We start from the raw sequence: 144,179 nt of genomic DNA on the forward strand, positions 1-144,179 counted from the left end.
GGGTACTCATGAGGAGGAGCCTGTTCACATGGAGATACCACCTCAGACTCAGGAGACTCAACCTCAGCTGGTACCATAGCCAAAGCCAGAGCCTACCGATGTACCTATGCCTGATCCTCAGGATTAGCATCGAGGACGATGCTTGATCTTAAGTGTGGGGAGGTTGCCAAGTGGCACCATTAGAGGACCGATGAACATTTTAGCTATTTCCTAGTTATGCTACCTAGTTATCTTATTTTGGATACTTTTGTATATATTTGTCATTTTAGATATTTCAGATACTTTTGCCTTAGTAGTTGCATACTTTGCTATTTTGGATATTAGATGTTTTGGATGCTAGATCTCATACTTTTAGTTGGGTTTTTCTTTATATACTTTTGCATATTTTTCTTTTAGTTTGTGGTTGTGATTAGAAACTATTTTGGAATTGTTAAAACCTAGTTAGCCCTTTTTGCATAAGAAAATTGTTTTGATTGAATAAGGAAAGGGTAAACTAGGGAATTTTTAGAATTTCTCAATCACAACAATGCTTAGTCAAATATTGAGATTTTCCAAGGAATTTAACTATAGGGCACCACTCCAATTAATTGGAAAAATTTTGTGGAACTTGCTTGAATTTTATTTTGTGAAGCATGTTTTGAGCTAAGAACACAAGCAAGTGAGTTTTGAGCCTATTGATGTGGTTACATTTTATAACCACCTATTCTTCCTTCTTGTGTGAAATTATTCTCTCTCTATGATTGTGATCCTTGATTTGCTTAATTCTATATGTCCAATTACTCCTTGTATTCATGCATTTAAAAGTATGATTGAGGCCATTATTTCATTAGCTCACTTAACCAAATAGCCTACCTCTTATCATCCATTGCAACCAATTTTGAGCCTATGTTTAACCCAATTATTCTTCATTTTAGCACATTACAAGCCCTAAAGTGGAAAACAATAATAGTCCCTTGTTTGGATCTTTGATTGGCTTAGGCTAGTGAAAGTGCTTATTTTCATGTTTAGTGAGGATTGGGAACATTGGTTGGGATAAAAAGGTGTGTTTTGTAATCTTATATTTGGGAATTGGGTGTATGCTCATGTATTAATTAAGTGTAAGACCTTATGCATTGATATTCTTGAAAAAAATGATGAGAAAAACAAAAGAAGAAGAAAAAAAAGAGAAAGGAAAGAACAGAAAGAAAAAAATATGTAGAAAAAGAAAGTATGAGAAAAGCAATAAAAGGGGACAAAATATCCCAACGCAAAAAGCTCAATAAGAGAATCAATGCATAAGTGTTGTGAAATGAAAAGAAAATGCATGAGTATATGGAAAAGTGAAAGATGGGTAATTAGCTTAGAATTGAATTATATAGGTCATCATATAGGTTAGGTGGAAAAGTTTAAGCTCATCAAAGATCCAAACTCTAGTCCACTTATCCATATATGACCCTACCTTGACCCTAACCCCATTACAACCTATGAAAGACCTCGTGATGAATGTATGCATGCATGGATTAAGTGTTGATTGTTAGAAGAAGATCAAATCTTGGAAAAACATGACTAGAAGAGAATTGAGCGAGTTAACCCCTAAACATTTGAGTGAAAAGAGCGGAAACACATCCGGTGAGGGTTCAAAAGCTCAATTACATGTTTTCACCACTATCATCTATATTCATGCAAGTCTATGATTCTTTTGATAATCCAATGCAATTGTGGTTTGGACTCGATTCCTATTGCTCTAGCTCTTGTGCTTACACATGTTCTCTTGGGAATTGATTTGTTTGGACCAAGCATTTTCATTCACTTTAGGTAGTTGCATTTAGATAGGTTCACGTAGCTTAGTTGCATTTAATAAATGTTATACCCCTTAGTTCCTTCTAATTTTAGCATGAGGACATGCTAAGGTTTAAGTGTGGGGAGGTTGATAAACCCCGTTTTTAGGGTTTATCTTGTGTTGAATTTAGAGTATTTTGATAACCTTTTCTCACATTTAGCCAATGAATTAGCATAGTTTTGTTATCTCTCTCGTATTTGTGTTTGAATGTAAAAACATGATTTTTAAGCCTTTAATTTGGTAATTTTAATTCATCCTTGATTCCATAAGATGCCTTGATGTGTTTGCTAGTAATCTCAGGTTAAAATAGACTAGGCATGGATCAAGGGAGCAAGGAAGGAAGCATGCAAGTGGAGAGAAGCATAAAAAGCCAAGCAAAGAAGTAACTTCGGCCATGGACGCGCACGCGCACAAGGCGCTCGCGCGCACATTGTGATATTGACCAGGGATGCGTACGCGTACTTTGCACGTCCGCACCGAAGGCCGCACGTGATTTTTAAATGATATGGGGCCCAGTGCAACCAACTTTGGTGCCAAAATGCATTAAAAGGACCAAGGATTGAAGGGGAAGATATCTTTCAATGTTATATTTTCATTTTTACACATTAGGATTAGTTTTAGAGTTAGCTTCTAGAGAGAGAAGCCCTCACTTCTCTCTAGAATTAGGATTAGGTTTAGGTTAATCTCTCCTCTTAGATCTAGGATTAATTCATGCTTTAATTCATTTTTCCTTTATCAATTCTTACTCTTCTCTTCTTCCTCTCTTTAGTTATGTACTTTAATTCTTGCAATTCTTCATTTTGTTGTGGATCTAGTGTTGTTCTTTTGTTTTCTTTCAATAATGCAATTTGAGGTAATTCATGATAATTGTGAGTTCCTTGATTGTTGTTGTTAATATTTTTGCATTCCATTGTAGGTAGAATTCATTCTTATTGTGATTTACTATATTTCTCTTTTGTACCTTCCAAGTGTTTGATGAAATGTTTGGGAGAATGTTAGAATAGAATTTTATGTTCTTGGCTTGGGAAGATAACTTAGGAACTCTTGAGTTACTAATATCCAAGTGATTGATAGTTGATAGCCATTGACTCTAGCCTTCATTAATTCAATTAGTGAACTAGGTTTTATGGACTTGGATTGATATTACTCACTTGACTTTCCTTTGCTATTAGCTAGTGGATGACTTAGTGAGATTGATCCTTGCTACTATCATGATTGTGATTAGTGATAATGATATAGGTCCTTGATCATCAAACCTTGCCAAGACCATTTTGTTAATAAAATTTCATTACCAATTTCTATTCAATTGTCTCATCTAAAACCCCAAAATAAACAAGTCCATAACCAATAACAAGAACACTACTTTACAAGTCCTTTGAGAGATGACCCGAGGTTTAAATACTTCGGTTTATAGATTTTAGGGGTTTGTACTTGTGACAAACAAAATTTTTGTATGAAAGGATTATTGTTGGTTTGGAGACTATACTTTACAACGAGATTTCATTAGTGAAATTCTAAACCGTCAAAAATCCAATCATCAACAGGTCCTCTGCTTTTTATCATGCTACTCTTTTCTCTTTTTCTCTTTATTCTACTCTGATTACTCTCTTCTCTGTATCTCTTTACTTTTCTCTGATTTCTCTATTTAACGGATGTATTTAAAGCTTATGTAAATTTCGGTATGAATAGTTAGCCTGTCCCAAGTATAGGTTCATTAAGTCTATACTGAAACAATTTAACTTTTCATATAATACCTAACCTTAGTTGCAACTCAAGGACTAACTATGTTGCCCTCGTTCGTTCACTAATTTCTGTCTGTTTTTCTGTCATTAAGACTTTACAGACTTTTCTTTGGTTTTTATCTTTTCTTTAACTTCTTATCTTTCCCTTATCTTTACCTCACTATCATGTTATTACCACTCCCTAGGTATTTTATGAAGGTAATTATGAGATTCTGCGCTTAAGGTTGTCTTTCTAAAGCTTTTACAGAAAACTGCCTTTTCCGTATTATTTTATTATTTTTATTAAAATATTATTTTTAATTAAATATTATTATTTAATATTTTATTATTATTTATTATTTTATTATTAATTTTCGAAAATTACCTTACCTTTTACTTTTAACCTTTAAAATTCACTTTTTACCACCTGTAACTTTTAATATTTCTACTTTAACCACCCTAACTTTCAAAAATTATCAAATAACCCCTCAAACACCAAAATAATTACTTCGTTGCCCTTTTTAAGATCTAAAACCTATTCTTCATTGTTCTTCATCACACTCAAAGTGTTCTTCATGTTCTTCGTATATTCTTCAGATTCTTTCTCTATTTTTACCCGTTTTTCAGTCTTTTCAGCAACCGATTTTTACCATAATTCAAAATAAACTCCCAGCCACTAAAACCCCATCTTTTCTACATGATTTTAACACAAATTGAACCTCAATTTAAGCTCTAGGGTTCGTTTTTCCAGCAGCCACAAGAACACACATTCATAGCTTGAATTTCATCAAATTTCATCAAATTTTCACCAAAATTTCAACAAGAATTACTCATACAAACAATCAATTTCAAGCACAGCCAAACCATATCATAATCACACAACTCAAACACAATCAATCAAGATTAAATTCGTCAAACCCTACCTGGTTTTGCTGCTCCTAATTCAGTTAAACTTTCAGGTGGTCTGTAAGCACTTTTTCCTCCTAAATCACATCAAGAACAACTTTAAATCCAAAAATCCTCAACTAACCAAATCTCCCTCAGCATGTTAAGAGGTGATTTCTAACCTTAGACTTGCTAGAAAGTCACGTTTCTTGGCCCTCAAGTCAAGTTAAGCATGATTCCTATGGAAGAACATTAAGAAAACACATACTTAAGCATGTTTCCTTGAAACCGAATCAAAAGAGAGATGGTGCAGCCAACTCACCTTGATTCCAGCCTTGATAAGTCATATGATCATGTAGAGAAATAAGAGAGGATCATTTTGGTGGGATTGGAATTTTGATTTGAGTTTTAGTTCAGCAGAAATCAAGCTTTGAAGATTTGGAACTAAGAACTTTTCTCTCTTTTTCTCTCTACCTATTTTCGGCCACAAAGTGAAAATGAGCCAGCCTTGGGGGTTTTGGGGGTTTAGGGTGTGTTGTGATTGGTTGGCTTGGAGGTGGACTAAAATAATATTAAAATATCTCAGGTGTATAACTACTAAAACTAGATGTATCGAAACAGTTGTAAAAACATCTCTAAAAATTATTTTCTGAGCTACTAGCATAAATGAAACTAGTAACATATTTATTATGAGAATAAAACATGTATAATGAGACCTTAAAATTGCTAAAGTCATCAGAGAGTGCTAGTGCTAAGCTGTACTAGTAAACTGTGAACCCGGTTAAACCGATTTTCTGTTTTTAACTAAAACTGATCAGGTAACCTTATAATATCATTCAAGAAGCTTCTAATACTAATATAATGATAATATTATCCTATTATCTCTCTTTTCTCATGAATCGAGTCCGGTTGTCAAACTGAGACTATTTACGAAAAATCGAATCAAAACTCCTAACCGATACGGTTCAAAAACTAGGTTCTTCATGACCGCGTTATCGAGCTTGCCTCAGAAAGTTCTAGCTTAAAGAATACGTAATGACAATGAGGATTAAGATACTTGATGATATATCAGAGGTTCTCCCCTTATTGATCCTCCGGAGTTCTCCGTACTTTTAGAAAAGATCTCGCGTACTCGAAAACTGGGGTTATTACAATCAGAGCATGGTTCAGATTTCTCAACACCAAACTTAGACTTTGGCTGTGGCCTTTGTTCATATCCTGGGTCAAGCTGTCCGACCCGGGATGTTTAGCAACAAGCTGACCGACCTCTTCAGGTCAGACTATACGACCTCTTCTCAAAAGAGCTCGGCCAAATGCCCGACCTCTTCTCAAAGAGCTCGGCCAACTTGCCAAAGGAGCCCAAAGCAGGCCCAAAACAAAGGAACACAGCCCAATTTAAAGGCAGCCAAAGCCCAAAAAAGATAAAGGTGGTTTCCCTGAAGATAAGATAACCTCACTCGAAGATAAAGATAAGATAAGATAAGATAACTAACTTATCTTATCTAAAAAGGTCACTCCACACCATTATAAATACACTGGAGCATCCAGGTATAACTCATACTCTGATTCTACTCAATACCTTCTTAATACCCTTGCTAACTTAAGCATTGGAGTCCCTTGCAGGTACCCCCCACCCTCCGGGGACGAAGGATCAGCACCATCACCAAGTCAGACACAATTGCCCGACCAGTACAGAAGATCTCGTCTGAGATCAACCTATAGTTTCAGGTAACCATCGGAACATTGGCGTCGTTGCCGGGGAACTTGGAAGTCATCCCATCACCATGGCGGACAACCATGACAACGACCACGATTCAGATCTAGAGGATAGAACACCGCACAAAAACGCGGATATTACACCAAAGGATACTCCTCAACTTAACAATAAAAAGGATTTTCCAAAGGGAGCCATGGAGGTGCTTCAAGACTGTTTAAAAAAACTGGAAGAAAAAGCCCTACATCAACGAGAGCCTGAGAAAGACCTACAAAGGGAGATAAAGTGACGTCGGGAATTGGAGGACAAACTCCTAAAACTCGAAGCTGATCTCAAGGCCAAAGCTAATCGATCCTCTCATGAGGATAGCTCCTGCAAGGACCAGGATCCATTCACCAAAGAGATCATGAAGGATAAAGGACCCAAAGGACTTCAAAGCTCCAGACATGACTCCATACAATGGCACATCAGATTCAAGCCATCATCTTAGCAACTTCAGAAGCAGGATGTATCTCACGGAGGCCTCAGATGCAATCCATTATTCTCCATCCAGAAGGACAAAGCCAAACACGCACCGAGCCTATTAGGAATCTAGCAAGGAGATTGAGAGAGCCTTCGCAACTACATGGAAAAATTCAACAAAACATGTCTGGGCATACAAAGTCTGCCAACAGAAGCAGCTATCAGGGGACTCATCAATGGTCTACGAGAAGGACCTTTTAGCCACTCAATATCCAAGAAACACCCAAACATCTCTGAACGAGGTACAAGAATGAGCAGAGAAGTACATCAACATGGAGGAAAACTCTCGACTAGGAGAGATCTCAAAAATAGAACATTCCTACTCCTCTCGGGATAAGGATAACAAGTCCAAGAAAAAAGAAGATCAACATGGAGAGAAGCCTAGAAAATACCACAACTACACCCCTTCGGGTGTCTCTTGTGGATGTCTACCATGAAATTTGCAACACTGAGAAGATCCCACCACCTCGCCCAATCCAAAACAAAAGAGGTCAGACACGTTGAAGGTCCACCTCACACCGAAAAGGTCGGACGCGTTGAAGATCCACCTCACACCGAAGAGGTCGGACGCGTTGAAAGTCCACCTCACACCAAAGAGGTCGGACAAAGTTGAAGGTCCATCTCACACCAAAGTGGTCGGACAAGTTAAAGGTCCACCTCTACCAAAGAGGTCGGACGAGTCGAAACGTCTCACACCAAAGAGGTCGGACGAATTGAACGTCTACCTCACACCCCAGAGAGACATGTTCATGGAGGATTCGCAGGAGGAGGGATCTCTAAATCATCTCACAAAGGACACCTCAAAGAGGGATATTAAGGAAGGGAGAGAGGTTTGAATAGGACAACGGGGTGCAAACAAGCCTTCCGAGATTTCAAAAATTCTTGGGGCAACCACCCATTCTTACCCGACCAAGGCAAAGTGAAAAGCTCATATTATACCTCGTAGTGGGAAGTCGGGCAATAGCCTCATCACCAGTTAAAGAAGACAAAAGTGGGCAACAACCCGTCTACTTCATCATCAAGGCTCTACAAGGGGCCGAACTAAACTATCAAAAGATAAAAAAGTTCGCCTACGCCCTCATATTCTCTTCTCGACAACTCTGTCCATATTTTCAAACTATTAGAGTTCAGACTAACCAGCCCATAAAAGGCATCCTATAGAAAACAGACTTAGCTGGAAGAATCCTACAGTGGGCAATCGAGTTATCCGAATTCGATCTTCGACATGAAGCTCGGACAGCCATCAAATCATAGTATCTGGCCGACTTCATTACAGAGTACACTGACACCCCGGGAACTCCTACAAAATGGAAACTCTACATGGACGACTCTTCAAACAAAACCGGGAGTGGTGCGGGTGTAATTATAGAAAGCGATCAGGGAAGACAAATCAAGCTAAATGACCAAGCTGAGGATCCCACCATGAAAAAATACCTCGGGTAATTCGGGGGACCTTGGACAAAACCAGAGAACAGCTCGGACAATTCGGGGAACCCTGGACAAAAATGAAAAACAGATCAGACATTTCGGGGAATATGAAGTCCGACACATACCTCGGGAGCAGAATGCCCGAGCTGATGCACTTTTAAAATCAGTCAGCACCAACAGCTCGGACAATTTGAAGAATATAAAATCCGACACATACCTCGAGAGCAGAATGCCCGAGCTGATGCACTTTCAAAAGTAGCCAGCACCAACAGCTCAGACAATTTGGAGAATATGAAGTCCGACATATACCTCGGGAGCAGAATGCCCGAGCTGATGCACTTTCAAAATCAGCCAGCACCAACAGCTCGGACAATTTGGAGAATATGAATTCCGACACATACCTCGGGAGCAAAATGCCTGAGCTAATGCATTTTCAAAACTAGCCAACACCAAACCAGGGGGCAATAACAGAAGCCTCATCCAGGCTACATTACAATACCACAACAAGGAAGGAAACCAAACCCTTTCCTCAGGGTCTGGCAACACCAGCTCATAATTCTCCTCCTCATCCCTATCCCTACAATTTCTACGGAACCTCCTAAATCGCACACAGTACTCAGGGTCAGCCACAGTAACACGCATTACAACTATGAAATCCAGTCAATCAAACATGCCGTCCGGGATCTTAGTAGACATCTCAGCAATATTTTTTTTAAGAAGACATAGGGCAACCATGGGGTTATTACCAAACAACTCGGACAAATAGGGAATCAACTCGGACAGTAACAGCAAAACATCAGATATCAGATATAGCAGTAAAAGAGAAACCCCATGACTCACACGAAAGTCCAGGGGCACCCTTTGGAGGCAACAACAGGGCAAGAACACAGAGAAGAAAAGCCGACAATCTATACCCAAACAGTCCGAACACCTCTCAAATAAAAAGGTCAACACAAAAGCTCGAACTTTTGTACAAAAGGAGTTAGGCAACGATGAAAAGAAACAGGAACAGCAACCAAATCCTAAGCAAAGCACACATTCTCCTCAAAAGGCGAACGACAAAAGAAAAAGTCATAACAAATAATCAAAGACGCAAACCTTTTACAGAAAGAACCAAAGTTCTTCAGATCAAAAGGGAGATTGGGCTTAAGAGCTCCCACAAGTCCTATGGGCATATCGAATAACTCCACACTTCACTACACGGAGTGAAGGCAATGATCCCAATAGAGATCTAAGAAGGATCCCTCAGAATGATCCTCTACAATAAAGAGGTCAACTCCCAAAACCAAAGGGAAGAACTCGACCTACTCGAATTAGGGAGGAAGTGTTAAAGCATCAAATGGCCTCAAGATACAATCAGAAGATAATCCAGCGAAGTTTCGCCAACAACTACCCCATCCTATTCCGAAATGACATCGGAACAGGTCAGTCAGGGAAAGGGAAACTAGCAGCCAACTGGAAAGAACCATACCAAGTGTTCAGAGGAACTGGGGAAAGGCTACGACAGAGTATCCGACCTCGAGGGGCAAGAGCTACCAAGGTCATGGCATGTCTGCAATCTAAAAAGGGCGTCAGGCCGAGATCCAAAAAGATTGCCCAACCTAGAAGGGTAAGCACTAACATGTAGACACTCTCATTCATATCTTCATTTTATTGTTTAAAAGTTCGCAGATTCTCTAAAAAGTTTCCTACCAAGACGTCTGATTACGATAGGTCGGCAAGGTGAAAACCAAATTCACCGCCCGATCACGACAAAGGTCATCACGGTGAAAACCAAATTCACCACCCGATCACGACAAAGTCGGCAAGATGAAAACCAAATTCATCGTCCGATTACAAAGCGACAGGTCGGCAAGGTGAAAACCAACTTCACCGCCCGACCACGATGAAAACCGAATTCATCATTTGGTTTCAACAAAGGTCGACAAAGTGAAAACCAAATTCACTGCTCAATCAAGACGCATTAATCTGAAACATTCATCGTCCGATTATAAAGCTACAAATCAGCAGAAAGTCAAAATCAAATTCGCTACACGATCACGATAAAGACCAAAGATGAAAACCAAATTCATTAAAAGGTCGACCAAACAGGGGTTAAAAACCCAATCTCTACAAAATCGGCAAAGATGAAAATAGAATAATGCAAGAAGTTATAGAAAGTGATCCATAGAAAGGACCTGACGAGGTCCTAATAAAATGGATTGCTATAAAATAACTTAAAAGACTGGCCGGCACAAAAAGTCGGACCAGCCACAACATCCCAAGTTATAAGTAAAGCCCTGGAAAGAGGTCTGGCCAACCCTATAAAAGAGGATTACTATAACTTCGAAGAGCCCGACGTGATGAAGTCGGACTCCTACAAAAAAGTTACAAAGATAATCCCTGAGAGAGACCTGAACAAGGTCCAAGAAAGAGGATTATCAAGTAACTCGACAGGGCCCGACATGACGAAGTCGGTCCAGAAAGATAAAGTTACAAAAGATAATCCCTGAAAGAGGCCTGAACAAAGTCCAAGAAAGAGGATTATCAAGTAACTCGACAAAGTCTGACGTGACGAAGTTAGCCCAGAAAGATAAAGTTACAAAGGTAATCCCTGAAAAAGACCTGAACAAGGTCCAAAAAAGAGGATTACCAAGTAACTCGACAGGACCGACATGATGAAGTCGGCCCAAGCTGATCAAAGTGACAAAAAGTTATAAAAAGAAATCCCTAAAAGAGACCTGACAAAGGTCCAATAAAGAGGATTACTAGAAATAACTTAGAAGGGACCGACAAGAAGAAGTTGGACCAACGAAAGCTACAGCTTGGACCGACAAGAAGAAGTCGGACCAACGAAAGCTACAGCTTGGACCGACAAGGGGAAGTCGGACCAACAAAGCTAAAGAAGGATCGACAAGAGAAGTCGGACCAACAAAAAACGTGCACTAAATGGACATGGCTCCGCCCAAAAAAGCCACGGCTCCACAACAAGGCCATCAAAATTGTATAGACTAACTAAAAAGTGTTCTACGAGAACACTAAAAAGTCGTCAGATAAGTTAGCCCCAAGGACCACCTCGACCAAACAGAAAGTGGACGAAACCAGAAGTGATCAAAAGAGGTCGGACAACAAAGTACCAACACTCTACAAAGATCCACAAAAGGGACAAAGACATCTTGCAAATGGCCAGAGAAAGGCCAGGAATGCTTTGCTAAAAGGAACGAAGTCTTGAAAAAGAGACACTACTTAAAAGGCAAAGGCACAAATCAAAACGGCACTAAAAAGTCATCCAAACAAACTGTAAAAAGGTTCCCTTCCGGAACACTACCTAAAAAGTTGTTGGATTATGACTAAAAAGCCCGAGCAGTAAAGACAAACAAGTCGAAAGAAAGGTTGAAAAGCCCTCTCAACAAACTAAAAAGGGCAATACCAGACTCGCACAAGGAGAAACTACTCAAGATCGACCAAAGTCAGGATGCTTGAGCACGACTTCCCCAAAAGAGATCGAAACTCTGAAAGCATGATTGAAGAGAGGATTTTTGCGTGGTCTAAGAATCTTTACAATTAAGTACTCGTTGCAAGTATAGCTCTTAAACCAACAAAAGTCCTTTCTTGCAAATGTTTTGGTTGTCACAAGTGACAAACCCCTTTAAAATTGATAACCGAGTATTTAAACCTCGGGTCGTCTTCTCAAGGAACTGCAAGGAAGCATGTTCTTATTATTGGTTATGGAGATTGTAAATTGGGGTTTGAGAATGAAGGATGAATATGGCAAATAATTTAAATGGCAATTAAAATAAATAAATACTGTAAAGCAAACCCTTTGGCAAGGTATAAGAAATTGGAAGTCCAGACTTAGTTATTCTTATCAATAATAATGAAAGTTGAATCTTAATTCCACTTAGTTAACCTTTGCTAAAGCAAAGGAAAGTCAAGGGACTAATTAGTTTGACCTTTGAATCCTATTTATTTCCTAAGAAAAGGTTGGGATTATTGAAGTTTAGTTCAATTAGCAAAGATAACAGTTATCAATTATGTTGAGCTAAGATAACTCCTGAGTTACTGATTTCTTAACCAAGACAAAAGGAAAAGGAATTAAATCTACTAGAATAAAAATGTCTTCAGATTGGGAATAATCAATAACATAAATAAAAGAAAGCAATATTAACTGGAATACCTCAAAAAACATTAATTCGAAAGAGTAATCTGTAACATAGAAGAATTCATAAACTGATTTGAAAAGCAAGTAATGAAAAAGGAATATTGAACCTGATAAGAAGATGAGATAAATTCCTAATTTCTAAAAATCCTAATCCTAAATCCTAAGAGAGAGGAGAGAGCCTCTCTCTCTCTCAAAACTAAATCATGGAAAGTGACTAAAAATTGGAGACTCTTTTGAATGGATGCATTCCCACACTTCATAACCTCTGGTCTATGCCTTCTGGACTTGGATTTAGGCCAAAAAGGGCTTCAGAATTTGCTATGAGCATTTTCTGCAATTTCTGGTGCGTGGCCTCTGTCACGCGTCCGCGTGGGTCATGCGGTCGCGTCAATTGGAGTTTTCCTTATCGCGCGGTTGCGTCAGTCATGCGGCCGCAGCATAGGTGTTCTTCTTTAGGTGCGCGGTCGCGTCAGTCATGCGGCCGCGTCACTACTTCTTCGCTCTTGGCACACGGTCGCGTCGTCCATGCGATCGCGTGGATGCCAGTTTTTCCAAAACTCCGTTTTACGCTTTCCTTCCATTTTGTATGTTTCCTTTTCCATCCTTTAAGTCATTTCTGCCTTAGAAGATCTGAAACTACTCAACACACTAATCATGGCATCGAATGGAAATAAAGGTAATTAAAATAATTAATTTTAAAGCATCGGAAACATGTTTTTCACATACATCACATAATAAGGAAAGGAAAGTAAAACCATGCAATTAATATGAATAAGTGGATGAAGGATTGAATAAATCACTCAAACTAAGCACAAAATATATCACAAAATATGGGTTTATCAACGATCTCACGGAAAAGTCCGAACTCAAGCAGGGGCAAAGTCATACAGGACGACGTCAGAGGCGCAAGCACGACTTCAAAAAAGAACAAGCCAAAGGGATGGGAAATAACTTAAGGCTCAAATGTGCTTAGACAAAAGGGATACAACTCCATTCAAAGAAGGCACAATCTTAAACAGGTTCCGAACGTCATCCAAGACTAAAAAGGGTTCTATATAAAGAACACTAAAAAGTCATTGGACAAGTCACTAAAAGCCCGGATATCAAGCCGCAAGGATAGCTTCGCCAAAGTAGAGGGTTGTCAACACAAAATTAAAGCAAGGCGTGATCCAGAAGGCAAGGTTAGAAAACCCACACTACCACTCAAAAGAGGTTGGACTGTGAAGTACCAAACCTCTAGAAAATCTACAAAGATTGCAAAGCAATGAAGTAAACAAGCCAGACAGATGCTTGAGCGCGACTTCCAAAAAAGATCGAAGCTCTGAAAAGCACGATCTCATGGAAAGATCAAACTTAAGCAGGGGCATTGTTCATACCCTGGGTCAAGCTGTCTGACCCGGGATGTTTAGTGACAAGCTGACCGACCTCTTCAGGTCAGACTATCCGACCTCTTCTCAAAAGAGCTCGGCCAAATGCCCGACCTCTTCTCGAAGAGCTCGGCCAACTTGCCAAAGAAGCCCAAAGCAGGCCCAAAACAAAGGAACACAGCCCAATCTAAAGGTAGCCAAAGCCCAGAAAGATAAAGGCGGCTCCCCTAAAGATAAGATGACCTCACTCAAAGATAAAGATAAGATAAGATAAGATAACTAACTTATCTTATCTAAAAAGGTCACTCCACACCATTATAAATACACTGGAGCACCCATGTATAACTCATACTCTGATTCTACTCAATACCTGCTTAATACCCTTGCTAACTTAAGCATCGGAGTCCCTTGCAGGTACCCCATACCCTCCGGGGATGAAGGATCAGCACCATCACAAAGTCGGACACAATAGCCCGACCAGTACAGAAGATCTCGTCCAAGATCGACCTATAGTTTCAGGTAACCCTCGAAACAGCCTCCCAACACCAAACTTAGAGTTTGAATGTGGGGGCTCTATTTGACTCTGTATTGGGAGAAGCTCTTCATGCTTACTCTCCATGGTTACAGATGGAGAACCTTGAGTCTTTACTACAAGGCATTCTTCATTCACATAAAGGATCAACTCTCCTCTGTCAACATCAATCACAGCTCTTGCTGTGGCTAGGAAGGGTCTTCCAAGGATGATGGACTCATCCTCATCCTTCCTAGTGTCTAGGATTATGAAATCAACAGGGAAGTAAAGGCCTTCAACCTTCACTAGCACGTCCTCTACTAATTTATAAGCCTTTTTCATAGAGTGATCTGCCATTTCCAATGAGAATTTGGCAGCCTGTACCTCATAGATTCCCAATTTCTCCATTACAGAAAGTGGCATCATGTTTATCCCTGACCCCAGGTCACACAAAACTTTTTCAAAGGTCATGGTTCCTATGGTATAGGGTATTAAGAATTTACCAGGATCCTGTTTCTTTTGAGGTAAATTTTGCTGAACCAATGTATTCAGTTCATTTGTGAGCAAGGGAGGCTCTTCCTCCCAAGTCTCATTACCAAATAGCTTGGCATTCAGCTTCATGATTGCTCCTAAATATTGGGCAACTTACCCTTCAACAATGTCTTCATCATCTTCAGAAGATGAATAGTCATCAGAGCTCATGAATGGTAAAAGGAGGTCCAAGGGAATCTCTATGGTCTCTGTATGAGCCTCAGATTCCTTTGGTTCCTCATCAGGGTATTCCTTACTAACCATTGGACGTTCCCTGAGATCTTCCTCATTGGAATTCAAGTCCTCCTCCTCCTTCCCAGGGTCGGCCATTTTGATTACATCAATGGCCTTGCACTCTCCTTTGGGATTCTCTTCTGTATTGCTAGGGAGAGTGCTAGGAGGAGTTTCAGTAACCCTTTTACTCAGCTGGCCCACTTGTGCCTCCAAATTTCTAATAGAGGATCTTGTTTCAGTCATGAAACTAAAACTGGCCTTAGATAGATCAGAGACTATGTTTTCTAAGCTAGAAGGATTCTGCTCAGAATGCTCTGTCTGTTGTTGAGATGATGATGAGAAAGGTTTGCTATTGCTAAACCTGTTTCTTCCACCATTGTTGTTATTGAAGCCTTGCTTCTGTTGATCCTTGCATGAAAAATTTGGATGATTTTTCCATGTAGGATTATAGGTGTTGCCAAAGGCTTCACCCATGTAATTCACCTCTGCCATTGTAGGGTTCTCAGGTTCATAAGCTTCTTCTTCAGAAGATGCTTCTTTAGTACTGTTGGATGCATTTTGCAATCCATTCAAACTCTGAGAGATCATATTAATTTGTTGGGTCAATATTTTATTCTGAGCCAGTATGGCATTCAGAGCATCAATTTCAAGAACTCCTCTCTTTTGAGGCGTCCCATTACTCACAGGATTCCTCTCAGAGGTATACATGAACTGGTTATTTGCAACTATTTCAATAAGTTCCTAAGCTTCTGCAGGCATTTTCTTTAGGTGAATGGATCCACCTGCAGAATGCTACAGTGACATCTTGGAAAATTCAGACAGACCATCATCGAATATATCTAATGTGGTCCATTCTGAAAGTATGTCAGAAGGACACTTTTTGGTCAGTTGCTTGTATCTTTCCCAAGCTTCATAGAGGGACTCACCATCTTTTTGTCTAAAGGTCTGAACATCCACTCTAAGCTTGCTCAGCTTTTGAGGAGGACAGAACTTGGCTAAGAAAGTCGTGACCAGCTTATCCCAAGAGTCCAGGCTATCTCTAGGTTGTGAGTCTAACCATGTTCTAGCTTTGTCCCTTACAGCAAAAGGGAAAAGCATAAGCTTGTAGACCTCAGGATCAACTCCATTGGTCTTAACAGTATCACAGATCTGCAAGAACTCAGTTAAAAACTGATAAGGGTCTTCTAATGGAAGTCCATAAAACTAGCAGTTCTATTGCAGTAGAGAAACTAATTGAGGCTTTAGCTCAAAATTGTTTTCTCCTATGGCAGGGATTGAGAGGCTTCTTCCATAAAAGTTGGAAGTTGGTGTAGTAAGATCACCAAGCATCTTCCTTGCATTGTTGTTTGGTTCGGCCATAATTGTTTCTTTTGCTGCTTCCTTTTCAAAAATTTCAGTGAGGTCCTCTTTAGAGTTTTGTGCTTTAGCTGGTCTTAGCTTCCTCTTCAGAGTCCTTTCAGGTTCAGGATCAGCTTCAACAAGTATGCCTTTATCTTTGTTCCTGCTTATATAAAAGAGACGAAAATAAAGAAAATATGGAATCCTCTATGTCACAGTATAGAGATTCTTTGAGGTGTCAAAGGAAAACAAGAAAAGAAGGATGGAGTTCGAATTGACAATAGAGGAGGAATGTTAGTGTTCAAATATAAAAATATGAGAGAGGGGGGAAAGAATTTTTGAAAATAAAAAGAATAAGATTTAAAATAAATTTTTGAAAAATTGGTTGTGGTTTTGAAAAAGATATGATTTGAAAAAGATATGTTTGAAAAGATATGATTGAAATTTATTTTGAAAAAGATTTGAAAAGGAAATTAAAAAGATTTGATTTTTTTTTTTTGAAAAAGATATGATTGAAAATATTTGATTTGAAAAACATTTGATTTTGAAAAAAAAAATATGAAGATTTGAAAAACATTTGATTTGAAAACAAAATTCCTCTCCTTGTGTCATCCTGGCATTAAACGCCCAGGAGCTGCATGTTTTGGGCGTTTAACGCCCAATTGTTGCATAGTTTGGGCATTTAAACGCCCAGCCAGGTACCCTGGCTAGCATTTAAACGCCAGTTTTCCTTCTTCACTAGGCATTTTGAACGCCCAGCTTTTTCTCTGTAATTCCTCTGCTTTATGTTCTTGGATCTTCATTTTGCTAAATCCTTTATTCAAGAAGATATGTTTTCAATTTTGAAAAACAACAAAATGAGTCGAAACATATAATTCTTGGATCAAAACACAAGATATATGCAAGAACATTATGAACGTCAAGATGAACACCAAGAACAATCTTCATAATCAAGATGAACATCAAGAACTTAGTTTTCAATAAAAGAAAACATGCAAGACACCAAACTTCGAACTTTCTCATGTTTGGGCCATATGCTTTGCAAGAATGCACATGTAAAACATTATGCAATGCAAAACAAGAAATCATAAAGATCAAACAAGGCAATCCATGAAGAACAGCTTGAAGATCATCAAAAACACAATGAATGTGTTTCAAAAATTGCAAGATAATCAAAATCATGCAATTAACACCAAACTTAAAATTTGGCACTGGATTCAAACAAGAATCATGAAATAATTTTGGTTTTTTATGATTTTATGATTTTTTTGTATTTTTTTCGAAAATTATTTTGAAAAGAACGAAAAAAAGAAGAAAAATTTTTTTTGAAAACTTTTTGAAAATAAAATAAAGGTTGAAACAAAAAGAAAATTACCTAATCTGAGCAACAAGATGAACCGTCAGTTGTCTAAACTCGAACAATCCCCAGCAATGGCGCCAAAAACTTGGTGCACGAAATTGTGATCATCAACAATGGCGCCAAAGACTTGGAGCTCTCAAACGTGAATCACACTTTGTCACGACTTCGCACAACTAACCAGCAAGTGCACTGGGTCGTCCAAGTAATAAACCTTACGTGAGTAAGGGTCGATCCCACGGAGATTGTCGGCTTGAAGCAAGCTATGGCCACCTTGTAAATCTCAGTCAGGCGGATTCAAATGGGTTATGGAGTTTTAATGATTAAAAGATAAATAAACAGAAAATAAAGATAGAGATACTTATGTAATTCATTGGTGAGAATTTCAGATAAGCGTATGGAGATGCTTCGTCCCTCTTGAATCTCTGCTTTCCTACTGCCTTCATCCAATCCTTCATACTCCTTTCCATGACAAGCTGTATGTTTGGGTTTCACCGGCGTCAACGGCTACCTCCCGTCCTCTCAGTGAAAATGGTCCAAATGCGCTATCACCGCACGGATAATCATCTGTCGGTTCTCGATCATGTTGGAATAGAATCCAGTGAACCTTTTGCGTCTGTCACTACACCAACACTCGCGAGTTTGAAGCTCGTCACATTCATCCCTTTCCAGATCCTACTCGGAATACCACAGACAAGGTTTAGACTTTCCAGATCTCAGGAATGGCCGCCAATAATTCTAGCTTATACCACGAAGACTCTGATCTTTCGGAATGGAGGCTAAGAGATACACGCTCAATCTTAGGTAGAACAGAAGTGGTTGTCAGTCACACGTTCATAGGTGAGAATGATGATGAGTGTCACGGATCATCACATTCATCAGGTTGAAGTGAGAGTGAATATCTTAGAACAAGAATAAGCTGAATTGAATAGAAAATAGTAGTAATTGCATTAATACTCGAGGAACAGCAGAGCTCCACACCTTAATCTATGGTGTGTAGAAACTCCACTGTTGAAAATACATAAGTGATGAAGGTAGGCATGGCCGTGAGGCCAGCCCCCAATGTCTAAGGAAAACGTTCCAAAGATGTCAAATTCCAAAGATAAAAATACAATAGTAAAAGGTCCTATTTATAAGAAAACTAGCTACTAGGGTTTACAGAAATAGGTAAATGATGCAGAAATCCACTTCCGGGACCACTTGGTGTGTGCATGGGCTGAGCATTGAGCTTTACATGTGTAGAGACTTCTCTTGGAGTTAAACGCCTGCTTTGGTGCCAGTTTGGGCATTTAACTCCAACTTTTATGCCATTTCTGGCGTTTTGACTTCAGAATAGGGCAGAGAAGGGGCGTTTGAATGCCAGTTTGCATCGTCAAAACTCGAGTAAAGTATGAACTATTATATATTTTGGGAAATCTCTGGATGTCTACCTTCCAACGCAATTGAGAGCGCGCCATTTGGAGTGCTGTAGCTCCAGAAAATTCACTTCAAGTGCAGGGAGGTCAGAATCCAACAGCATCATCAGTCCTTTTTCAGCCTTTGAATCAGATTTGTGCTCAGGTCCCTCAATTTCAGCCAGAAAATACCTGAAATCACAGAAAAACACACAAACTCATAGTAAAGTCCAGAAATATGAATTTTGCATAAAAACTAATAAAAACATCCCAAAAAGTAGCTAGATCCTACTAAAAATTACCTAAAAACAATGCCAAAAAGCGTATAAATTATCCGCTCATCAGACATCCACAACTCAATTTCACCCAAACACCTAATTTCTCAACCAAGAGTGTGAAAACCTAACATGCAAGAAATAAAAGTCAAAGCAATAAAATGCAAGGAAAGGAAAATTCAAATGCAAGAAACCTCTTGGCATGGATTGAGGGCTAAGGTTACCTATCCTAGCCATTGACCACAAACACATGATGATTATGAAGAGTTAATCCTACTTAGTCTATCCTAACACCGAGGATAAGTCAAATAGGCATAGTTAATTCCAATCTCTAAGTCCTAAGTCAACACTATTGGGTCACTTAGGGTCAAGGAAAACCAAATCAACTAACTACTCTAATGTATCAAACAAGAATGGACATCAATGACTCAAGGATCACCAAAGTCATCCATTCCAAGCCAAGAATGAAGAAAAACTAAATAAAAACTAAGCCAAACAATTTACCAAACACTTGGTGTGCATGAAAATAAAATAATATTAAATTACATAAAAAATAAAATCTAACTACCAAAAGCAAGAAAATGATAACAACAACTAAAGGAAGCATTAAATGAACATAAAATATAAATTGCATTAATTGAAATTAAATTCAACAAAAGTGTTCATAATATAAAAGTGACAAAATAAAGGAAATAACAAGAAAAATAAAGAAGATTAAGATGAAGGAACATGAAAACATAAAGGAAACTACACTAAAACATGAATTAAAGACTGAAATTAAAGGAAATTAAACTAAACCTAACCTAATTATAGAGAGAGGGACGAGTTTCTCTCTCCAGAAACTAAGAGAAAAGCATGAAAAAGCTAAACCTAATTGCCCCCTCATTCATTCCTCTTCACTTTGGCCTCAAATAGCTTCAGAAAATGAGTTGGACTGGGTTTTGGAGGCCCAGAATTCGGCCCCAACAATTTGCATTAATGAGCTCATGTGATACGAGTCACGCGTACGTGTCGGTCATGCGTACGCATTGCCGAACAAAAATCCTCCCACGCGTGCGCATGGGCCATGTGTACACATTGCTGAGCTCGTGCTTGTGCACGCGCACGTGTCGCTTGTGCGCACGCACGGATGCTGAAATGTCCAAACTCTATTTCTTCATGGTTTCTTCCCTTTTGCATACTCTTTTTCTCACTTCTTCAACCCATACTTGCCTTGGAAACCTGAAATCACTTAGCAAATACATCAAGGCACCAAATGGGATTAAAGTAAATAAAAATTGATTAAATTAAGCAAAAAAAGAGCATGTTTTCACTTTCAAGCATATTTTAGGAAGAAATCTTAAAAGTATGATATTTAGATGAATAAATGTGGGTTTATATGATGAAATCCACTCAAATCAAACCAAAATATATCATCAAATATGGATTCATCAATGTTGAACTTTGATAATCAAGCTACTGGAGAAAGAAGATTGCTGCAACTCAATGAGCTATAGTAATTCAGAACTCAAGCTTATGAAAATACCAAGATTTACAAGGAAAAAACAAAGAAATGGCATGATCAAAAGCTAGCAAGAAGAGAGTTTGTAGAAGGTCAAAAGGTGCTATTGTACAACTCAAGGCTCAAATTTTTCTTAGGGAAGCTGAAGTCAAGATGGTCTGGACCATTCATAGTCATCAAGGTTTCTCCTTATGGTCATGTAGAGCTCATGGATGACAAAACACAGAGGTATTTCACTGTCAATGGTCACAGACTTAAGCACAACTTGGGGGATTCATTGAATGAGCAAAGAGTGAACTATAATCTCAGCTAAAGAGGGAAAATCATCAAGCTAGTGACATTAAAGAAGCGCTAGTTGGGAGGCACCCCAACATCCATATCCTTTCAATTTCAAGTTTTTTTTAGCTTTTGTTTAGTCACTTAGATTGTTTGTTTTCAGTTCCAGTTGTTAGTTAATTAGTTGATAGTTCTTTGATGTAAGCTCCAAACGTTTCTAGTGTGCTGGAAGTGCAACCTTGTTCACTACAATACATGATGTAGTTAATTAGGTTGAAAAACTAGCTAAAGAGCTAAGTTTGGTGTGGCCACCAACCCACTTATTTTGAGCCTACATAAAACAACTGCATTAATCTCAAGAAGTAAGCCCAAAACTAAGTTTGGTGTGACCACCACCAAGAGGAATCCATACGTGCATTTAAGGTTCAGCCCAATTAATTAATATCCTAATGTATATAGTATATTGGTGGGGTGAATAAAAAGGATAATTAATTGTGTACATATGAAATAAAAGTGGAAGAGTATGAAAGAATTAAATTTATTCCACTCATAATGTACAAAATAAAATTCAATCATGAGACCAATTACTATATACAATAATGAACTTAAGTTTGGTGTCCAAGAGACACATATTAATTGTTAATTAACTAGAGGAATTGAAGTAATTTTTTTTATCACTAATGAGGGTTTGTAACTGAATTTTCAGGAAAGAGGTGGGGCCGACATGACATTAATCACTCCTCAAGTCAAGGAGTCAAAGTATACTTCACACTTTGGAACTCAAAAGTCTGAGGAAAGTTGAACAAATTGGGGTTGGCGCCTCTCCCCACGCTGAGCGCCACTCCCAAGTGTGAAAGCTTTAAATTTTTTGGCCAATTCACACCTTCCAAACTTTTCCCTCCCTCCTCTATATAATGCACTCACCCACCCCTCTTTTCCACACTACAAAATTTCCTCCTCTCACCCGAAACCAGCACTCTTCCCCTCTCTACTTCCTTCTTTTCTTTCTTTCTTTCTTGCTTTTTTGATTGGGACAATCAAGTCCTAAGTTTGGTGTTGAAGCATACCCTTGCTTTGCTTTCTTTCTCTATCCTTTTCATCACTCTTTAAACCCTCTTATCACCACCAAATGGCACCACCAAAAGCCATCGGTTCAAAGAATAGAAAGACCAAGGAGGCTTCCTCTGGCTCATCAAGCTACAATGAATTCAAGTTCCTTTCATTTTTCCACCAAAACCAGTTTTATGGGTGGGTGAGTAAGAGGAAAATAATCCCTGGAATTGGCTTCCAACTAGGGGGAGATGAGCATAGGGAGATCAACGTCGAAATCAATAGTAGAGGCTGTGCACTCTTGTGCAACCCACCAAAGAAAGTGGTAGAAAGCTTAGTGAGGGAGTTCTATGCCAATGCCGTTCCCCAACCTGGGCAACTATATGACTACCAAAGTTCTGTGAAGGGGAAGAGCATTGATTATAGCCCTGCCAACCTAGACAGAATGTTGATGGTAAAGTGCACAAGTTCCACCCGAAGCTATGAAGAAAGGATGAAACAAATTGATCTTGGGTTTGAAGAGATCTTGAATGAGATTTGTGTCATCAATGTTCAGTGGATTAAGGACAAAAATGGAAGGCCAAACCAGTTGAGAAGAAGAGACTTGAACCCTCAAGCTAAAGGGTGGCTAGACTTTGTGAGGAGATCCCTCAACCCTACCTCCAATACTTCGGAGGTTACTTTGGAAAGGGCTGTACTAATCTACAGCATAATGAAGAGGGAGAACATCAATGTGGGGGAGATGATAGCAACCAATATCCATAGGGTGCTAAAGAGCACCAAAGATAGCACAAAACTTGCCTTCCCAAGCATCATTCAGCGACTTTGTGATGAGGCTGGAGTGGAGAGGGTAATAGATGAAATATTGGTTGAGAAAGACAAACCAATCACTGCCAAAAAAATGGAAAAAGTGGTGGCCATCAACCCACTACAAAGAGCCAGAGAACACAGGGCTCATATGCAAGTACCAAGAGGGCCACCACAACAAGAGGAAGCATACATCCAAGCACCATTTCCATAGCTACCAGCACCAATACCACAGTTCCAAGCACAATTTTCGGAAGGCTTTAATTGGGAAGAAATGCAAGGAAACATTCACCAAATGCAAGGGAACATCAACCATATGCAGGAAGACATCACTCAACTTAGGGAGCAGCAGAAACAATGAGAGCAAATGCAAGAAAGTATCCAGCAACTCCAAGGGAGTGTGGAGCACATGAAAGAATAGCAAGGCCAATTTCATTGGGGAGAGATGAAAGACAGCCTCAACAAGATCATGGAGCAAAATCAAGTGCAGTAGAGGAACCTTGGTGAATTTAGGTCCCTCTATGAAGCTAGGACCACATCAAGGAGACAATATGACATAAACACACAAGCGAAGCTGAATCACTTGTGTAATGTGGTAACCACTCTCAACCCCAATTATCTAACATTCATGCAAGGTATGGAAGAGGTGAGTGCTAGGCAAGAAGAGATACTAGCCAAGCACAAAGAGGACGAGAGAACCTATATGAGGAGGCTAGGCTTTTGGAAGCCAGGGGACACCCCTGCACAAGAGGGAGCCTCCAAAAAGAAGGATGGTGATGAGTCCTCCAAAAAGAAGGATAAGGGGAAGGAACCTATGCATTAAAGCTGCTCAAGAGTACAAGGTTGTTAAGTTCCATGTTTGAATTTTATCTTCTGAATTCACTACTTAATAATTTATTTTGATATAGTAGTTACTATTCGGTCATGAGTTTAGAGTCATTCTATGTGTCCTTTGAAATTCTATTTTTAATTTGAGAAAGAAAATATCCTTTTGTTAAGTCTTCATTGCACCAATAAAAGTAGTTTGTTTTCACAAGAATTAATGATGAGTTGTTGCAAAAACAAGAGCAAGAGACTAAGACCTAAGTGAGATAATTCAAAATTAAGAGATGAGGAACAAGTATGGAGTCATGAATAAAAATCTGAAAGTAAGTAGACCATAATGAACACTTAGACATAGAGGACACAACAAGTAGATGCCAAGGATGACCCTTAAATATCCAAAGAACCAAGAAGTAGTAAGCAAAAGACCCAAGGCTCTGAGCATCAACTACTAGGATCAAAGAAAGAAACAAATAACTCAAAGAGCCAAGATCCTAGTAGATGCTTGTGGTGAAGATGTGTCAAGAAGAGAGACCTAAGCAAGTAAATTCTTAGGGGTGTTTCAACACCTAGTACCCTAAAACCAACTTATTTGGGAGTGCTAATGAAAGCTTAACCTAAAGGGTCATCTTGAGACAAAACACTTAGGGGATGTGTGGTTGGAGGAATATTAGAGCATTCCCAGGAATGTTTAGATGGGAATATCTTATTTCCATGTTTGTTTCAAAGTTTTAAAATATATTCCCAGGCAAGTTTTATTCCTTGGAATCAAAATCCCACTGATTTAATTCCCATCTCCCCCCTGGTTATCTTTGATTCCAATGGGAAGGGAATGTGTATTACAAAGTAAAAAGACCAAAATACCCTTATTAATTTCACTCTAACCCTTCTTTTCAGATTTTTTCGAATTCATTTCAAACAAAATGAAACCCTAGCAGAGAGTCCCTCCTCCATGAAAACCAATGCCTAACGAGGCTTTTCTTCAAATTCATGGAGGTTCCACCGGCGTCGGCGCTACCTCGCCGCCGATTTGGATTTGCATGGCCACCACGCTTCTTATTCTAGAAGAAAATCGTTCTCGTTCGTGTTCGTCATCACAACACATCTCGTTTCACCGCCACTGCGTTTTCGCCGCCATCATCACGACTCTGTTCAGATCCTCTGCATTGTGTGGTTGTGCGTGGCCTCTCTCCTCCGTCTGAGCTCGGTTGCTCGTGCGTCTCTCACCTCTGCGTCTGCTCGAGTTGTGCTTCATGTTCGTGTTGTCTCCCTCGCCTCTCTCCCTCCTCGCATCTTCCTGTTCATGTTCATCTTTTTCAAGAATAGGTTTGTTCTAGGTTTGAAATATTATTAACTTAATTTGTTTGGAATTGGAATGTGATTTTAGTTTCAGTTCTGAGCTCATTGATTATAGTATTTAATAGTGATTAATATCTTGCTTTGATTAGGGCTAATACTTCTTTCTGTCTACTCATTCCTATTTTTATGATAATGATTCATGTTTGAAAGGATTTTTAGAGAAAAAACATCAATTCAATTTGTGAATAAGTTATATGATTTTGCTGGCTGTGATATTTTATGTGAAACAAGTTTTTTTTTTATAAATATTAGTTATGTTTTTGTCAGGAGTATGTGCATTTAGTTGCATGATGGAGATTTTCTCTAATGTTGTGTTTGAGAGTTTGCTACTATGGTTGTTATTTTTTTGGACCATGCTTGATTGAGTGATTTCTTTGGACTTGTGTTATATGCATTTGATTCCCAGTTGTGAAGCAAAAGAAGATTTTTTATCAGGCAAAAGAATTATTAATCCTGCTCTTGATATCATGCTAGCTTCAACAAGTAAACATAATTATAAGTGAAATGAAATGATGAATCATCAATGTAATATAACTATCTCATTAAATTTTGACTTGACTGTCCAATTTGCAATTTGTATCTCTAATAAGTACTCTTCCTTAATTTGAGTCAGAATTTGCATTTTAGTTTAGTTGGTTCCAAGTCATTGTTATTGCATCATCATATAAATGACTCACTACTCAAGTCAAGCCACAGATTTAATATAAACCATAATTCACACCAATACCATCTTTCACTTCTTTTATTTCGTATTAACATTTCTTTCCTATGAACAGAAGTTTTTTTGTTTTCACAATTTGCACCAATACCATCTTTCAACAAGAAATTATAGCTGTTGCTGCTTCTAATTGAGCATTTTTTCTTTTTGGTATGTTGATGTTTCCTTCTCTTTCTCTCTTTTCAGTTTTGCTTTGATGATTTGATATGTGAGAATTTTAGATTGGTTGGAGTTTTATGTCAAGCTTTCTCTTTCTCTTTTTTAAAGTGAACCAAAGAACAAACAGATTCATAGTTTAAATATGAGGTTCCACTTAAAAGGAAAAGTTCCATTTCAACAGAGAGATTGGTAGTAAAATCATTGATTGAATTAGTTTAGATTTTTTTTGTTTGGGTTTTGGTTCATAGTTATGTTATAATTTTGGAAAAAATGTTTGTTGGATCAAAATGGTAATGGACATGAATGCTGGTTAAGCAGGGTAAAGCATATTTAATTAAAGATTAATTGTTTTTTTCTTTCTTCTTCAATTTATTTCTTCTATTTTACTTATTTGTTGATATATTTTAGACTGTTTTAGGCCAATTCCCATGTACCCAGTGCCTCTCTTCTTTTTACTAAGAAAACTGTAACCTGATTTTACTAATCATATGTTTCCTGTGGGGTGTGACAATTGAGAACTGCATACATATCTATGAAGATGCTCTGTAACATTTGGTAGAAATCAAAGCAGCTTTAAATTTTGATGCTAAACACGTATTTATTTTTCTCCTTGTTACAGAGACTTGATTGCTAATTACCGAAATTCTGTCGAGGAGCTTGTTAAGTCTGAGCCATAGGAGCCTGTCAATTTTTAGGTTGGCTAAAAACCACAACTATTGTATTATTTATCAATCCACTGAAAAATATTTATGTGAAAATATAGGATAAAACTTGTTATTACTAATTTTATGACTAGTTTTTACTATTTACGATGGGAACGAACAAATGCCATTCAAGTGAGGGTTGGTTTGTTGCAATATATCTCATAGTTTGACTATTCAAATTGAAGCATGTTATTATTTTCACAAATTGTAATATATCTCATAATTTTAATTAAATGTAATCTATATACTACAAACAAGTCCACCTAGTACATCTTTGTTTTATTTTATTTTATAATTATTGTTCTTTTCATACTTGTGTGATTCCTTGCTTCAAGATGATGAAAATGGGATTGTAGTGATTCTGTGATTGGCCTTTAGTTACTGTTCTTTTCATACTTGTGTTATTCCTTGCTTCAAGATGATGAAAAATTGTCTTGTGTTATTTTCTGCTTCTATAGAAAATGAAAGAGAATACTCGACCTAATTCAAAGCAAACTAAGCGTCAATGGACGCCACACGAAGATGCAAAATTAGTTGAATGTTTGGTAGAGCTTGCAACTACTTCTTGAAAGTGTGACAATGGCACGTTTAAATTCGGTTATGAAAAACATTTGGAAAAAATGCTGCATGAAAAGATCCCTGGATGTGATCTTAAGGTACAGTTTTTTTTACATAATATTTGTTTTCTTTGTTTATAATTCTATATTTGTGTTATAATTGTATAGTTTACAAAATATTTATGCTTCTATATTGAGATGCTTTACTACTGTGCTCTCATTTATTTTTAAGATGATGATGGGATAGAAATGAAACGACCAGAAAGAATTTAGTTTGAATAAAGAAATTTTATATTCAACTTACATATAAACTTTACCTTATTCATAATAAGTTGGTTATTCAAAAACTGAATAATTATTACTACTCCATACATTCACTATATTTAGTTATGCTTGGATGAATTATGGTGTCATATACAGAGTAGTGATAATTCTAAATTGTTTTGCTATTGATGAGCGGATATTTATACGCTTTTTAAGGGTAATCTCATGTAGATTTTAGTATGTTTTAATTAGTTTTTAGGCAAAAATCATATTTCTGGACTTTACTATGAGTTTGTGTGTTTTTTTATGATTTCAGGTATTTTCTAACTGAAATTGAGGGAGCTGAGCAAAAATCTGATTTAGGCTGAAAAAGGATTGCTGATGCTGTTGGATCCTGACCTCCCTGCACTCGTAATGGATTTTCTGGAGCTACAAAAGTCCAATTTATGCGCTCTTAATTGGGTTAAAAAGTAGACATCTAGGGCTTTCCAGCAATATATAATAGTCCATACTTTGCGCAAAGATAGACGACGTAAACTGGCGTTCAACGCCAGTTCCATGTTGCAGTCTGGCGTCTAGCGCCAGAAACAGGTTACAAGTTGGAGTTCAACACCCAAAACACGTTACAAACTGACGTTCAACTCCAGAAACAGCCCAAGCACGTGAGAGGCTTAAGTCTCAGCCCCAGCACACACCAAGTGGGCCCCAGAAGTGGATTTCTGCCCCAATTATCTTAGTTTACTCATATTCTGTAAACCTAGGTTACTAGTTTACTATTTAAACAACTTTTAGAGACTTATTTTCTACCTCATGACATTTTCAGATCTGAACTATATACTCTTTGACGGCATGAGTCTCTAAACTCCATTGTTGCGGGTGAGGAGCTCTACAGCGTCTCGATGAATTAATGCAATTACTTATATTTTTCCATTCACATATGCGTGTTCCTATCTAAGATGTTCATTCGCGCTTAATTATGGAGAAGGTGATGATCCGTGACACTCATCACCTTCCTCAACCCATGAACGTGTGTCTGACAACCACCTCCGTTCTACATCAGATTGAATGAATATCTCTTAGATTCCTTAATCAGAATCTTCGTGGTATAAGCCGGAGTGATGGCGGCATTCATGAGAATCCAGAAAGTCTAACCTTGTCTGTGGTATTCCGAGTAGGATTCCGGGATTGAATGACTGTGACGAGCTTCAAATTCCTGAAGGCTGGGCGTTAGTGACAGACACAAAAGAATCATTGGATTCTATTCCAACCTGATTGAGAACCGATAGATGATTAGCCGTGCTGTGACAGAGCATCTGGATCATTTTCACTGAGAGGATGGGAAGTAGCCATTGACAACGGTGATACCCTACATAGAGCTTGCCATGGAAGGAACTTTGCAATTATGTTATTGAGTTGAATATTATATTGCAGGGATTCAGAGGACAAAGCATATCCAAAACCCCAACATATTCTCCATTACTGCATTACAAGTAATTAATTCACGCTCTTTTATTTTTCTAATAATTCAAACTGATAATTTTAATTGAAATCCTGACTAAGAATAATAAAATAAACATAGCTTGCTTCAAACCAATAATCTCCGTGGGATCGACCCTTACTAACGTAAGGTATTACTTGGACGACCCAGTGCACATGCTGGTTAGTTGTGCGGATTGCAAAAGTGTGATTGCAATTTCGTGCACCAAGTTTTTGGCGCCGTTGCCGGGGATTATTCGAGTTTGAACAACTAAAGGTTTATTTTGTTGCTTAGATTAGGAATAATTTATTTTTGTTGTTATAGAGTCATTAAATTCTGAGTCCTTTATTCCCTTTTCAAAAAAATTTTTCAAAAATATTATTTTTCTTTATCAATTTCTAATTTTTTTTGTGAGTTTAGTGTCTTGTTCTAAGTTTGGTGTCAATTGCATGTTTTTCCTTGTCTCTTAATTTTTCGAAATGCATGTTCTTGTTCTTCCTTGATCTTCAAATTGTTCTTGTCAATTTCTCTTGTTTGATCTTTGGTTTGTTTTGTTTTGTGTATTTTTCGTGTTTTTATGGTGCAATTTCAAATTATTAGTTTTCAAAAATAAATCTTTTTATATACAATATTAAAACACGTTACATTTGTAAATCAGTTGGCTAGAGCGTTGGCTTATGTTTTTGGCAATTGGGTATCTTCCCTTTTTAAAACCTTTTTCAAAAAAAAAATTTCTTTGATTAAATCTTATACCAAACTTTAAGTTTGGTGTTTTCTTGTTAATCTCTCTTTAATTTTTGAAAATTTCATTGTGGTTTTCTAAATATTTTAAGTTTGGTGTTCTTTCTTTTGTTCTTGGTGTTCTTGTGAATCTTCAAAGTGTTCTTGAGTCTTCTTTGTGTTTTGATCTTAAAATTTTTAAGTTTGGTGTTCCTTGGTGTTTTTCTTCCAAAATTTTCGAAAACAAGAAGCATTAGATCTAAAAATTTTAAGTCTTGTGTCTTTTATGTGTTTTTCTCTTTCATCATAAAATTCAAAATTCAAAAAAATATCTTTTCTAACTATTTTTAAGCCATATTTTCGAATTTTTTTATAAAAATTCATATTTCAATTTCAAAATTTTTCAAATCTTATCCTTTTAAGATTTAAAAAAAAATTATATTTTCCTTCTTAAAATCTTTTCAACTCATAAATATCTTTTTCAAATCTTCACAATATCTTTTTCAAAACAAATTTATCTTTTTCAAATACCTTTTATATCTTTTCAATCTTCAATTACATCTGTTTCCTATCATATTTATCTTTTACAAATCATATCTTCTATCTTATCTTTTCTCAAAATTTTTGAAAATATCCTAACTAATTTGTCTCTCCTCATTTTTTTCGAAAATCTTCATAAAATATTTTCAAATTTTTATTTTTATTTTTATTTTCATTTTTATTTTGTTTTTTTTTTTATTTATTTCATTTTATTTTATTATTTCGAAAATATATATAAAAAAAATTCTTTTTTTATAAAATAAATAATATCAACATCCATATCATCTCCCTTGCTCCATCATGGAACTAAGTGGAAATGAACAGTCCAGAAGGACTCTGGGGTCATATGCTAACCCCACTACTGCTTCATATGGGAGTAGTATCTGTATACCCTCCATCGGAGTCAGTAGCTTTGAGTTGAATCCTCAACTCATTATCATGGTGCAGCAAAGTTGCCAGTATTCCGGTCTTCCACAGGAAGAACCTACAGAGTTTCTGGCACAACTTTTACAAATTGCTGACACAGTACATGATAAGGAAGTAGATCAGGATGTCTACAGATTATTACTGTTTCTATTTGCTGTAAAGGACCAAGCTAAGAGGTGGTTAAATAACCAACCTAAGGACAGCATAAAGACATGGAAACAGCTGTCAGAAAAATTCTTGAATCACTATTTTCCTCCAAAACGGATGACACAACTAAGGCTAAGCATCCAAGGCTTCAAACAAGTAGATAATGAATCCCTTTATGATGCCTGGGAGAGATACAGAGAGATGCTAAGAAAATGCCCCTCTGAAATATTTTCAGAGTGGGTGCAATTAGACATCTTCTACTATGGACTTACAAAAAGAGCTCAGATTTCTCTAGACCACTCAGCTGGTGGATCTATACACATGAGGAAGACAATAGAAGAAGCTCAAGAGCTCATTGATACAGTTGCCAGAAATCAGCATCTGTACCTAAGCAGGGAATCTTCCATCAACAAAGAGGCCAAAATAGTAACTGCTGAACTCAGTCATGTAGATCAAGCTACTGAATTCAATCAGCAATTAGATTTTCTAACAAAACAGTTAGCCGAATTCAAGGAGATACTACTAGAAACTAGAATGGCTAATATGAATATGGAAATACAGCTGAAGCAGACAGAACAGCAGTTATCAAAACAAATAACAGAAGAATGCCAAGCAGTTCAATTAAGGAGTGGGAAAACATTAAATACCTGACTTTAAGGTAGCAGGAAGCCAAGAAATGAGCAAACCACCCAAAATCCATCTGAGGACAATCAGAGCCTAGAAAGGAATGACTCTAGCGCCCAAACGCCAGAAAATGGGGGGAAAGCTGGCGCTGAACGCCCAGACCATGCTCAGTCCTGGCGTTCAACGCCAGAAATAAGAAATGAATTGGCGTTGAACACCCAAAGGAAGCACAGTTCTGGCGTTCAAATGCCAGAAACAGGTAAGGAGCTAGCGTCTAACACAACTCCAGCTTCCACCCCTGGCATTCGAACGCCAGTGGGAGATCAGACACATACAAGTGCTGATAACAAGCCCTCTAAAAAGGCTTCTCAACCTACACCTGTAGGCAATAAACCTACAACAACTAAGGTTGACGAATATAAAGCCAAAATGCCTTATCCTCAGAAACTCCGCCAAGCAAAACAGGATAAACAATTTGCCCGCTTTGCAGACTATCTCAGGACTCTTGAAATAAAGATTCCGTTTGTAGAGGCACTTGAGCAAATACCCTCTTATGCAAAGTTCATGAAAGAGATCTTAAGTCATAAGAAGGATCGGAGGGAAACTGAGAAAGTTTACCTCACTGAAGAATGCAGTGCAGTCATTCTGAACAGCTTATCTGAGAAGCTTAAAGATCCGGGAAGCTTTATAATACCATGCACATTAGAAGGTACTTGTACCAAGCAAGCTCTATGTGATCTTGGGTTAAGTATTAATCTAATACCTGCAACTACTATCAGAAAGCTTGGGTTGACTGATGAAGTTAAACCAACTCGGATATGTCTCCAACTTGCTGATGGCTCCATTAAATACCTATCAGGCGTGATTGAAGACATGATTGTCAAGGTTGGGCCATTTGCCTTTCCCACTGACTTTGTGGTGCTGGAAATGGAGGAGCACAAGAGTGCAACTCTCATTCTGGGAAGACCTTTCCTAGCAACTGGCCGAACCCTCATTGATGTTCAAAAAGGGGAAGTGACCCTGAGAGTCAATGAGGATGAGTTCAAGTTGAATGTTGTCAAAGCCATGCAGCATCCAGACACCCAAAATGACTGCATGAGCGTTGATATTATTGACTCTCTGGTAAAAGAGGTCAATATGGTTGAGAGTCTCGAATCAGAGCTAGAGGATATCTTTAAAGATGTTCAGCCTGATCTGGAGGAACCAAAGAGAATAGTAGATCCTCTGAAAATCCCTCAGGAAGAGGAGAAACCTCCCAAACTCGAGCTCAAACCATTACCACCATCCCTGAAATATGTATTTCTGGGAGAAGGAGATACCTTTCCTGTAATCATAAGCTCTACCTTAGAGCCACAGGAAGAGGAAGCACTAATTCAAGTGCTAAGGACATACAAGACAGCTCTTGGGTGGTCCATCAGTGATCTCAAGGGCATTAGCCCAGCCAATGCATGCACAAGATCTTACTGGAGGGTGACGCCAAGCCAGTGGTTCAACCACAAAGGTGGCTGAATCCAGCCATGAAGGAGGTGGTGCAGAAAGAGGTCATTAAGTTACTAGAGGCTGGGATTATTTATCCTATTTCTGATAGCCCCTGGGTAAGCCATGTCCAAGTCGTCCCTAAGAAAGGTGGCATGACAGTGGTTCATAATGAAAAAAATGAACTGGTTCCTACAAGAACAGTTACAGGGTGGCGTATGTGTATCGATTATAGAAGGCTCAATACAGCTACCAGAAAGGATCATTTTTCTTTACCATTCATAGACCAGATGCTAGAAAGACTAGCAGGTCATGAATACTACTGCTTCCTGGATGGATATTCAGGTTATAATCAAATTGCAGTAGATCCAAAAGATCAAGAGATAACGGCATTCACATGTCCATCCGGAGTATTTGCATACAGAAGGATGCCATTTGGCTTGTGCAATGCTCCTGCAACCTTTCAAAGGTGCATGCTCTCAATTTTCTCTGATATGGTGGAAAAATTTCTGGAAGTCTTCATGGATGACTTTTTAGTATTTGGAGACTTATTCAGCTCCTGTCTTGACCATCTAGCACTTGTTCTAAAGAGATGCCAAGAGACCAACCTAGTTTTAAACTGGGAGAAATGTCACTTTATGGTAACTGAAGGAATTGTCCTTGGGCACAAAATCTCGAGTAGGGGAATAGAGGTGGATCAAGCTAAGGTAGAGGTAATTGAAAAATTACCACCACCAGCCAATGTTAAGGCAATCAGAAGCTTTCTGGGGCATGCAGGATTCTATAGGAGGTTTATAAAGGATTTTTCAAAAATTGCCAAACCTCTAAGTAATCTGCTAGCTGCTGACACACCATTTATCTTTGATAAGGAGTGTCTGCGGGTGTTTGAGACTCTGAAAGCTAAGCTGGTCACAGCACCAATCATCTCTGCACCAGACTGGACATTACCATTTGAATTAATGTGTGATGCCAGTGACCATGCCATTGGTGCAGTGTTGGGACAGAGACATGACAAGCTTCTGCACGTCATTTACTATGCCAGTCGTGTTTTAAATGATGCACACAAGAATTACACAACCACAGAAAAAGAGTTGCTTGCAGTGGTTTACGCTATTGACAAGTTTAGATCCTATTTAGTAGGATCAAAAGTGATTGTGTACACTGATCATGTTGCTCTTAAATATCTACTCACAAAGCAGGATTCAAAACCCAGACTTATCAGATGGGTGTTGCTTCTGCAAGAGTTTGATATAGAAATAAGAGACAGAAAAGGGACAGAAAACCAAGTAGCAGATCACCTGTCCTGAATAGAACCAGTAGAAGGGGCGTCCCTCCCTCTTACTGAGATCTCTGAAATCTTTCCGGATGAGCAACTCTTTGCCATCCAGGAAGTGCCATGGTTTGCAGACATTGCAAACTACAAGGCAGTAAGGTTCATACCCAAAGAGTACAGTAGGCAGCAATCAAAGAAGTTGATCACGGATGCAAAGTACTATCTTTGGGATGAACCATATCTCTTCAAGAGATGTGCAGACAGAGAAATCCGTAGATGTGTGCCTAAAGAAGAAGCACAGAGGATCCTATGGCACTGCCATGGATCACAGTATGGAGGACATTTTGGAAGTGAGCGAACAGCCACAAGAGTCCTCCAATGTGGCTTCTACTGGCCTACTCTCTATAAAGATTCCCGAGTGTTTGTGCTTAATTGCGACAGTTGCCAAAGATCTGGCAATCTGCCTCACAGTTATGCCATACCTCAACAAGGGATCTTGAAGATTGAGTTGTTTGATGTATGGGGTATTGACTTCATGGGACCTTTCCCACCATCATACTCAAACACTTATATTCTGGTGGTGGTGGATTATGTATCCAAATGGGTAGAAGCTATTGCTACACCCAATAATGACACTAAGACAGTGTTAAAATTCCTCCAGAAACACATCTTCAGCAGATTTGGCACCCTTAGAGTACTAATCAGTGATGGGGGCACTAATTTCTGCAATAAACAGCTCTATTCTGCTTTGGTCCGTTATGGAGTTAGCCATAGGGTGGCCACTCCATATCACCCACAGACTAATTGGCAAGCTAAAGTCTCAAGTAGAGAACTCAAAAGAATCCTGGAACGGACTGTAATTAACCGTAGAAGGGATTGGGCAAGAAGCTTGGATGATGCTCTGTGGGCATACAGAACAGCATTCAAGACCCCTATAGGGACCTCTCCATACCAGCTTGTGTATGGAAAGGCATGTCACTTGCCAGTGGAACTGGAACACAAGGCCTACTGGGCAACCAGATTCCTGAACCTTGATGCCAAGTTAGCTGGAGAAAAACGATTGCTCCAGTTAAATGAGTTAGAGGAATTTAGACTCAATGCTTTCGAGAATGCAAAAATTACAAAGAGAAAGCAAAAAGATGGCATGATAAGAAATTGTCATCCAGAGTCTTTGAGCCAGGGCAGAAAGTTCTGCTATTTAATTCTAGGCTCAGATTATTCCCCGGGAAATTGAAGTCCCGGTGGAGAGGTCCATATGTGATTACAAGCGTGTCACCATATGGATACGTAGAGCTTCAGGATAATGATTCTAATAAAAAGTTCATTGTTAATGGACAGAGAGTCAAACATTATCTTGAAGGCAATTTTGAGCAAGAATGCTCAAAACTGGGGCTTGATTAAAGCTCAGTAATAGTCCAACTAATGACAATAAAGAAGCGCTTGCTGGGAGGCAACCTAGCCATTTACAAAGTATTTGTTAATTAATTGATTTTTTTACAGGTATATGTCAGGTATCTTCAAGGTAAAATAGCAATTGCTTGAATTCACAAAGTTACAAGGGAATTTGGAAGCTCACTGGCGTGAAAAAACCAGTAAGAAAAATTTTGGGCGTTGAACGCCCAAAAGAAGCACCCACTGGGCGTTCAACGCCAGTGAGGGTAGCCATCTGGGCGTTAAATGCCAGAAAGGAACATCTTCTGGGCGTTGAACGCCAGAAAGAAGCACCTTCTGGGTGTTTAACGCCAGATTGACAGCGTCCTGGGCGTTCATAAAAACGCCCAGTGACAAAGGACTTCCTGGCGTTCAACGCCAGAAAGAAGCAACATCTGGGCGTTGAACGCCCAGGAGAAGCAGCAATTGGGCGTTAAACGCCCAAAACATGTAGCGTTTGGGCGTTTAACGCCAGGATTGTGGGGAGGAGGTAATTTCGTTTTCAATTCAAATTTTTTCCAATTTTCACGTTTCAATTCATGATTTCTTGCATAAACATGTTACAAACTCTCATCTTTCAACTTCAATTTCAAAAAAAAATTTTTAATCGTAAACATATTTCTTGATTTTTCTTTAATTTCTTTTCAAAACTTTTTCAAAACTCATCTATCTTTTTGAACTCTTTTCAAATCTTTTTAATTTCTTCTCATATCTTTTTCAACTCATCATATCTTTTGAATTTCGAATTTGCCTCTCCTACTATTCCTCTCCTTTCTTTTTTTTGCTTGAGGACAAGCAAACCTCTAAGTTTGGTGTGATTCGCCATGATCACTGACCTAAAACTCATCAAGATCATGACACCTAAGGGAACAGGAAGAGCAAGGATGTGACTTAAAGGAACTGAAGCGTCAGAAATCATCTCTTGAAGGACCAAGCACCCCACAGACTAGAGGAACATCCACTTCCCAAAATAAAGGTCGTTGAGTTCTAATCTTTGCCTTAACTCTGTGATAACTGTTCTTATTAGGAATTTACCTTAGAAGTTATATATTAGTAGTAGTAATTAGTATCTCTACTTTGATTTTAATTCCAATTAAGTTATAATTTATTTTTCTCATCATCATCAAACATGAATAAGATAGTAGATTTTTAGAATAAAGAGGCAATATTTTTTTCGAGTTCTTAATAAGAAAAATTCTAATTATTTATATGTGGTGGCAATACTTTTTGTCTTCTGAATGAATGCTTGAACAGTGCATATTTTTGATCTTGTTGTTTATGAATGTTAAAATTGTTGGCTCTTGAAAGAATGATGAAAAAGAGAAATGTTATTGATGATCTGAAAAATAAAAAAAAAATTGATTCTTGAAGTAAGAAAAAGCAGTGAAAAAGCAAAAGTTTGTGCAAAAAAAATAGAAAGAAAAAGAAAAAGCAAGCAGAAAAATCCAATAGCCCTTAAAACTAAAAGGCAGGGGTAAAAAAGATCCAAGGCTTTGAGCATCAATGGATAGGAGGGCCCGAGGAAATAAATCCAGGTCTAAGCGGCTAAATCAAGCTGTCCCTAACCATGTGCTTGTGGCATGCAGGTCCAAGTGAAAAGCTTGAGACTGAGTGGTTAAAGTCGTGATCCAAAGCAAAAAAGAGTGTGCTTAAGAGCTCTGGACACCTCTAACTTGGGACTTTAGCAAAGCTTAGTCACAATCTGAAAAGGTTCACCCAGTCATGTGTTTGTGGCATTTATGTATCCGGTGGTAATACTGGAAAATAAAATGCTTAGGGTCAAGGCCAAGACTCATAAAAGTAGTTGTGTTCAAGAATCAACATGCTAAACTAGGAGAATCAATCACACTATCTAAATTCTAAGTTCCTATGGATGCCAACCATTCTGAATTTCAAAGGATAAAGTGAGATGCCAAAACTGTTCAGAGGCAAAAAGCTACTAGTCCCACTCATCTAATTAGAATCTGGGCTTCACTTAAAACTCTAAGATATTATTGCTTCTTGACTTCTTTTTTTTCCTCTTTTATTTATCTAGTTGCTTGGGTACAAGCAACGGTTTAAGTTTGGTGTTATGATGAGCGGATATTTTATACGCTTTTTAGGGGTAATTTCATGTAGATTTTAGTATGTTTTAATTAGTTTATAGTAGAATATCATTAGTTTTTAGGCAAAAATTATGTTTCTGGACTTTACTATGAGTTTTTATGTTTTTCTGTGATTTCAAGTATTTTCTGACTGAAATTGAGGGAGCTGAGCAAAAATCTGATTTAGGCTGAAAAGGACTACTGATGCTGTTGGATCCTGACCTCCCTGCACTCGGAATGGATTTTCTGGAGCTACAGGAGTCCAATTGACGCGATCTCAAATGGGTTGGAAAGTAGATATCCAGGGCTTTCCAGCAATATATAATAGTCCATACTTTGCGCAAAGATAGACGACGTAAACTGTCATTCAACGCCAGTTCTATGTTGCAGTATGGCGTCCAACGCCAGAAACACGTTACAAGTTGGAGTTCAACGCCCAAAACACGTTACAACCTGGCGTTCAACTCTAGAAACAGCCCAAGCACGTGAGAGGCTTAAGTCTCAGCCCCAACACACACCAAGTGGGCCCCAGAAGTGGATTTCTGCACCAATTATCTTAGTTTACTCATATTCTGTAAACCTAGGTTACTAGTTTACTATTTAAACAACTTTTAGAGACTTATTTTGTACCTCATGACATTTTCAGATCTGAACTACATACTCTTTGACGGCATGAGTCTCTAAACTCCATTGTTGGGGGTGAGGAGCTCTGCAGCGTCTCGATGAATTAATGCAATTACTTATATTTTTCCATTCACATATGCGTGTTCCTATCTAAGATGTTCATTCGCGCTTAATTATGGAGAAGGTGATGATCCGTGACACTCGTCACCTTCCTCAACCCATGAACGTGTCTGACAACCACCTCCGTTCTACATCAGATTGAATGAATATCTCTTTGATTCCATAATCAGAATCTTCGTGGTATAAGCCGGAGTGATGGCGGCATTCATGAGAATCCGGAAAGTCTAACCTTGTCTGTGGTATTCCGAGTAGGATTCCGGGATTGAATGACTGTGACGAGCTTCAAACTCCTGAAGGTTGGGCGTTAGTGACAGACGCAAAAGAATCATTGGATTCTATTCCAACCTAATTAAGAACCGGCAGATGATTAGCCGTGCTGTGACAGAGCATCTGGACCATTTTCACTGAGAGGATGGGAAGTAGCCATTGACAACGGTGACACCCTACATAGAGCTTGCCATGGAAGGAACTTTGCAATTATGGTATTGAGTTGAATATTATATTGCACGGATTCAGAGGACAAAGCATCTCCAAAACCCCAACATATTCTCCATTATTGCATTACAAGTAATTAATTCACGCTCTTTTATTTTTCTAATAATTCAAACTGATAATTTTAATTGAAATCCTGACTAAGAATAATAAAATAAACATAGCTTGCTTCAAACCAATAATCTCCGTGGGATCGACCCTTACTCACGTAAGGTATTACTTGGACGACCCAGTGCACTTGCTGGTTAGTTGTGTGGATTGCAAAAGTGTGATTGCAATTTCGTGCACCAGCTATGTTTAGGCTAATCCACACATTGAATCAAGGGTGAAATTACTAAAAAGATAATATTTTGTAATAGTTGAGATGATGGGCACGGCTGGGAGTGGATTTGGTTGGAACGACAAAGATAAAATGATTGTAGTGGAGCGACAAATTTTGAATGAATGGAAGAGTGTAAATTCTAAATAACTTTCTTAATACGAGTTTATTTATCTTTGCTTTTTAATATTAATTTCTTTTTTATTTTCTTTTAATTTCAGTCCCATCCTAATGCTAATGGCCTCTATAATAAACCATTTTCACATTTTGAAGAGTTGGGAATAGCATTTGGTAGAGATAGGGCTCAAGGAGGCAATGCAGAAAACGTAACTCAAGCAGTTGCGATAATGGAGGCTGAGCGCGAAGTAACCTTGAGTGATCGACAAGGGAATGAAAATACCCAAGTAAATTTGGAAGAGACCGAAATGGAATATGAAGCTGATTCTCAAGTACGTAAGCAATTGACTCTAATTCATGTACATAAATTCACTAATTGTTGATCCTGCTGCTGTGTATTTTCTTGGATTTTGGAATGATTCTTCATTAGTTCATTTACTTGTGCCTGTGACTAGCCTTAACTATTCCCATCATGTTGAGCATTCAGATAGAGGATTTTGGAGTGATTCTTCATTAGTTCATTTACTTGTGCCTGTGACTAGCCTTAACTATTCCCATCATGTTGAGCATTTAGATAGAAATACTGATCTTCATTTCTGTGGAGTATAATAACAAAGAAAAAAATATATGAATGTAATTAGGCAAACAGAATTTGAATAAGGGTAGTTAATATTCTATTAGGTTCTGTTTAGTTAGTTAATGTTGTTAGTCTTGCTGGCCAAGGCAGAGATAATGCTTGTATATACAAGTGTAGAGCATGTGTAATCAGTTAGGCTACTTGTTCTTCATTTCTATCAATATTGAATAATCTTCTGGTGTTCCTGCTGGTGTTGCTTTCAATTTTTTAGGAGTCTCCAACTCCTGGTGTTCCTACTGCTCCTGGTGCTTCTGCTGCTCCTAGTGCTTCATATATAGAAAGGAATAAAAGAAAAAGAGGGAGCAAAAGTGAAGAAGTGATTGACATAGTAGTAGAATCAATGAGAGATATGAAAGGTGCTTATCAAGAACATACAGCCGTTTTAGTTGATATGGTTTCTTGTTTTAAGCATGAGAAAGAAGGAGCTGAGCGCATAATGAAGCTAATGGCACTGTTGAGAGAAGTTCCTGGTTTGAGCGGTGATGATAGAATGAAGGTTGGCCTTAGCATTCTAAGGGACAATAGTTTGATCGACATGGTGTTCCAACTTCAACCGGAGGAACTTTTGCCATTTTTGAAGAAATTACTTTAAATATTGCTATTTTTAAATTTTTATTGAATATTATAGTGACTTGATAGGAAGACATTTGTGCCAATTGTTGCTGTTGTTTTGTGAGGAATATAAGCAGCTAAAATCCTAGTTCCTGGTGCCATTATATCAGGTTTTAAGATCCATGAAAACTAGTTAAAGTTCTTCTTGAACTATAATGTGCAGCAACTGGTGATTGCTTGATTCCAAGAAATGATTGTTGAAAATTGATGGTGGCTTTTGGATTTTTGTTGCTTTGTGCATAATTGATCACAGATTTTAAATTTAGAGTTAATAATAATTTAACTAAAGATATTTGTTATTAGGGATATTTTAGTAAATTTAAAAAAATTTAGAGTCAATAATAATTTTAACTAAATATATTTGTTATTAGGGGTATTTTAGTAAAAAAATTAGAGTCAATAATAATTTAACTAAACATATTTGTTATTAGGGATATTTTAGTAAATTTAAAAAAATTAGAATCAATAATAATTTTAACTAAAGATATTTGTTATTAGGGGTATTTTAGTAAATTTAAAAAAATTTAGAGTCAATAATAATTTAACTTGACATATTTGTTATTAGGGGTATTTTAGTAAATTTAAAAAAATTAGAATCAATAATAATTTTAACTAAAAATATTTATTATTAGAGGTATTTTAGTAAATTTAAAAAATATTTAAGTTTTAATCATTAATATTTTAATTTGAATGATTAAGGGTAATTTTGACATATTACATAATATGACCAAGATATTTAAACTCAACTAAACAAAAATTTAGTCATTCCTAGGATTATTACATAATATTCCAATGTATTAAATTTTACAACCAAATATGAGAATCATATATTCCAAGTAATCTCATTCCTAGAAATATAATGCCTAGGAATGAGATTACTTGGTAATAAAGTTTAATCTTTGAACCACACACCCCCTTAGAGTCGTGGTCAATCAAGGAAACAAAAGAGGAATGAAAAGAAAAGAGCAATCAAAAGAAAAATAATAACAAACCTTACTACTTCAAGGTGACAATCAATAGGAAGGGCTCTAGAAGCAAGCACTTAAAAGGGTTCTCAAAAGTCTAAGGGTTCATTGTGATGTGAAAGTAATAACAAGATTCATGCATGAATTGATACTTAGCCTCTATATTTACTTGTGAGTACATTCTTTCAAGGTTCAAGTCTCAATTTATCAAGAATAATTCACATTGATTTGCTTGGGGACAAACAAAACTTAAGTTTGGTGTTGTGATGACTTGCATCATCTACCTTTTTTCTCTTATCTAAAAGGACTATAGAAGTAGCAAATTCTCATTCAATTGATGCAATTACTTAAACTAAATGATGAATTTTATGGTATATTACTTTGAAAAGGACCTTGTTTGAATTTCAGGTGAAAATAGCAACCAAAGAGGAAGAAAGCAAGAAAAATAAGTTGGGCGTGTGTAGTGGGCGTGCCACTTTGGTGCAAACTACAACAATCTGAATGGGTGTGGCACGCCAACTATCAAGTCCACAGAACAAAGTGAAAGAGCTTCTATGGGTGTGGCACACCAGAGTAGGGCGTGGCACGCTAGCTATTGCTTCCAGAGGAGAGCCCATGATGAATCACAATGGGCGTCGCACGCCAAGGCCAGGCCGTACACCAGTTACATCTACCAAAGGATCCTCCGTGAAGGGTTACAATGGGTGTGGCACGCCAAGGCCAGCCATGGCACGCCAACTACAAACTCCAGAGAAGGATCCTTGAAGACTTACAAAGGGCGTGGCACGTTAAGCTGGCGTGGCACGCCAACCTCATCTTTTACAATGGGCGTGGCACGCCAGATCTAAGGCGTGGCACACCAACACAACTAAGCAGAGAAGAATGGAAGAAGCATCAATATGGGCGTGCTACTTGAGACTTAAGGCATGGCACGCCAAGTCAAAGAATGAATGGGCGCGCCACTTGGTACTAGAGGCGTGGCACGCCAAGCTCATGAGCCTTCAATATCACTACGGGCGTGCCACTTGGGTCTGAGCTTGGCACGCCAGCCAAAGAGGACACCTAGGAGAGAAAAGGAGAATGAGCACTATTCACCTTCTTCTTCCTTTCACTATAACTTCCTCTTCGGTGCTCCAATTGACGAGTCGTTTGCGGTCTGACGAACAGATTCTTGCGTGGTCTAGAATTTTACAAATAAATGCTCATTGAAAGTATAGCTTCTAAGCCAACAAAAATCCTTTTGTGCAAAAATTTGGTTGTCACAGGTAACAAACCCCTAATAAAATTGATAACCGAAGTATCTAAACCTCGGGTCGTCTCTCAAGGAATTGCAGGGAAGTGTGCTTATAATTGGTTATGGAAAAGTATGCTTTTGGGGTTTTGGATAAGAGAACAAGAAAAGTAAATGGTAAACGAAGTAAACTAATAACTAGAAAAGCCCTTGGCAAGGTATGAGAACTGGATGTCCTATCCTAGTTATCTTTATCAATTGTGATGAGAATTGGCTGTTGCTCCCACTTGGTCAACCTCTAACTATGAAGGTATGTTAAGTGGATAAATCAATTTGATTCCTCGGGTCCTAGTCAATTTCTAAGAAAAGACTAGATTTAGGGGAATTCAAATCAATCAACAAAGATTTCCAATTTTCAATCAACAAGGAGTTTGATAACTCAAGCGTCTCCAATTACTCAACCAAAGCTAAGAGTGTAAAAAGTTAAATTCAAGTCATAAATATGAGATACCTCAAATTGCATAAATAAGAGAAATCAACTCTGACATGAGGATTCATAAATTAAAGTAACAACGTCAAATAATCAACAAGGGAAAATCAATAAACTAGAGTACTAGAAGAATTAAAAGTAGAAGAGAAATCCTAATCCTAAAACCTAAGAGAGAGGAGAGAGCCTCTCTCTAGAGAACTACATCTAAAACCTAAATTGTGAATAACGAATGTTGTGTAATGTTCTCCTGAGTCTCTGCATGTTCCCTGGCTTTAATCTGTGTTTCTGGGCCAAAAATTGGTTCAAAACATGGCCTGAAATCGCCCCATCGATTTCTGTTAATTCTGCAGATCGCGCATGTCACGCGTATGCGTCGATCACGCGTACGCGTCGTTTGATGATTTTTCTCTCCACGCTTGCGCGCCAGGCACGTGCTCGCGTCGTTTGTGCAAAATCCAATCCATGCATATGCATCACTATGATTTTCTCTATTTCGCGTGCACGCATGAGCCATGCGTGTGCGTCGAAGCTCGCTGGTTATCTCCTTGGTTTCTTGTGTTCCTTCCATTTTTGCAAGCTTCCTCTCCATTCTCTAAGCCATTCCTGCCCTATAAAGCCTGAAAACACTTAACACACATATCACGCCATTGAATAGTATAAGGGAGAATTTAAAATACGCAATTTAAAGGCTTAGGAAGCAGGTTTTCAACCATAGAACTAAACTAGGAAGGAATTGTAAAATCATGCAAATCATATGAATAAGTGGGTAAGAATTTGATAAAAAAACACTCAATTAAACACAATATAAACCATAAAATAATGGTTTATCAACCTTCCCACACTTAAACATTAGCATGTCCTCATGCTTAGCTTAAGGAGATAAAATAAATGAGTAGGGAAAAGCAAGACTCATGCAATGCAACCTATGAATGTGAATGCAACTATATGCTAAGACGTTTCTATCTACTTGGTTATAAGCAAACAAGTTCTCCAAGACAAATACAACCCAAATTCCACTAATTCAAATCGTACAATAAAAAGCAAGTAAACTTGTAAGAAGATAGCTCATGAAAGCACTGAACCCTTACTGGTAGTGTATATCACTCTAACTCTCAAGTGTCTAGGGTCAATCACTCTACTCTTCCCTAGTCATTCTTTCTAAACCTTGTTCTTCATCTAACCAATCAACAAATATTTAGCGTACCAATGCAAACATCATGAGGTCTTTTCAGGGTTGTAATGGGCTGAGGTAAAGGTAAGGATGCATGTATGGCCAAGTGAGCTATAATATGAAGCTTTGACTAACCTAAGCTCTTACCTAACACACACACACACACTCTATGTAATTCTAAAATCATACCTAGCTACCCATAATTCCCACTTTTGTATCACATACTCATGTACCAAAATTTTGATATTTCTTTACTTTTATCACATGTGCATTGATCTTTTATTAAAGCTTAACATTGGGGTAATTTTGTCCCCTTGTTTATTTACTTATTTATTGAATATTTTTGGATTTTTTTTTAAATTTGAAAAATAAACATAACTTATCAATGCACATAGACTTTTAATTTTTCTGGTTTTACATGAGTAGGTTCCCAAATTCCCAATATTCAAAATTAGAAACATGATACATTCCCTTATTGACCCATGTTCCCACGGTTTTTTCCACACTTAGTTGATGCATAATCTCTATCTTAAACTAGCCAAAGATTCAATTTAGGATAGTTAATTTGTTTTTCTGCTTAAGGCTAGTGATGTGGTAAAATATTAAACAAATGAGGATAAAAGGCTCAAAGTGGCTAACAAAGGTAAATGAAAGGGTAGGCTTTTGGGGATAAGTGAGCTAACAATCAAATGATGGCCTCAATCATATGCAAGCATGTAAATACACTAAACAACAATAAACAACAACAACAACAACAAAGCCTTGTCCCACTAAGTGGGGTCGGCTACATGAATCAAACGACGCCATTGTGCTCTGTCATGTATCATGTCTACAGAGAGACCGTTTACATGTAGATCTCGTTTGACCACTTCATGGATGGTCTTCTTAGGTCTTCCTCTGTCTTTCGCCCTTTGTCCATCTTCCATCTCACCCACTCTCCTGACTGGATGTTCTATCAGTCTTCTTCTCACATGTCGAAACCACCTGAGACGCGATTCAACCATCTTTTCCACAATGGGTGCTACTCCAACTCTCTCCCTTATATCTTCATTCCTTATTTTATCCAATTGCATATGACCACTCATCCATCTCAACATCTTCATCTCTGCTATACTCAGCTTATGTTTGTGCTCCCCTTTAGCCGCCCAACACTCCGTACCATACAGCATAGCCGGTCTTATAGCGGCGCGATAGAATTTACCTTTAAGTTTTAAAGGCACTTTTTTGTCGCATATAAAACCATATGCACTCCGCCATTTTGATCAACCTGCTTGGATCCTATGATTTACATCCTGTTCAATCTCTCCATTATCCTGTATGATGCACCCAAGATACTTGAAACTTTTAACTTTTCTTAGGATGTTTTCTCCAATCTTCACCTCTATATTGGGATTTTTCTTTCTCAGACTGAACTTACATTATGGTTAAATAATGTAACCATATAAATAAGCTCAAAATCTCACGGGTTGTGTGTTCTTTGGCTCAAAAACCATGTTCCAAAATAATATTTCTTCAAACAAGTTCAATAAAAATTTTAATTCAAATTAGTGGAATGCTATAAAAAGTTTCTTGAAAAAAAATGTCACTTCAACCAAGGAGTGGTAAAACATGCACAAAATCAAGCAAACATGCAATCAAACATGCAAATGCAATAATGAACTAACAAAGAAAAAATAAAAATTGGTGTTGAGAAGAAAGTGACTAACCCACGGATATCGGTATCGACCTCTCCACACTTAAAAATTGCACCGTCCTCGGTGCATGCTAAGATGTGCAAGTGGAAGGGGTTGCTCCAACTGATGCTTTTTCTCCAAAGATGGTGTGGCAGATTTGTTTGTTGCTCCAGTTAGAAATGTTTCTTTTTTCCTCTTGGTGGCCATCCTGAAAGAAGAGAAAAAAGAAGAAAAGTAACCTAGGAATAAAGAGAAGAAAATAAATAAAGTATGGGTGGGTTAATGCCAAATAATGGGGGTCTCAATTACATGGTAGCTACAACATGCAAGTGAAAAAATAATAGAAGCACATGGCATACCAGTGGTGCAAAATTTGCAATAAAGGGGAGGAGTGTGGGTAATGAAAGATAGTGTAAGGTCATGTCAATGCAAAATGAATGCATGTATCATAAAAGAATAGCATTGACTTATGAATAATAATCCCCAATCAGAATAAAATAAGTCATGAAGCACTAGAATAATTCAAGAAAATATGCAACAGTTGAATAAGAAAATTTAACACCAATGGAAAAATAAAAAATTTAGAAAAGAAAATAAAAATATGCACAAAATTAAAGTGTAATGAATGAAAGTATGCAAATAAATTAAGTAAAATAGAATGAAAGTGAAAAAGGATGAGAAGTTAAAGAGATGAAGAAGAAGAAAGTAAGAAAGGAGGAAGAAAGAAGAAAGAAGGAAGAAGAAATAAATAAGAAGGGAGAAGAAAAGATTAGGATTGGGGAAGAAAAGATCAGATTTCTGGCACTAATCTGGATAAGCTGTACGACGTAGGTGACGCGAACGCGTGGAGCACACGTTCGCGTGGTTGGCGCTATTTTCAAGTGACGCGGACGCGTTGGTCACGCGAATGCGTGACTTGATTTGTGCTAGTGGCGCGAGAGCAGCCTCCCATTCGCGAACTCTCTGTCTCAAACGCATATTGCCAAAATTTAGGTTGACGCGTGCGCGTGGGTGACGCGCACGCGTGCATGGCCTTTCTTTTAAAATGATGCGGACGCGTGGGGCACGCGTTCGCATGGTAGGGCTTGTGCTTCTAGCATAGTTCCAGCTCCACTCCATCACAACTTGCTGCCATACACCCATTTACGTCGATTTCGCGGGGTCACGCATGCGTGTGGGTGACGCGCACGCGTGGAAGGCTGGATTTGCAAAGGACGCAGACGCATCGCGTGGGCATGTTTGTGCCTGAGGCACACCTCCAGCCACGCTCCCGCGTGACTTTCTGTTCAATTCCCTTTTATCGCTAATTCTCCTTTGACGCGGATGCGTCAGCGACGCTGGCGCGTCGCGTGCTTCCTCTTTTTTTTTCTAATTTTCTCAATGCATATGATTAAATTATTGAATGCTTGAACATGTCCTAAACATTTCTTTCACATTTTCATAAAGATATACAACACCCAATTCTTAAACCAATCGTTTCCAAACCCACTTTTTCCTACACTTAATTCATGAGCACTTTCACTAGTCTAAGCTAACCAAGGATTCAAATTAAGGACATTATTGTTTTTCGCTTAGAGTTAGTGATGAGATAAAGTAAAGAACAAAGGGGGAAAATAGGCTCAAAATTGGTTTGCAAGGGATAATGAAAGGTAAGGCCATATAGGTATGTAAGCTCAATGAATCAAGGCCTCAATCATATAAGTGCATGCATACATCAAATAATGAACATATAGAATTAAGCAAGACAAAGATCACAATTTTAGAGAGAACAACACACACCAAAAAAAATAAAATAAAATTTCATTTGATAAAATGCAACCAATCAACCATTTCCATGGATTAAGGTAACAAATTCCAAAACTCTTATGATTTATGATGCATGAAAACTTGTCTCTCAACAAATTTCCCTTCGGCAAGTATACCGAATTATCGTCAAGTAAAAACTCACAATAGATTGAGGTCGAATCCCACAGGGATTGATTGGTCAAGCAACTTTAGTTGGAAGAGTATGCTAGTTGAGCTAAACAGAATGTAGTTTGAGAATTACAGGAAATTAAATGGCGGGAAAGTAAATAGCAGAAAATAAAGTGCAGAATCTTAGATGGGGATTTGGGGAAATGAGCATGAAAATAAATGGCAGAAAGTAAAGAGAATGGGTAAGATCAGAAATGGGGAAATCATTGGGCTCACGAGATATTGTATTCTCCGGATCAAATTCATTTTCATCTCTTCCTCAATCAAAGCATATATTGATCTCCTTGGCAATCTTAAGTGATTGGGTTCCAATTCCTTGGCAACCCAATCTCTCTAAGCTTGAACAATTGCCCAATTCTTTGATTTAATTGCTCATGGGAAGAGATGAAGTGTGGTCACCGATTATACCACATGTATTTCCAAATTAAAGTGTTGGGAGGATTACATGTCACTATATCCGCCCAGACCCCAATTTGGTCCAACATGACAAAGCATTTCTAGCATGATCTCCTCATCCCTTTTCCAAGGCTCAGAGGAGATCCAATTATGGAGAGTTTCTTTTCCAAGACAACTAACCAATTGAATTAAGATCGAAAGCTTTCTAGTAAATCAAAAGAGAAGAAAGAATAAGAGAATGAAAACTATAATTGATCCATCAAATTACAACAGAGCCCCCTAACCCAATGAAAGGGGTTTAGTTGTTCATAGCTCTAGAAATGGAAAATGGTAGAAAAGAATACATCACTAGCTAAAAGTGCAAAAAAGTAAATATATAGAGGGTAGTTCTCCAAAGTGTCGAGCTTCCCTATAGTTCAAAACTACTCCTATATATATACTACTTCTCTTGATCTTCTTGTGAGTTCTTCAAGTCTTGGATGTGGGCCTTAGATCTTGAGTTGAAACAGTTACAATCTTTAGTGGGCTCAGCTTGCAGAGAAGTATGAATTAGGCATGGGCGTTAGTGAAGTTAACGTTAAGTGACATTGTGGGTTCGAGAACGTTAGTGGCAATCACATTTTTCACTAACGTTCCAACCCCATATAGCCCACGTTAACTCCAATGTTAGTGGCACCAATGTGACCACTAACGTAGCCTTGTAAGCCTTCGCAAGTGTTATTGGGACTCACCTTTCCCAATAATGTTGCCTTATAAACCTTCGCAAGCGTTATTGGGACTCACCTTTCCCAATAACGTTGCCTTGTGCCCTTTGTCCCTACGTTAGAGTTCACGTTAGTGTAACTAACATGGCTCTTAACGTGGTTATGCCTCACCTTCGAGAGCGTTAGTGACACTTACCTTTGTCACTAACGCTCCAAGTGCCCCTACTCTCCACGTTAGAGCTCACGTTAACTAAGTTAACGTGGCCACTAACGTGGTAGTGAATGCCATCTCCAGCGTTAGTAACAAAGGTGAGTGTCACTAACGTTGGCTCATCAATCTTAGCTCCACGTTAACTTTCACGTTAGTGGTCTTAACGTGACCACTAACGTGGGCAATGCTAGTTTGATCCAACGTTAGTGACAAAGGTGAGTGTCACTAACGTTGGCATTGTTCCTCTCTTCCACGTTAGAGTTTACGTTAACTAAGTTAACGTGACTCTTAACGTGGCTTATTGCCAAATCTTGGAATGTTAGTGGTGTTCACGTTTACCACTAACGTTGGAGCTTTCTTTTGTCTCCACGTTAACTACCACGTTAACCTAGTTAACGTGGCAATTAACGTGGGCTTATGATGGCTTCGCAGGCGTTATTGGTGATCACTTTTCTCATTAACGTTGCAAGCTATTTACCATTCCACGTTAGTGGTCACGTTAACTAGATTAACATGAGTACTAACGTGGTTCTTCCTTGCTTCCTTTGTCTTGGAATCAAGCAAATAAAGTACATCAAAGCTCTAGCCAAAGTCATGAGATTATGTATCATCAATTTATCATTCAATTCTAGCAAAAATCCTCATAAAATCATGTGAAATTCACAATAGTTGCTTGAATCAAGGTGTAAGTGTATTTTCATCCAAAACTTGCCTTATTCACTAAAAAAATGCATGAAACTAACCAAAAACAGTAAAGAAAAGGTCAGTGAAACTGGCCTAGATGCCCTGGCATCAATTTATCAAATCTAGTGAACCCTAGATTAATTTATATGTGAAATTGGTTATGTTAGTGTTGTTGGGTGAATTTGGCACACTTTGAGGACTTAAATTTGCTTGTGAAACTTTTGGGGTGAGCCTTGGAGTGGAGAATTCAAGTGTTGAATGTGAACCGTCGTCATTTCATTTAAGTACTGTATGGTGTAATGAGAATTCCTAGGTTAGATGCCCCTAGGATTAAGCTTGATGGTTTTATTGAATGTATTAGTATGCATAGTGAATCTATAAATGGAATTGATATTGGTTAATGATTATGCATATATGAATTTGTATTGAATTGAAAGATATTGAGCCGAAGGCCATGGAATTGGTTCGGTAGCCAGAAAAAGGTAAGAACGGTAAGTAATGATTGAATTATATAATGATATATGAGTTTGAATGAGAATTGGTATAGAATGTGTGTAAATTGGAATGATTGATGGAATAGTGGAAAATGAGGTTTTGAGGTGTTCGATTGATGAATTTAAGTTGGAATGTGTAAATGAAGTAGGTTTGAATTTCGCTTGAGTGTGGATATGTGGATTGAGTTAGTTTGAGATCAGTTTGTTGAGTGAAAAATTATTTTGCCTTGTGAACATTGAAAAAATTGGTAGATTCTACTTTTTGGTAAAAACTTATTTTCGGCCAACTTTGGCAGGCTGTATCTCGGTCATCAGAGTTGAAAATTTTATAAAAGTATATTTTTATTAAAACTCATTTATCGATCTTTCCAACGGTTCAATAATGGTTGAAAAAGAAATTTTGTGGAAAAAGATATGAAGGTTTGAAATTTGGGCTGAAAAATTGGTTTTTATAACATATAAGCTTTTTGCCATTTTGATATGCATGCGTACACGAGCATTGTTGTGAGTATGCGAGAGTTCGCCTCTGTCTAATACCCATGCATATGCAGACATGTCTGTGTATGTGACTTTGGCATAAAAATGCTCATGCGTACGCAGACATGGTGATGCGTATGTGAGCGTCCTCCACTGCCCAAATTTCTCGTGTACGCGAGGGTGGTCCGCGTACGCGAGTTTGCCTAATTTTGCACTCATGCGTACATGACAACGTGAGAATTCTTGTATAGTTTGGAATCAATCAAAACAAGCATCAATTCGTTGGTAGCATAGTCCAAACCAACAATGAATTCTCACGATCAAATGCTAATTCAAATTAAAGTAACCGAGATCAAGAGTAATTCAACCTCGGGTCGTTCTCCCTAGGAGTTGCAATTAAGTGTTAATCATTGGCTGTGGAGGGAATGGGGATTGGGAATGCAAGAGAGGCAAGAAATGTAAATGGCAAGAAATTAAATGATCATGCAATAAATTAAAAGGAGGGCAATTAAAGCAATGAAAATGTAAATTAAATGCTAAAAAGGACTCTTGGTAAGAATTGAAAAATTTAGGATTCCTATCCTAGTTATGAACCATAAATATGGCAATTATGTGAAATTAATCCCAATTAGTCAATCCTACTTGAGAATTAGTCAAAAGGGCATAATTGCTTCCAATCCCTAAGTCCTAAGTCAACACTAGTGGGTTACTTAGAGTCAAGAGAAACCAAACCAATTAACAATCCTCACACAAAGCGGAATGGACATCCACAACTTAAATTCACCCAAACACCCAATTTCTCAACTAAGAGTGTGAAAACTAAACATGCAAGAAATTAAACATCAAAGCAATAAAAGTCAAAGCAATTAAATGCAAGAAAAGGAAAATTCAAGTGCAAGAAATCTCTTGGCAAGTAATTGAGAGCTAAGATTACCTATCCTAGCCATTGACCACAAACACATGATGATTATGAAGAGTTAATCTTGAATAGTCAACCCTACATCGAGGATAAGTCAAGTAGGCATAGTTGATTTCAATCCATAAGTCCTATGTCAACACTTAGGGTCACATAAAGTCAATGGAGACCAAATCAGCTAACTACTCTAATGTATCAACAAGAATGGACATCAATGACTCAAGGGTCACCAAAGTCATCAATTTCAAGCCAAGAGTGGAGAAAAACTATGTAAAAACTAAGCCAAGCATTTTATCAAACACTTGGTGTGCATGAAAATAAAATCAAATTTAATTGCATTAAAAATAAAATCCAACTACCAAAAGCAAAAAAATGACAATAACATCTAAAGGAAGCAATAATCAACATGAAAATATACATTTGCATTAATCGAAATTAAAAGTTAACAAAGATGTTCATAACATAAAAGTGACAAAAGAAAGGAAATAACAAGGAAAAAGAAGAAGAACAAGGATGCAATAACAATAAATGACAAGGAAAAGTAAATGAAAACAAGAATTAAAGATAGAAATTACAAGAAATTAAACTAAGAAACCCTAATTCTAGAGAGAGGGGGAGCTTCTCTCTCTAGAAACTAAGAGAAAACATCATAAAAGTTAAACCTAATCCCCCCTTCACATGGAAGGAGGCCCTCTTTGATATAGCACTCAATTAGCCTCAGAAGGTCCAAAATTGGGCTCTGGAAGCCCAAAAATTGCCCCCAGCGATTTGCAATAAATGAGTCACGCGCTGGGACCTGTGCGTATGCACAAGTTTGTGCGTACACACACTTGTTGATTTTCTTCTTGTGCGCACGCACACGATGTTGTGCGTACGCACACTAGGTTGTACACACGCACATTCCAATGTCTGCTTCTCCTTTGTTTTCTTCATGTTTTCTCCCTTTGTACATGCTTCCTTCCACTTTTGCCTTGCCAAACTTGCCTCTAGGACCTAAAATCACTCAACAAACATGTCATGGCATCGAATGGCATTAAAGTGGGATTAAAATCACTAATTTAAGCTCAAAATAGCATGTTTTCAAAATTAGACAATTTAGAGAGAAAACACAAAAGTATGCTATTTGAGTGAATAAATATAAGTTTATGTGATGAAATACACTCAAATCAAACCAAAATATATCGTAAAATTGGATTCATCAATACGCATGAGGCATGCATACGCATGGCCACCCATATTTCTGAAACTTGAATTTTATTGCTCTCAACCATTCTTTTAGCCTTTTAAACCTTTATAAACCCCGATAAGAGTATAGAGTCGGTGTAATTAAGGATGAAAGAGTTAGAGACCAAATCTAAAGAGTTGAGTTAGTAAAATTGAGAAAATTGAATAAGATGTGAAGTGATAAAGATGAATGTGATGATGAATAATGATTGGTTATGATGATGAATGAGTTTAATTAAGATTGAATATGAATCGTGATGAGATTGATGATGAGTTGATGATGGAATTAATGTTGAATATGATTATGATTAAGATATGAAACGAATCATTAAGTGGATGACTGGTAAAGATGATTTATTATGATTGAGATATAACGAGAAGGATTATGATAGTGAGAGATAGTGATAAATGTAACACCCTATCACAACCTGCCAATATTCAACTTTCATTATTTTTCTTCCAACCAGTCCATAATCAAAATATACATAACTCATTATTCATCAAGCTATCATCATCATCATAATTCAGTATCATTATCGATCATCAAAATCATCAATCATCAACTCATTCTCAAGATAACTCAACATTTTTATCAAGGTTACTAACCCTTACATACTCACATAATTCAACTTATCCTATGATCATCTAGCCTATATTTTCACATGACATTATATATTATCTATGAGAAACCAAAATCATACTTTGGCTGATTCCTCTCTAATCCAAAGACAACTCAAATTTAACCATTTCTCAAGCTCCAAAGCTCCAACTCCTCACCAAACACGAACTCACAGCCACCAAGATTCAAATTCAACCTTCCAACGCCACCAATTTGATCCTAACACATACAATTTAGTCTAATACCAAACAATATCACTCAAAAACAATATAGGGTTCATAATTATCAATTATTCACAAGAATTAGTGGTTTCTCACCTTACCCACAGTTGTTTGGGACAAGACCCAGCAAGTTCCCAAAACTAATTCAATCCTATAACACCAAAATCACATAATCTCCCAAAATCAAAATCCAAATTTTCAAAATTACAAGGAAGAAGGATGAGTAAAAAATAGCAAGGTACTTACCACTTTGTTTAGTAGGTTTTGTAGAGTTCGATGCAATGGTTGCATGGCCGTAAATAATACAGCGATCGAAGCTCAAACTTGAAAGATAAGTGAATTTGAATTTGGAGCTAGGGTTTGAGGTTTCTTCTCTTCACTTTTAGGGTGCCTCCATGGAAAGGAGGAAGGAAGATGACTAAGTTTGGTGTTTTATATGTTGGGTCTTGGGTTCGGTTTGGATCCGGTCCAATCAGTTTGGCCTATTAGCCCGATTTTGGACCAAAACCTTTAAATTAGTGTCAAAATTCGTATTTTAATATTTTTATCTCTTTAGATTAGTAAAATTTAGCTTCCTAATTTCTTTGATTAATAAACAATTTATTGACTAATTATTTATTAATTACTAATTACGCAGGGTTTACAATAAATGATTGAGATTGAAATGCACCTGCCCAGATAGATGCAGTGGAGTGATTCTGCTTGCTCTGAAATGTGGTGAGATATACTTGCCTAGGTAGATACAGCGGCATTGTTCCACTTGTTCCGGGTTATGCTTTGAGATTCTGGGTAGATGCAAGGATGGTGGCTTTGTCTTGCTCGCTCCCAATTTGTATTTGATCTTCTGGGGTAGATGCAAAGATAGTGGTTTTATCCCGCTTACTCCCAAATATTCACCTTCCGTCGCAAGATGTGGCCAGACACTTAGATATTTCCGGATATCATTCCTCCAAGAGATGTGAATTTCTCTTGGTAGATGCGTGCACGTCGGGAGTGTCCAAGATTTGCTACCGGATATATCGGGTTGGCTGTATAACTGATAGATGAGCTCATTGGGTATAGAGCTGGCATACATCATTTGCATATGTTTAATTTGTGTGGGTTTGCCTAATTGTATTACTTTGCCTAGTTGAATATGTTATATGATTAAATGCAACTTGCCTTACTTGTGTATTACTTGTCTGTATTGCTTGTATTTGCTCAATTGAGAAGTCCCTCATACTTGTGTTAGTTGACGCTGACGGCTGGTGCTGGTTCTGGTTATGGTTATATAATAAATTGGAAGTTGAAAATTTTGAAAAGTTGGGAAAGATAAGAAATTGAATTAGACTTAGTATCCCTTAGGACAGTTGCCTTATTCATAGATTAGTGAAAATCTAGGGTGAACAATTGATGAAAGGAAGCTTAAGATGCTTAGTGAGGTCCTATTATAGTGCATTGTATTTATTTGGCACTTTTACCATACTGGAAACCCATGGGTCAGGGGTTCTCATTCCGTATAAATCTCTTGTTTATCAAATGCAGGTCCAGGTGCTCAACAATGAGCAGTGGTTCATCTGAGAGATGGCGAAGAAATTTGGACTCTATTTATATTTTGTTTAGAATATTTCTTTCTTTATTTTGAAAAACTTATATGTATGTAATTATTGATTTTGGAACTTGTCTATAGAGGCCTTGATGTATGTTTTGGGAGAGATAAGAAAATACTGTTGTCAAAATGATTTTAATTATGTAACCTCAGTCGGCCTAAACTTCGCAGGTTGTGACTATTGGCTATTTACTTACGATATATATTTATATCCTGTCTTTATCTTATTCTTCTGTACGTTTTATCTTTATCTTTACTTTTCGAATGCACCTTATCTTCTGTTTTGTCGATACGTGAGTGTTCTTCGATGTCGATTTTATTCTACTCCTTTTCATGCTTCTTGTTTAATAACTCCCTTCAATTATATATATGTATATGCATGTATTATAATCCACCTTGAGAGTCATACAATCTTATTAACACTGACTTATAACTCGAGTTTAAGGATTTGTATATTAAGGTGTTACACATTCAATCCTATCCTAAGGACAACTAACCTAGGCATTCACATAACTTTACATAATGCCTACTTGAAATTCAAACCCGTACCTGAATGTTAGCGGTTCTAAACCCTTAAAGCTTTGTAATCACCAATCCAAGAGTTTCGTACCAATAACACGCCAAGCAAACTCCACCTCACGCCCACAATCAATTCCAACAAGCTCTAGTTCATCTAATTTCATAATTTTAACAAATTTTAACTTAGGGTTTATAGAACTGACAATTCAAAAGAGGATAAGGCTTCCTTACCATGATCTACAAGAAATTTGGATGGAATCGACTTGGAATTTATAGTAGAGCACCCTTAAACAACCAAAATCACAATAATTCAATATTCTATGAACCAAAAATGCAAATTATTATGGAAAAGGAATATGGATAAAAATCTTAGAGTTTCTTACCACAAAACTTAGATAGAATTGAAGAGGATGAGGAGAGTTACGCGTGGCCATAAACAACTCGGCAATCAGAACTCTGGAACAAAAGTTATGGACGAAAGAAGAGCAAAATAAATAGTGAAATGAGCTGAAATGCTTCAATATTGAGTATTTATATGGTGGGTTCGGACCCAATTTGGGTCTAGTTGAGTTTGTGGTTCGTTTGGCCCAATCTCGGAGCAAAATCTTTAAAATAAATGTTCGATTTTCTATCCCAAATATTTTTATCTTCTCTAATTTATAAAATTTAACTTCTTAAATTTATTTTCTCATTAATTAAATTTTCTCACTCAGAGTATTGGGCAGTCTAAGCTGGTATTGCCAGTTAAATCTCACTATGTCTTCTTAGGCATTTTTTTGCAGAAAATTATATTTTTTATTCGAAAAAATTCACTGAATCCAATTATCATCGTTAAATTTTCAAATTCCTAAGTCTTGATTCTTGACTCTGTTCGGGCCTGTTTTAACTATTTTAACTTAATAATTAATTTTTCAATTAATCTTTTTTATAATTTTCTCAGGTCTGACATGAATATACTTATGTCATTAAGTGGTTTAAAGTAAAGGTTTTTTACTTTTATAATTAAAAATTCGGTTATTTTTTGCAAAGGCTCAACATTAGATAAATATAGTATTAAATAAAAAGAATTAGAGGTAGGTAACACCTGAACTTTTAGTGCGATTATGAGGTACTAAATGTTAGGGTGCTACATTTAGACTGATCAATCATGTGTTTATTTAAACAAGTTTGTAATATATTTCATATCGTTTTTTATAAATAAATTTTGTGGGTACTATTATGCATGTTTTTGTTTTTAATGTATATTCAAATGAGATGAGTGATTTATTTTGTTAGTTGCATAAAGAAATTGAAAAATCCAACTTAAAGTAACTTTTAATGACTAAAATTTACCCACATATATAATTTTTATATATAATTATATATGACACATGATATTAATTATAATTGATAGAAATATAAATTTTTATTTAAATAAGACTATAGATTATGTTTATATTATTTAATTTAATCCATAAACTTTAAGCGAGATAAAATTAAATTTGTTTTAATTTGACTCAATTCACTTATTTCTAACTCTAACTTCAAAAATTAAACTCTTAATATTTTAATTTTAGTCTAACATACTATCTTTCTAATTTCAAATTTAATTAATTTATAAAAATATAAAATAATAGGCACATTTAATTATGATAATAACAAAAATAATTAAATAATAAAGACAGTCTAGAAATCTGGAAATATACCACGCTTTCTAGATACAGAGCAAGCCAAAGACGTTAAAAACGAACCAAGGTTTTGTCTGCAACTGGAAACCGAAAGATAGTATCTGTTTCTTTTGCTCATGTGCGTGTCCTTCAATATTTCTAGGTAGGATGTTACTCGTTCCTTTTCCTAAAAGCTTTTACCTTTTCATTCTCGTAATTAAGACTCGGCTTCTGAATTTTGTTAATCGCAGAGTTCACTCTACACAGACATACATTTACTTTTCCGTGTGTGTTTCGTTGCACCTATCCATGCTCATTATTTGGGAAAGTACATAAACAGTTAGATTCGCTCTTAACAATTTTTCCTAGTAAGAGAAGCGTGTTCAAGTTTTGGTCTTAACTCATTTTCATCATTCTTTTACCTACCCTTTTTAATTTTATTTTTGTTCCTCACAGTTGTTTCTTGTGAAGCCGTAACCCTCTCTGTTCTTGCAAGTTGATTTTGACTCGGGTCGGGTTCTGATTTTGATAATCTTATGGTGGTAACCGGTATGTGCTTCGTTTCTCTCACCCTTTGCTTTTCTCTTCGTTAAGGATCATGTTTATTGTTTCTCTTTACGATCACCTATGTAATGCTTTGTTCTATTTTTTTTTTTAAATTCAGAAATTTCGTCAAGGTAATATCTATGATCTATTTGTGGTACTGAGCACATGGTTTTGCGCATTTAGTGGGATAGAGACACCTGTTCTTAAAATATTTTATATCAAAATCGTGAAATCATTCGCTTTTTTATTAAAAATAAAAATAAATTATATTTTTCCATCACTACCTTGGCTAAAATCAAACTGCTATACATTCCGTGTTCAGAAATTCGTGATCGTGATTACTTCAACTCAACATACATCGATCGGGTTACCATGGCTGAAACAGGCACGTGTCATGTGTTAGCTCGAACGCAAAGTGATGCAACGGCGTTGAAGGAGACTCTTCATGCCCAACAGCAACTTCTACAGAAGCTCTACGTGGAGTTGGATCAAGAAAGAGAAGCCTCTGCCACCGCAGCCAGCGAAGCGTTAGAAATGATTCTGCGTTTGCAAGGCGAAATGGCGGCAGTGAAGATGGAGGCCAATCACTACAAAAGAATGGCAGAGGAGAAGATAGGCCATGCCGAAGCGACCCTTGAAGAACTTGAAGAAGTTATATACCAAAAGGAAATGGAAATTGCGTCGCTTGAGTTCCAAGTAAAGGCTTACAAGCAAAAGCTTCTGAGCTTCAGGTGCGATTTCAATGCCAGCGAGTTTGGAATTGAAGTCCCAGAGGATCAGATTTTGAACAACGCAACCGATCAACAAGATGAAGAATTCTGCCAAAATAACTCTATCAGAAGGTTTCAATCTATGCCTGCTTCACAGTTCAAGAAGTCGTTTAGAGTCGCTGTGAGGAAGAGTGAAAGATCAACCAGTCCAGTTCTGGCCTTGGAAGCTATTCCTCCGAGCTTGGATCTGGCAAGAAAGTCAACAGAATTTGTAAGTGGAACACTTGACTCCTACTGGAACCAGATAAAAATGTTGAATGAAAGAGTGAAAGTGGTTTCCGATTCGAATGAAGAAGAAAAGTGTGCAAACTTGAGTACTATAAGTGAGCAAAGAGAGATAATGCCCTCCTTTATTGATTCAGATAATCCTCCTTCCACGCCTAATGTGCACGATGTATTTGAAGTCCCACAAACAAGTGAAAAAAATAAAGTGAATGAAATTGGGAAAAAATGGTTTGAGAAATGGAAGTCAGAGGCAGAGAATAGATTAAGGAAACCAGACTCTGTGTCTGAGTCTGAGGGGAAGCTTAATGTGCACCGCGAAATCACTACCCGAAGCATTAGGCGCATGACGACTGTTGTTGGCCAAAGGAAAGAGGGGATGGGTGTGGATTGCAACTTGCAAGAGGAGCTGCAAAAGGTGCATCAGAGAGTTGAGAGGCTTGAGAGGGAGAAATTCAGTACTAGAGAAGAGATTACCAAAGAAGTGGATGGTGAAGAGCAGTTGAGGCTGTTGAAGCACATAGAAAGTCAACTCAAATTGATGCATCTAGAGATGAAAAGTTGGAAAACTAAGAAAGCCACCCCAAATGAAGATGTGTCTTTAGCTCCTCTCCAAGAGGTAAATATAATTTTCCTCTATGTTAATTTAAACTCGAAATTCTTGGTTCAACGTACAGAAAGCACAATTTTAACATCGAATCCTTATACTAGATCTATCACTAGAACTATACCGTCCATGTTAAACCAAAACATTTTTTATTCAATTGAGCAATTCTCATTATAGTATCTTCTCCATGGCTGCCTCTTATTGAAGCTATAAATCAGTGCTCATACGGAACTCTTCAGTTTACTACTACATCTATCATATTTTATGAGAACTTTGATTATTTGTGCTCTTTCTGACGTCTGAAATATAAATAGAGTGATGACAACATATTATGCATATTTGCACAGGCAATGTTGCACTTTTGGTTTTGACAAAGTATCAGCAAAAGGCTAGTCCGCAAGAGGGGATATTCTGGGGTACAAGGTAGAAAAGTTCAAATTTTGTTTGTCACAAATATATATAATTCAAGATCATGCAATATTGGCAATGGCGTGACGGATATTTATAATCAAGGTTGAACTGTAATCTGATGAAGAGATTGAGGTTCTGATAGGCAATGGCTGGCAATATTTAAATCGCAAAAGTATACGCATCGTCTGTTTGCCAGCAATTTGTTGATAAAAAGTGTCCTGAATTCTTTGATTGTTGTATTCAGGCTAAATTATGTTTTTCAACTTTCTATCCCTAACATTTTGGGGAGATTTTTAAGGAACTATGTTGTATGTACACCAAAAATATGGCACCATATAAAAATATATACTTAGTATTCATGAAAAAATTTATTATTACTGTCATAAAGTCATAAAGAAAACTGAGTATTCTGTCATAATAGGTTGAAGTATTTTATTGTAAAATGTTTAGTAATTTTGAGAGTAGATTATTAGGTTCGAAAAATAATATAAAATAACATGTATAAATATATAAAAATACGTGATAATTGATTTAGTAGTTAATTTTTATTTTCAGTTTTAATTTCAACATGTTTTTTTTTTTTCCAAAAGGTAGATTTGCATTACTTAATAATGTAACAAATACAAATGTCTATTAAAGAATTAAATAAAGCAACAAGGGGTTCTCCCATATATCACATTTCAGTGATAAAATAAAACACTTGATGAAACAGCAACGTTAGGTTATAGTCAGAAAACTGGAGCTCTCAAAATTTCTTGATGCATCTTCTTGGTGGCCTCCACAATCTCCAAGACCGGCTTCTCTCTCTGAACAAATACAAATTCATTCCTCCCTTTTCCATATTCCCCAGCATAAAAGAGCAATATACTCCATCTTCCCTCTTCCGTCACTCCTTGTTCTAGCAGCTTCAAGTCTTCTACTCCACCACTCAGCAAAATTCGGTTGAACCAGCTCACGAACATCTAAGTTCATAGGGGGCAGTACCACGCTGGTGCCGATTCGGGACAGGACAGGAGGCAGTGCAAGATGGTTTCCTCAGCAACTTGGCATCTTGAACAAATTGGTGAGGGTGATTGGAATCTTCAGTGAATTAGTTCCACAACTGGTAACCTTTTGTGAATGGCTCGCCAAATAAAGAAGAGGACTTTTGAAGGTACCTTCACCCCCACAGACTTTTATTTTTCATAATTTGGGGGCACAAAAAAACAGGGAGATGCCGAAGCCCATATGCTATTTGATAACCAAAAGAAACCTCATACGCTTCGCTTTTAGTCACCACTTGAGCTTTGAATCGATGTGTTCAAAATACTAGCAGCAATACTTGGAGGGAATGAACTTTCTATTAATTGTTGATTTCATCTTCTCCCTTCTGAAAACAGGTCCTTTACCCAATATAGATTTCGGTTGTGGTTGTTTGGCAAATTAATTGTGAATGGATATAGAGATTGCAACCATGGGTCAGTAAAAATACGTACACTGTCCCCAGATCCTATCTTCCACCTCAGTCCCTTTTTTATTACTGTTCTTCCTACTCAATAGACTCTGCCAACCCCAAGAAGATTGGTTTTTTTTGTCTGCATTCATCAAAGAAGAGTAGCGGAAGTACTTGCCTTTCAACTTTGCCAGGAGAGATCGAGGTCTGTTAACTATGCGCCAACACTGTTTTCCCAGTAATGCCAAGTTTTGTGCTCTCAACTCTTTAAATCCAAGCCATTTTTCTCTCCTACCCCCTTTGACCCAACCAAAATTGAGTGAGTATTCTGTGAACATCATTCAACAAAGTATTGGGTTTAAAACAATATAGCGTACAAATCAGAACCGCTTCACCTACAGCTTTAATCAGTACATGTCCCCCCCGGTGGAGCAAGTTCCTCTTCCAATATTGCACCTTCTTTTGGACTTTTGTTTTGATGTCACTGAAGGTAGTTTTCTTAGAGCGATGGACCACCGATGGGAATGCCAGGTATTTATCGTGTACTTCAATATGATCAATATTCATAATTGCTGCTAGTTATTCCCGGATGTCTTGTGGAGTATTATTACTGACAAATGATGATTTAGGTAATTTCACTTTTTGCCTGCTTATACTTTCATAATTCTTGAGCAATGAGAGGATATTCTGGCAATGTTCTGGCAATACCTTACCAAAGAGAATTGAGTCATCTGCAAATAGTAAGTGGTTTATTGTTGGACTTCTCTTATTTATCTGAATTCCTTGTATAAGCCTGTAGCATGAAGGATAATCCTTCCGCACATATAAGAAAAAGATAAGGTGATAAGGGGGTCTCTTTGATGGATTTCTCTTGTTGGCTTAAGAAAACCATAAAGTTGACCCTCCATAATTACAGAATAAGAAACAGTAGAGACTAATTTCGTTATCCAAGAAATCCATTTAACATCAAAGCCCATCTTATGCAACATAAACCATAAATAAATGTCATTCAACTCTATCATATGCTTTACTCATATCTAACTTCATTGCCATTTCACAACCAACCCCTCTTTTCTTAGTTTTCAGATAGTGCATGCATTCATGAGCTACTAATATATTATCAGAGATTAATCTCCCTTTTAGGAAGGCACTTTGGGTAGGACTTATAATAATATTCATGAAATTTTGCAATCTATGAACCAACACCTTTAAAATAATCTTATATACAACTGTAGATAAACTAATTGGTCTCACCTCTGTCATATCTCTGGCATAAGGGATCTTCGGGATCAAACAAATTTAAGTGTGATTGAAACTCTTAAATATCTTTCCTCCTCCAAAGAAGCTATGTACTACTTTATGCTCATCTTTGCCAACTATGTCCAAGTATTCTTGAAAGAATTTTTCCGTAAAACCATCATCACCCGAAGCACTAGTCGCATACACACTAAAAGCAGCCCTCTTAGTTTCTTTAGTGGATAATTTCTGTCAGTCTACGATTTGTGCTAGCTATAACCATGGGCTGAAAGTGTTCAAAGAAAGGGGATGGATCCTCCTTATTGGTTGAAGTGAATATATTTCTGAAGTAGTTTTCAGCTACATTTGCAATGCCCTCAGGGGTGGAAGTAAGAACACTGTCCTCTCTTACTAGTCCTCAAATTTTATTTCTCCGATTTATAGCATGAAATTTCTGGTGAAAAAACTTCGTGTCCCCTTCCTTCAACCATTTGCACCTGGATTTTTCCTTCCAATAAGACTCCTCTTTAGCATAGACATCTTCCAGCTTCTTTTCAATTTTAGTCACCTCAAAACCTCCATGTGTGCCTTCTCCTCTCACTTCCTCCAATTGCCTCACCAAATCATCTATTTCCTTTTTAGAGTTATTATTAGTCTAAGTCTGTCAGGTAAAGAACTTATGCCTACATACCTTAAGTTTTTGGGACAGGATAAACATCGGGGAACCATGTACCTCTGTAAACCATGCCTCCTCAATTAAACTTCTAAGTTCATCCCTTGCACACCACATTTCTTGAAATCTGAATCGTCTCTTACTTTTCCAGTTGACTGAGTCAGTGTCAAGTAAGAGAGGAGAGTGATCGGATTCTTTGAGAGCTTTCTTACCATAGCTCCTTGGTAATGTTCACACCATTGATTACTTGCCAAGAACCTATCCAACCTCTCCCGTATAAGCCAATCTCCCCTTCTCCCGTTGAACCAAGTAAAGGGTTGATCAATCATCCTAAGATCCATAAGAAAATTATCATCAATGAAGCATCCACCCCACTTCTCATCTTAGCACTATATAGCATTGAAGTACCCAAATAGCACCATATTACCTCCAAATTGCTCTAACATATGCAATAGTTGCTGAAATTGGGACAGTCTATTGGACTCATTAGTGCTAAGATGAACCCCTATGAGCCCCATTCCACCCTCCTTATCTCATCTTTTATCATCACCGCTTGAGAGAAGTCACCCTACAGAATTATCTGGACTTCAATATGTTCTTTCCCAGCCAATATAGTACCTCTAGCTAATCCAACTGGGTCCACAATCCTCCAATCTTTGTACCTGCATGCCCTGAGTTTCTGTTCCACCAACCGGGACTGGTTCTTTGTTTCACATAAGAACACAACCTCGGAGGAGTGGAATTGACAAATCCCTCTGAGATTGTGGATTGTTAGGGGTCTCTCCAAACTCGACAGTTCCACATTAAAATCCTCATTACGCCATGGGTGCCATTGCATCGCTGGCACCCTCTACCATCACAGGAGCAAACTCATCATCCCCGAGGCATACCCTCTTGGCTTTCCCTTCTCTGAACACTCCTTTTCTACTCAGCAAGGTGAACTAGCTCCCCTCCTTTTCTCGCCAACAACTTCATTTTTTTAACCCCACTAGAGAGTGATATTTCTGCACTATCTCCCTTTTGTGCCTTTGAACTAGTCTCAATTTCTTGGAGAGGATCTCTTACAGCATGTTTTTGTGTCACTTTATTAGGTTAACCTTAGGATGCAATTTGATTCCCCTTCACACTGAGCACCAGTGTCAGATTGTTGAGTTTCATTCTCTTTGTTGCTGACTTTGAAATTCTGGCCTGTAAATTGGTCTACTGAACAATCTGGGACTGGTTTCTTCTTCCTTATTCCCCCATTAGATGTGGTTCATTGTTCTCCCCTTTCCTTGTCTCCTCCCTTCGTTCCACCTTGACTCCAATTTGGTTAGCTTTAAACCATTCACCGAGTTTATCCGGCTGATGATGTTGTTGTTTCATATCCTCCATTTGTAAAATCTCTAAAATATCCTTACTCCTCTTTTTCCCAAACTAAACCCTAACTCTCTCCTAACACGCACGCACACCGCTGAGAATGAAAGAAAGAAAAAGAGAGAGGGAAAACAGAGAGGGAGAAGAAAAGAAGAGGGGGAGAAGGAGGATGACGTCGGTGAAGGCCACACTGCCGTCGTTGTCGTCGTCGTGGCTGCACGTGGAGAACTGTCGCCGTCACTGAGGGAAGCCCGAGCAAAGAGAAGAGAACGTGCGGAAGAGAGAGAGGCGCAATGAACAGAGGAGGGAGGTTCCGTCGCCATCATTGCCGGAGCCCTAGCCGCCGCCGTCGGAGCCAGCTTCGCCGTCGTCGACGTCGTTGCAGATTTGGGGTTTCAAAGAGAGAGGAGTTCGCGGAGAGAGAGAGAAACGCCAGGTTGGAGGAACTATCCGTTGTTGCGCTGTTCCTGTCGCCATTCGGATGTACCTGAACCAAGCCATCGTCCTTGCAGCCGGAGTTGGTGGTGCTGCTGGAGCTGAACTGCTCTTGTCACTATCCCGGTCCAGCCTTTCTCCTTAATTCTACTCTAACTTTCCTGTTCTATTATGCCACCATTTAATCTGTCTTGTCCTTGTTTTAATTCGTTTTAGTTTTGTCATGTTTTAGATTTCTATAACTATCGCTAGCTCCATTTTGTCGCTACTCCGGTCCAAAATTTGTGCTCATTTTTCATTCTCCTTCGATCCTCCTCACCTTGAATTTAGCACTCTTGATTTGGTCTCTTCGGTCCCTTAGGATCACGTTGTGAGTAGGCTTTACATTTATAATCGTTAATTTTTTGGTTTATGCTATTTTAAGTTTTTAATTATATTTATAAAATTATTGCTGAAGAATTTTGATTTGATTAAAATAATTGATTTATTATAGTTGGATAATTATTTTTATGAAGGTCATACTTTAGGAATTTTACATGAGAATATATATATGTTTGATAAAGTTTTATATTATTTTAGAATATTTGATTTTACTCAGATATATACTTTTGAAGCATTAAAGTATTTGTTGGTCCCTCACTTTAAAATTGTAAAATTTGTTTTTATAATTGAAAAAGTATGGTTAGAAAAGTTTTATGACGAGAAATTATTATCTGATCTGATTTGAATCGATACTTTATGTATCTAAAAGATTAAAGATTTATTGTAATTGAAACTATATGTTTTGAATTGGTTTGAGAGGCTCGTATTAGAAAATTGTAGTTAACAGAGGTTATGACGTTAATTTAAATGCATCTAACTCAGATTCCAGCTAATAGGGGTGTTAGTAGCCTAACGTATAAGCCACACATTAGATTTGTTATTCTGTTAGGACATACAAGAGAAAAGGACTATCCATAGAGGTGGAGTCATCGAAGTGTGGACTTTTGATTTGATTTCTGTATGAGAATTTTCTTATTGATTTATTTATTATGATTAATTACTATTTTCTAATTAAAAATTACTTTAATAATAATGTTTATATGGTCTCATGTGAATTATAAATGTATTGTCTAGTCACTAAATTGCAAAATTCATTCCGTTTTTCTAAAAATATTTTTCAGGAATAAATACTTGAATATGTGAACTCTTTATTCAAGAATTATGATTTGCAATGAGTATCTGATCCTTGTTGTGTTTTTAGACGTTGTACGCTCTATATGTCACAGGTAGGATCTAACCATTTTTAGTTATTTTAACTTTTGTTAAAAATGTATAATTATTTGTTTTAGAACTTGTAAATTATTCAAAATTTTTGTAATTTTTTTATTTAATTTATATTTGAGTTTGATAGGCGTGCTAGGGGACTATCTCGCTGAACGCCGGTTATGGTTCATTTTGGGTCATGACAAAGTGGTATCAGAGCCTAGGTTTAACTTATGTAATATGGAGCAAGTGTCATGGGTCACAATTTTATAAATAGAAGCGTGTCTATTTGTACAAATTGTGGCACTATCAGAGGCCTGTAGGAATGCCATCCTTGTCCTTTGTGTCATTGTTGCCTTTTGATTATTGTGATCATGCGTCCTCTGTCGCTTCTTGCTATTCCTATCCTTAATTTATATCAATCTTGACTTATCCTTTGGTAGATTATTTTAAACGTGTTGGTGCAATAGTTTTGGTTTCGACTCTTTATCTTTTAGTTGATTCTACTCTTCCTCTCTTTTGTGAATATTTGCTTTAACCTTCTTCGTCTTCATGTTGTTCTCTATAGTTCTGGATTTCAAGATTTCATCCATGATCTAAAAGATTCGATATTTTTTTGTGAATTACAATCTGATTCTTTTTATAGAACTGTATTCAGATTTGTGGATTGTGAATTTGCTTAGTTGATAATTGAGATGCTTTCTCTGGATTTCGATAAAACAAATTTGTTCTTTGGAGCTAACATAATTTTGATTAATTTTTAATTTTTCTTTCAAATCAATAATTTTAAAAACTGTTATTTAGTTACTCAAGAAGAAGGACTATGTGATGAAACATATGAATAGAGTGTTATTGTTGTTTGTTCGATTAGTGATTTTCTTTGCTTAAGTGTAGTGAATTATTTGGGTGATCAGTTAGCCGGATCGAAAGTCTTTTCCGATCTTGAAGTTTAGTTATACTTTTCTAATTTGATGATTTGGTTTCGTTATGGTTCTTTGTTGTTGAACATGGCTTTTCTGTCACGGAACTATTTCCTACTTGATAAGTTGAGAGAAAAATTGTGAACGCTTTGCCTTTTGGTTGGTGATTATAAAATGAATTTTACTTTTGACTAAGATTTGAAACATGAGAATTTTCTTAACCCTTGCTTTTCTGAAAATTTCCTTATGCTCAACTATTGTTCTTATTCTCAAAGATTTTGGGAGATTGATTTTCTTGATTTGTAGTGCCTTTGTGATTCGCCTGCACAAAGGTACATGATTGTACCTTTGTCATTCGCCTGCACGATTGTTTCGTCGCCCAGTCTGATACCAGATCGAATATATTTATTGATCTCACTGAATAGGTTTTGATCACCTGTCATGTGATTATTGCAACCACTATCGAGATACCATATTCATCTTTCTTCTTTCATTCTTCTTGTGATGATGCATAGAAGTGGCACTTTTCTCCCTCCTTTTTTTCAAAAAAGTTTGTGCGATAATTGATCTTTATCCTACCGTCTTTCCCCATATGCGCAAACCTTTTATATTGCGACACTGTGATTTTCCACAATGCCAACAATCCTTCTCTAGGTGGTTGGTTTTCTTGCATATGCCACATGAAGAATATTGTTTTCTATCTTTAATTCTATTTTCTATTTTTCTAGAAGTGTCTGAACTTCTAGAATTTTCTTGTTTTTTTTGTCCTCTTTAATTTAGATTCTAAGATTTTATATTGAGCTTAGACTGAAATACATTTTTTATTGAATCTTCATCATCTCAACTTGCTCATCTTTGTTCAAGAGTTTGTAGTGAGTTTATTAACTCTGTTAATGTTAGTAGTGTTGATAACTCCTTAGTTTTCTCAATTGTAGACACTTTAGAATCGAATTTGAAAGGCAAACTAATGAGTATTTTCTCCACTATTTTTTTTATCGAGCAAGTCCTTTCCATAAACTTTTATTTCATTTACTAAACTCATTAATCTTGTATAGTAACTTTTTATTTTCTCAGAATCTTTCATTTTCATATTTGTGTATTGCTTCCTTAGAGATTGGAGGAAGATTGTGCGTACCTTTGTGTAGCCTCTGAACTCATGCTCCAAATTTTTTTACACTTTCTTACCTGACGATATTCCTCTTATTCTTGAGAAGATTGTCTTCGTTACAGTTTGTTGAGGGAAAGCTAGAGAAATATAATATAATTTCTTTGCTCTTCCTTCAATTTCTTCTTTTCCGCAGCAACAAGTGTTGCTTGATTCTCTAGCATGGTGAACCCTTTATGGACAACATTCCACAAATCTTGTGCTTGTAGAAAGATTTTCATTTGAGAATGTAGTCCTCATAATTCTCTTTAGACAATATGGGCACAAAAATATTTATAGTTGAGATAATCATGGTTATGGAAAAATTTATTGGAGTGGGTTATAATGTGGTGGATATGTATAATTAATAGGTTAAGAAGAAAGATTTTACACCCAATAGATGATTGAATGTAGTTTTGATATCACAGTTAGTTTTATGAAATAGTTTTGGTTTAGTGTATTATGAACTTGAATATTATAGCAAGGATAGTTTTAATGAATAAGTAGTGCATGAATGGTTTGAGAAAATTGATAGTTATATTATTGATGGGTTAAGGAGAAAGTACAAAGGCTAGTGAAATTTGTGCTTGTTACACTACAAGAAACACCATTAAAATTGACGGCCAAATTGATGGCTTTACCATCGATAATAATAAAAATCGACGGCACAAGTCGTCACTTTTTAACTTGCACCACTCTTTATTTTCTCCAAGGAGTTATGTCGATGCTGCTACTTCTTCTTCTTTTTCTTTTGACTTGCGCCACTCTTTATTTTCTCCAAAATTAAAATGTAAGAAGAAACAAAGCAAGCTACAAGCTTCCACTAGGACCTTCTCTTCCCATCATTGGAAACCTACACCAACTTGGAAAAAGAACCCCACCATTCCTCTGCCATCCTTGCAATTATTCATGGCCCAATAATGACTTTGAAGTTGGGACAATTAACCACCATAGTTATCTCTTCAGCTGAAATGGCCAAAATGGTGCTTTAAAAGTATGATTAGTTCCTATGAAAATCTAATAGAAATAACTCTAAGAAATAAAACATAATGAGTACTTAGTGCCTTACTTATTGGAATATTTTGAGGTAGATTATAGATCACAAAAAATAAGTGTTTTCCTGTAGCAAAATGGTATCAACATAGCTTGGTTTAACCTGGTCTTGCATCACCCAAAAGAAAACAAATTATAGAGTAACTATAGAGTTAAGATTCAATCTAAAACAAAAGAAAACAAATTAAAGTTAGCTCAATACAAATAGAATAGCTTGAGTTTATGCTACAGAATAATTGAGGTTACTACATGTTGAGATACTTGAAATCTGTAACATTTAAATCAAATATCACAACTAAATAAAAAAGCCAACAAGAAGAACAACACAAGAAGCAAAAATTATCTCATCCTCTTGAATATTGATTTAGGGTACTTCCCAGCTTTTGAACATTCAGAGCAATGACAATGAATGCTCTTTGAGGCAATTACTCCTTTTATGTATGAGAAATAAACAAATGAACTAAGTTGAATATTATATTGCTGCTGCTAGCGACTTGACAAGCTCTGCAGTGCCAATCTAGTCGCATTTTTAATTTTAATGAGTAATGTATTTAAAAATAATATAACATTAAAGAGTAAAATTACTTTTTCACAAAATGCATATATTATTTAAATCTAACATAAGAATTGGAAGTCACATTTTAATGATGCAGAATGCAATGTACATACATATACAGGCCAAGTGTGCAATTAAAGTAATACATAAACATTGATTGTAGTAGGCTAGTGGTAGCATCTTAGTGGCAGTATTTTTTTCCTTTTAACATGTTTATACATTTATATCTCATAAAAACTATACCTGAACTTGAAAAAGGTAAATTCAATAGAGTTAGGAGACAACAAAAAAAGGTTACAAATGGGAATACTTTTATGTATTGTATAGATTATTATTTTCAACAGGAATAAAACAAATGAACAAACTTTCTAATGCCTTCCAAGCAAGTGCCATGGTGAGGTAAAGTCGTTGCATCTTAGTCTCCATCTGTTTCAATTCTCCATAATTGGTCCTATTCAATGTGTCGGCCACTGCTAGGAAGGCAGTACATACCATTTGCGCAAGCAATTGATGTGGTCTTAAAGTTTTCAAATAAAGAATAACCTAAGAATTTAAGGACATATATATATAGCCTAACTTATTTGAGAATAAGCATACTCAATGGAAAGGTTTCTGCCATTTAATCACCAAATACAGCTAAAATCAATATCTAACTATTCTAACCTTTACCTCTTTGTTGATCAAATACACAAGACTTGTCCCTGTTTTTCTCTTGAGCCTAAACCTTAACCGTTCCAAGAACCAGAATTTTGGTTACATTTCACAAGGCCATTCGACCAAATTAAACACAGAAGAGAGAAAATCACTCACCTCTCTTTGCTTGTGGTGGTAGTTGTGTTTACAGAAATTGAATAAAACTGAAAAAAAATGGAGCAAGAGAATTATCAGAATTTTGAATTAGAGGAGAAAAAAAAGAAGATGAAGTCGTTGTCCTCAACTAGCAAAGAAACTCGAAGAACAGTTGGGTGAGTGGAACATAGCTCCCTCTTAAGCTTCAGTCAGCTCCCTCCTTGGCCATCATTCTCTTTCTCTTGGTGCTATGGTTGATGAAGAGCCAAAAACTTGAAAAACGCTCCTGTTTTTTCTCCCTGGTGCTTTGGCTATTCCTCTATTCCTTGTCCTCTCTTTACTATCTGTGAATTCATGAGGGAGACAGACAGAGACAGACAGAGAATGGCCTCAATTCCTCCTCTAATTTCTGAACGTGAAACCTTGTTGACCCTGCCATTCAATATTCAATATTAAGGCAATCACTTGGTAAACTTTGACTTTACTAGTTCACTAGTTCACCATCTACACCCACATTTAGATCCTTCTGCAACTCACCTGATTAGTACGACCATTGCTACACTTATGAACAATACTTATCTTCAAGAAATGGAAAAGAGCTGCAATAGGGGACTGAACCGACCACTTAGAATTTAGAAACATGCAAGATTACATCTTTTGAATCAAATTCCTTCCTATCAAGTTCTACAATGATCAGAATTTGAAACTAATTGACACTAACTTCTAAAACTAAAATAACTGTTATAACATATGCTAGTCTAATAGATATAGTGTAGCAAATTGTCAAAATCTGAAACAAACTAACTTCTGATTTCTAACTAACTGACAGTTACAACAAATTAACCAACTCACAATTTATCCAACCCAAAGCAAACTGAAAGTACCTCCTCATTGTCACCCTCAAGATCTGAATGTGGCTCAGTAACACTACAAGCAATTCCTCTCTTCCCTCTTTATTCCCTCTATGAGTGACTTGTTGAGTCCCTAATAAACAAGAAGACAATAAGAAACTATATATGAATGCGAGTTTTATGAAAGAGTGTGATTAGAATATTTTAGCTGAGACTCCAATACCAAGTTATAGGAATCTATTCCAAAACAAGAAGCTAGAGCAATAATGATTTTTTAAAGATATTCAAAGCCTAATGTCTAACAAGAGTTCCATTCAACTCTTGATCAGTTTAGATAACTACAAGAGTGTGATTAGAATATTAACATACCTTAACTGCAAGTTCTCCAATAGCCCAGCATGCATTATTTACTATTGAAATAGCCTCTAACAAAGGAAGAAAGAATCAATACTATTTAGATTTAATAACATAAAATTTTTAGTACATGTACTCTAATTATTGCTTTTCTCTTAATCAATATTATTCAGATTTAGAATAAATATGTCATCACTCTCGGTTATTCAGATTCACAACACCAACAGTTGCAATTATAAGTTACAGAACAACAATACCAACAATTAAATCACAATAACACAATAAAAACGAGAAAAAAAATAATAACAGACAGAATTCGAACTCAGATGAGGGCCAGAACTCAAACCGAGTTGAGGGAGAGGGAGCAGTGGAGCACAGGCGATGGAATTGGAACAAACAACGGCCGTAGAACAGAGGCGACATAACGCGACGATAAAGACGAGCTGCGACAGCGCTGGAGCAGTGGGAGTGGGGATGGCGGCTGGACTAGATTTGACGGCGGCGACACAGCTTGAAGAAGAGAGCAGCGGCTAGGGTTTTTCTTTGAGAGAGAAGAACTTCAATGTCTCGGTGAGTGGTGAGCGAAGGTGAGAAGACGAAGGATCGGAGAAGGGCGACGGTGAGTGTGGGTGAGCAAAGGTGAAGACGAAGAAGAAGGGCGACGGTGAGTGGTGGTTAGCGAAGGTGAGTGGTGGTGGCGTTAAGCTTTCTGAAAGAGAGGGAGCAAGGCACGGGTTTTTGAAGGAAGAGGGCTTATGAAAAGAAAAAGAAAATTCATTAAGTATACATGAATATATTAGAAAACACTTCAAAGTGTGGGTGAGCAAAGGTGAAGACGAAGGAGAAGGGCGACGGTGAGTGGTGGTTAGCGAAGGTGAGTGGTGGTGGCGTTAAGCTTTCTGAAAGAGAGGGAGCAAGGCACGGGTTTCTGAAGGAAGAGGGCTTATGAAAAGAAAAACAAAATTCATTAAGTATACATGAATATATTAGAAAACACTACCAAAACTTAACATATAGGCTACACTCTACAAGCGTTTCTCTTTGATACGAAAAGTGAACCTATAGATATCAATCTATGGCTACGCTTTATAAGTGATTTCTATAAACCTAAGACTACACTTTTTAAATGATGCCACAATTGTGTATCCTTTTATCTTATAAAAAGGCAACATAGAAAAAAGCGTAGCCTATTCATACTACACTTTTCAAATGTAGCTTAAAAAAAGTGTGGCTGAATAAATATTTTTCTTGTAGTACTTATAGTTTAGTTAGTTACAATGAGTTTTATAGTGACCTATTTATAGTCTTCACAACTTGATTCATTACAATTTTTAGATAATTATACTTCTTAGATATTATAGATATTTCTAGAAATTATCTTCTTAGATCTTTCTAGTTCGATATTTGATTTATTTATTTATTTTCTAGAATTTTTCATTATAATATTTAGATATTTACTTTTATGAAATACGATTATGAAAATTCTAAAAAATTCTATAAATACTAGCATAATCAATACTTTCGTTGCATGGATTCATATAAATTAGTCATTGTGTTAAATAATAATAATAATAATAATAATAATAATAATAATAATAATAATAATAAATCGTTACATTTTTTGGAACGCTAGGTGAAAAATTTGCCGCATATTTTAAAGACACTAATTAGAATATGACTCACGATCCTGACGTTTCTAAATTCTGATGATGGAACTTCCATGCTCACCTTTGAGACTCTTCAAGAAACCGCTGAATTTGCACGAAAATGGGTATTATTTTTCAAAAAATACTTTTCTGAACCTCAAGCACCAGAGAGGTACTTCTCTGAGAAGATAGATTATATAAAGGATAAGCTTCAAACAACATATATGTAAAATAACGTCGTACTATGAAAGTTAGTGAGCGTAGTATTTTTTTTTTCAATAGAAAAATTATAGGTAGATAATAAAAATATTAAATAATGTAAACAATGGATATATTAGATATTTATTTTAATAAGTGTGTAGATAGTTATTCTAATTTTAAAATTTAAATGAGTAATTTAGAAGTGTAGTGTGTTTTAATTTAATTAGTAATTATTTATATTGTTAAAAAAATTATTAGTTACCTAACATTATCCCAATCAATAATACCATTCAAACTAATTTCTTAAATGTGATAGAATGGAGCAGATTTAGAATATATTGTTTCTATAAAAATATTATACGTACAAAAAAAATCAGCTATTATAATCACATATTTGTATATTTATAAATATACATATTATTTAATTTATTTTTATTATATATTTTATATTTTAATATATATTTTACTAATTTGGTAATTGAATTTTTACGTACATTTAACATGGTTGAAAATTCTAATACCCGCTTCATACGTGGAACTACTTTGTCAGAGAGAATATGAAGAATTTAAGGTGAGGATTAATGCACTTGTGGCCAAGTCCATGAGAGTTCCAGCAGAAGGGTGGACAATGAAAGATGAGACACCGTGGCCGGGAAACAACACCAACGATCATCCAAGTATGATACAAGTCCTTATTGCTCGAGGCGGAGGCCACCACCCCGACCAACTTCCCTGTCTTGTATACATATCTCGTGAGAAAAGGCCGGCATTCCAACACCACAACAAAGCTGGTGCCATAAATGCCTTGGTATAAACTATAAACCTCCCTTTCGGATTGTATTTTAGCTTTCCGTTGAAAGAAACCTCCACGGACCACAAGTAATGTTATCAAACTTTATTTGTAATTATAATCAAACATCAAACATAATATAATCGAACTAAGTTTACTTTTATAATAAAAAATTCAAAATACAATAAAAGTATAACAATACTTTTAGAAGGAAAAAAAAAAACCTAGAGAATTGATTCTTCGTCTATTATACTTGTTATTTTTTTAGGTTTAATTATTCTATTGATTCTTATTATTTTATTAAAATTTTAAATAAATTTTTATATTTTTTAATTCAATTTTTATATTATTTTTAATTTTATAATTAAATTATTTTGTGTCAAAGATATTAAAAGAGCAATGCTACATGATCAGAATAAAAGTGCGTAACATAATTAAGCCTTCCTTTTAGAATTCAACCCAACCATATACATACGCATTATAGAAAAAAGAGTAAGAAAATGGCGAGGAAATATAATATATAGTTTTATACTATGATCTTACTTTCCTTCCGTAGTATGACATGGAATATAGAACTGCATATCTTCAAGAAGAATCTACCACAATATCATGTCAAACTCAAATAAAAAAATGGCTGAACTTACCCTAAGTATGATGTTAATTGAATATTATATAAGTGGAAGCCTATATCTTCTAGAAGAAACATGGCAGCTACATACTAACCTTTCTTACTTCCAAATTCCAATAGTCATTTTTTTTTTTTTGCGTGGTTGTGTTAGAACAACATATACATCATTTACATAAGTGATAAACTATCAAACAGAGCATCTTTTTAAGGCTGTATCTTGAAAAAGATTGATGAGCTTCATACTAAGTAGCATCATTGATCCCAACTTTTGGAAGGAAGAACGTCTAGTTTCAATAGTTGTTGTATAAACATTATGAAATAGGCTGAGATGATTCTTGCACCGATATGATACACAAGTTAAGCTATTTTTCATAATGATAAATGCAAAGTCAGGCATATATATTTTTTAAAAATGTTGCATGACCAATGAAATTTATTACTTTTTTTTTATATTTGATCAACTTTAAATATTAAAAACTAAATTTTAAATTTTTAAATTTTAATAATATAAAAATAAAATATTAACTAATACTAATAAAAATATTAACCTCTTAATATTTTTCAATAGAAAAAGTATGAGGAGTCAATAGAATACTTATACAATGTGTACAATGAAGGTTTATGGAGTATTAGAGATATAATTATTAGTGTTACATTTTTCCATCAGCTGAAACTTTTGGGATGAGTGGTATCATGACATGGTATTAAAGCGCTAGATTTGAAAGGTTAAGAGTTCGATCATTGGTTAAAGTGCTTGTGGAAAGATGTTTATTATCCCTAGTACTCGGATGATTATTCTAGATAGTATGAGAAATGTTCCATTGTACAAATAGTCCATTGTCTCCCTAGCAGAATCCTTTTCAATATTTTGTGTGACATGGTATCAACTAATTTGTGTGTTTTGATTATTTCTAATTCTTCACACATTATTGAAACAAGATAAATTGTGAATAGGATCATTTCATGGAATTACCAATAAGAAGATAATTATCTATTATGTACGGCTAAATCTTAATACAAATAATAAATACAAATTTACACCAATATATACAAAATGTTTGATAGAAATCAATTAAAAAAAAGGTAGAGCATACAAACAAACAAATCCACAAGAACAAAAATAATTAAAAATATACCAAACGCTGTATTAAAGCATATTATGTGTAAAATAGTGTAATTAAAAAAGCCTATCTCACATTTCATATATTTGACAAAATAGAATACTAATTTGTACTCATTATCTTACCACATATTACTGCGCACCGTGTCAGCTCACTTGCTTTGATTGGATATAAATGTAGTTGCAGTGTAACTTCAAGGCTGTCAATAGGAACCCCACAACTAATAACAGTAACCTTACGTGGACATTAAAAACATGCACTTTTTTGGCTTTACCTTAAATGATTAGAACTTAATTGGAAGAGTTATATATATGTAATCTCTAACTTCACTCACCCATACTTGCACTGCTTCCATTCCTCCACTCCCCATGGAAGCTAGTACCGGGCTTTTTGCTGCGACCCATGACAACAATGATCTTGTGGTCATTCAAGGACACAACGAGGTAAACATAGCTAAATTAAATAAGATCGTGAGCATTTTATTAAATATAATACCATTCATATTTTCATCTTAATAGTTTAAATCTTTGATAAAGCAATATGAAATAGTTGATATAGGAAAATACTTTTGTGTCATGCTATATATACCGAGATTTTCTTATAACCATGTTAAGTCTACATTTAAATAAGTCACTCAACTTAATTACTAGTACAGAATACACATTATTTAAATACAAAATATAAATTAAAAATGAGTTAAATTATACAATATATTTTATATTTACGTAACATTTTTGTTTTCTTAATGTGATTAACAAACATAATAACAATAATAATCTGGTGCAGCCAAGGCCTGTGAAGAACTTAGATGGCCAACTATGTGAAATATGCGGTGACTTAGTGGGACTAACTGTGGACGGAGACTTGTTTGTAGCTTGCGAGGAATGTGGGTTTCCCGTGTGTAGGCCTTGTTACGAGTACGAAAGAAGGGAAGGGACTCAAGTTTGCCCCCAGTGCCATACAAGATACAAGCGTATCAAAGGTAATTTGGAACGGAAACAATACAAAAAGGCAACTACCTACTCCAAAAGTTTGTTTTCTTTCTCCTATTTTCTGCATGTATTTGGATTAGGTTTTTTTTTATATATATATATATTTCATTTTTAAAAGTATTTTATAAAATTCTAAGAATATCCAGAGAGTTTTTAAGAGAATTTGAAAGACAAATAGTTTTTTGCCAAGAGTTGGTCAAAACATCCACAAGATGTTAATATTCTATTAGTTTTCGTCTATGCTGCGTAAAAACTTATAATACATCTTGTTGTGATTTGGAGCCGAAATTAGAATTAATTCTCATAATAATATAATATATTTTATGGGATCGAAGTACGAGATTGTGGTGAATTTCTTTGCTCTAGATTAGTATCTTCAAGAGGCAAGGTATACTTGCAAAAAATTTCGACATTTAAATTAGTAACGGTCTAAGAAATATAAAAATGAGGTGATTTCTTTGATACTCAATTAATTTGAGGGTATTACATACCCTTTTTACATGTTCTAATTAATTAGTGACATGTGTATTCATTAATTTCAATCAATAAATGAATTTTTAATTTTTAGAAATAAAAATTAATAAATTTAATACATATATAAAATATTGTATATATACATATCTTAACACATTGTATATACATTTAAGTCTGGTTAAATCAAACCACCATACGTGGTAAACTTTAAATAAATTATTTAAAAAAAAATTGACCGTTGAAAGATATGGTTCCAACAATAAAATTGACAACTTTAAATTGAAGAACAGTAAAAAAGAAAAATGGATTGTTCTGGGTTACAGCAACAAAATCGACGACTTTTGAATATTAGAAGGAGGAAAAAGAAGGTATATCCTGAGAGTGAAGGAGAGGGAAGAAGACGAAAACGAATTTTTTCTGTGAATATAAAAAACAGAGAAGACGAAATTAGATGAAAAAGATTAGAATTCTATGTTCTTCCCTCTTTCTCCAGCAGCATATACAACGGCCCAATTCTAATTTTTTTTTCTCTTTAAAATAATTTATTTAAGATTTAGCACATATGGAGATTTGATTTAACTAGACTTAAATGTATGTACAGTATATTAACTATTAATATATGTATATATAAAATATTTTATACATATATTAAATTCATTAATTTTTATTTTTAAGAATAAAAAATTTATTTACTGATTGAAATTAATAAATACACATATCACCAATTAATTAGAACATATAAAAAAGGTATGTAATACTCTCAAATTAATTGAGTATGTAAAAAATCACCTAAAAATTAAGGGTAGATAATATATCTTAAAATTATATTAATTTCTTTATTTATAGTATTTGTAGAGTAAATATGAAAAAAATCTGAGTAGATCTATCCAAGTTATAAAGAGAATCCTATATGTGCATATATCAGCATATGATTCAGATTACATCATAATAAAGTACACAAATTTTAAAAGAACAAAAAATTTTGGATATATATATATATATATATATATATATATATATATATATATATATATATATATATATATATATATATATATATATAAAGTGAATTTGACATCCTAAACTAAATATTTAATTAGTTTTGGAATAAAGAGTAAAAGAATAAAAACTTTAACCTAGATTGTAATTTTGAGTTAATTTGAATAAAAATTGTATCCAAGTCATAGCTGCATGCCTGCATCGTTCCCTAGCTGTATCCATACAAAGGCCAATTTTTTTGGGTTAGTAAGGTAGTCATCCGGTAGGTTTTCGTGTATATATGACAAAGCTTATGTAGTACATGAATCATTATATGTTGAAGTCTTTCCTTGAGTTAGTTACATGTTGACAAAAAAAAGTATTGGTCAACTTAATATTTTTAATATTAGATTTTTTGAAAAGAAAGCAACTAAATTGGATTTTTATAATATTAAGAGCCCGACGCTTTTAATGAAACAAAGAAAAATTGATTAATATTGAATAATTAAATATAAAAATAAAAAAGCAGTAAGAATTTACTTTATTTAATATTGACAATTAATAAAAATTAAATAAGATAAGTTCGGACTATTTTTTATTAATATTTTTTTGTTATCAAATATTTTTTTAAGAAAAAATATTGGTTTTTTTAATATTATTTTTGCCTTTTAATTCATCACGAAATGAAAGCATGCCATGTTTTTCACAAAGGACTTAGTTCGACAGAAGTAGTGGCACTCGGTCTTTCTTTATAACTTGTTATATATGTTTTGTCCTTTAAGACCGTGTTTGTTTAGACAGAACAAAATACCGACGAGATAGGATAAGATATTGAATGATAGAGATACAAAATTTTGTGTTTTTGTATTTTGTTTATTGATAAAGGCGTATATGGAGCACGGTGGAGTTATGGAACGCTGGTGCGCCGTAGGTTCTCCTTCAATTGCGACCGAGTGGTTCGGTCAGACCGAGGCTCACCGGATTTGACCGATTTTTGCCAGTTCACTACGGGTTTGACTGGTTCATTCCGATTTTCTACCTTAAGCGGTTAGAAGTTTGGACTGGACCGGTGTGAAAATCGGTTCATCGATTTTCCGGTCGAATTGGTCGGTCCGGTCCGATTTTGATAACTATCTCTGTAAATCTAATTAAAAATTTAATCTGATAAAAATGTCTAGAATAAATTATGGAAATTTAATTTATTTTTATTTTTTTATTTGAAAAATTTGAGATAAAAAATATAATAATAAAAAATTAATAAGAATAATGAATGAAAAAATGAAAAAAAATATGTTCTTGTTTCAGTGTCCTGTCTTTATAAACAAACGCAGCCTAAATGTTATTTACTTGAAGTGCAGGAAGCCCAAGAGTAGAGGGAGACGAAGACGAAGACGATGTGGATGATATAGAACATGAATTCAAAATGTTGGAAGAAAAGGAAGAGTTGCGGCAAAGGAAGAAGAGTAGCGGATATGATAATGAGAATGCTAAATCAGCATCCTTGGCCAAGGTCAGTTCCTACTGATAATTAAATGGAAATATAAAACAGTTTTTTTAGTGTATCTTAATATATAACAAACGTGGTGAATGGAAGTAACTGAGAATATCTTAACAAAGGTGGTGGAACTATGTTCATGCAAGCTAAGAACTCAAGATAATATTTCTCTCTGGCATTTATTTTTTGTAGATTTAAGACTTTTGTTTTCCAGATTTCACTTTTATTTTGAACGAGTATTCCTTACTATAGCGGCTTACCCTTTTTTTTTTTTCTAATGAAAACGAGCAGGTGAAAGGGGAGCTGCCTGTATCTACATACCACGAGCCGGGTGAGCTAAAATCCTGAAACATAAATGTTAAACAACATCATTGGCTATTTTAAAGAGAGAAATGATGCTATTTTACAGTCTAAATCCGAAAATTTTGAACGTCTTCGTGATGTAGGCTATGAAAAATTTGCTGACAAAGAGAGAGCAGATGACTGGAAGTTAAACCAAGGAAATCTATGGCCTGAAACTGAGGCTACAGTTGATCCCGAAAAGGCTATGTATGCATCAAGAAAGCATTCCCCTTTCCCTAATTTAGCAAATTTGCAATGCTATTTTGACATCTCAGGAACACTGTTCTATACTAATTTGATGCTCTTGCTGCTGTCATATGATATCATTGTTCCAGTAAAGATGAAAGTAGACAGCCACTCTCAAGAAAGGTGGCGATACCATCCGGAAGACTCAGCCCTTACAGGATGATGGTTGCAGCGAGGCTTGTGATTCTCTTGCTATTCTTTCAATACAGAATCTTCCACCCAGTACCTGAAGCAATTGGACTCTGGTTCACATCTGTGGTGTGTGAAATTTGGCTAGCATTGTCATGGCTGGTTGACCAACTTCCTAAATGGTTTCCCATTGATCGCCAGACGTATATTGATCGTCTCTCAATCAGGTATATATCCTGAGCTTGCTCCGCCAGATGATGTCTAAATGTATCTGGTTTTCATATTCATTTTTCTTTTTTTTGCTCCTTTTAATCTTTTTATTTTTTTAAATTCAAATAAGCAAGGTCTTGACAAACATAAGTTCGAGAGATTATATATTATTTACTTACGAATTACCAAATAAATAACAAAAATAAGATAACTAGCTAAACATCCTAAAACTAAGATGAATCAACACTATGTCATGAGTAACCTTTTTAGTAAGTTTACACCAAGGAACCAATATTACAAAATAACCTGTGCTGTGGTGAGATGAATTAGTATAAAGGTTGGTTCTATAAATCTTATATATAAATTGAAGAGCTAAATGTATAGATCTTGTAATGCAGATTTGAACCGGAGGACAAGCCGAATATGCTTTCTCCAATAGATATATTTGTCACTACAGTGGATCCAACGAAGGAACCTCCTCTAGTTACAGCCAATACTGTTCTTTCAATCTTGGCGCTAGATTACCCAGTTGACAAAATCTCATGTTACGTTTCTGATGATGGAGCTTCCATGCTCACCTTTGAGGCTCTTCAAGAAACTGCTGAATTCGCAAGAAAATGGGTACCGTTCTGCAGAAAATACTCTGCTGAACCTCGATCACCAGAGAAGTACTTCTCTGAGAAGATAGATTACATAAAGGATAAGCTTCAGACAACATATGTAAAAGAACGTCGTATTATGAAGGTTAGTGAGCAATAATATTCTTTTTCAATAATACCACTCAAACTAATTTCTTAAATGTGAGAAAGTGGAGCACATTTAAGATATATTGTTTCTATAAAAATACTATGTGCAGAGTAAAAATTAGACATCATATATTTGTATATAAATATATGTGTTTTACTCTTTTTTTTTATATATATTTTATATTTCAGCATGTATTTTACATTAGTAACTGATTTGGTAGCTGATTTTTGACCTACACTTAGCATGGTTGATAAATTCTAATACCCACTTCATACATGGAACTAATTTGACAGAGAGAATATGAAGAATTTAAGGTGAGGATTAATGCACTTGTGGCCAAGTCCATGAGAGTTCCAGCAGAAGGGTGGACAATGAAAGATGAGACACCGTGGCCGGGAAACAACACCAACGATCATCCAAGTATGATACAAGTCCTTATTGCTCGAGGCGGAGGCCACCACCCCGACCAACTTCCCTGTCTTGTATACATATCTCGTGAGAAAAGGCCGGCATTCCAACACCACAACAAAGCTGGTGCCATAAATGCCTTGGTATAAACTATAAACCTCCCTTTCAGATTATACTTTAGCATTCCGTTGAAAGAAGCCTAACAGTTCCTTATTTCTTTCTAGCTTCGAGTATCAGCAGTGCTAAGCAATGCTCCCTTCGTGCTGAACTTGGATTGCAATCATTATGTTAATAACAGCAAAGTCGTGCGTGAGGCCATGTGTTTCTTTATGGACATCCAACTTGGGAATGGCATTGGCTTTGTTCAGTTTCCTTTAAGATTTGACAGCCTTGACAGGAACGATCGTTATGCCAACAAGAACACTGTTTTGTTTGATGTAAGTACAACAATTTTAGCATCAAATTTTCTCAATTTTGTTTGTTCATTCTTTTTCCTTTATTGATTAGATACAATTTCATATGCCACGGCTCTTTTTTCCTGCATAGATTAACCTAAGGTGCCTAGATGGAATTCAAGGACCTGCTTATGTTGGTTCAGGATGCATCTTCAGCAGGAAAGCTATATATGGTTTGGAACCACCAAAGGTGTCAAAACCGCCGCGAATTGTTCAAGTGCACTCAAAACAGGATGAAAATGAAGAGGAAGATGCAGGAATAATAGAAGAAGACAAGCAGCTACTGAAATCAGAGATGAATTTTGAGAACAGATTTCAAAAATCACATTTTGCTAATTCTTCATCAACAGAAGAAGGTGGCGTCGATGCTTCTTCCGGTCAGGCGGCCCTGCTCAAAGAAGCCATTCATGTCATGAGCTGCAAATATGAAGACAGAACTCTGTGGGGATATGAGGTATTATGGAATTCTCTTAATTAGCCCTCAACATTTAAGCGTTAAAAAGAAAAATGGTGGATTTTATCCTACAATATTCAAATTTACTAACTTCACACGAACGTGACTCTCCATCATTTTGTAATACTTTTCGGACTAAAATAGTGGTTATTGAAGATTAATAACTGAAATATTCTTGATCAAACAGGTTGGCATGAGCTATGGATCTATAGCTGCAGATACTCTTACGAGTTTCAAGTTGCATAGTCGAGGCTGGGAATCGGTATATTGCATGCCGAAGAGAGCTGCATTCAGGGGGACAGCTCCTATCAACCTTACAGATAGACTTAACCAGGTGCTTAGATGGGCGGTGGGATCACTTGAGATCCTCTTCAGCCGCCATTGCCCGCTGTGGTACGGCTTCAACGAAGGAAAACTGAAGACGCTTCAAAGGGTTGCCTATATTAACAGCACTGTCTACCCCTTCAGCTCCATACCTCTTTTGATATATTGTCTCATTCCTGCTATCTGCTTGCTCACTGATAAATTCATCACACCTTCGGTAATAAATTTTCTTTTTATTGATTCTTGTCATACAGTAATTAACCAATTTCATTTTTATAATGTCATTCATTTGCTCATTTCATATAGCGAACTATGAGTACACTAGTTAAACTCAAATGTTGTGACATATAATTGATTCGAGTAAAATTAAACTTATTTCTTTAATGAATGATCTGCCTTGCTAGTTTCTTACTTAGAATATGTGCATGATATATTTAATGTTAGATATGACTCTAGCAAAATGAATGAATAAAGTATTGCTCGAATCTGTAGAATTAAGTTCCATAAGATTCTTTCTTGTTGTGTAGTTTTGGAAGCCTTTTATCAGCTTACAAAATTCCTGTTATATCATTCCAGGTAGGGACATTCGCAAGTCTAGTCTTTATTAGTCTATTCATCACCATCTTTGCATCGGCCATCCTCGAATTGAGATGGAGTGGTGTTAGCCTTGAGGAATGGTGGAGGAATCAGCAATTCTGGGTCATCGGAAGTGTGTCTGCACACATGTTCGCAGTTGTACACAGCCTCATGAAAGCCCTGCCCCTGGTAAGAAGCAATATCAACTTCATCACCGTATCGAAGGCGCCAGACGAAGGGCAGTTCCACCAGCTGTACACCATCAAATGGACTGCTCTCCTTATACCTCCAACTACAATCATAATAATCAACCTCATTGGCATTGTAGCTGGTTTCACAGATGCCATAAACAGTGGTGGACATTCTTGGGGAGCACTTCTTGGGAAGCTCTTCTTCTCTTTGTGGGTTATTGTTCATTTGTACCCATTCCTTAAAGGCCTCATGGGTAGGCAGAACCGAACACCAACGCTTATAGTCATATGGTCGGTGCTTTTGGCTTCTATCTTCTCCTTGGTTTGGGTAAGGATTGACCCTTTTGTGTTGAAAACAAAAGGACCAGACGCTAAGCAATGTGGAATCAGTTGTTGAATCCGTTTTCCACATTCCATGAAGAGCATTGATGCTATGAAATGCATGTGCATAACGCTAGAGAAAAATTTTGTGACATGGAACATGCAACATAAAACATGCCCTCCCACCCCCCCCCTTTTTTTTTTCCGAACAGTCCATTTTTTATTCAATGAAACTAAAATAAAGTCCTGCTGATTTCTTAATTTTGTCACAACTAAAAGAAGATGTAATAGTTGTGGAACGGAGAAATTATATTTGTACAACTTTTTAGTACACCAATAATTGTGTATCTTCCTTTTTTTTATCTTATTTTACTTCTTATCAATTCCTATTTATACCAAAAATGAAAAATATACATAAAAGTTATTAACCTTTTTAATTTAGATGCAAATGCAATCTAGATCAGTTAATTGCTTTAGTTGAATTCATAAAGATACGGTATACAATATTAGATCCAAAAACGGGTATGCATAGTGTCGTATCCCAAATAAATTTGAGTTAGTCAAATGGTCAGCTCACTCATTCGCTTAAATGTTGGAGCTTTGAATCTTGCCTTGTGCATGCAGCAACACATTGATCAGCGACGGACCCTTAAATGAAACTCAGATCTGCGACGGATTAGTCTTTGATCTATCGAGTTGAAGAATAACGTGGACAACCAAAAAGAATGTCCTATCCCAAAAATTTAATAGATGCTAATTTTAATTAGAATTATTTCTATTAATTATGAGATTATCGTAAATTATTTGCTTAGACAATAAAAATGAATTGTTCAAGAAATTGAATTTGATTATCTAGAATTTTAGATTAAGGTAAATTATCAATTCGGCTCCAACTTTTAAATATGCTAATAAAAATATCTTTAATTTTTATTTCACTACAATATTTTTTGGCTAAGATAATCCTTATTAAAAACTTTAAACAAAAATTGCTTTAGATAGACAAAGACAATATTTTTAATCGATTACTTTTAAACAGGACAAAAATAACAATTTCTTTTGTAATCCATAAAAATAATTGTCTTTAATATCTAAAGCACGGCTAAATTTACAAGAAGAAAAGAAAAAAACTTCTTCTCACCTTTGGCAAGTGATTTACCCTTGATCTTTAGAGACTCCTAAACTTGATTTCCTAAACAAGGAAAATGAAATCATGATTCTCCTTGGAACCACATGATGACCGGATTTAAAGTGAAAGAAAAGGGGAGCTTCTCTTCACTCACCTTGATGATTTTGATATGAGAAGAAAAAAGGAGATGAGAAGAACTGTCTTGGTTATTTATTGTTTTGAGAAGTGGTGTGGTATTCTTAAAAATGGAAGGTAAAGTATAGATGGTTAAGTGTTTATTCTCTCTTTTCTCTTTTTAAGTTTAGTCTCCTTTTTCCTTTTTTTTCTTTTTCTTTTTTCTTAGTTAATTTAGTAAAATTTTGTATTTTTGTAAGGTAAAAGAAGTATGCAATGTAGGATAAAAGGAAAAACTGAGAAAGTGATAAAAATGAGTAGTTATTTTCTTTTTCTCTTTTATTTTTTGAACTTATTTCATTTTCTTTCTTGATGAGTAGGACATATTAATTAAACATGTATTTTATCAGAAAAAAAAGAATCGAAATAGAAGAAAAGACATTACAATATAAATATAAATATATATATATATAATGACATTAAAATTATGGTAATTTTATAAAACTGTCTTAATGTTCATTAATTAGGGTAATTTATGTGATTGTCGTAATTCATCCTTTTTTTAATGGTGACGGTTGGTGATTCTGGCGGTTTCAAACCGCCCTATGATTATACTATTTAAAAGAGAAATAAAATTTCAACCTCTTAGATATAAAGTTCCATCTAGACACGTGAAGTTCTATCGGATTTGCTCTCGTAAAAATGCCATTTTTGCTCCTTCGAGCTTCTCCTCCTCCGTCAAAATTTTCTCCAAATCTACGAGTTTCTCCTCCTTCCTCGATCTTTTGCTCTACTAGCTTCTCTTTATCCATTAACGTGCTTTCTCCTCTTCGATCTGTTTCTCAATTTGTGTTCTAACTTCTCGCTTCTAGATCTGTAACTAAATTCACATCCCCTTATTCTAATTACTTCAATGATTGTTATATTCTAATTGTTCTAATTATATCCTCTCACAATAATGTTTTCGTTTTCGATTTTGTATTCACTCTTAATTATTGTTTCTAGCATTTCGTCTTTCATGCGGCTTTGATTATTGACTCGATGCTCCTTATCGCTTATTTCTTCCTAGTAGTTTCATGAAGGGTTAAGTATGATTTTGGTCCCCAACGTAGGGGATGAAAATTTATTTCGTCCCTCGCCTTTTTTTTGCTCTAAAATGGTCCCAAAATTTCAGTTTGTTTTAAAATCATCCTTTTTACCAATTATATTTTTTTATTACCAAATTACCCTTTATTAAAAAAATTATAAAATAAAATAAAAATAAAATAAATAAATAAATAAAAGCAAAAAAAAGAAAGAAAGGGGGGATATAAAAGCGGGGTGGGGGTGGGGGTGGGGGTTGGGGGGGCGAGAAGAAAGAAAAGGGGGGCGGAGGGGGGCCGAGAAAGGTGGGGGGAGGGGGGAGGGGGAGGGTAGAGGGTGGAGGGGGGATGGACGCCGCACCGCCACTGCACCGCCGCCGCACCGCTGCCCGCCACCCTTCTTCTTCTTCTTCTTTTTACCACTGACCCCACCGCCGAACCGCCGCCCGCCACTTCTTCTTCTCGCCGTTGCACCGCCGCCCGCCACCTTTCTTCTTCTTCTTCTTCTTCTCCTTCTTCTTCTTCTTCTTCTTCCTCCCGCCGACACCACCGCCGCACCGCCGCCCTGACCCCGCCGCTTCTTCTTCTTCTTCTTCTTCTGTGAATTCTGTGAATTTGATTTTTTGTGAAATTTCTGGATTTATTGTGGAATATTGTTGTTGCTGAAATTTGATTTTAGAGTATTGTTGTTGCTGATTCTGGGTTCTTGATGATAATGATGATTTTCTGATTGAGTATTATTGTTGTTTGATTTTTCTGAATTTTTTGAGTTTTGGGTTTTGATGAGGATGACGATGATGATCTTGATTTTCTGATGTTTTAGTTGGTGTGATGGATGGTGATGGAGTGGCAGTGGGTGGTGGGTGGTGGTGGTAGTGGTGGTGGTGGTGATGGTGGTGGTGGTGGTTCTGATTTTGGATTCTTATGATGATGATGATGATGATGATGATGATGATGATGGTGGTGGTGGTAGGTGGTAGGTGGTAGGTGGTGGGTAGTGGTGGTTGTGGTGGTGCTGGTGCTTTGCATGATTTTGGGGAAGAAGGGATAGGGGCATTTTGGTCCGAAGGACGGTTTTAAAACAAACTGAAACCTTGGGGACCATTTTGGAGCGAAAAAAGGCGAGGGATGAAAAAAATTTTCAGCCCCTACGTTAGGGACCAAAATCATACTTAACCCTTTCATGAAAGTTCTATTTTGGTTCATTTCTTATAATGTGTTGTTATCAAATTACCGAATTTAAGATTTTTCTTTTCTTGATTTTGGTTTTAGTTCCATCAAATTTTGATTTTGGTCCACTCCCTGCGATTTTTAATTTTGTGATTGTGCCACAGCTTTAATTTTGGCTTTCAATTTTTTATTTTTATGCTCATGCAGAAGTAGGTAAAGTGATACATGCTCGGAAAGACAACAGGGGCATTCTAAGACAAAAGGGCAGAATGGAAATTTCACACTTCCAGAAGGCCCCATCACTAGAGCACGTGCAAAGAAGCTCAAGGAGAGTTTTGGAAACCTGGCAGCGCTTGTGCATATGGAGTTACATCAAGTTCTAACCAAAGAAGAATGGGCAAGGCCCATTGGGCTAAGTCAGGACAACAAGAAGCCCAATAATGCTTTTCCGAATTCAGTGGAAGGCATAATTTATTTTTAAATTTTGAAATTCTAGACACTTGTTTTAGTTTGTTATGTGGTCAAAGATTTGTTAGAAGACTTATTTTAAATCTGTTATGCTTAGTAGTATTTTTAGGGATTTTAAATTTAAATCAAATCTGATCTAATCTAATAAGATCAAATCTGATTTAAATTAGTTATCTTATCTTTTAGTTAATTGTTAGGTGCCTATTTAAACACCTTTGGTGAGACAATTTACATAACTTTGATGAATAAATTTCAGTTGCTTTTAAGCACGTTTTTATTGTGTGATTAAATGAGGTGAGTGATTTGCTTCGCTGGTTGCATGGAAAAAATTGAGTGATTCAATTTTCATCCCTCTGATCTAGATTGTCAAGGACAAGTTCTTTGAAGGTCTAGTAAGGAATCCTTTCCGGTGACCTAGGTTGCTAAGAACAGGTATTTTAGAGGTCTAGTAGGAAAACCCCCTTATCTATCCTTTTGTTTTGTTGTTTTTCCTTATCATCTGGTATCAGTTACAGGTCGTAGGTAAATTCTTATTTATCTACACGTTCCATGGGTCTTGTTTAATCTCTTTATTTTTTCTCTTCAATTTCTGCAATTCACTTTAGATTAAAAAAAAACGAAAAAAACTCTTCCTTAAATTCTATTACTGCAATTTCTGTTTATTCTAGTTGACCAAAAAAAAAACATAAACGTTTCAAAAAAAAATGAAATTTTAAATTTTCCCGTTGTTTAACTTTTCAAATTTTCCTTGGGTTCCACTTAGGATCCAATTTTGCTAGTTTTGTCATTTTAGTATCACTCTTTGTTTCCATTTTTTCACATACTTTAATCGTCTTCTTGTCAAGTTGAACGTTTCTATCATTCAGATTATCTTAGTTTTGTGTCTCAATTCCTCATCTTCCGAAGTGCAACTTGTTAAAGCAATCCAAGAGTGGAAAAAGGCAAGAGTGGTAAGCTCATCAGAGGGTAAAAGCCACGTATTGAGTGAAACACGAATGTCCTATTCCGAGTGATACACGTGAGAAGAGTGTTGTAAGGTCTTTTCTTTTACAGGTACACTGATGGCTAACACTGAAGGGAACCCCAATCCACAACTAACTTTCCGTCTCGACGCATTTGCCAGCATCCTTACAGGGATTCAACAACGTCTTGATGACATGGATTCTCGAATTAACTCTTTTTCTCTTAGGCGAAAGCACGGTCACGAGAATCTATTCATAATGATTCTACAGAGTCTGAGGAGGAGACTTCATCCAGATCCCGACATCATAGACAATCGGTAGATGTTGATAATAACCTTAATGCTATCAAGATGCGCATCCTAGAATTTAAAGGCAGAAGTGACCCTGAGGCGTACCTGGAATGGGAACGCAAGGTAGAGCTCCTATTTCAGTGTCATAACTACACAGATGTAAAAAAGGTAAGGCTAGCGGCTGTCGAATTCTCAGATTATGCCCTTGTCTGGTGGGCCGAGTTGGACAAACAGAGGAGGCGGAATGGAAAACCACCAATTATGTCTTGGGAAAAGATGAAGAAGGTCATGCGACAATGGTTTGTCCCTTCTTAGTACTACAGGGAGCTACATCAACGGCTCCAACGGTTATACCAAGGTTCTAAGTCTGTAGATGAGTATCATAAGGAGATGGAGATGCTGCTAATCCAAGCAAACATTGAGGAGGAGTCTGAGGCTACTATGGCACGTTTCTTGAGTGGACTGAACCAAGGCATTGCAAATACTGTAGAACATCTTCCATTTGTGACTATGGAAGACTTGGTGAACCTAGCTATCAAAGTGGAAAGACAGCAAAAAGCGAAAGGGCTGCGTAATTCTACTTCAAGGTGGGATTTGAGAGGTGCTAATTTCAGGGAGAAGACTGGATCCAAACCTACCGAATTAAAGGAGAAGCCCACAGAGCAGCACAGGAAGCCGTCCACACCTAATCCCACTTCTAAACCTCCTGCACAGCATCGTGATATCACCTGCTTTAAGTGCCGCGAATTAGGCCATTATGCTTCCGAGTGTCCAAATAAAAGGACCATGGTAATTAAAGCAAATGATATTTTCTCAGAATCTGATAACTCAGATGGGTATGAAGACATGCCACATACGGATGATGCTACAAATAATGAAGATATAGTTGAGTATGCTGTTAGTGGCGAAACCCTTGTCACTAGGCGGATCTTAAATGTACAAGCCAAGGATGATCGTCTAGAACAGCAAGAGAACATCTTTCATACAAAAGTTTTATTGGGAGGTAAGGTTGGACTCATGATCATTGATGCTGGAAGTCATACAAACATTGCTAGCTCTACTTTGATCATAAAATTGGGGTTGAAATGCACCAAACACCCTAACCCTTACAAATTGGAGTGGCTAAGTGATGTTGGTGAGTTGAAGGTTATGAAGCAAGCCCGCATACAGTTCTCTATTGGGAGATATAGTGATGAGGTACTTTGTGACGTGGTTTCTATGCAAGCTTGTCATCTACTCCTAGGCCGTCCATGGCAGTATGATAGGAAGGTGGTCCATGATGGTTTCACAAACCGATACTCCTTCACTTATCCTGGGAAGAAGATTACCCTTGCACCTTTGACACCTAAAGAAGTGTACTTGGAGCAACTAAGCATATGCAAATCTACTAAAGAGTCTTTAGGATGTGCGAAAATTGAAAAACAAGAGGGTAAAGAGAGGGCTTTGAGAGATGAAACGTGTGAGAAAAAGAGTCAGGGTCTGAGTGAAAAAGAGAGTTCTAAAAGAGAAGCATCTGTGGAGAGTGAGAGTGCAAACAAAATATGTTTTTATGCCAAAGAAAGGGATCTGAAGCATGCTAGTTTAGGGCAAAAAATATTGGTGTTAGTACGATTTAGAGAGTCTTTACTTTCTATCATTGAAACTAACCATAACCTGCCTAGTACTTTTATTTCAATCTTGCAGGAATTTGGCGATGTATTTTTGGATGAGATGCCCTCAGGTTTACCTCCATTACGAGGCATTGAACATCAGATTGACTTTGTCCTCGGATCGAGCATTCCTAACCGGCCAGCTTACCGGACCAATCATGAGGAGACGAAGGAACTGCAACGGCAAGTCGAGGACCTTTTGGCTAAGGGTTTTGTGAGAGAAAGCATGAGTCCTTATGCTGTTCCAGTACTATTAGTGCCCAAGAAGGATGGCTCATGGAGGATGTGTGTTGACTGTAGAGCTGGAAATAAGATTACGGTAAAGTATCGCCATCCTATTCCTAGACTTGATGATATGCTTGATGAATTGCATGGTTCTGTTATTTTTACTAAAATAGATTTAAGGAGTGGTTATCATCAAATACGAATGAAACTTGGCGATGAATGGAAAACAGCTTTCAAAACTAAATATGGTTTTTATGAGTGGTTAGTTATGCCATTTGGTTTGACTAATGCACCTAGTACATTCATGAGACTAATGAATCATGTTTTGCGAGAGTTTTTAGGTAAATTTGTGGTTGTTTATTTTGATGATATCCTTATCTACAGTAAATGTCTTGATGATCATATTTTGCATGTTCAATCTGTTTTAGAGGTACTTAGAAAGGAAAAATTGTATGCTAATCTCCAAAAGTGCTCGTTTTGTCTGAGTAAAGTCGTATTCCTAAGTTTTGTGATAAGTTCTGCAGGAATTAAGGTAGATGACAAGAAGTTGAAGGCTATTAGAGAATGGCCCACACCTCAGAATGTCTCTGATGTTAGAAGTTTTCACGGTCTTGCGGGTTTTAATCGGAGGTTTGTTAAAGATTTTTCTACTATTGCTGCACCTTTAACTGAAATCATCAAGAAACATGTCAAATTTAAATGGGATCAGGAACAAGAACTTGCCTTTAACACCTTGAAAGAATTATTGTGTTCTGCCCCCATTCTTATTTTACCAGATTTTTCTAAAATTTTTGAAATCAAATGTGATGCTTCCGGAATTGGTATAGGTGCTGTTTTGATGCAGGAAAAGCGAGCAATCGCCTATTTCAGTGAGAAGTTGAATGGGGCCCACCTCAACTATTCCACTTATGATAAAGAGCTTTATGCCTTGGTGCGAGCTTTGGAAGTGTGGCAGCATTATTTGCTACCTAAGGAATTTGTGGTACATACTGACCATGAATCCCTCAAACACTTGAAGGGCCAAGGGAAGCTTAACAAGAGACATGCAAAATGGATAGAATTCTTTAAATCCTTTCCATATATAATCGTCTATAAGCAAGGTAAAGAGAATGTGGTTGCTGATGCATTATCTAGAAGGTATTCCTTAATCACAACCCTTACTTCTAAACTGTTAGGTTTTGAGTGTATGAAGGAATTGTATGCAACTGATTCTGCTTTTGCCTCTATCTATGCTGCATGTGAACATGGTGCATATAACAAATTCTATAAGCATGATGGCTTTCTTTTTCGGGGTAATAGAATTTGTGTACCTACTTGTTCTATTAGGGAGTTACTTGTTCTAGAATCACATAGTGGGGGTTTGATGGATCATTTTGGTGTGCATAAGACTTTGGATGTTTTATCTGAGCATTTTTACTGGCTCCACATGCGTAAAGATGTTGAAAAATTTTGTGCTAAATGCATTGCATGTAAACAAGCTAAATCTAAGTCTTTACCGCATGGTTTGTATACTCCTTTACCTGTTCCTGTGCATCCATGGGTTGATATTTCTATGGATTTTGTTCTTGGTTTGCCTAGAACTAGGAGAGGTCGAGATAGCATTTTTGTTGTGGTAGATAGATTTAGTAAAATGGCTCATTTCATTGCTTGTCATAAAACTGATGATGCCACACATATTGCTGACCTATTCTTTCGAGAAGTTGTGCGTTTACATGGTGTTCCCTAAACTATTGTTTCTGATCATGATGTCAAATTCTTAAGTCACTTTTGGAAAGTTTTGTGGAGTAAGCTGGGAACAAAATTGTTATACTCAACTACTTGTCACCCTCAAACTGATGGTCAAACTGAAGTCGTAAATAGGACATTGGGAACCTTATTGCGTGCTGTTGTTGGTAAGAATTTGAAAACCTGGGAAGATTGTTTACCTTTTATTGAGTTTGCTTATAACAGGATAATCCATTCTTCCACTGGTTTTCTCCCTTTGAACTTGTCTATGATTTTAATCCTCTCACTGTCTTAGATTTAATGCCTTTACCTTTGAGTGATATTATTAGTTTAAATGGAGCTAGAAAGGCTGAGAAAGTTAAAGCAATACATGCAAAGGCTCGTGACCTAATTGAGAGGAAGAACAAAACCACGGCTGAAAGGGTTAACAAAAACTGAAAGCATATAGTCTTCGAACCAGGAGATTGGGTTTGGGTACATTTGAGGAAGGAGAGATTTTCTGCTCAGAGGAAGACTAAACTTAATGCTAGAAGGGATGGCCCATTCCAAGTGCTTGAGAAGATCAATGACAACGCCTACAAGATTGACCTACCAGGTGAGTATAATGTCTCTACTACTTTCAATATTTCTGATCTCTCTCCTTTTGATATGAACACAGATTCGAGGACGAATCTTTTTGAGGAAGGAGGGAATGATACATGCTCGGAAAGACAACAGGGGCATTCTAAGACAAAAGGGCAGAATGGGAATTTCACACTTTTAGAAGGTCCCATCACTAGAGCACGTGCAAAGAAGCTCAAGGAGAGTTTTGGAAACCTGGCAGCGCTTGTGCATATGAAGTTACATCAAGTTCTAACCAAGGAAGAATGGGCAAGGCCCATTGGGCTAAGTTAGGACAGCAAGAAGCTCAATAATGCTTTCCGAATTCAGTGGGAGGCATAATTTATTTTTAAATTTCAAAATTCTAGACTCTTGTTTTAGTTTGTTATGTGGTCAAAAGTTTGTTAGAAGACTTATTTTAAATCTGTTATGCTTAGTAGTATTTTTAGGGATTTTAAATTTAAATTAAATCTGATCTAATCCAATAAGATCAAATCTGATTTAAATTAGTTATCTTATCTTTTAGTTAATTATTAGGTGCCTATTTAAACACCTTTGGTGAGACAATTTACATAACTTTGATGAATAAATTTCAGTTGCTTTTAAGCACGTTTTTATTGTGTGATTAAGTGAGGTGACTGATTTGCTTCGCTGGTTGCATGGAGAAAATTGAGTGATTCAATTTTCATCCCTCTGATCTAGGTTGTCAAGGACAAGTTCTTTGAAGGTCTAGTAGGGAATCCTTTCCGGTGACCTAGGTTGCTAACAGGTATCTTAGAGGTCTAGTAGGAAAACCCCCCCTTATCTATCCTTTTGTTTTGTTGTTTTTCCTTATCATAAAGCACAACAATAACGTTGTTCTCTGTGCACCCGGGATGAGTATCAATTTCTTTCACTACTCTACTTTCTTTTCTTTGTGCACCTTATTACCTCATTACTTCTTTTTTTCATTAGGTTTGATGAATAGGATTTGTGCGGATCTAGAATTTCTCAAAATAAGAATCACTCCGTTGATAGCATAGTCCAAACCGACAATTAAATTCCCAACATCAAAGTTTAATAAAAAGATGTCACAATTAACAAAAATAGCCGAGAGTTTGAAATCCCGAGTCGTCTCCCTCGAACTATGCAAATGAGATGTCACACTCTTGGTTGTAAAGAAAGGGATTTCTTCAATCAAGGAATGAAAGATTAAAAGAAATAAGAAATAAAAGAACTAACAAATGATCAAAAGGAAATTATTGCAAAAAAAGAAAACAAGATCAAAACTTAGTGAAAATGCTATAAATGCATAAAAGAGTCTTGACTTGGAAATGAGAATTAAGGAATCCTATCATCGTTATAACCACAACTATGTCAACTATGATAAGTTAATCTCACTTTGTCAACCCCTGATATCGAGGAGTAAGTCAAGCAAGCATAATTGACCTTAATCCAGAAGTCCTAGCTAACTTACTAATTGACATTAGTAAAAAGCTAGCAACAATGGAAACAAGAGTCAACTAACAACTCAAGAATTACCACTAAATGTTAGACATTATGACTCTAGTATCCTAGGAACTCATGTCCTAAGTAAAGATGTGTAAATCTACTCAAAATCTATAGTTGACATTTTCACAAACACCTTGTGGGCATAAAAACAAAACACATGGTATATTGCAAAGGATAATGAAAACTATAACCAAACTATTCACAATATCAACAATAGAAACTGAATCAAGCATATATAATTCATAAAAGAACAAATTCATAAACAAAAGATTCAAGAAATCAAAATCGCATATATTAACAAATTAACTTGAACCATAAGACAAAGTAGCAAGAGTAATGTAATTAAAGAGGAAATTAAAGAGTACTTACAATAAAGATGAACAAAATCCAAGATCAAACTAAAACTATAAAATTCTACAATAAAATTTAAGTAAACCCTAAGAGAAAATTTCCTAAACTACACTACTCCTACTCCTAATTATCTATGTAATGTGTGTAATGAGGTCCCCACCCCCTCTGTGTATGTTCATTCGCCTTTCTTCAATACTCCAAAAATTGGGCCAAGAGGGCCCCAAATTCGCGACCCAAATCACGCGTTCAATGCCAACAACGGGGCATGAAGGCAGAGGCGCCACTCCTCTTTGGGCGTTCAACGCCCAATCCTGGCGTTGAATGCCACCTTGCTGTCCGTTTCACATGCTATTGGGCCTTCACGTAGATTTTAGCACTTCTCAGGCTTAATTTATTTTATTTCTATAATTTCTAATTTAAAATAATATCTTTAAGGTCTAGCATTTAGTATTTAAGGAGGAGATCACTTAGGTTTAGATACAACAGATCTTTTTCCATACTTTTCAAAAACCTATTTTCTTTGTAAAGTTATGAGCAACTAAACCTCCTAGTTAAGGTTAGGAGCTCTGTTAGTTTTCATGGATTAATATTATTACTTTTCTATCTTAATATATGTTTGATTCAATTCTAAGGTGTGTTTTAGTTCTTAATCTAATGAAACTGGGTGGAACGGAAGTATAACCTTTTTTCTACATGAGCTCTGGTGTGATACTCTGACCAAGGTCGCCTGAACTATAGCTTGAAAACACTCCTCGTAAGTTGCAATTTACCTGGACTAATTAGGATATATGACATAAAATTCAGTCAGCTTTGGGTAATTGAGGTTTTTGTGGTGCTAAACTAGTTTTCTGAACTTCATCATCTGATATGAAATAACTGACCTTGTTTGTGCCATTTTAGTAGGATTAGAGGAGATTAAATTGCTAAGGGATTAGTGTTTAATCACTTACAGTTTGCCATAGAATGAATTATTCATTGTTTTTTTTGTTTCTCACAGTATCTCCCAGCCCAGCAGGCCAAGGACTAATACGCCGCGGTACTGAGCTCCATTTAAGGGTTTGCCGCTGGCCAATGGGTTGTTGCATGCACAAGGCGGGATTCGAACCCCCGACACTTGCTTAAGCGGACTAGTGAGCTAATTACTAGACCAACCCAACTTGATTAGTAAGAAGTATTAATTCAGAAAGATAAACTTCTCCGAGACCTTAACTGTTTTCTTCTATTGATTTTACACCAACCTTTAATTGCTCTTCTTTATTATTTTGTTTTATGCGCTTTAACAACTACTTTCTTTATTTTTCACCTGACTAAGTCCAGCAAGATAACTATTACTTGCTCAATCTAACAATCCTCGTGGGATCGACCATCATTCACTTGATGTATTACTTGGATGACCCGGTGTACTTGCCGGTAAAGTTGTGCGAGTTCAATTTTTGCGCACTAATGCTCAAAGTTTCGAATTGAAAGTTATGTGGATATGAAATTGGTGCAAGGGTTTGGGGTTCTTTGCTCTCCTCCCCCTTATGTTTTCAGTGTGGAACTCATGTTACGAGGTAGGAAAGGCTGAAATATCTTAAGTGTTGGGTGAGTTGGTTGAGCCTTAGGTCCAATGTGGGTTTGGTTCAACTAGTTTGGCTTGACGGCTTAATTTTGGGCCAAAATTTTTAAAATTAGTGTTAAAACTTATATTTTAATTACTTTTACTTCATTAAACTATAAGATTTAATTTTTTAATTTTTTTAAATAATAAATAATTTATTGTTAATTATTTACTAATTTCATGGATTTTACACTCACCTCTAACTATCGTCACGCATCCACTATCCCGCCGGTGCCAACTATGTCCCACCACGTCAGCCACTATCTTGCCAGCCACTGTCTCATCAGCTTTGCTTTGTTCTAGCTTCTAGCCCTAGATATTAATTGTTTTTGTAACAATAATTGTCGAATAATTGTTATTAGTTAATCTGTGAATCTTGTTGTTATTACTGGATTGAATAATTTTAAATAATTTTAACAGTTGAAATTATTGTTGATGATGTTCTTGATTCTATTATGTTTACTCTTATCTTGATGTAGTTTCTGTCTTTCAAAACAATAAAATTATGTTAGTTTGGCTTTTTGTTTTTGTTTTAAATAACTGCTGTTCATTTTGAGTTCAAATGAAGTGCTCAACCGCAAGTTATGACATTTGCTGATTAATACTTAGTTGAGATTTTGTGCATCTTTCTTGAATTAAAATGGCTACAAACTCTTATATATACTTTTGTTACATTTTAGTTTGTTAAATTACAGTGACAAAAACTCTAAAAGATTATGATATCCTAAATAAAGTTATAGAGTTTCTAAGAGGTAGCTAATAGGTGGACCATGTTTCTTCATTTATGAATTTAACGATTTATCGTGTATGTACTTCTGAAGCTTTGATTTTCTTATCATGCTAATAACTTCACCTGTAATGTAACTTTCGCATTAATGCATCTTATGATGAACTTTTTTGCCCTTATTTTAAATGAAGTAGTTAGGAGTATGATTTATCATTTATCTTGTTGTGAATCAGTTTTTTTATTAAATTTATTATTTCAGCACATTAAGGTAGATCAATTTTTTTGTGTGACAATTTTTTAAGAATTAAGAAAGGGGATATTTATTGATTAATGAGAGTGAGGGCTGAATAAATAATGAGCTATTAACTGACATGCTTTGGTTTCAATTTTGCTGCAACTATGATCAAACTCTATGATGTAAATATCTCAAAGCTGTTACTTTACTTAATGAAAAATTCATTTAAAATAACTCTGTGCAAAATTAGCACCAAATTTTTTGGTACTAAAAGCCGAATAATACAAACACTGAATTTAAAAATATTTGATTTTGTTCTCATTTTAAGTGGAGTTTATTTATTTTTATTGAATCCATCATCTTTTTATATGTTTTCTTTAGATTTATCAAGTCAAACAACAAAATTAAAATTCTTATACAAATATTGAGTTGATTGTAATTATATTTTAATGTGTTTATTTATATTTTATTTATTATTTTATTATAAAATAATTATTTCAATTTAACTATAGTTGAATTAATTGAACCAATAATCCAATAAATTAATAATTAAAATAGTTCAATGAGCCATTCAATTTTCAAAACTTTGCTAAAAAGGACAATGGCGTTTTATAGTAGGAACATTTTTGTATTTATATTATAAATGTTGTACTAAGAGTATATATATATAGAGAGGCTTAAAACGAAGTGTTGACTCTGTAAATGTTATGAAATTTAGTTTTGGGCTATTCTATAATTCTTTTGTTTGAATTATTTGTTCTAGTTCTTGTTTGAAATAGTAGGATACATTATATGAAGGAACATAAATAAAATTATCAAAATTTTATAGGAATTTAAAGTAAATAATTATTCTATAATATAGATTAATTTTTTTTTATATTTACAAAGATATTTAGTATCATATTTTAGATAATATAACAATTTAAATACTAAGTTACAATATTCAACAGTTTTACGTATATATAAAAAATAGTGAGCAAATCAAATATATATATATATATATATATTATTAAAATATAGAAAAATATTAAAAATAAATTAAATAATATATATATTTATACACAAATATATAATGATTAATTTTTAATGTGTATATATCATTTTTGAATAAAATTACCTAGATTACTAGATATATAAGAGTTGAATTGATTTAATTTATCCCAAATTCTCAAAATGCGTGATTCTAATTTTTTGTATTTTTATTTTATGTTTAACTGTCTATGAGGCATAGAAATTTTATTTAATTGTTATGTCGGCATGTCAGACACATTTTGGACATGACACAGAGAGACACTCGTCTGAAATGCATGTCTTCCGTGTCCAAACGTGTCCTGTCCAAAAAACAAAAAAAAAAAAAATCAGCCGGACACGACCAGGGCACGGCCCAGACACGGACGGACACGACCCAATAGCATTTTGGAAGGTTCTCCTCAGTTTTACCCTTTCACTTTAACAAAAGTTAAAAACATAACTTTCCACTTCCACTCCCTAAACCCGTCTCTGGCTCAGTGGCTCCACACCCGCTCACCCTTTCCTCACTGCCAGTCTACCACCATCTTCGGTCGTCACTGCCGTGGATGTTCGTCGTCCCTCTTCACACTCACTCACTCTTAATCTCAACATCTCCTCTTCACTACCGCCACTTCTTCTGTGGTGCTTGTCATTGCTGTTCGCTGCCGTTCACTGCTTCTCCAGCCACCACATGTTGTCGTTATTGCTCCAGTTCTCGCTGCCGTGTTCGCCGTCTCTCCGGTCACCACTTCTATCGTAACCGTTGTCCTGCTCTCGTGCTCTTCTGCTGTGCTCTTCCACTGTGCTCTTTCGCATCCTCCATTTCAAGTAAGGGAGAATGTTTATTTTTCCATCAATCAATTTCTGGTTCTGTATTTCTATTTTACTTTGGCCTCTGTGCTTCTCTTTGGTTCTGATTTGTTTTGTCAGTTTTGTGCTTTCATTTGATTCTGAATTTCATTTTATTCTGTGCATCTTCTTGGTTTGGTTTTGTTTTGTTTTGTGTTTCTAGAATTAGGTATTATTAGAGACTTCTTTCAAAATTTTTTACTGGTGCTATGAGAAGATTAGAAACTAGAAAGTAATAGAAAGACACAGAAAAAAAAACAAAAGAAAAAAAACTGGATTGATTGTTAATGTGTTTTTTTAGCATATATAATAATTAATAAGAAAGATAAGTCTAAAACATGTTCTAGTTCTGCCATTTCCAACACAGGAGCATGTGAACCCTTTAATGCATTTATCGCACAAACTAATTCAACATGGCTGCAAAGTTACCTTTGTGAATCCTGAGTTCAACCACAAGAGTGGTTCTTAATGCAATGAATGGTAAGATTACTCTTGATGGTTCAAAAGTGGAGCTAGTCTCACTTTGTGATGAGTTAGAAGTTAGGACCTGAAGATGATAGAAGTGATGTGGCTGGTTTAATTGCTTTAAGGGTGAGAACCATGCCTAATGATCTTGAAATGCTTATAAGGGACAATTCCAGGGATGGTAGGAGTAACAGAATCACAAGCATAGTTTGTGACACATACATGGCATGGGGCTTGGAAATAGTACAAAAGCTTGCAATAAAAAATTAAGTGCCAAATTAAGTGTCTTCCTAATATTATTAAAAATGAACTTATGTTTGTGAAGTGTTAAATATTTTAGTAAACAATAATACCTGCGAATGAACTCAGCTTACTTACACAAATGTTTAGTATTATATAATAATTTTCTTTGATTTTATTTTTTCTCCTTGCTTTTTTTAGTTCTATTTTGCTCAAGAAATTAACTTAGAAAAAAATAATTTTGGTTTTTAAATTATTGTAAGATTACGAGGGATGAATTCAGAGAGTGTTCAAAACCATTTTAAAGAAAGTGTTGATAAGCCTTTATAAAAATTTGTAACAAAGAAAGATAAAATTAAAGGAGTTGAAAATCTTAAATTTTAATGTAAATTTTGTAAGATTTTATTCAGTGGTTCTTATATTAGAGTAAGAGTATATTTATTGAAGATTTCAAAAACAGAAATTAGATTTTGTGCAAAAGTTACATCAACAATGCTTGAAGAACTTAAGAAACTTGATAGTGAAAGTACATTGTTGCATAAAAGTAAAAATGCTAAGTCAATTCCTCTTCTACCGTTATCTAATGCAAGTGACCTTGATTCAAGAAAAAGAAGAGCTATTGGACCTTTAGAGAAAGTTTTTAATGTGAATACAAGGGAGACTCTAGATTTACATATTGTTAGAATGTTTTTTTTCATCTGAATTACCTTTTCATCTAGCAAAAAATCCGTATTTTGTCAAAGTTTTTTCTTATGCTGCTAATAATTAAATTCATGGTTATATTCCTCTTGAATATAATAAATTGAGGACAAATTTGCTTGAGAAAGAGAAAAAACATGTGAAGAGAATGTTAGAACCTACTAAGAATTCATGGAGTGGAAAGGGAGTGAGCATTGTAAGTGATGGATGGAGTGATCCCCAAAGGAGGCCTCTTCTTAATTCTATGTCTTTGATGATTATGACTCTTTGACTGATAGAGGCATAGTTGATGCAAAGTCATGGTGGCTAATTCATTGTGGTAAAGCAAAATTTCTTCAACTAATTGCTCTTAGGCTACTAGGGCAACCATCTTCATTTTCTTGTTGTGAAAGAAATTGGAACACATATTCTTTTATCCATTTCCTAAAAAGAAACAAGTTGAAGCTTAAACGTGCATAAAATTTAATATTTGTCCACACTAATCTTCGTCTTCTTTCAAGAAAAACTCCACAATACAATAAAGGAGAAACTATGATGTGGGATATTATTGGAGATATTTTTTCACCAATTGATGAAGAAAATGGTGTTCTTGAAGTTGCTCACCTTTCTCTTGATGAACCGGAGTTAGAAAGAGTGACTTTTTCTAATGATAAAGATATCAACCATATATGATGGAGAAATAATATGACTTTAGATAACTTTTTTTTTTCGTGTTCATGTGATGTACGAAATTCTTACTATCTCTATTAAGACATAGGAGCTTAGGATTTTATCTTTTGAGTACCTATATACTTTAAGAAGAAATGCATATTATATGGTTGTTTTTGAAAAGATCTCTATTAAAACATATCTCTATTTAATGAATATATTATATTATTAATATATGCGTGTCCCCGTGTCCGATAACTTTTTAGAATTCGCGTGTCACTGTGCCGCGTGTCGTGTCATGTTCGTGTCCATGTCTGTGTCCGTCTCTGTGCTTCATAGTTAATTGTTGAGTAATGATTTTATTTATCATTATGACACTTAAAAAGAAAAGGATAAATGAGTTCTTGATTTCTATAAAATATCTTTTTTTTTTCAAGTTTAATCCTTATAAAATTTGAAGTATATTTTGTTCTAATAAAATAAAAAATATTTAATTTTTTTGTTTAGTCTGTTATGTTAAGTATGGACAACATAAACGTTTGAATGCCCACGATATGCCATATATTATCACATTAATATTTTATTTTGTTATGTAGTATTCAACATATCATACTAGTACTTAATACAATGAATTAGTGATATAAATATTATTTAATTATTAAAATTAGTTATTATATATTTATGGATAAATATATATTATTTAATTTAGAGTAAAGTATTATTTTCGTTTTCAACATTTTTCGTCCTATTTAAGTGACTAACGTTTCAAAATCGTCTCAATTTTATTCAGCCGTCAATTCTATTAACGAATCCCTAACGGCAGGACAACATTGAGTCAATTTTAAAACGTTAGGGACTTAAATAAGACGATTGAAACGTTAGAGACAACTTTAAAATTTACCGCAAATGTTAGGGACAAAAACAATACTTTACTCTTTAATTTACTTTTAATATATATTTTATATTCTAATGTAGATTTTATATTAATATCTAATTTTAATAATTTATTTTAATATACATCTAATATAATTATATAAAAACATATATAAATATCAGAACTAAAAAATAAATATTTCATAATAAGGACCAAAAGTTATTTTTCATAAAAGAAATAAAGTAAACTATTATTTTGACATTCGAAATATTCTATTAAAAATAGGCTATGTAAAAAAAGAAATACTGTTATCATAATTTATTATTTTCGTCCATCACTTTTAATTATTAACCCAATTTTTTAATTTAATAATTCAATAACATATTTTAATTTATATTTTTAAATATTAATAACTAATTATTTATTAAAAGAATAAATTTTTTTCTAGTATTTTTCTGTAAAAAAAAAAAAAACATCGTAAGTTCCAAAAGATCAACAAAATTTTGGCAAATTTAACCAAAAATCAAACTCGTTTGGCGTCCAAATAGCTGCTTCAATTATTTTAAAAACAAAGTCACCAAAAAAATTATTTTAAAAACAAAAAGTTAGGCCGTGGTGTGTTAACCTGATCCCACTGCAACAACTACCACCACATGTGAGGACTAAGTCTAGAATCTAGATCCAACCCGATTGATAAATGATAATCCTCCAACCCCACGACTCTGCATATCGATTCCTGTCTTTCTGTTGATTCTTAATCGCTTTACTGAACACTAAGCATTTAGTTTGCGTCAGTATGATGATCGATAGAAGAAGGATTCTGTGTGCTTCTTTTGTCACTCTCTTGTTAATGACCCATAAAGCTCTTGGGGAACATGGTGCTGCAATCTTAGATGCACAAACAACTCAAGTTATTAGCCAGCACAAGACACTGTTTCCATACCATAGGGCGAGCCTCTTTTTCAACAACAACAGAAAGCTTGCAGTACTTGGCGTCAGAAGAAGACGAGGCGGGATGGGAACACGCGGCACTGGGAAAAAATCTTCAGCCATCAGGGTTCGAACATCTGTGTCTCAAGCTAGCTTAATTCTTTGTACTTCGCTGTTAATTGGTTTCTTCCTGCTGGCCTAGTACAAAATTACATAAGTGTCTTGGCAATTTACATATCAGCTCAGCTCGTAATTATTGCTCAATTCATTTATTCGTGTCTTCCTTTCTGTAATCATGCTTGTTATTTGTGATTTTGTTTTTTGACAGATTGTTATTTGTGGTACTTATATATGGATCGAATAGATTATAAATTTAGTTTTAGTATCTGTTGCAAGTTGCAACTATCAATTATCTTGTCCGTGGTCATGTATTATTCGATACATATAAAATTATAAATTGTTCCCTTTCTTAATCATGACAGTACATACAATATATATATTTCAAATTTGTTATGAAATATTTCACATCCTTATTATCTTTATCAGTTTTTTTTAAGGTCTTGTTTTGCTTTCATTTTTGTTTTCGTTTTTTTCTCCTACAAAATAATTGCTAACCAAAGCACATCAATGATGTCAATCTGGAAATTAAAGCAAATGTGAGGGAAAAGTAAAGGCCCTTTTTTTTTTCAATGGATTGGACAATCCCCAATTCTAAGTTACATACTCACACACACTATATTCACACACACATGATATCCCTTTTTTTTTTGGTCAAGTTTGCAAAAGATGAGACTCGAACTTGAGACTTCTTAATAAAAAAGAAAAACTTGTGCTACTTGAGCTAAGACTCATTGGCGTAAGGACCCTTTTTTAACTTCTCCACGAAGCATTTATGCGAGGCAATGATCGATAGAAGAGAAGGAAGGCCCAAGCCAAAAACTCAGTCGTTTTGTCCAACAAAACATTATTTAATGTCAAAAAAAAATACATTGTCTCATTTTATGATTTTTGAAATTGAAAAATTTGAAGTATTTTTACACGGGCAAAGTTTCTCTTTTAAATTTTAAAATAGTCATTTAAGAACAAATTGAAAATGGTTTTGCAAGTTTTTTGACACATTTTGTGTTACATATATATATAGTTGGAAAAGGAGAGTTGAATAAAGAAATCACTTATAGTGTTTAATAAAACTAACGGTACAGTATACTAAATTCAGGAGATTATTTTTATTTTTATTTCGTCTCGCAATGACAAAAATAACATAACAAAATTGAAAAAATCATAGAGACGAGGGAGATAGAAGAATAATACCACGATATATCCTTATTCAACTACAAAATGTAATGTATTCTACGTTCAATCTCTACCATAATAATGATAAAATTTTTATTATATTCAAGATTAATTACAAATATCAATTCTAATAGATTCGCACTCTTGTAACACACTTAAGTTAATCCCGAACTTAATAATCTCTAAGTATTAACCCAACTTAGATAAGAAAACTCAAGTACACTTTAATTACAGTACACTTTTAAAATCAAATACTCAAACAAAAGAATAAATGACTTTTGTGTAATCAACTCTATTTTTTGTATCTCTTAATATAAGCTTAGTGCATGTTTGAGCGCCATTATTTTTTGTATTTCTATTTTTTAACGTCTTTGGCAAATTTCTAGTAGTAAAAGTAAAAGTACTAGAAAAATAAAAAAACAAACATCTTTTTTGAGAAACTGCAATTTATATCATTTTTTAAAAGATATTTTTTCTTTAAAAAAAGATGTTCTTCATGTAATAAATAAATAAAAAATACTTTTAATAATGTTATACCCAAACATAATTGATAGATAAAAAAATCTTTTTACATGAGATATCCAAATATAAAATTACTTTTATTTTTTCATAAGATCCTTTAAAAAAAGATAACTCGAAATATGATATTTTTTTAGAAACTCACATAAACAAGCCTTTAAGTCTAGACAATAGAAAAATATAAGCACACTCAAAAAAAAAAAAAACAAAGGTTGTGTATATGATCTAATACTACAAAAATTGCTAAAAATGGTCAGATCTACCAGTAAAATTCTTAAAAAACTTTTAACAATATAAACGTCACTAGTAACTGTTTACCAACACCTTTTAAAAATTCGATGCTAATTACTGTCAAAAATCTTTCGGCGCTAATTATTTTTAGGTGGCCATTTTTATTTGCTAATTATCATCGAAAATTTTTCTAAAAAATTGACGATAATATTATGTAATAAAATAATATTTAAAAAATAAATTATTATATCATTAGAATTATCCTACAAAAATTTTGACAATAATATTTTTTAATAAAAATAATAATTTTATGACCCTAATCATACTCTCATTTTGGTTTGGTCTTATTGTACTCTTATGTCTAGTTTTGTTGGAAAATACCAATTTAAAAAGAATATACATAGTAAAAAAGATGTTGAGTTAAGAAATTAACTAACATAATTGATGATGACAAACATTAATTTTATTGGGCCAATTATCCAATTAGTTTTGATGATTTTGTTTTATGTGATGTAGGCTAAATTTCAATAATGCAACAGCCCAAATAAATGGAACAAAAATCTGAAACTTTCATAGTGCGCTATACTTTTAAATAAAGCCCAAATTAATTTAGAACAAAGAAATATTATTGCAGCAGCCCAATATGATGGATATTAAATCAGAAACAAAAAGGGCTATAAAGCACTAAAAGCCCAAAAGTGTTAAGCAAAGAAATCACTTGGGCTGAAGAAGAAGAAAGCCAACACAAGTCCAAGTTGACTCCATCAAGCTTCTCATCCAAGATTGAAGACTTTCCTCTCTCTACTTACTTCGGTCAGCATCAGAACAAAAAAGAGAGAGCTTCGTTCCTTATTTATTTCATCAAAGAAGAAAGAAAGAGAAAGTTTAATCAAAGAAAGCAAAGGTCTAATCACCCAAATTAAACCCATCAAGTTGAGTCAAAAGTTAATGGTGATTTATTTCCATTTTCATGCATGTTAATTTCTTCACTTCTTCTCCAACTTTCTGCGATACTTTTTTTTGGTTAAATGAAGAAAGAAGTCTTTGATCTCTGCTGTTGTAAATCAATGGTTCACAAAGTTTCTTGGAGCCAAAGCACATTATTAATGGTTCGAATTTGGGTTTATCACAGAATAACTTTCTCTTTGCTACTCAAATGTCTTCGGTCAAGCAAGAAGGGTATGTTCCAAAATCCTTAATTTAGGGATTAATGGAAGATAGTGAAAGGCTAAGTTGGCAGCACACAGCTCGAGGAGTTGACTTAGAAGAGAGCAACTCAGCTACATGCAAGTAGATATAAAAGACAATTTTTCATGATTCTGAAGCTAAGGAGAGATAACCAGTATTTTGAAGTGTATGTTCTGAGAAGAGTTCTTTGAAGAAGTTCATCAACTTGGACAGTGCTTCCTAGTCAAAGGGGCATTCTGCTAGAATGAGGAACTAAGTTAGAGGCAAGCAAATCTGGTTCATCACATAGCAAAGAGGCTGTTGAAGCATCAATCTCCTTCATGTTTTACAGATTGTAATTTTCTTTTCAATGTTTATCTTTTTGTAATTTCTTGAGGTAAATGGCTGAATGAGAGAGTCATTGAAAGAGCCTAAGAGTGGAAAGAGGCAGAGAGATACACATGAGTGAAAAGCCTAGAGTGATTTCAATTTTCTTTGGGTTGATTCTGTGTCTTGTATCTTGTACCTGTGAGGTACCCCTTTCTTAGTTGGGTTAGCACTAAGGGTGAAGAGTTAGGTATTAGCATAGCCAAAGTCAAGTTAGGTTAGAACTTGAGAGTGAAAGGATTGTGTCAATCCTGTGGAATTGGTGTATGTAATACTTTAACTATAGTGGAAATTCCACCACTGTTGTGGTGGATACTGGATGTAGGTTGCATTGCACAAGGCAACCGAATCAGGATACATGATGGTGTCAGCTTTTCTCTTTCCTACTCTATTCTGTTTTCTGATATTCATGAGACAAAATAAAATTGTCTCATAAATTTTTTACTGTTGAGTTCAAACAGATTCAGACTGAAAGTTTGTTTTAAAAGGGTTATTTCATTAACTTTAAGAAGGTCATAGATTCAATCCCCCTTCTCAAAGCCTTCCATAACCTTTAATTGGTATCAGGAGTCAAGGTCTCAAGAATCAAGCTTCACCTTTTGGAGCAAAGGTCCAATGGCGAACAACTTGGGAACAACCACAGTTACCGATACTCTAATTGAAGGCCCGTCAAACAACAGGCCTCCCTTCTTCAACGAAAAAAACTATGCCTGCTGGAAAGAAAGGATGAGGATCTTCATTCAATCCATTGACTACAACATATGGAAGATTATTGTAAGCGGCCCCAAAATTCCAACAAAAACAAGTGCTAATGGAGTGGTGACTCCAAAAGAAGAAGCTGAGTGGAATGATGACGACAAGGAGAAAATGGAGCTGAATGCTAAATTCATCGACCTTCTTCACTGTGCTATCAGCTTTGAGGAGTACCGAAAGGTGTCTAGATGCAAGACAGCCAAAAAAATTTGGGAGAAACTCTAGGTTACACACCAAGACACTAAACAGGTCAAAGAAACAAGTATTGATATGCTGCGAAAGGAATACGAGATGTTTAATATGAAGGATGGAGAAAGCGTTTATGAAGTGTTTGAGAGATTTTCAATCATAATCAATAACCTTGATGCTATGGGTACAACCTACTCAGAACAAACTCTAGTAAGAAAACTCCTTAGAAGCCATACAAAGGAATGGGAGACCACTGCCACTATCCTAGCCGAGAGCAATAACCTAAGCCCTATAACCTATGATGAGATGAGAGGAAAACTCATTGCCATATGAAGTCACACACACAAACCCGGACTCAAAGAAAAAGGAAACAACCCTCAAGTCAAAAATAGAATCAAAAGAGAGTGAGTCAAGTGATGGTATTTCAGATGGTGAACTTGTTTTTTTTGTTAGGAGACTTAGAAGGATAATGAAGAACAAAGGCAAATACAAGGGTTCAAGCTCAAAGGATTACAAAAAGGATTTGAGCAAAGTGACCTGTCATCATTGCAAGGAGGCTGGACATTTTAAGCTCAACTGTCCAAAGCTCAAGAAGGAGGACAAAGGGAAGAAAGAAAAGAAGAGAGTGCTCATGACATCTTGGGAGGATCTTGAGAATGACTCGAATGAAGAAGAAGATTCTAAAGGTGAAGATAAAATCTGCTTCATGGCTGGTAATGATCAGCTTGATGAGGTAAATTATTATGACTTGTCCATAGATGATTTACATGCTATAATTGATGATCTTACACTAAATTCTTCAAAACTGTTGGAATAATACACCAAGTATAAATCTGAAAAAGAAATGTTGAAAGCTGAAAATAATTTTTTGAGAGAAAAGGTGAAGAAAACTGAATGTACTTTGGATATTATTGAAGAAAACAGATTTCTAAAATCTGAACTTGGAAAACTAAAAGAAAAGCACATTATGGATCATTCTCAAGAGCTTATTGCTGAAAATGAAAGATTAAATAAAATGGTTAAAAGGCTGAATGGTGATTTAGCAAAATTTGCTCAAAGTTCTAGTAACTTGGACAAATTACTTGCAAGTCAAAGACCACTGTTTGAAAAATCTGGTTTAGGTTATGTCACCAGAGAAAGTGCAGTTTTTAATGATTCTTCTATGAAATTTGTGACTTCTTCATAAAAAACTAAATCCAATCCCAACAAACCGGGTCATGGATATGTTCCCACACATGAAGAGGAATTTGATGAATTTTACACTAGTGAAATTGAGCCCTAATAAAAAATCGAACCTACATCAAATAAGTCAGGTTTGGGATATATTTTGAATACGGATGTTGCTTTCAAAAATCCACCATTTTACAACAAAACCTTATTCAAAAAGTCCAAATGCTTTCGAAAATTCTGGTTGGAACACTTTTGCAAAGAGGAACAATTACAACAAAAATCAGTTTGTCAAAAGAAATGCACCTCTTCCAAAAACCAGAAAATTCCAGTCCTTTATTCATTTCCAAGACAATAACTCACCTTAATTTTAGCAATATGCATCAGAAAATCATTGTTTTAACTGCAAGAAATTTGGTTACTCATATTCACAATGTTTCATTGAAAAAAGAATAGTAGAAAACCAAATTTACAATGTTGTTTGTGATTTCAATGCACTTGGGCAACTAAGATGGATTAACTTCAAAGGATCCAAATTAATTTGGATACCTAAGGTTACTTAAAGTTTTAATGCAGATTTGCCTAGCGTCTAAGAACAAAAGGGATATGTGGTACTTGGATAGTAGATGCTCAAGGCACATGACTAGAAGGTCAACTTTCTTCATCAAACAAAACAAGTATGATGGAGGTTTTGTGACCTTTGGAGATGATGAAAAAGGTAAAATAGTTGTTGTTGGAAAAGTAGGTAATAATCACTTTACTTTCATTGATGATGTTTTTTTGGTAAATAGCTTGAGGCACAATCTTTTGAGTATAAGACAACTGTGTGCCTTAGGATATTTACTGACTTTCAAAAGACTTTAATGCTGTGTAGTAAATGAAAAGACCAATGAAGTGCTTTTTATTGCTAAGCATTATAATAATGTGTATGGACTTACCCTTGATGAACCAAAGGATCAAAATGTAACTTGTTTTCATTTTAAAGAATCTGAAAAGTGACTATGGCATAAGAGATTGGGTCATGCAAGTATGTTTCAAATAAACAAACTTGTCAAGAAAGGTTTAGTAAGAGGTCTTCCTTTGATAAGGTTTGACAAAGACATCACTTGTGATGCTTGCCAAATGGGAAAACAAATAAAAAGTTCATTTAAATCAAAGGAAGACATCTCTACTAAAAGATCACTTGAATTGCTACATATTAATTTATTTGGTCCAACAAGAACTCAAAGCCTAGGTGGTAAACATTATGGCTTAGTGATTGTGGATGACTATTCTAGGTTTAGTTGGGTTTTATTTATTGCACACAAAAATGAAGCCTTTTCGGCCTTTGAAGCTTTTAGCAAGAAAATTCAAAATGAAAAGGATTTAAAGATCTCTTCTATAAGAAGTGATCATATAACTAAATTTGAAAATCAATTATTTGACTCTTTTTGTGAGGAATTTGGAATATCTAACAACTTCTCTTGTCCAAGGACACCACAACAAAATGGTGTTGTGGAAAGAATAAATAGAAGCATTCAAGAAATGACAAGAGCTATGCTTTGTGAGAGCAATGTTCCAAAATTCCTTTGGGCTGAAGCGGTTAACACAACTTGCCACATTTTGAATAGAATTATCATAAAGAAATTTTTGAAGAAAACTCCTTATGAACTTTGGAAAGGTTACCCTCCAAACTTGGACTACTTGCACATCTTTGGATGCAAATGTTTTGTTCTTAATAACAAAGATAATTTGGGGAAATTCAATCCAAAGGCGTATGAGTGTTTATTTGTAAGATATTCCACAACTAGTAAAGCATATAGAGTTTATCATCAAGATGCTAGGATAATTGAGGAGTCCATACATGCTATATTTTGCGATACTAACCTGGTTCAAAGTATTTTAGAAGACTGTGATGCAGGAAATCAAGCTCAAAAGGATGATGAAACTACACAAAATTATGAAAATGAAAATTTTGGACAAGCTGAACCAAAAATTATAGCTGCTAAAAATCCAACAAGAGACAATTCTGTTTTGTCCCATGAATCTGAAGGAAATCCTGAAACCAACAGTTTTCTAAATCCTTTGGTGACTGAATCTATCTCCAAGTCCACCAGACCTCGTGAAGGGAGATTCTTGAAGAATTATCCTGAGGAATTTATCATTGGGGATGTCTCTCATGGTGTCAAGACTTGTTCTTCAACTAGAAAGGCAAATGAAGAATCAAATACTACCTTTCTCTCTCAAATGGAGCCTCAAAATGTCAAGGAAGCCCTTGATGGCCATTCTTGGGTAAAGGCAATGGACGATGAGCTTCATGAGTTAGAAAAGAACCAAGTTTGGACATTGGTTCCAAAACCAAATGAAAAGAAAGTGACTGGCACCAAACTAGGAGAGGATGGTAGCATTGCAAGAAATAAAGCGATGCTAGTGGCACAAGGATATGACCAAGAAGAAAGAATAGACTTTGATGAATCATTTGCCCCTGTTTCCCGAATAGAAGCTATAAGGCTTCTCTTAGCCTATGCTGTCTTTTGTGGTTTTAAATTATATCAAATGGATGTGAAATGTGCATTTTTGAACGGTGTGATAGATAGAGAAGTGTATGTGGCATAGCCACCTGATTTTGAAAATAAAGAATTTCCTAACCATGTTTTCAAACTATCTAAAGATTTCTATGGTTTAAGACTTGCTCCTAGAGCTTGGTATGAGAGGCTTAGCTCTTTCCTTTTGAAAAATGGTTTTCAAAGAGGCACCACGAACACTACTCTATTTATTAAGAATTCTAATGATTCTTTCATTCTAGTCCAAATATATGTTGATGATATTATCTTTGGATCAGCCAATGAATCCCTTTGTTCTGAATTCAGAAACCTCATGACAAGTGAATTTGACATGAGTATAATGGGTGAACTTAATTTTTTCCTTGGGCTTCAAATCAAGCAAACCAAAATGATATTTTTATTCATCAAGAGAAGTATGCCAAGAAACTAGTTAAGAAATTTGGTATGGATAATGCCAAACCCATGAAAACTCCCATGCACCCTAATTCAAAATTAGAAAAGGGAGAAACTGAGAAAGATGTAGATGAGACTAGGTATAGAGGAATGATCGGCTCTCTTATGTACTTAACTTCCTCTAGACCTGATATTGTGCAAAGTGTTGGAATGTGTTCAAGATTCCAATCAAAACCAAAAGAGTCTAATCTTCTGCAGTTAAGAGGATCATTAGATATGTTCATGTCACATCCAATTTTGGTTTATGGTATCCTAAGATTGATGATTTTTCTGCAGTTGGTTATTGTGATGCAGATCTTACTGGTGATAGATTTGATAGAAGGAGCACATCAGGCTTATGTTGCTTCCTTGGAAAGTCTTTGAATGTTTGGTCAAGTAAGAAGCAATCAACAGTGGCTTGATCCACTGCAGAGGCTAAGTATATAGTTGCTTCTTCTTATTGTTCTCATCTTATGTGGTTAAAAACACAGCTTGCTGATTACAAATTAAATGCTGAAAATATTTCCTTGTTGTGTGATAATATGAGTGCATTTAATATTTCTAAAAATCCAGTTTTGCACTTAGGACTAAGCATATTGAAGTGAGATTTCACTCAATAAGTGAACATGTTCAAAAGGTGGATATTAGCATTCAATTTGTTAAATCAGAGGAGCAATTAGTTGATATTTTCACTAAACCACTAGCTGAGGATAGATTTTGCATGCTTAGGACTAGTCTAGGGATTTTAAGCTATGATTCATTGTTTGAAAGTTGCTGATGTGTTTGTTAGAGTTTTTGTCTCATAAATAAGTATGAGACAATTCTGGTCAAATAAAGAACCTTCTCTCTAAACAGCGTTCTCTGGCCTTATTGCATGTGCTGAATCATCTAGGCCTATCTTTAATTTCAAATTCTGGGTGGTCCATACATGTTTCCTTAAGATGAACCACCTCTAGGCCCAAATGTGTAAGAACTGTAACTAATCAATCGGTTAATTAAGTGATTATAATGCTCAAATTAGATTCCAAAAAGTTAGAGAAAGAATTTGAGGATTTAAAGGTGATTTTTGGACTTAGTAGGTCTTTCTGAGTCAGAAAATATATTTTCTGTTAAAAATCGTAAAGACCTGCGAACCGGCAGTTGAACCGGTTGAACCGGTTCAAGTCTGCCGGTGCTGCGCGAGAAAAAGTGAAAACAGTAAAAAACCTGAGAAAAATATTAGAAATGGAAAACCAGGCGTTAATTTTAAAGGTTTGGCCCAAAGTTAGGCCAAACGGGCTAAAAACGCTAACGGGTTGGATCGGGCCCAAATTGGTCCCAAGCCCAACATATACAAGGGCTCAATAATGAACCCTTACCCTCTCACAAACACACACACATCAGAAATTGAAAGAGGGAAGGGAGAAGAGATCGAGCACTATTCATCATCATCTTCTCAAGCTCATATCTTGAGCTACAGAGATCCGATCGTCGCACCGTTTGCGGCTACGCGTTCCTTGTTAAGAACTTTACAAAACCCATATAAAAAACTGGTAAGGAAAGCTCGAATCCCTCTCAGTTCTTCTCTTCAAATTTTCGAGTTCCTAGGGCTTGGGATTAAGTGAGTTTTTGTGATTTTGGATGTTTAGGTTCATTCTAATCCTTGCTTAGCATTGAGTTTTGGCTTCCAAAGCTATTGGGAAAGGTAAGAGACATTGAACTCTTTTGAAATTTTTATTTATGATAAGTCCTAGGTTGATTTGTGATGATTTATATATGTATAGCTTGATTTTTGTGAGTTTGGGAGCTATTGGAACTTATTGGTAGCTTTGATTGTGTTGGAAAGCTTGTTGGTGATCTTTGTGGTGCTCACTTTGAGTTTTGGGACATATTGAAAATCGACCAAGGTATGGGTTCGGTTTTCTCTATGTAGTATATAATATTCATGGACACTTAGACTAGTAACCCATATGATAGGTTTGGATTTGAATGGTTGATGAGTTGTTGAATGTTGTTGTATGATGATTTAAGATGAATTAATGATTATTTAGTTTGATTTTGATGATTGGTGATGATATGATGAGGAGGAATGATTTGTGAAGCTGAGAAGTGAATTGTGTTGATATATGTGATATTGATGTTGATGAATTGATAATGTAGTTGGAAAAATGTTAATAAGGTTTGATTATAATGTGATATATTGATGTTGAGGTTGAGGATGAGGATAGGTGAAGTAAAATGTGGTAAGTCTGGTGTAATATGATATAGAGGATTGATTTTGATGAAAATTAGAGTTTGGAATGGTTTGGTTTAGTTTCGGTTGTGTTTTACAAAGAAATTGTGAAAATTGTGATTTTGGGTAAAAGTTGGTTTTTGGTAAACTTTGTTTGATAATAAATTTTGCCTCGATTTTTAAAATTGGGTGAAATTTGTTTAGAAGTAAAGTTCATTGAAAACCCTTTAAATTGATATAAAGTTTGCAAAATTTGGAATTTTGTAGAGGAAGTTATGATCATTCAAGGTTGGTGTTAAAAATTTGAAAATTTTCAGAGTTGCAGAATTTTGTGATTTCTGATATGTGTGCACGCACATCTTGTGCGTATGCACACCTCTGTAAAAATTTTAACCTGTGCGCACGCACAGACCTGTGCGTACACACGCGCAGATGTAGATAGTCTGCTTGCAGCATTAGCACAGCTTGTGCGCGCACACAACAATGAGAAATTGCAACCTATGCGTACGCACAGTCCTGTGCGCACGCACACGTTGGGAAGGCCAGTCTGTTGGTGGTGCTGGCATAGGTTGTGCGAGCGAACAGACTTTGTGAATTTTGGCACCTATGCGTACGCACACCCCTATGCGTACACACACGTTTTAAAACTCTCCAGAGTGTGCGTATGCACACCCCTGTGCGTATGCACACGCCCTATTTCTCAAATTTTTCTTTGTTTTCAACTATTCTACCTTCTCAACAAGGTTGTAAGCTTCTGTAACACCATTTTAAGACTCTTAGGCCTAGTTTTGGATATTTAATACATGGGAAAGGATTTAAGGGTTTTAAATGATATTATTTTGGAAACTTAGATAATGGAGGCCTAGGTTTCTGGCATTCTGAGGATGGTTCGATGGTATGTGATGAATGTTGATATATGAGATGGGCACTGAGGGACCGTTGAGTTCGTAATGGAAATGTAAATTGGCAGTGGTTGAGATGAGTCGAGGACTCGAATGTGTGATGAAGAATCACTGATGTGTTAAAAATGTTTTCTGAAATACCACTGTACTACTGTTTTATGATTATGAGACACTATGCGCCCAGCAGGGACGGTGGATGGATCCTGCCTGTCGAGGTAGCGGCGGCGGCGTAAGGGTGGTGGTTCGTCCCACTTGCATTGAGATGTGAGGTTCGTGGCAAGAGTATCCCGCTTGCATCCCTTTGGATCAATAGAGTGTGCAGGCGCAAAATCCTAGACAGTGATCCGAGCACTATATCTCGGGGCTTTCCATATGATGATTCCAAAGGGCCATCTCCATGGAGATGTGTCGGGTTGGCAGTTGAATCGACAATGTGATATCATAGCCAATAAGGCAGGCGTTCATCATGTGCATTTTCTATCTACTTGTTTACTTTGCCAACTTGTAATTGCTTGCCTAATTGTATAACATGCCTAATTGCTATTTGAATTACTTGCTTTATATGCTTCTATTTGTGACTTACTTGCATTGTGTATAATTGTGATTTTCTACTGGGAATGAGGAGATTCGGAAGGCGGTGGCGATGGGATCGCATGGAGGATAGGTTGGTGAAGGCTGTGGAACAACAGTGTTTGGTTTGAATAGAACTCCCCTAAGATATAGTACCCTGTTAATTTATGATTAAGGCTTTATATAATTATGCTTATTTGTTTTAGAATGCTTTAAGTTTGAATTCTTGTGATGGATATGGAGTCTAGGATTGCCTTTGGTGTCCCGGGGTCTTATATCCTACATCACTGGGCATTGTTACCATACTGAGAACCTCCAGTTCTCATACCATATTTCTGTTATATTTTTTAGATGCAAGTCACAACCCACCTCGGTGAGTTGTTTGGTTGGTAACAGGAGCGGATGATCCGAATACCTTTTGAGTATCTTTTGAATTATTTTGTATATGTCTCTGACTTTTGTATTTTGCTTTGCCTAAAGGCTTGTGTATGAGAGAACAAAATTTGTATAAGCTGTTTTTACTGTCAGGTTTCTGTTTATCTATATATACAGCTAGCCGGCTTAAACTCCGCAAGTCGTAGCTAGATTATTATGATATTATACTCCTTATATTTTGTTATATCACATCTGTTTCTTGTGCTGTAAGTCAGTAGTTTTGATAGTATGTTTTGTGCTTTTCAAATCCTGTTTTTGAGCTATATTCTTCATCGGGCTTCTAGCTTATACTATTCTTTCTATATATATATATATATATATATATATATATATATATACACACGATTTTAGAACTATCGTAATCCTTGATTAACGTTTGCTTTACGATGCGAGGTAAAGTTTAGGCTAATTAGGGTGTTACAAAATGAGTGTTACATCATACATGTGTTTCATTTTATTTTAATTTGTTCTTTTTGTCCTTTAGTAAAAAGTTTTCAAATTTAAAATTACTTTTTGTTTTAATTTTTTAATAAAATAAAATTATTTTTTCTTTGTGATGTCGAGTCTTTTTGGTTGATTTACCAAATCTGAAAAAGAAAGGTTTTTCTTTTGTTAAAAATTTGGAATTTCTGGACTGAAATCTTCTCTTTAACATCAAAAAGCCTGTTTACCCACTTTTGGTCAAAGAGTTTTATGCTAACATGATTTATCATGAGGGTAGTGTGCATTCTTATGTTAAGGGTCGAGACATTATGTTAAACAATGAAACAATTAGTGATTCATTGAAATATACTGATGATGGGGCTTGTGCATATACTTCTGTTAAGTGGGATGAAGGAGTTGGTATCTCTTTCAATGATGCTCTGGCTCATATTTGTGAACATGTTTCTCTGATTGATGGCATCACCCCTACTCATAAAGCCCTGGGTTATGAACGTGCTCAGTTACACCGTATTGTAAATCACATGATACTTCCTCAGAGCGGTTCATATCAAAGGGTATCTTACACTGAACTCTTGTTTTGTATGCCCTACTCACTAAAACAAAAATCTTCTTTACTTATTTGATGGTAAGATACATGTTTAATTCTGGTAGAAGTGAGAAAGATAAAGCCTTTCTTTATGGCATGTTTCTAACTTGTATTTTTGAGCATTTTGGTGTTGATTTGTCCAATGAGGATTAAGAAAATAGACATTCATATCTAAAGGGAGGTGGATCAGTGAAACAGCAAAAGCGACCTACTCGCTCTGAAAGGGTGGTTCTAGATGATGATAAATATGATGATTTCATTCTTGAGGATTCTTCTCCTCCTTCCAGCGAGGGCACCTCAATCTCCAATGGACAAAAATCTGCTTTGTTTATTGTTGTTAAAGATGTGGCCCAAGAGTTTGTCTCCTAATCAAATCATATGATTGCTATGAGCAGAGAATATAGGAAGCTCGCTAGCAAGCATGAGAATTTTCTCAAAAAACCCAAAGATAGAGTGGCTGTCTTCATGAAGTTCATTGGTAATCTCCAAGAGAATGACGATGCTGCCACTGATTCTGAAGAAGATTCTGGTTCTGAAGAGGATGGTTCGGATGACTGTAAGACTTTACTTAATTTTAGTTATTCACTTGTTTTGGACTTTGAACTAAAATTTTGTTGCAGATTTTAGTTCTTTTTGTTCCACCTTTGATAACAAAAGGGGGAGTAGTAGAATTTGAAATTTTGCTACTGCTGTATTTTTTTTGGCATGTGAATGTGAATTTGTTTTACATGATTTGTTGTTCTGCTTTGCCATTGCTAGTCTTGATGCTCTGTTTTGGTTAAAATTTGAGCTAGATATTTGTTATAATTGCTGATTTGTTTTGACTCGATTTTGGGCTAAATAAATCCACTTAGCCATGTTTTATGAGATGTTATAACTGTTTGAAACTATTACTATTTGCTGCATCCTTGGATAGTATATAGCATTTTTTTGGTTCCAAATAAGTATATGCAAACAGGAATGAAAAGAAGAGCTTAAATCCAGGGAGAGCATTTCTTGAAAAAGAACGGGGGAGCAACACAAAAGCAAGTAACATCATTCAAAGGGAAGTTTCTTAACTTTATTCAAATTCAATTCCTTTTAATTAATGTTTTAATTATGTTTGTCATCAAGGAGGAGATTGTTGAGTTAAGAAATTAACTAACATAATTGATGATGACAAACATTAATTTTATTGGGCCAACTACCCAATTAGTTTTGATGATTTTGTTTTAAGTGATGCATGCTAAATTTCAATAATGCAACAGCCCAAATAAATTGAACAAAAATCTGAAGCTTTCATAGTGTGATACACTTTCAAATAAAGCCCAAATTAATTTAGAACAAAGAAATATTATTGCAGCAGCCCAATATGATGGAAATTAAATCAGAAACAAAATGGGCAATAAAGCACTAAAAGCCCAAAGGTGTTAAGCAAAGAAATCACTTGGGCTGAAGACGAAGAAAGCCAACCCAAGTCTAAGTTGACTCTATCAAGCTTCTCATCCAAGATTGAAGACTTCTCTCTCTCTACTTGTTTCGGTCAGCATCAGAACAAAAGAGAGAGAGCTCCGTTCCTTCTTCATTTCATCAAAGAAGAAAGAAAGAGAAAGCTTAATCAAAGAAAGCAAAGGTCTAATCACCCAAATCAAACCCATCAAGTTGAGTCAAAAGTTAAAGGTAATTTATTTCCATTTGCATGCATATTAATTTCTTCACTTCTTCTCCAACTTTCTGCAATACCATTTTTGGTTAAATGAAGAAAGAAGTTTTTGATCTCTGCTTCTGTAAATCAATGGTTCACAAAGTTTCTTGGACCCAAAGCACATTATTAATGGTTCGGATTTGGATTTACCAGTGAACAACTTTCTCTTTGCTACTCAAATGTCTTTGATCAAGCAAAAAGGGTCTGTTCCAAAATCTATAATTTAGGGATTAATGGAAGATAGTGAAAGGCTAACTTGGCAGCACACAGCTCGAGGAGTTGACTTAGGAGAGAGCAACTCAGTAACATGCAAGGAGATATAAAAGACAATTTTTCATGATTCTGAAGCTAAGGAGAGATAACCAGTGTTTTGAGGTGTATGTTCTGAGAAGAGTTCTCTGAAGAAGTTCATCAACTTGGACAGTGCTTCCTAGTCAAAAGGGCATTCTTCCAGAATGAAGAATTAAGTCAGAGGCAAGCAAATATGGTTCATCACATAGCAAAGAGACTGTTGAAGCATCAATCTCCTTCATGTTTTACAAATTGTAATTTTCTTTTCAATGTTTATCTTTCTGTAATTTCTTGAGGTAAAAGGCTGAATGAGAAAGTCATTGAAAGAGCCTAAGAGTGGAAAGAGGCAAAGAGATACACATGAGTGAAAAGCCTAGAGTGATTTCAGATTTCTTTGGGTTGATTCTGTGTCTTGTATCTTGTACTTGTGAGGTACCCCTTTCTTAGTTGGGTTAGCACTAAGAGTGAAGAGTTAGGTATTAACATAGCCAAAGTCAAATTAGGTTAGAACTTGAGAGTAAATCCTGGATGTAGGTTGCGTTGCACAAGGCAACCGAACCAGGATACATGATGGTGTCAGCTTCTCTCTTCCCTGTTCGGTTCTGTTTTCTGATATTCATGAGACAAAATAAAATTGTCTCATAAATTTTTCGCTGCTGAGTTCAAATAGATTCAGATTGAAAGTTTATTTTAAAAGGATTATTTCATTAACTTAAAGAAAGTCATAGATTCAACCCCTCTTCTTTAAGCCTTCCACAACCTTCAAAAGATTATATGAATATAAAACACAAAATATATAAAGTACACCAACCAAACATATATATAATTTTATTTTTGATTTCTCCATGGTTAGGAGTGGTCGTTAGTTCAATGCCTACATCATACAAAACAGAAACAAAGATGGTTTTAAGTGAAAAAATAATTGGTTAAACTTGATGCTTAACTTAAACATGTTTGATGCTAGTAGACTAGATATCAATCATGTGCTTTTTGGTGAATTTATAAGCAGTCATTCCAACAAGTTAAAATCTATTTCTGATAATTTAGTACTTCATGTTTCAGGCTCATAGAATTAGAAACTATCAACTAAAGAAATTATTCACATCAAATACTCAAATTTATCCATCAATACATCGTATTCTTAGAAGTATTACACAACAGAGTTCGTAATTAGAGAGAAATATACCTTTAATGGCTTCTAAATCATGGAAAACTATAAAATACTTTGAAAGAGAGTAAATTTGTAATAAAAACAATGACTCATGTTATTGAGGATCAACTGAAAAGCATGCATTTAAAATAATCAGCATTCTAGAATTTTCTAGTTTGGGTAGACAAACCATTATTCTTCAATATTATTAGTTCACAGAAATATAAGCACAAAGAAATGAAAATAAATATTGAAAATTATCACACATAGTTTCTTCAAAATCATTTTCATCAAATCAACAAGATGCACCTTCTAGGACAAATATTAGACAGAAAATGAAGTGCTTTTCCTCAAATCAGTTTTCAAGATTCATGCACTCACACAATCCACAGATTATGGTTTCTTGTAGTATTTGTAGTTAAAAGGAGATAGAGACAAGCTTCAAAGATATAAAGACATGACAGAAATTTCCATACACATAGAAAATGGAGGCTTAATCCTTTGTATAAAATAAATATATGGCAATAGCGAACAACAAAAAATTTAAGCAACTTTCTTAAAGATATTCCTAACTAACAAGGTGCAAATTCAAAATGAAACTCCTTTTGTACTCTTGCCTTCTTTCTTCTACTTCTTTTTTTTATTAATTACTACAAGCAAGTGGGTAACGGTCCTAAAAATTGACCAACAATGATATTCACAAGACTGCTTCAAATGCAATCAAACTTGAACCGTGGAACAAAATGTGCTTTCTTTGCAATTTCGTTACAAAAAAGTTTCACCAATTTCCATTTGATAATCACAAAAAATTTATAAATACAACAATAATCACACATTTCATAAAAAAAATTTAATAAATAATTTAATAAAGTTATAATAATACAACAAAATAACAAAAAAATTATAAAAAAAAGTTGAATGGAAATTTATCTGTGGTAGTGGGGGCGTGGGAAGTGGCAAGGCGGTGGTGAATAGAGTAGGGAGTAAAATCCGTTTAGTAAAATAGGGTTTAGGATTTTTTTTTCTTTGCAAAAAATAAACAAAATGAAGAAACTGCTTACCTCTAACGTGGTGTGGATTATGGCGGCAATGACACAGTGGCGGTGGTAGGGTGGAGACGCGGCAGAGTTAGGCTCCTAGACCCCACAGCATTGCCGGCCACCTTTTACGATGTGGCAGCGATGGAAGAGGATTTCGACAACCACCAATGTAGAGAGAGAGAGAGAGAGAGAGAGAGGGAGAGAGAGAGAGAGAGAGAGAGAGAGAGAGAGAGTTTTAAATTTATCCCAAATTTACCATCGAATTTATTGGCGAAAAACTCCAACAGTAAAGATATGACGGTTACCAAAATGACGCATTTTATTTTTTGGTGTTACTATCGAATTTTTTCGCCGGTAAATCTGACGATATTGTTGGCGCCATAAATTTTCCAGTTGCGCAAAAATTTACTGTTAGATTTTGGATGGACGGTAATATTTTGTCTAGACAAAATATCATAGCAATTCTACATATACTTCGACGGTAAATTAGCAAAAACGTCCCATGCAAAATCCGACAGTAATTAGCGAATTTTATGTATTATAAATTTTGCCCAAATTATTGCCTTCTTCCTTAGATGAATTCTTCATATATAGCTTTCCAAACAGGACTTGATATCATTTTTAATGATATTCTTCTTATTGTTGTTTTACACAATACAAACTCGCTAATTTGGTCATCCTTAATTGACTCAACAATATATATATATATATATATATATATATATATATATATATATATATATATATATATATATATGCAAATTATATACTTTTTGTGTGTAAAATATCTGAAAATATGGGTGCAAATTATTACTGGCTAAGTGCTGGCTAAAAATGATAATATTTGCTGGCTATGTAGCATTGTTTATCTCAAAATTCTTCAAAAACAAACCTACTTAAGTTGATCTAGTGGTTAGTTTACTAGCTCCTTTAAGCAAATATCAGGAAATTTAAATCTCGCCTTATATATAAAATTCCTCTAGGGGTGGCAATACGGCAGGTAAGGATGGATTTTTGCCCTACCCGATCTCGTCCAGCTCTATAATAATTCGCATAGAACTTGCCCCGCTCTTATTTGTGGATAGTAAAAAATTGAATCCTAATCTGTCTCCGCGAGTACCCACCCTGCCTCTATCGGCCCCTATAATTATTAAAATACAACAAATAAAATTAAATTTCAAAATTTACATAACTACCATCAAATACATAATATAAATTAAAGTAAAACTTAAAAATTATACAATATTATTAATAATTTTATTAATTATTTTATATATATACTGGGACGGGTATTTCCTAAATCCGACCCCATCCCTCCCTCGTCTAAAACTCTACCCTGCCAAAAACTTGTCCTGCACCGGATTGGGTAATTATCCGTCCTGATCGGGTAGGGGTAGAATAAGTACCGGTGGGTCTGGATAGTGTTGCCATCTTTAAGTCATTCATTGGCTAGTAATAAATCTTTAAATGGAGTTTTAACTTGTGATAGATTAATCATTGACCTACTAGATTGAAAGATACCATGAAAAATAAAAAAATTTAAAAAACAAAATAGTAAGTTAGGGTTGAGGAGACAAAGAGAGACAAAATTCAATTTCTTCAAGAGATTTTTTTCTATAAATAGGTCAATGAATTTGGAGTTAGGTAAGCTTCCATGGTGTCACAAGGTGCACATATACTTTGCAAAGTTTCAATCACATTGATGCACAAAAATATGTGTTGTAACTCCATGTAAGAGTTTTGGAGCTCAAGTTTGAATACTTTTCTTCCTTATGCACTTTGTCATTTCTATTTTTCTTTTTCTAAATTTTTATTTCTTGTCATCTTTATTATTTTTTCATTTACGACATTTGTTTCAAAGTTATATATCTTTTTGCCATTGTTATCCATTAAGAACTTGCCAAGCTTCTTGTTTTTTTTTAATTAATATATGTAGCACTCTCACTAGCTAACAGAATACCATGTTCGAATTATAATATCGCTGATGGCAAGTACATTACTGTTACTTACTTATATAACTACATAATATAGGAGCCTTAACATAATTATCCTAGTGACCTTTCTTCAAAAAGCAGTATAGTTTTTTTTTTTTTTAATTTAAGAGATACATGAATTGAAATTAAATTACATACAATCACATTAAAAATGAATCATACAAATATACACATACATAAATATTTTCACATCACTATTAATACATTTCATTCATAAGAGTCCTTTTAAAAATAATATAAATACATATACAACATAATTATAACTTCTTCCCCTCTTTAAAAGAAATAGAATCATAAATAACTCAAGAAAGGAAAAATTTTCGAAGGTTAAAAACTGAATCTACAAGGAACATTTGCTAATCTCAATTGTTCTCCTTTTTATCCATCCTTTAAAAAATGTGAGAGTATAATAGGGTGAGAACCAAAGATAGAAATAGGGAATGAGAATGTCGCAAAAATGATAGAAATAGGTATAAGTAATAAATGTGCAAATCAGGAATAGTTATCTTTATATGCAGGTTCTGATTGTTGAAGATAAGTTCGTTCCTATACCTCCAGGTTGTGTTGCATGCAATGATGAATTCCAGAGACCAAGGCGAATCATATTGACTAAGGTTCCAGAGCTCAGGTTAGTTTTCAATCAATCTTGAAAGTTCTATGAAAAAGAAGGAATACTTTGATTCGTTGTTGACAAAATTGTTGCATGTGTATGATGAAAGGGCAATCTTGAAGAGTGTGAAGAAGAGTTTTTTCCACTCATGGCACCTTGGACAACTGCTGCTGTCTTCAGTAATCTTCTATTGTTTCTCTAGAGTTTAAAGAATTAAACTATGATTAAAATAATGATTAAACATGATTGGGTTATTATCAAATTATTTGTGTGATTTGGTTTTTTAGTGTGCAAAAAACAAAATGAATTGAGACTGGCCCAAAAAGCAATGACTCAAGACATATAAAATCTGGCCCACACACACACACTCAATCATGGCCTAAGATTCATTTGCCTTCACCTCAAATTTTTTCATTAGGAACAAAAGCAAGCCTCTAGCCAAATAAAAGAAAAGAAAGTAAGTGGCCCATATCCAAATAAAAGCCTAAACGGTGGCCACACACAAATCCATTCAACTTGGTGCCAACTAAACTGAATTGAATTTTATTTCATTTGAACTAATTCACATCCACCGAAACCAAAACTCTCTCTTATATTTTCTTTCACATCATATCACTCTAAAATAAAAAGAAAGGAAAAGGAAATTCTGAAACTAGAGCAAAGCGAATCTCAGATAACAAGTTTTCGATTTCAAGCAAAAAGCGAAGGTAAAAAATGGCTATAGAAAAAGAAAAAATCACATAAAAAAGAAAATCACAAAAAGAAAATTTTTCTATTTGTGCTTCATCAAGAATTGTTGAAAAAATCCTATGTGCACAAGCACCATTTTAGAAAATGAAAAAAGTGAAGTCAATGGTGCCCTGCTACTTATCAACGATTAAGAAACAAACTTGGAGTCAAAGCAAGATTGAAGGGCTCAGATTTATGAATCAATTTGAAAAAGGATGAAAGAGAAAATTGAAGGTATGGTTGCATATTTGATTTAGTCACTACTTCTACCCTCTCTCTCCTTTGTGAACGCCGCTGCTGCCTCTGTTTATTGGGAGAAGAAAAAGCAACATGTGCTGAAGCAAGGTTTCAAGTCCTGGAAGCTTCACTCCTCTATAATAGGGGTGAACGGCCAAAGATTGGAGCAAGGAGTGAGAGCATAAAGTTTGGGTTCCTAGAGCTCGATGAACTATTCATTCTTCTCCTTCATGGTTTTCATTGAGTATATCAATTTCTCAGTTTAGTCTTTTTGTGTTTCATTGGTAAAAGGTAAACTGGTGAGGTTTGTAAGAAAAAGTCAATAAATAGAAAAAGATAGAGAGATAAACTTTGAGAAAAAATCATAAGTTATTTCATAATTCTTTGTTAGTTTTTCTATTTTGTTGTCATGATCCTGAAGGGATTCCCTTATAAGTTGGGTTAGCACTTTGCTGCTGAAAGCTATGGTGATTTTCTAGTCAAGTTCAATTTGGGTTAGAAACTAGACTTGTTCCTGATAGGATTGAGTAGATCCTAGGGAGAATTATTGTATGTAATTGTGTTGAAAAATAGTGAAATTCTGTCACTATTAAAAAATAGTGAAATTCTACATTATACTGAGTAGCTGAACCAGTATACATATGTGTGTCATCTTCTATTCTCTTTTCTATTTCTGGTTCTGCTATATAGGAGACAAAATATAAAGTATCTCCTGGTTCCTCTACTCAGCAACATTTCACTATTATACATCTTGCAAGTAACTCTATTTTGGCTCCTACCGCGTCAGAAGACAAAACAAAATTCTCTCCTACTTTCAACTCACTGTATATCAACAGAACTCAAGATTAAAAGCAACACTAAAAGAAGGTCAAGATTCAACCCCCCTTCTCTTAGCCAATAATAACCATCAATTGGTATCAGAGTTTGGTCTCAAAGAGATCAAGTTTCACGGTTTGGAGGAAAGATTGTGATGGCAAATAACGCTGGTTCCAATATGGTGGCTTATGGTGCGGAATTTATAACCCACAAACTAACTGGAAAGTACACCGGGTCATACCAAGTAGTACCTCAAGTAAATTAGGGTCGATCCCACGAGGATTGATGGATTAAGCAACAATGTTTAAATAATTTACTTAGTTAGACATACAGAAAATGGTGTTTGAGAGTTCAAAAGCATAAATAGTAAATTCAGGAAATCAAGAAAATAAGCAGTAAACAAGATGTGAATAATATATGGAGAAATAGTTAAGGCTTCAAAGATATCTATTTTCTGGATTGACTTCTCTTAGTAACTATTTTAATCATGCAAAATTTAATTCATGGCAAACTATATGTGACTAAACCCTAATTCGTTAGACCTTTTTAGTCTCCTCTAAAATTCATCAACCTCCAATTCCTTGGTCACTTAATTCTAATTAGAGAGTGAAGTTCAATTCTAGTTTATATGCCACAAAAACCCTAATTACCCAAATATAAAAGGATTATATGTCACGTATCCCGTTAAGTCCATATAATTAGAAATTTAAGAGAAATTGTTTTCAAGCTGTTGTTCAAGTAAAGAGCTTTTCCATGTTATACAAGAACTCAATTAGAACAAGGATCATACTTCCATTCCACCCAAATTCATAAAATAAAGAGCAAAAATAATTCTTGAATTATAAATCAATACATGAATTAAAATAGAAAAGCAATGGTATCAATCCATACAATAGACAGAGCTCCTAACCTTAACAGTAGAGGTTTAGTTACTCATGGTTCAGAGAGAAAACTAGGATTCGTAAAAAGTGTAAAGTGCGGAATGAGGTAGAAGAGAAAGAAGAGATCCCCGAAGGGCTGATTCTTTTTCCTTTTATATCTAATCCTAATTAATTTAAAATATATTTCCTAAACTAAATAATATATTTTCCTAATTATAAATAAAATAAAAGTTTAATAAAAAATTAAATAAATTCTGCGTGCAGCCTTTGGACATGAATGGGGACTACTTGGATTATTAAGGTCCACGCTGAACTTGAGAATTCTCAAGTTCAGCGTGGATGAGAGCAGTATGCGTCCTTTGGATTTTTGAATCCACGCTAAACATGGAAATTCTCAAGTTTAACATGGAGGAGGCAGCGCTTCCTTATTGTTTTCCTTTGAGTCCACGCTAAACTTGGATTTTCCCAAGTTCAGCGTGGGATGATGTGCGTTGGACTCCTTTGGTGCGTGGGCTCCACGCTGAACTTGAAATTTTCAAGTTCAGTGTGGAGGAGGCCAAATCAAATGGAAGAATACACTATTATATATCGTTGGAAAGCTCTAGAAGTTAGCTTTTCAATGCCGCTGAAAGCACGTCAATTGAACCTCTGTAGCTCAAGTTATTTTTGTTTGAGTGCAATGAGGTCGGGGTTGATAGCATCATTCACTTTCTTCCTTTTCTGCTACAAAACTCCATCAAATCAATCCGAATGCTACCTGAAATAAACGAAAATGCACACAACTCAAAGTAGTATTCATAGTGGCTAAAATATATTAAATCTTGATTAAACTCAATAATTTGAATGCAAATTCACTAGGAAAAGATAGAGAAGATGCTCACGCAACACAACACCAAACATGAATTATTACTTGTCCTCGAGCAACCAAAACTAATATAAGCCTAGGATGTGAATTTGCATGAGAGTGAGAGTTCGATTAAGCTCATGTCTCTTCTTGAAGTGGGGTTCACAATTGCAATCCTGAATAGGTTTAGCATCTCACTATCCTTTGAGTTAGAAGAATGTTACTGTCATTCAGAATCAAAATTCGGATCATATTATGAATTCTCTGATCTTTATACTTCAGTTTTAATCCTTAAACACAACAAATTTCCTTTAATTCTCTTTTTCTTGGTGCTTTGTACCCTGAGCCTAGCCGTGACTCTAAATATTTTGTCTCAAGCTTCACTTGACACAAAAACACCACAAGCACTTGACTGGGGAACTCTCTTTAAGTTCTGATTTTTCTTTCAGTTTTTGCCAGACAGTGGTGCTCAAAGCCTTTGGCATACTCTGCTAAATGTATTTGGCCTCGACTTTAAATATTCTGTCTCAAGGATTACTTGACACAAGAACACCACAAGCATATGAATAAGAAAACAACTCTTTGAGCTTTTAATCATGTCTGACCTCCTTAATCATTGATGCTCAGAGCCTTGGACCTTGCTTTTATTTTTCTTTTGCTGTTTCTTTTGCTTCAAGGATTAAGCTTTTGTTTAATTCAGAGAATTCATAATAGTTCTCTAAATTCCTATTCTTCATGCATCAACATCCTTTGATTCAAATTCATATGCACTGTTCATATCATGCATTCAAAATCACAGATAACACCACCACATTTAAGTAAATAAGACTACTCTTAAATATAAACTCAATTTCTCATGCAATACATCACTTCTTTTTATTTTCTTTTTAGATTCAAACTCAATGAATAGTACATGAGACAATTATTGTTTTTACTAAAAGCAAATAACAGAATGAAACTAAATCTAAGAACTGAAAGTACTAAAAATCATGCAGGCATTCAAAGCAACAAATAAGAACAGAAGAGAAATAGAATGAAAGGAACTCAACCACCTCAGTTATGCTGGTGGCCATCTCATTCCTCCATGAAGAACATTCATCTCCCTTTGGTGCTATTAAAATACACAGAAAAGGCCAAAAGCGAAGCGACAATACCAAACGTAAAAGTTTGCTTGTCCTCAAGCAAAGAAAAGATGAAAATAGGGTGTCAAAAATTCTTCTTAATTACTCCTGTTCCTATTCTAATCATTCTGCATGACCAGAACACATGTAAAACATGAAAAATTCTAAAAAAAAATTTTGATAAAGTAATTTAAAACCAAAACTAAAATAATTATAATGCTAAAATCAAAATAACTATAAAATTAAAACCAAAGCAACTGCAAAACTAAGGATACTACTAGTTGGGTTGCCTCCCAACAAGAGCTTCTTTAATGTCACTAGCTTGACACTTGATTGTTGATTTTTCTTCCTCTTCTTCCAGTTGGTTAAAAGAAATGACTTCAAGGGGGGAGAGGTGATGATTAGTGTCCCCTGATATAAATTCCTCCTAACAAGCTTTCTTTTATTGTGATTAGCTTGATTCACCTTGCTTGTTGGTGTAGAAGTTGGATTGTTTTTTTTCTAACTTTCTCTTTTTTATGGATATTTTCTTCTATTTCTTGGTAACAATCCCCTTTTCAGTGCTTTCCTTGGTTGCCTTCACTTCTTTGATTTCAAAATTTGGGTGTTGTATGATGGTTAGAATGTACCCTTCATCAAGAACTTCTTAAATTGGTGGATTAATAAACCCACCCTCTATGCCAGTCTCTACTTCATTGGAGTGTAGATTCCCATAATTATTTTCATCCTTTACAACCTCCTTTGTTTGTGTATCCTCCTTCTTTGTTGGTGCATATTCCTCCTTTGTTTTTGCATCTTCCTCTTCTTCCATGTGTGAGGGTGGAAAGTTCTCTAATTCACTGGAGTATGAACTCCATTGTTTGATTTTCTCACTTTTTTCCATAGGATCTTGCATTATATCTCTTGGGAAAGAATTTGCTTGTTCTTCTTCTTGGGACTTGATAATCAACTGTACATATTTCTCTATATTTTTTACACTCGTCCTTATATCATGTATGAATTCTTTCATGAGAAGCTCAAGAGCTGATGGTTCTTGATATGAATAAGGAGATGGTGGCTCTTGATATGAATAAAAAGGAGATGATGGTTCTTGATAAGAGTAAAAAGAAGATGGTTCTTGGTATGAATAGGGAGATGGTGGCTTTTGATATGGGTAAAAAGATGATGGTTCTTGATATGGATAGAGAGGTGGTGGTTCTTGGTATGAATAAGAAAATGGTGGCTCTTGATAGTTGGAACATGAAGCATTGAAGTTTCTTTGGTTTTGACTTTGCCAACCAAAATTTGGATAGTTCCTCCATCCACAATAATATGAATCACTACTTGGGTGTGAGTAGTAACTCATGTGATTTCTCTCCATTATTTTTCCTTAGCACAAAACACCAAACAGAATTAAACGCACCATGTGGTAAATAGGCAAGTAAAGAAAAAAGAACATAAAGAAAAATAAAAATAATAAAAAAATGAAAATAAAATAAAATATAAAAGAAAACGAAACAAAAGAAAAATAAAATAAAAAAATAAACTGAATAAAAAAATAAAATAACTAATAAGCAAAACGGAGTATAAAATTCAAACTTAATAAGTAAAATAACTAGAAAGAATAAAACAACTAAGGGGATACCAAACTTAATTTCAAAAATTAAGAGTGAAAAAATTTAAATAAAATAAATCAAAAAATATATATATTTAAAAAAATAAAACTGATAAAATAGAAAAATAATGAAAAAATAAAAATAAAATAAAATAAAATAAAATAAAAACAAAAATAAAAGACAAAATAAAATAAAAAAAAGATATTAAATAATTAAGAAACTAATAAAAAATGAAAATAAAAAAGGAAAGATAAAATAAAGAAAAGGGAGCGAACGAAAGTTAAAAAAATATTAGGAAAATTAAAAGTAAAAAAAAGAAAATAAAAAGAAGTTAGGGCAGGTGGGATGTAAAAGAAAAAGAAAGAAAAGAAAGAAAAAATGGAAAATAAAATTAAAAATTGATAATACTAAAAAAAATTAATTAAAGAAAAAAATTTATCTAATCTAAGCAATCAAATAACGAGTAGTTGTCAATCACAGTCATTCTCCGGTAATGGCGCCAAAAATTTGGTGCGGTATTTATAACCCACAAACTAACTGGCAAGTGCACCGGGTCGTACCAAGTAGTACCTCAAGTGAATGAGGGTCGATCCCACGAGAATTGATGAATTAAACAACAATGGTTAAATAATTTACTTAGTTAGACATAAAGAAAATGGTGTTTGAGAGTTCAAAAGCATAAACAGTAAATTCAGGAAATCAAAAAAGTAAGCAGTAAACAAGATGTGAATAATATATGGAGAAATAGTTAAGGTTTCAAAGATATCTATTTTCCAGATTGACTTTTCTTAGTAACTATTTTAATCATGCAAGATTTAATTCATGAAAAATTATATGTGACTAAATCCTAATTCGTTAGACCTTTTTAGTCTCCTCTAAAATTCATTAACCGCAAATTCCTTGGTCACTTAATTCCAATTAAAGGGTGAAGTTCAATTCTAGTTTATATGTTACAAAAACCCTAATTACCCAAATATGAGAGGATTATATGTCACGTATCCCGTTAAGTCTAGATAATTAGAAATTTAAGAGAAATTAAGTTATTTCTTCAATTAAAGAGTTTTTTCAAATTATACAAGAACTCAATTAGAACAAGGATCATACTTCCGTTCCATCCAAATTCATAAAATAAAGTGTAATGAATTAAAATAGAAAAGTAATGGTATCAATCTATACAATAGATAGAGCTCCTAACCTTAACAGTGGAGGTTTAGTTGCTCATGGTTCAGAGAGAAAACTAGGATTCGTAAAAACTGTAAAGTGCGGAATGAGGTAGAAGAGAAAATAGAGATTCCCGAAGGACTGATTCTTTTTCCTTTTTTATCTAATTCTAATTAATGTAAAATATATTTTCTAAACTAAATAATATCTTTTTCTAATTATAAATAAAATAAAATTATAATGAAAAATTAAATAAATTCTGCGTGTAGCCTTTGGACATGAATGGGGACCACTTGGATTATTAAGGTCTACGCTGAACTTGAGAATTCTCAAGTTCAGCGTGGATGAGAGCAGTATACACCCTTTGGAGCTTTGAATCCACGTTGAATATGGAAATTCTCAAGTTCAGCGCGGAGGAGGCAGCGCGTCCTTATTGTTTTCCTTTGAGTCCATGCTGAACTTGGATTTTCCCAAGTTCAGCGTGGGATGATGTGCGTTGGACTCCTTTGGTGCGTGGGCTCCACGCTGAACTTGAGATTTCCCAAGTTCAGCGTGGAGGAGGCCGAATCAAATGGAAAAAAGGGTATAATATTATATATCGTTGGAAAGCTCTAGAAGTTATCTTTCTAATGCCACTGAAATCATATCAATTGGACCTCTGTAGCTCAAGTTATTTCTGTTTGAGTGCAAAGAGGTTGGGGTTGACAGCATCATTTGCTTTCTTCCTTTTCTGCTACAAAACTCCATCAAATCCATCCGAATGCTACCTGAAATAAACGAAAATGCACACAACTCAAAGTAGCATTCATAGTGGCTAAAATATATTAAATCTTGATTAAACTCAACAATTTGGATGCAAATTCACTAGGAATTGATAGATAAGATGCTCACGCATCAGCTTACACACTGACAGAAGGATAATCCAACAACAAGCCTCCATTCTTTAATGGAAAAAACTATAACTACTCGAAAGAATAAATGAAGATCTTTGTTCAGTCAGTGGATTATAACCTCTGGAAGATAATCATGAATGGTCCTCAAATCCCTACCAAAACTGGCGCTGATGGTGTTGTTACTCCCAAAATTGAGCAGCATGGAATAAAGATTACAAGAAAAAGGTAGAACTCAATGCCAAGGTTGTCAATATTCTAAATTGTGCAATTTTAGCTTCTAGGAATACCAGAAGGTTTCAAGATGCAAAACAACAAAAGAAATCTGGGATATCTCCAAGTCACTCATGAGAACACCACACAAGTGAAGGAAACTAGGATTGACATGCTGAGCAAATAATATGAGATATTTTCTAGAAAGGAAGGAGAATTAATTGATGACATGTTTGAGAGATTCTCTATCATCATTAATAGCTTGGATGCTATGGGATTACTCATACCGAACAAGTGCTGTGAGGAAAGTCTTAAGAAGCCTAACAAAAGAGTGGGAAACCAAGGCTGCTGTTATCTCTGAAAGCAGTAACCTGAGTCAAATGACCTATGATGAGCTGAGAGGAAAGTTACTAGCATATGAAATCACTCACATAAAGAATAATACAAAAAAGAAAAGAGTGGCTCTTAAATCTTGTACTGAATCATTGGATGATAAATTCAGTGATAGTTTATCAGTTGACGAATTTGTATTTTTTGCTAGAAAACTTAGAAGGATAATGAAACTCAAAGAAAAAAGCAGATGAGGCAGCTCAAAGGAACGGATTTGCCACAACTGCAGAGAAGTTGGACACTACAAATACGATTGTCCCAAGTTGAATAAAGAAGACAAGTCTCGGAGGGAGAAGAAAAAAGGACTCATGGCCTCTTGGAAAGATCTTGAAAATGACAGTGAAGAAGATGATGAGTCTGACAACAATTCTCAAGCATGCTTAATGGCCGACCACAGTCACAATAATGAGTTTTGCCTAGCATCCAAGAAGAAGAATGACATGTAGCACTTGTATAGTGGATGCTCTAGGCACATGACCAGAAAGTCCCCATTCTTCATCAAGCTTGACAAATACGATGAAGGTTTTCTGACTTTTGGTTACAATGAGAAAGGAAAGATAGTGGCCTTAGGTAGAGTGTGTACAAGTTTTTCTACTTTTATTAATGATGTATTTTTAGTTGATGGATTGAAACACAATCTTCCAAGCATTAGCGAATTGTATGACTTAGGCTATTTAGTTATTTTTTTAAGAAATTGGAACGCTTGGTTGTGTATGAAAAATTTGGTAAAATTGGAATGTATTTTTAACAAAATGTAGCTTATTTCACTTTCATTGAATCTAAAAAATGGTTATGGCATAAGAAATTATGACATACAAGCATGTTTCAAATTTATAAACTTGTGAAAGGAACTTGGTTAGAGGTCTTCCTAAAATAAAATTTGACAAAGACATCACTTATGATGCTTGCCAATTGAGTAAACAAACTAAAAATTCTTTTTAAACCCAAGGACGATATCTCTACCAAAAGACCATTGGAAATGCTACATATTGATATTTTTGGTCCTACTAGGACTTAAAGCTTAGGTTTTAGTGGTGGTTGATGACTATACTAGGTTTGGATGGGTTCTTTTCTTGGCTCATAAAAATGATAGTTTTCTTGCTTTCTCAACTCTATGTAAAAAGATTCAAAATGAAAAAGATTTGAAAATAGTTTTCATAAGAAGTGATAATGGAAAGGAGTTTGAAAATCAAGACTTTGAATCATTTTGTGATGAATTTGGTATTTCACATAACTTCTTACGTCCTAGAACACCTCAACAAAATGGGATTATTTAAAGGAGAAATAGAAGCCTTCAAGAAATTGCTAGGACAATGCTTTGTGAAAATAAAATTCCCAAATTCCATTGGGCCGAGGCCGTGAACACAGCTTGTTACATTTTAAACTAAACCATCATTCGAAAAGTTTTAAAAAGAAACCCATATGAGCTTTGAAAAGGAGTACCACATAATCTTAAGTACTTTCACCTTTTTGAATGCAAATGTTTTGCTTTAAGTACTAAAAATAACCTTGGAAAATTTGATCCAAAATCTTATAAAGGTGTCTTTGTTGGTTATTCAACCACTAGTAAAGTATATAGAGTTTAGCTCAAGGAACATAGAATAATAGAGGAGTCCATACATGTCACCTTTTGTGATTCTAACATCATTTTAAGTGTTATTGAAGAAAATGATGCAGGAATTGAAACTGAACCCAGCTCTGAAAGGATTCATGATCAAGACAAATCTGAGCCTTTTTTGGAAAAAGCTATCCTTGTTTCTGCAGACCAAAATGTAGGAGACAATTCTGGTTTGTCTCTTACTGAAGCAAAGAACTCTGGAACTCTGAACAATGAAGAACCGAATCATGCCCAACCTGAAATCACTTCACCAAGGCCTAGAGAATGGAAGTGCTTAAAGAATTATCCACATGAGTTCATTATCAGAGATTCATATCCTGGAGATACCACTAGATCCTCAAGTAAAAAATGAGCCAAATTCAACAATCTTGCTCTTATATCTCAAGTGGAATATCAAAATATGAAGGAAGACCTTAATCATCCTTCTTGGATAAAGGCAATAGAAGAACCAGTCCAATTTAAAAAGAATGAGGTTTGGACTTTGATGCCTTATCTGAATGGAAAGAAGCTAACGGGTACTAAACGGATCTTTAGAAATAAATTGAAAGAGGATGGTAGTGTTATGAGAAACAAAGCTAGATTAGTAGCTCAAGGGTATGATAAAGGAGAAGGCATTGACTTTGATGAGCCATTTGCTCCGGTTGCAAGAATGGAAGCAATAAGATTATTGCTTACATATGTAGCCCACAAAGGGTTCAAACTCTTTCAAATGGATGTTAAGTGTGCCTTTTTGAATGATTTTTTTGATAGAGAAGTATACGTAGCTCAACCCCAGGTTTTGAAAATAAAAACTTTCCAAACCATGTTTTAAAACTATCTAAAGCACTCTATGGTTTGAGACAAGTTCCAAGAGCTTGGTATGAAAGACTTAGTTCTTTCTTGTTGAAAAATAGTTTTCAAAGGGGAACTACGGATACCACTCTTTTTATTAAAGAATCTAATGATCATTTCATAATTTCTCAAGTTTATGTGGATGACATTGTATTTGGATCAGCTAATGAAGCCTTTTGTGATTGATGAATCCATATTTAATGATATATTTTGGTTTGATTTGAGTGGATTTCATCATATAAACCCACATTTATTCATTTAAATAGCATACTTTTGTGTTTTCTCCCTAAATTGAGCCTAATTGTGAAAACATGCTATTTTGTGTTTAATTTAATCAAATTTATCCCACTTTCATCCATTCGATTCCTTGATGGTTTTGATGAGTGATTTCAGGTGTAATAGGCTGGAATGGCTTGGTAAGAGTGGAAGAAGAGCATGCAAGAGGGAGAAAACATGAAGAAATCAAAGGAGAAGCACACACTGGCGTGTGCATACGCACAACCTTCTATGCATACGCATGGTGCACGAAATTGTGATCTCAATCGCGCCAACAACTTGGCACGCACAATTGTAATGTCACTTCTTTTTCACAACTTCGCACAACTAACCAGCAAGTGCACTGGGTCGTCCAAGTAATAAACCTTACGTGAATAAGGGTCGATCCCATGGAGATTGTCGGCTTGAAGCAAGCTATGGTCACCGTGTAAATCTCAGTCAGGCGGATTCAAATGGTTATGGAGTTTTAATAATTAAACGATAAATAAACACAAAATAAAGATAGAGATACTTATGTAATTCATCGGTAGGAATTTCAGACAAGCGTATGGAGATGCGTTGTTCCTTTTGAATCTCTGCTTTCCTACTGCCTTCATCCAATCCTTCATACTCCTTTCTATGGCAAGCTGTATGCTGGGTGTCACCGTTGTCAATGGCTACTTCCCGTCCTCTCAGTGAAAATGGTCTTCTATGGTTTCTGTACGGCTAATCAACTGTCGGATTTATCGTCTCGGATGAAAAATACCATGCACAGATATCGTATGGCTAATCAGCTGTTGGTTCTCGATCATGTAGGAATAGGATTTACTATGCTTTTGCGTCTGTCACCACGCCCTACAGTCGCAATTTTGAAGCTCGTCACAGTCATCCCTTCCCAGATCCTACTTGGAATATCACAGACAAGGTTTACACTTTCTGGATCTCAGGAATGCTGCCAATAGATTCTAGCCTATACCACGGAGGTTCCAATCTCAGATTCAGATGCCCCATTGTTAGAGGAGAGTCGATGTGTATCGTTGATTAGAAACACAAGAGATATACCTTCAAGCTTGTTTTCATGTAGAATGAAAGTGGTTGTCAATCACGCGTTCATAAGTGAGAATAGTGATGAGTGTCACATAATCATCACATTCATCATGTTCTTGTGTGTGAATGGATATCTTAGAATAAGAATAAGCATGAATTGAATAGAAGAACAATAGTACTTTGCATTAATACTCGAGGAACAACAGAGCTCCACACCTTAATCTATGGTGTGTAGAAACTCCACCGTTGAAAATACATAAGTGATGAAGGTCCAGGCCTGGCCAAATGGCCAGCCCCCAAAATATGATCAAGAGATCAAAAGATGATCCAAAGATGATCTGAGTACAATAGTAAAAAGTTCTATTTATACTAAACTAGTTACTAGGGTTACATAAATAAGTAAATGATGTAGAAATCCACTTCCAGACCCACTTGGTGTGTACTTGGGCTGAGCATTGAAGCTTTCACATGTAGAGGTCTTCCTTGGAGTTAAACGCTAGTTTGTAACTTGTTTCTGGCGTTTGACTCTGCTTTGCAACTTGTTTCTGGCGTTTAACGCCAGACTAGGGCAGAAAGCTGGCGTTAAATGCTAGTTTGCATCGTCTAAACTCGGACAAAGTATGGACTATTATATATTGCTGGAAAGCCCTAGATGTCTACTTTCCAACGCAATTAATAGCACGCCATTTTGACTTCTGTAGCTCGAAAAATTTTATTTCGAGTACATGGAGGTCAGAATCTAACAGCATCAGCAGTCCTTTGTCAGCCTCTGAATCAGATTTTTGCTCAGGTCCCTCAATTTCAGCCAAAAAATACCTGAAATCATAGAAAAACACACAAACTCATAGTAAAGTCCAGAAATGTGAATTTTGCTTAAAAACTAATAAAAATTTACTAAAAACTAACTAAATCATACTAAAAACTATGTAAAAACAATGCCAAAAGCGTATAAATTATCCGCTCATCAACGCACAAGAACAACTCAGCCATGTGTGCGTATGCACAATAAGAAAATCAGAAAGTGTGCGTACGCATAGGTCCCAGCGCGTGACTCATTTAATGCAAATTGCTCGGGGCGATTTTTGGGCCTCTAGGGCCCAATTTTGGGACTTTCTGAAGCTGATTCTTGCTATATCAAAAGGGCCCTCTTTCCATGTGAATGGTGGGAGCAACTAGGGTTAGTTTAGCATCATGTAGTTCATTTTCTAGAGAGAGAAGCTCCCCCTTCTCTCTAGAACCTAGGGTTTTTAGTTTATTTTCTTTGTAATTTTTACTTTTAATTCTTGTTTTCATCTTGTTTCTTCTACATTTCTTTGCTTTCTTGTCTTTGTTCTTTTAGTTCCTTTTCTTAATTTCTCTTTTCTGTCATTTTCCATTTTATTCACACTCTTGTTAATTTTAATTTCAATTAATGCAATTTATGTTTATGCTTATTTATTGCTTCCTTTAGTTGTTATTGTCATTTTCTTGCTTTTGGTAGTTAGCTTTTATTTTTAATGCAATTTAATGTTACTTTATTTTCATGCACACCGAGTGTTTGATAAAATACTTGGGTTAGTTTTCACTTAGTTTTTCTCCACTCTTGGCTTGGAATTGATGACTTTGGTGACCCTTGAGTCATTAATGTCCATTCTTGTTTGATACATTAGAGTAGTTAGTTAATTTGGTCTCTATTGACTCTATGTGACCTTAAGTGTTGACATAGGACTTATGGATTGAAATCAACTATGCCTATTTGACTTATCTTCGATGTAAGGTTGACTAAGTAGGATTAACTCTTCATAATCATCATGTGTTTGTGGTCAATGGTTAGGATAGGTAACCTTAGCTCTCAATTAATTTCCAAGAGGTTTCTTGCACTTTAATTTTTCCTTGCTTTGACTTTTATTTCTTTGATGTTTAATTTCTTGCATGTTTAGTTTTCACACTCTTGGTTGAGAAATTGGTTGTTTGGGTGGAATTGAGTTGTGGATGTCCATTTCGTATTGTCTGAGGATTGTTAATTGCTTTGGTTTCCCTTGGCTCTAGGTGACCCACTAGTGTTGACTTAGGACTTAGGGATTGGAATCAATTGTGCCCTTTTGACTAATTCTCAAGTAGGATTGACTAATTGGGATTAATTCCACACAATTTCCATGTTTGTGGTCCATAACTAGGATAGAAATCCTAAATTCCCTAATTCTCACCAAGAGCCCTTTTTAGCACTTAATTTCCAATTTCATTGCTTTTAATTGATTTCTTTTAATTCCTTGCATGCTCATTTACTTTCTTTCCATTTACATTACGTGCTCTTTCATGCATTCCCAATCCCCCATTTTCCCTAATAGCCAATGATAAACACTTAATTACAACTCCTAGGGAGAACGTCCCGAGGTTGAATTACTCTCGATCTCGGTTATTATAATTTGAATTTAAAACATTTGATTTGGGAATTAATTGTTGGTCTAGACTATACTTTCAACGGTGGAATTCTATTTTGTGAAAATCTAGATCGACGATAAATTCTTTGTTTTCAGTTATGAATTTGGTAAGTTAATGACTAGTGAGTTTGATATGAGTATGATGGGAGAACTCACATTCTTCCTAGAACTCCAAATCAAACAAACTTCTAATGCAAGTTTTGTACACCAAGGTAAATATGCCAAAGAACTAGTAAAGAAATTTGGTTTACAAAACTCTAAACTAATGAGTACACTTATGCATCCAAATTCCAAACTTGAGAAAGATGAAAATGGGAAAAATTTGGATGAAACAAGGTGTAGAGGCATGATAGGATCACTCATGTATCTAACATCCTTTAGACCAGATATTGTTCATAGTGTAGGTGTGTGTTCTAAATTTTAATCTCATCCAAAAGAATCACATTTTTCTACTGTGAAAAGGATCATTATATACATCAATGGCATTGTTGATTTTTGGTCTTTGGTATCCTAAAACTGATGAATTTTGTGTAGCTGGGTATTATAATGCAGATTTTGCCAGAGATCGTATAGATAGAAGAAGCACTTCAGGGATTTGTTGCTTGCTTGGACAATCTTTGAATGTGTGATCAAGTAAGAAGCAAGCTACTGCTGTTTTAGGCACGGTTGAGGCCGAATATATAGTGTAAAACCTGTGAATTTATAAATAATTAGTTAATAAATTAATTATTATTTAAAAAATTAGAAAATTAAATTTTATTATTTAGAATGGAAGAAATAATTAAAATACAAATTTTGACATTCATTTTAAAGAATTTGGCCAAAAATTGGGCCAAACGGGCTAAACAGGTTGAATCGAGCCTACATTGGGCCCAAGGCCCAACCTAAAAGAAACCACACTTAATGGCTTCAGCTATTTCTTCCCCCCTCACTATGAAACATGCTGGAACGTTGAAAGGGAGAAGATGGGAGAGCTTCCAACCCTAGCCTCAATTTTCATTTCACCATATCTCTCAATTCAGAGCTCCGATCATCATACCGTTTTTGGCTACGTGTTTACTGCGTCGAGCTCTACAAAGTCCACTAACTAATTTGGTAAGTGATAAACCCTATTTTTAGGGTTTATCTTGTATTGAATTTAGAGTATTTTGATGACCTTTTCTCGCATTTAGCCTATGAATTAGCATGGTTTTGTTATCTCTCCTGTATTTGTGCTTAAGTGTAAAAACATGCTTCTTAAACCTTTAATTTGATAATTTTAATTCATTCTTGATTCCATAAGATGCCTTGATGTGTTTGCTAGTAATCTCAGGTTGAAATAGGCTAGGCATGGATCAAAGGAGTAAGGAAGGAAGCATGCAAGTGGAGATAAGCACAAAAAGCCAAAGAATTGATCTCGGCCAAGCACGCGCACGCGCACAAGGCACTCGCGCGCACATTGCGGAATTAGCAAGGGACGCGCACGCGTCGTAGTCCGCACGTGATTCTGTTATTGCAACACGTGCCTGGCGATTTTGGAGGGTTTCAGCAACCAACTTTGGCGCCAAACTGCATATAAGAACCAAGGATTGAAGGGGATTAACACACATTCACATCCACACACTCATTCTACAAGTTTTCTTAGATATTTTTAGTTAGTTACATTTGTAGAGGGAGAGACTCCAACATCTCTCTAGGGTTCATCTTCATCTTCTCAATTCTCAACCATTCCTTGGTGAGATCCATTGCAACTCTCAATTTACTTTGTTCATGTTGTAGATCCTCTTCTCTAATCTCAATTAGTGCTTGTAATTGTTCAATTCTCATAGATCTTAGATTTAACTTTGTTGTTTTGGATTCTATTAATGAATTGGAAATCTCATTTTCATTGTTGTTCATTGTTGATTGCTGTTAATCTCTTGTATCGAATTACTTTGATTCTAAGTTTCTTCTCAATTCTACTATGTCTTTTATTCTTGCTCCCCAAGTGTTTGAGAAAATGCCAACTTTAGATATGGAGTAGCATTCTCTCACTTGGCCTAGTGGTTGAGTTATTGGAGATACTTGAATAATGGATGTCAATTGTTGATTAAGGATTGAGAATTGCTAATTGACTTGGAGTGCACTAAAGCTAGACTTCCCTAGGGTAAGACTAGGACTTGTGACTCAAGTTAGTTACTTTTACTTGACTTTCCTCTATGATTAGGGGTTAACTAAGTGAAGCAACACTCCATTGTTATCACAATTAGAAGGAAGCTATAGTGATGGAACTTCCAATGTTCAACCTTGGCCAAGGCTTTTAATATTGATTGATTGTTGTTCTCCTTTATTAGCACTTTTATGCCACACTCTTTAAACCACAAAAGACCACTTAACCAATAACATGCATCCTTGTAGCATTCCTAGGAAAGAATGACTCGGGATTAATACTCTCGATCATAGATTGTAGAATTGTTTAATGATGAATTTTGTGTCGGTTTAGACTATACTACGATTGGTTACTTGATAATTTCTATACCGGCTAAGAATTCATTCATCAAAATGGCGTCGTTGCCAGGGAATGCACATGAGTGCCATGTTTTTGGTTAATGTAAATATGTGAATATTGTGAATATGTTTGTCTTTTTCTTGTTTGTTAGTTTTCATTAGCTTCAGATCTCCATTAGTTTTGTTCCTATTTGCCACTATGAATTCTCATCCTTGTGGTTTTGGATATGACTATGACTATGTTGTAGGCGATGAAAACTTGAATGATGGCTCACATTATGGGAGAGATGAATTCTTAGGAAGGGAGCCACATCCATATGAGCAATCATCATGGCAACCTTCCCCTTCAAGTTACTATGATGGTAATCTTTCTTATAATGCATATCATTCCTATGGATATGATGATTCTTATCATGGTTATACCACTCAACCACCATCATTCTATGCACCATATTCTCAACCCACATCTTATTACCATCAATTGCCTACATATGATCCAAATCTATATTCCCCCTATGCATACCCTTGCGACGATTATGAACAAGCAACCCTTGAATCACCACCACTCCAACATCCTTACCCTCCAAACCAAGTCCCCATAGATGATACACTTGGTGTAATTCTTCAAGAGCAAGAACAGCTCCAAACCGCACTCACTAGTTTCACCTCTACCCTCCAAGAATCTATGTCCCGTGTAATTCCACTTTCTACCAACAACCAAGATAACTTCCCACCTCCAAGCTTTGATGAACCTCCCTTCCAACTATGTCATGATTGCCCCTCTCCGCCACAAATCTCCATGGAAGCATATCAATATCTATCAATCCAAGAGCAATACGATCCTACTTATGTTAGCAAGGTGGAACAAGAATCAAGGGATCATTTCAAGGAAGAAATGGATCGACTTCAAGCAACTATCCGTCAAAAGATGGACTCTTGGGATTCATACAACAAGCAAAGCATCTCCACGGATGAATGTGAGAAATCAACCGAAGAAATAAGCATGAAGAAGATTTTAGGATCCCAACACGAGGACAAGGAGCCGGGATATGTCTTGCAACAAGTAGAGGAGGAAGAGATCATTGAAGAAGAAGAAACGGTTGAAGAGTTAAAGGAAGTTGAACAAGAGGTGGATTTCAAGCTTGAGAACACTTCCACACCAAGTGATATTGTTGATGATCTTGTGGAAATTGTTGAAGTCTCTTCCATTAAACTTGAAAATAATGTTGGGGAGGATAATGCCCAACCTCCAAAGCATAGTATGAGTAATGAAAGATTGGAAGAGGTTGATCAAGAGATGGATTCAATCATTGAGAATTTCTTATCTACAATTGAATCCCCTCCCATTGGGCTTGAAATTGAGATCAAGGAGGAAGATGCACAACCTCCTATGCCGTTGGTAAGCAATGAAGAAGAGAATGAATTAGAAGG

General features: G+C 35.5%; 2 protein-coding genes, 1 long non-coding RNA gene, 2 other non-coding genes and 1 pseudogene across 11 annotated transcripts; 5 read left to right on the forward strand and 1 right to left on the reverse strand.

The window, feature by feature from the left end:
* Window positions 1-15,735: 15,735 nt before the first annotated feature.
* On the forward strand, window positions 15,736-15,839 carry LOC112793510 (small nucleolar RNA R71). The gene has a single exon (XR_003198195.1). It is a non-coding gene; the product is annotated as a small nucleolar RNA R71 (small nucleolar RNA).
* A 41,953-nt stretch (window positions 15,840-57,792) lies between these two features.
* On the forward strand, window positions 57,793-60,656 carry LOC112790676 (uncharacterized). Of its 3 annotated transcripts, XM_025833191.3 has the most exons (5): window positions 57,799-57,939; window positions 58,028-58,144; window positions 58,233-58,325; window positions 58,645-59,933; window positions 60,269-60,656. In XM_025833191.3, exons 3-5 carry the CDS (start codon window positions 58,313-58,315, stop codon window positions 60,290-60,292), a joined length of 1,326 nt encoding a protein of 441 aa, XP_025688976.1. In that variant the 5' UTR covers window positions 57,799-57,939; window positions 58,028-58,144; window positions 58,233-58,312; the 3' UTR covers window positions 60,293-60,656. The 3 variants fall into 3 exon arrangements, with proteins under 3 accessions (XP_025688975.1, XP_025688976.1, XP_025688978.1); XM_025833190.3 differs by having other exon boundaries at window positions 57,793-58,144; XM_025833193.3 differs by lacking the exon at window positions 58,028-58,144 and having other exon boundaries at window positions 57,842-57,939.
* Window positions 60,657-61,007: 351 nt separating this feature from the next.
* On the forward strand, window positions 61,008-75,203 carry LOC112790674 (uncharacterized). Its single transcript, XR_011880043.1, has 4 exons — window positions 61,008-61,485; window positions 61,712-62,295; window positions 62,394-62,504; window positions 74,774-75,203. It is a non-coding gene; the product is annotated as an uncharacterized protein (transcript).
* On the reverse strand, window positions 69,292-73,323 carry LOC112790675 (uncharacterized). Of its 5 annotated transcripts, none has more exons than XR_011880038.1 (8): window positions 72,723-73,323; window positions 72,392-72,447; window positions 72,056-72,155; window positions 71,321-71,603; window positions 71,193-71,239; window positions 71,052-71,106; window positions 69,843-69,929; window positions 69,292-69,739 (listed from the first exon to the last, which is right to left on the reverse strand). It is a non-coding gene; the product is annotated as an uncharacterized lncRNA (long non-coding RNA). The 5 variants fall into 5 exon arrangements; XR_011880039.1 differs by having other exon boundaries at window positions 69,843-69,934; XR_011880042.1 differs by having other exon boundaries at window positions 69,624-69,759.
* Window positions 75,204-77,064: 1,861 nt separating the features above from the next.
* LOC112790673 (cellulose synthase A catalytic subunit 7 [UDP-forming]) lies at window positions 77,065-85,487 on the forward strand. The gene is made up of 12 exons (XM_025833187.3): window positions 77,065-77,205; window positions 77,549-77,744; window positions 80,565-80,716; window positions 80,993-81,032; window positions 81,148-81,250; window positions 81,379-81,645; window positions 82,027-82,372; window positions 82,669-82,926; window positions 83,008-83,220; window positions 83,330-83,692; window positions 83,880-84,233; window positions 84,593-85,487. Exons 1-12 carry the CDS (start codon window positions 77,131-77,133, stop codon window positions 85,178-85,180), a joined length of 2,955 nt encoding a protein of 984 aa, XP_025688972.1. The 5' UTR covers window positions 77,065-77,130; the 3' UTR covers window positions 85,181-85,487.
* Window positions 85,488-90,376: 4,889 nt separating this feature from the next.
* LOC140183514 (uncharacterized) lies at window positions 90,377-94,809 on the forward strand (annotated as a pseudogene).
* Window positions 94,810-144,179: the final 49,370 nt, after the last annotated feature.

The sequence above is a fragment of the Arachis hypogaea genome, chromosome 3 (genome assembly GCF_003086295.3).
Source record: "Arachis hypogaea cultivar Tifrunner chromosome 3, arahy.Tifrunner.gnm2.J5K5, whole genome shotgun sequence".
In the NCBI taxonomy this organism is placed as follows: Eukaryota; Viridiplantae; Streptophyta; class Magnoliopsida; order Fabales; family Fabaceae; genus Arachis; species Arachis hypogaea.

Coding starts and splice junctions, on each gene's coding strand:
- LOC112790676 (XM_025833190.3), top strand. Junction 59,934..60,268: donor CTTTAGCTCCTCTCCAAGAG/GTAAATATAATT, acceptor ATATTTGCACAG/GCAATGTTGCACTTTTGGTT.
- LOC112790673 (XM_025833187.3), top strand. CDS start 77,131: ATGGAAGCTAGTACCGGGCTTTTTGCTGCGACCCATGACAACAATGAT. Junction 81,646..82,026: donor ATTGATCGTCTCTCAATCAG/GTATATATCCTG, acceptor CTTGTAATGCAG/ATTTGAACCGGAGGACAAGC. Junction 83,221..83,329: donor AGAACACTGTTTTGTTTGAT/GTAAGTACAACA, acceptor TTTCCTGCATAG/ATTAACCTAAGGTGCCTAGA.